The sequence below is a fragment of the Buteo buteo genome, chromosome 16 (genome assembly GCF_964188355.1).
Source record: "Buteo buteo chromosome 16, bButBut1.hap1.1, whole genome shotgun sequence".
In the NCBI taxonomy this organism is placed as follows: Eukaryota; Metazoa; Chordata; class Aves; order Accipitriformes; family Accipitridae; genus Buteo; species Buteo buteo.
This window is the reverse complement of record NC_134186.1, coordinates 5,622,619-5,764,968: the sequence shown is the minus strand read 5'-3', so window position 1 is coordinate 5,764,968 and position 142,350 is coordinate 5,622,619. Positions and strand designations below refer to the sequence as shown.

Below are 142,350 nucleotides of genomic sequence, written 5' to 3'. Positions count from 1 at the left end.
CTCTGTGTAATGAGGAATCTCTGCTGGGCAGTTGGCATCACCAGGTCGCCATCCTCCTGAGACTGGGCCAAAGATGTCCCACAAAGTGGAGAGGAGATGGGCCAAGCCAGCAGCTGACTTAGTCAAAAACACCCTGGAGCATCATCAAAAAGCCACCAGAGCTTGCATGGGCCCAAGGCAGCAGCATGCCCAGGACAGATCCAGCATCCTCACTCCTGTCCCCCCCATTATCGCTCAAGGTCCGGGTCCCACCTCAGCTGAGGTGACAGTCCCTGCATTCTGTGCTTGCTGTCCTCCCTCCTTCCCCCAGCCCGCCTTGCCAGGGGTGGAGAACCTCAACAAGGCACTGTGCAGCTGGGGAAGCCTCTGGGGGGGTGTTGAGCATCTATTTTAGACAAGACCCTAAATCTGGCACCCAAATCCCATTTTAAATGTATAAGTCCTTTATTAGCTCTGACCTTTATCTAGTGTTAATGATAAATTGATGGTGTTTCCTATTAGCCTCATATAAATACATCTTTGGCTAATAAACACTGTGGTCATATACCCAGAGAGTTTGTTTCTATCTGCCTAGAGTTATCACCCCATAAACAAGAAGCTGCTCCATGCAATCATCTAATTGATATATTTTGCTTGATTCCCAATAAGCTATAAAAAGGTACATTCGTTGTGGGGAAACTAGAGTTTTTATCATCTTCTGCCTCATTTTAAGGGAGGATGAAAGGAAGAAATCTACTTTATGTTTACTTAAATATTTAGAACAAGCTGTGAAAGATGGAAAACATTTTAGAATAACTATAAGTTGTATTAATATGATAGTCCGTCCTTGAGAATAAAATGTAGTCATAGGTAGGTAGATAGCTATTAAAGAGATAAAGAGATCCTACTTTAAATTGACACGTATCTTATTTGATTGCAGCACCATTCCCACACAGTTTCAATGTTCTTTCTCCACTAACACCAAATTAATTCATTTTGATTATTGTTATTATGGCAAATGGCAAAAGGAATTAACAGTGATGAATCAGGCGCTTACTGCGAAGTGCGAGCTGGATTTCCCACCTCCCGTTGAGACGCAATGAGACCTGCGCACGGTTGCAAGGCCATAAAAATGATGGAAGGAAATGGGAAGGAAATCATCTAGCAGATTAAAAAGATTCCTTGCAAGGTAATGTCTGCCCGACTTTGTACAAAATCCAAGATCATCCCTGTGACCTGCAAACAGTTAGAAACAGAAGTATTTTTTCGCTGTTGAACTACATTTTTGGCTCAAGAGAGGGTGGCATGGTCGTAGTGAGCGCCAGGACTGAGCCTTGCACCAGCTGAGCAACCAAAGGGCAATTTCTGCAGCTGCTGGATGTTGCCCATTTGAAAGGCAAGTCTCAGTAGCAGCAAACGTGCAGGGCTGCAAAAAGTGAAGCAGGTCTGGAAAGAAGCTTCGGGGCTGCCAAGGGGCTGCCGGGCCTCTCAAGTCCCATTCTCTTGCCTGTACCACCTTTGCAATCAGCCCCACGACTTCTCTCCAGCTTGAGTTGAACTGAGGGGGTTTTTTCCCCACAGCATTGCTGGGGTAAGGGAGGCACCACCCACACTCCCGAAGCTACTTCTGTTTTCTCCACTAATAACCTCCAGGAAGATATCAAATTAACTACCCCTTGCCCCAAGTTACAGCTTGATTTTCTCCTATTTGTCAGGCCAGTGGGACCTCAGCTGAAAAGCAAAATGATGAGAACCAGCTCCGCGCATCTCTGCATCAGTGTCACTGCGCAGGGGGGTTCTGGCATCACTGCTCAGCTATGCGAGGAAAGCACAGTGCTGCATTTAGGGCAGGCAATGGGGGACTTGGATGATCTATATTCAAGTCCCACCAGGGCTGGAGAATCCTACGTGTTTGGGGGATTTTATTCTGGCCTGGAAAAAGATCGCTGGTATTGGTAAGTCTAAAAGGATGGGGGGGAGAAGACAAAAATCACAACCCTGACTGACAGGCACGTTGGCAAAAGGGGGGGGGGAAATAAAAAGAAACCAGCCCTGCACAGATGAAGTTTACCCTAGTTGGAGCATCCTAAAGCTCCAGCTTGTTCAAGGAGGGGATTGAGATCAACAGCTGAAGAAGTCCCCACGAGAGGGCATTGCTGCAATGGCTCTATGCAGGGCCCTGCATTTCCTTGCTACTGTTAACCCCTCTGCAAGATGGAGATGGCAGTTGCGAAGCCTTTCTCCTCACATCACGCGTATCTTGGGGCTTTTCGGGGCCACAGACTGAATCTGCCTCCATCGGTTTGGGATGGAGCCCTTCCACCTCTCTCCATCTCTGACATTAACACATGCTCATCCTAACCTGAGCTCTGGAGCTGCTGGGATAGAGTTCCAATTTTCCCGCTGCCCTGCTCTCGTTTCAGGCAGGACAGACTGAGCATGAGTGGAAGCAAACAGCATTTCGGTAAGAGCACAGGTCTCACGTGCATTGAGGAGGGGGGGGGTTGCCTCGTGGCATTTCACTTGCTTTCCTCTCCACGCTCTCAGATTATTTGGCAGTGGGAACAAGACTGTAGGGGGGTGGCCCGACACCTCCTGGCAGCTCCCAGTTTCTGGCAGAGACTCTGGTGGCATTGCAGCAAAGTGCCCTGCGGTGACGGGTGCGTTGGGTGTGCAGCGTAGCCCCGGGGCAGTCACTGCATGCACCGGTTATTACGGAAAGCGTCACCCAGGCAGGCTTTTATTGGAATTCCCATAATTAATGTGCCTCTACTCTGAATCCCAGCCAGTACCTCACCAGGGCTCACACTTCCCTTTTACGTAGCTGTTAGGGCTTGATGGACCGAGGCTGTGAGCTGAGAAAAGTTGGGATGGTGAGTGTTGCCTAGGGAGCTATGCCACTTCTGCGATGCTTTGGGGCAGCCACGCCGCCCCTCAGCCCAAGGTGGCCAGAATGGCTCAGAGGTCAGACCCAGGGTCTGTTTAGCAGGTTTGGGCTCTGCCAGGGATGGGTATTAGCTGTTTCATATGGACAGGCAAGAAACTCTGAGCTTCACTGGAGAGATGGGCAAGGCCCAGCGGTTTGGGTCCCTGCTCTGCCAAGGGTGGGTTTGACACTCTCTCTGCCCTCACGACGGAGGCTCTTGCACTTTCCTAAGGACATTTTTTGAGATTTTCCAGAAAAACAGGCAGCAAGAAAGACTCACCTGTATACCAAATTCATTTTGAAGGGCTGACACAAGGCACAAGACAAGCAAGACCCAGCATGAGCCTTCCCCCACCACAGAGACCTGCCCCCCTGCACCTCATACCTGTCCCTGCAGTTATGGATCCGGCAGCTTCCACTGTGTCTGCTGGTGGTGTTTCCAAGGCTGGGTCCTTTGCATGGATCACCTCCGTCCATCCAGGAGCTCCAAAACCAAGAAAAATTTTGAGAAGCTGAAGTCATCACGGAGCAGACGCCATTTATTTGTTTATTTGTTTGTTTGCAGACACTGAGAAACGATGCAATACTATTAGCATTTCAAGTCCTCAGCCATGCCGAGTGCGCAAGGAAATAGCAGCGCCGCATCTCCCTCTGTTTAACCCAGCGGGAGAGCAAGGGCTGCTTTAATAGGGAGGCGATGCGGAGGTGGCTGCGCAGGAGGCAGCACAGGGAGAGCAGCATCCTGGCTGGCAAAGGATGTGGTCCCCTATGGGCCAAGGCCACCGCCTGTTCCCATCCCATATCTGAGCCAAACTGGGGGTCCTGGGGTGCAGGGGAGGAGGGGAGGATAGCGGGGTCGGATGACAGGGGCAGGGGAAGGTGCATTCCTCATCCCAAGTGTGGTGTTCCTTTGGGGTGAGATTTCAGAGGCACTAATAACTTAGGGGGGGTTATTAGCAGCAATACTAGCAAGCAGAGTTTGGGAGTGAGGGAGTGGAGATGGCCACATCTCCTATTTAAGAGTCTCTAACCAGTCTCAGCATTGCCCAGGCTGACGCAGGCTGCTTCAGGAGAGGTTTCCTTGCCATCCTAACCACTTCGGAGCTCCATCATCCCTTCCCTCCGGTGTAACTCAAAGCCTATCTCTGCCCTCCCTTCCCACTTCTAAGGGATGCAGCTATTTCTGTATTACAGGGAAGTTTTAGGAGCAGAATCCATTAGGGGCTCATTTACAGCTGTGCCCTTAGGCAGACACAAACCTCGCTTCACTGAGATGATAGACTAATCCATCAACCTACTTCACCGCTGGCCTGTTCTGTCTGGAAATGGCATTACTGAGCACAAGTACCTAACACCAGCCTGCGCCTGTCTTCTCACTCTCTTTGCAGCCTGGAGATGCTCAAGTACTCTGGGACCCCTGTGACTGACAGTCCCCAGAGAAAACCCACGCAGCACTGTTCCCACAAGCCCCACCGCTGTGCTAAAGGGAGAGGGGTTCTCTTCCATGCACTGATCTGCAGCTTTTGCAAACATGTGGGCTGTATCCTCACAGCCAGGTCACAGGGATGAAGTTTTAGCACCTCTGGGACAAGGGGAAAGACCCAAATTGTGTCCAAACCTGGGACTGGGGCTTGCCTTCCTGCAGGGAACTAGCAACAAAAAGTCAGATCCAATCTGAATTTCCTTCCAGCTCCCATTTTGATCGATCTTGAAGCATTTAGCAGAGGCCATTTGTGATAAGGGTATCAGAAGATCTTCCTGGATCAGATCAAAAGTCCATCTAGGCCAGTCTCCTGTACGGCCAGCACAGGAACAGGCCAGGCATGCAGCTATAAACCCTTCCCAGTTCTGACAATCTACAGCTCAGGGCCTTCCTGAGCCAGAAGATGTATCTGTAACTAACTTGTATTTAAAAGCCCTTGCTGGCCCTTTTCTGTACATATTTGTCTAATGACTTTTCAAACCCATTTCTGCTTTTGGTCTCCACTGGCCTTGGCAGTGAGTGTCACAACTGAATTAGGCATTGTCTGAAAAAGTCCTTCCTCCATAAGGGGAGAGATAAAGTTATCTTGAATTTCATCTGTTGCTGGCATCAATCTGAACTCAAATCTTTCTCAAATCTCTGCAAAGAAGGGCAAGTCATGCCTGGCCAAAGGCTGCTATGTGGTAGGGTCTGGGTTCCCAAGGGATCTACGAAGGACCTTTTGGTCTCCCCAGGGCCATCTATCTTCATAAGGTGCAGCCTGTCCCTAAAATCTCCCTAATTCTGGGTAAGTGTGTTCCTATTAGGACCATCCCAAAGAACTGCACTTTCAGGCATGTTAAGCTTTCCCATCACTACCAGGTTCCTTCTAAATCTCTTTCCATCCACTGATCTAATGGGACAGAAGATTTCATTTTCTTCCAGAGATGGAGAAACTAAAGCAATGAAGTTACATTTTTAAAAGTCATGCATCAAAAGAGGAGCTTGTACATCCCTAATAAGACATGAAAAGAAAGAAAACTCTTTCTAGAGGCTGGTATCCTCGGTCCATTTTCAGCTAGAGATGGGACAGGTCTGTCACATCAGACTGGTTATAGACTGGGCCAGATTTGACAATGTCAGCCTGGCTTTCTAAAGTTTCCACCAGGCTTGAATCAAAGCAAAAAATAAATCACAGGTCTCTCAAATCCTTCTCAGCCAGACATTCTTGTGCATTTGTCCAAACAACCCTACCTCCTTCCCCCTGAAAATTTCCAAAGGAGAATTCAGCACTGGGAAGCCTACATGTGATACCTTTTGCTGGAACGGACCTTATCACTTTTTGGCCATAAACATAGTTTTAGTGCTGAATGGTGATGCTTTGTTTTATCGGTACTTTCTCCACACTCCCCAGATGGTGACAATGTTCCTTCGGGTGGTTTCTGAAGTAGATGACAAGAAAGGAAGGAGTGGGAGAAATAAAAAAGTTCCTAACAACGAAAGGGATCAGCACACACCTCGTTCTCCTGATGTTAAACACTGCTGACACAGGCCCTGCACTGCACAAATCTGTAGCTTCCTTTAAATTAGCAATTCCACAGACACAGTAGGAGCTTGCATAAGAATTGTCCATAAAGGGAAGAGAGTCACAATATCAGCCTAGCATGAAACCCTGGTTTCTGCTTTTTAATTAAGATTTCAAGCTTGTGTCTCCCCTGAGGTGCTGTGGAAGGTTTTGCCAGATACAATCAGCAGCCGGGGTCCCTCTCAGCAAATTCACTTTTCATAGGATCCTAGCTCTGCTCACATACCGTTTAGCACCGAATTCTTACTGCTAAATGTGGGGTACAGCATCCACAAGAAGATAGAGCCCAGAAGTTGGGCACTGGGACCAGTGCTTACAGGCTCGGGTCCTTTCATGACTCCCCTTTCTCAACAAGGTCTTGTGAGCAACACATGGACCCGACAGGACATGAGTTTGGGTACACGTCACTCTCGGTATTAAACACAAACACAGTAACTCTTAGGATGACATTTCCAGTGTGAATACCTGTGTTTATGTATTTTAAAAAAACATTCTCCACTCTTCCATGTTCTCTTAGTATTATCTTGGAGCTTCTCTTTCCCTCACTGCTCCTGTGTGCATGCAGCTCTGAAGCTGGAAAATGATGTCAAAGAGACATGAACAATCAAACAAGTTATTTTCCAGAATTAAAGGCAGATGTTGGCATTTGCATTTGTCCTGGTCCATCCCTCCATCACAACTGTATTCCCCCGCCCGTAATTTCAGAGCAACGCCCAGTGGATCATAAACACCTCAAAGATGAAGCAATAGCAAAACCAGGGCTCCCTGCAGAGTGCCAAAATAACCTCGCAGACACGGGGGTCACAACCAGAAATCCCCATCTCCCTCCCTTTTACATCAGTGCCAATTTAGGATTCATTTAGGAGGAAACAGAGACACCACAGGTACCCCAGCGTAGCTCTCCCCTGGCTGTCGCGGTTTCCAATGTGTCAGGACACACCGCTGTGCGCATCCGTCATCCCCGTTAATGCTGCCCCTCCGATGGCAAGCCTTTCCTGAGCAAACATGAGCTCACATCCAGCAAACACCACATCTTCCCCGGCCTATCACTGCCTCCCCGCAGGCAGTGTGAGATCCAACCCAGGCAATACCCCAGAGGAAGGACTTCGCTGCATTTGCACGGGGGCAGCTGAACGGGGTCTCCATCGGAGACTTTTAGACGCCACCTGCAACGTAAAGGGAGAAGTACACCACTGAGCAACACATCCCACTGCTGGCTGTCGCCGTATAGAGGGGACATCGACAAAGATTGCACTGGAAGCGCCTCTAAAGGTTTCACAATCACTCCCGTAAAATATTTAATGCGCAATAAAAATGGCAAGTAAGTTATCAAGGGCTGGTGTGGGGACGGAAGCTAATGCCTTGCCCTATAGATGTTCATAAAATATTAAGTAACTTTAAAAAGAGGAGGGAAAGGATGCAGTTCGATAGACCACTGTTACAAGCAGGTCCACTCTGCCAAGCAGCCAGTGAAATGCAGGATTTCTTTAGGACTCATTAACTCCCATGCTAGCGTTAATGGTCCTGTGGCCGTTCATTCCTCTTCCTCCACACCACGCAAACAGCTTTATTTAGAAGCTGAGATTGGAGCCCAGCTCCGCGAATAACATTTGCCTGAATGTAATTAGGCATCAGCAGAGCAAAACTCCCCAGCCAAGGGAGAGTAGAAATCCAGGTCAGGCAGTTCTCTACCCGCAGCTACCTCCACCCAGCTTGAAAAGAAATGAATTTGGGGAATATGATCCCGTGGTGTGGAGTTTTCAAGTCCCCATGTTTAACTGGGGGACAGAAATGAACTGTGTAGAAAGTTTCTTTGGAAGAAATGGGTTGGCTGCCCTTGGCAGTGAGCTGGGGGCTTTTGTGCCCACCCTGCCGTGGGGATGGACCAATTCAGGCCAGAGCCACCCGAGGAAGACCTGCCTGGCTCCTCATCCCATCCTCCTGGTGGACTTGCACTGGGGCTCGTTCAGGCAGTGCTTTTTCTCCACCATTTCCAGGTGCAGGCAGCAGAGGTTAGACACCGGCGGGGCAGCTCTAGGCAGGGCTGTGCTGCCGGACCCGGGCAGGGAGAAAGATTGCAGAGCACCTGCCTTCAATAAAGGAGAAAAGAGCAGGCAATTTCCAGGCTGGTGTGGAAAAAGCCCTCCCAGGAGCAGTTGGGAGCCAGGAGCAATGCTGTCTGTCTCGCTGCAGTGCAAAGTGCACCCAATCTGTCGAACTTGGGTGATACAAGGGAGCAAATCAGTGCACCGTCAGAGTGACTTGGAGACAAGAGGCGATAAAAATCCAAAGCTGATGTTTTGACATTTGCTTGTCCCAAATGAGGACAGAAAATTCAAAACATGCAGAAAAAAATGGCAGAACTGGAATCCCATGCAATTTCCATTCTGATATGTCAAAACAGCTCATTTTGGCACAGCAAGACGTCAGCCTGCCTCTGCCCACGCTGCCATTCAGCCCAGGAAAGCTGTGGGACAGACACCAAGGCTGGGCTGGCACCCCAGGAGCCTGAGCCACAGAGGAAAAATAGTCCATTGTGGTCCTTGAGTCAATGAGGTGGTTGTGGTCTTCAGCATCTCTCTTGGGGCACGTAAATACCCAAGTTCTCATTTGGCTGCAAAAAATACAAATAATGAGGAGAAAAACATTTTGATAGGAATAAAATATATTCTTTAGACTGAAAATATTCAAGTTTTTTTATTTATGCGTGTGCGTGTTTTAGTGAAAAGGAATTAAGTGTCTAAAAAAGAGACCTGAATTAAGGCTCATTTCATTTTTTTTAAATGTTAAAAGGCAGAACGCCAGGTGTTGTGCAGAGGTTTCTTTGTTCATTGTCATAATTCACCATGAATTTGCAAAATACTTTGACTAAATCCATTCTGATTTTTCTGTCAGAAACATTCCAGGTGACAGTTTTTACCCAGAAAGCTCTACTTGTGGCAACTCAGACAAAACAGTTTAACATCAGCCTAGAGCGAAGTATTTCATTCTTACTTTCCCAAAGAAAAGAAATGAACACTTCCTACAAAACTGACACTTACAGGGGGAGGTATTTTGCAGAAATCTCAATTTTTACAGAAACCAAATAGAACAAGGATGTTTTCGTGGAAAAATCTTGGTCAAATTCAATGTATCCCATGATGTCACTTAAAGCTTGCCCTCTCCAGACTGCAGCATCTGTTTTAAAGTGTTGGACCAGCATTTCCAAATGCAGGCACTGAGGTGAATGCACAAAACCATTTGCAGACTCCCCAGCTCCAGAAATCTGGAGGCAGCACTCAGCTGCTGGTACCCGAGCGGGGCCTCAGGAGCTGAAAACCAAAGGGCTGGTATAATCCAGCATGTGTTTCCTGACATTGATGGAGTGACGTTAATTTATAGCAGCTGAGAGCCTGGCCTGGAGCCCTTACCTATGCGCTGCACTACACTGAGCACTGGCCCTGGGTAAATCTTGTGCTGTCCCCTCCATACGTCCCTCTCTGTCTCCAAGAGGGGTTATTTGCTCAGATGGGATGGCAGGAGAGATGTAAATATCTGTGCACAGCCACAGCTTTTGCAGCAGGGAGGACCATCTCCCAGCTGCACAGCAGCACCGCAGCGCATCCCCCCTACAAAAAGGCTGAGAGCTGATTTATTGCCGCCAACCCCCCTCTCCAGAAGAGCCATCCTGAACTCATTCCTCCAGAGCAGTAAACTCCTTTTTTAGCTTGAATTCTTCCAAGATGGTGAGACTGGCCGTTGCCCTCCAACCTCAGTGGGTCAGACCTGCTCCAGCGGTACCCAAGAACCACACTGCCCTGCGGCGAGCCATGCTCCTCTCCTGCAGGACCTCAAGGTGGTGAGACAGGAGCTCTTAAAGTTGAGGGGCTCAGGGCTTCCTCTCTCACTGCTGGCTTTACTTAACTTATTTTAACTCCTTATTGAGGTTTAGATTTATTTTTTTTCTTTTTCTGCTACTAATTTTTTCTCCTTTACATTGGAAAAGCTAGATTAGACCTGTCTTGTCCTTTCTCTGCAAGTCTGTTTTGGTTCATCTCATTGCTGGATGCAGACCAGGTCTCTGTGGGGTGGAGGGAAGGGGGACTCACCTCCCCAGCTGTGGATTCACAGCTGAGGTATCTGCACTAAAGGAAATCCCTACATCAGAGAGTGACGGTGCTTGCAGGACATTATCGAGTCCTTTGTGGAGATCTTTTTACTTGACATAAATGTGCATTTTGGACTGGCAATGCAGGAGCGCTTCCAAGCTCACCGTGTAGATAAAGGGGGCTATAGCCAAGTGATGTAAATTAGAGCAGACCCTAACCTGGCCTGATTACAGCAGACCTGCCACCAAAACAGTGCTGGCATGGGGATGAGAAGCCATCCAAATGATCTCCAACAGTGTTGGACTCACGTAAGCTCAACTCAGTCTTCCCAGGTTTGCATGATTTCATTGCACATCTTGGTGGAGAGGTCCACCAGCAGGAAATGGGGACTCCTCATGCTCTAATCACATCAAAAGTCTGAATGCAAAAGCAAACGGGAATGCTAAGGGTGGTTTGTGCTCTGAGCACAACCACAGAGCTTGGCTCCCCAGACCACTGGAAGCCATTGTACTGGGAGCCAAACTTCACAGCTTGGCCTGGGTGCTGGGAGGAACCAAACTGCATCTCAGTGTCTTACCGTTATTATTACTATTATTACTATTACTACTATTAGTGTATCAGCTAGAAACCCCAAGCATGCTCCTGCAGCAATGCACTGTAAAACAAAACAAAACAAAAACAAAAACAAAACAACAAAAAACCAACCAAACAAAAAAAACCCATAAAAATATGAATGGTCCTTCCAGAAAGGGTTTACATTTTTCTTGGCTAATGGCCCATCCCATGATTCGGGTTGAGCCAAATCTAAATTCTAAGAAAATCTCCGGCATCCCCCTTCTGTTTGAAGGGAAACTGCCAACATGTCTCACCAATAATCGTCTGAATCTAAGAAGAGACATTCAAATTTATGATGGGAGGCAGACAGCCAAGTCCCATTGATCTTCAGTGAAAATCCTTCAGTGAAAAATCCCTCATTCCCTGTCACCAGAGTGAAGAGCCAGGCTTTGCCTGCACAGCCTGTTTTGTTCTACGGCACTCATCATTATCGGGTCTGAATTCCTATTGCTATCCTGTTATTATCTCTGATTAAGCAGGGTGGAAGAGGAAATTAAGTGATTCCTCTGTACTCCTAGGCTTGCAGTGATGTGCCTTAACAAGCTCTGTTTAACCCATTTGTTACCTTCAAAATAAAGTTTCCTGGGAGGGCTTGCACCACTGGACTGTAGTCTCCCCTCCTGAACTTCAGCATTAGGCTCAGGCACGTCACAAGTGGGTCAGGGTAATGACTCACTTTCAGTATTTAAAGCCAGCCGAATAAATCCCTAAATGACTTTCTAACGCTGCAGTAAACTCCTCAGAACATAATCAATGCACATTAACAAAGCACTGGGAAGCCAAGAAGTTCTTTGAGGGGGAAAGCACATACCATGAATCTTTCCCGTGTTGTTGCATTGGGAAGGAACCTCCAACTCCCTTACTGTGTTTGACATATACAGATGGCAAATATTTTCTAAAGCCATTCATAGGCTAGCCTGGGTTTTTCAAAGAGGTCTATTGCAGCAGAAAGGTCTAGGCCTAATTTTTTTAAGGTATATAAATACCTTAAGATTCAGGTGCTTACTCCTCTCCCTCTCCTGGGGTTCGACACACCAGAGGACATGCCACTGCATGATGTGCTGGGCAAGAAGGTACTTAAAAGACCTTGCTTTTTTTTCTCTGTATGTCAGCAAAATTAGCCACTTCTAAACTCATTTTATTAGTTTTACACCTTAAGGGGAAAATGGGTCCTTTTCTGAAACTCAGTCTTCAGGTGAGTTTCATTCACCCTAACTTGGGCAGAGGAAAGTTAAGCACTTAAAGTTATACACTTTCAGCTCTCTCCATAATCCTTACAGAAAAAAAAAAAAAAAATTATCTCATACTGCAGTCAGCTCTAAGGTAAACACTGGGCTGTGGAAACTAGCTCAGACTTGAAAACATATCAGTGTTTCAGGTTAGGCCAGACAAATCCTACCCCTGGACCACCGTCAAGTCCTGAGCTCCAACCAGGATCTCCAGTCATATCATTACCAGCATTGTTACGGGATCTAGAGGTCCTGATTAGACTCAGCGCCCTGTTGTGCTAGGAGCTGCACACAGACACATAGCCAAGTCCTGGCCCAAAAAAGACTGCAATAAAAATAGACAAGACAGATGGAGGCACAGATTTATGGAAAGTCACACAGCAGGTCAGAAGCAGAGTTGAAATGAGAGCGCAGGCAAGTAGCACGTCTGAGATCCCTCAATTAATGCTTTTTCTTTGGCACTAAGGCACAAACCATACACTTCGAATTGCTCTAGCCCAGATGCTCTGGCTACCTTGAATTCAGAGCCCAGGAAACTGCAAAGTCTGTTTCAGAGATAGCCAGTATAGAGCCATAATGCCTGAAAACAGCTACAGCCCCAAACTGCTTCTCCCAAGACCCACAATTCATTAATGTCCCCGGTTTTCAGTCTCCCATGACAATTTTCTCTGAAGCTGGGCATCCTCTAACTCCCACAGCTTTCCCTGGGCTCTGACTCATCACACTAACCTTTTCCCAAACCAACCTTCCTTTGCAAATCAAGACGCACTGCCATTGCATCACTAGTTGTAATAGCAGATAGTATTACTGATAGTTGCCATTAATTATTAGACCAGCAATCATGCTAAGTATGTTTTGTGTTCATTATTACAGTGCTATGTGTTAATATAATACTTATAAATAGTATTAATAGTAATTGCATCAATAATAATACCACAGTTGTGAAATGTTTATATAGCATCCATCTGCTCAGAGATCCGCTGTGACAGATAACGCTACAACCATCTGGCATTGCTGGGTGTGTTTGTCTCGTACTTATCAGTATGGCAAATCAGGCAGCCGTCTCCATCCCAGGAGCTCCCACTGGTTCCAACTCGCCAGCAGCCGTAAATCACCTCTAAACTGCAGCTGCTCCTGGAGACGAAGAGGGGAACCCACAGGCAAAAGTTGGGAGCACCAAGATGTAAAGGAAGAGAGCTTCTTACTGCAGTGTGCAAAGAGGCCCAGAGAGGGGAATCTGCAAAACCACAGTGAAGTAAGGAGAGACACATCATTGCAAAAGCACAGCCACTTTCAGAGCAGTTATCATTTTAGTTTCAACTGCTTTTAAAAGTAGCCCTTGCATGGTTTTGGCTTTGAAAGGAATCCCGTCTTTTCCTGGACCGGTGGGTACTGCACTAATGAGGCCCTTGCACGGCAAACACAGCACCCCACTGGATGCTATTATCCAGGCTGTATTTAATGCCTGGAAAACATCCTATAATGTAGACATGTCACCTGCCTCTGTGCAGATTCCCCCCCATACTTTATCAATCTCACTGCAAAAAGAAGAGCAGGGCTAGGGACATTCATTCCTTCCCCAGCCAGCACCGGCAGGGGCCGGGGGTGCAGCTTTGAAACAAATTGTGCAAGGAACACACTTGCACAAAACCTGCATGTGCTGAATTGGTCACAAGCACGGCCGTCTACGGGTGCACACACACGGTATGCCAAATGCCTGGTGGAAATGGCTAAAACCACTCAAAGAGCGGATCTTGTTCGGTGTCCCCCTTTTTTATTCACCCTTGTGACCAAAGAAAGAGTTCGAAGGCAAAAGGAAGAGAGGTTAGGCCATGTCCTCCCATCAAAGGAAACCGTTTCTTGTCCCACAGGAAGAAACTGGTGGAAGAAGGCACTGAAGCTGCAGCAACAACATCCTGACCAGGGAGTTTTAGTGTTGACCACCATGTTGTGAGCAGGATTTCAATCCAGGTCTTCCTCAGGAGATCTCCCAACCAAGCAAGTCTGAAAAACACAACTCTTGGGAACAGTGTGTCAAAAGATTAATGTTCACTTCTGCTTCTCATCAACCCCCGAACACCCCCGGAGGAAGGTTCTCTTCCAGAATGCAGCACTTCTGCTCCTGCCATGGCTGTGCAGAGCTGCATGAAAATGAAGAGAAACTTGCAGAAAAAAATTGTGGGCAGATTTGGGCTCCTCAGGCAGGATGTCCTGCAGGGATGGACAACATGGCACCAAAACCAGCCCCCCAGGAGGCTCGGGATCTCCATACAGCCTTGCATGTAGCCTTGGAAACCTCTGATTTCCTTCCAGCATTGAGCTCCCCAAGCAATACACTGATTCCATACATTAATTCCCCTAGCTAGACAGCAGGGACAATGCTGTTTACCTGCCATTAGGAAGCCCTCTGTTCTACCAGGCAAGTCATTCAAAGAGCTCTTGCAATTTTGGAAGATTCACTTTTACTTGCTGTAGCCAAGACAACCTAAAAAGGCCTGATTGCTGGAAAACTCCCAGCAGCTGCAGTCACACTTCATGGCAAGCTGGGCATCCATTTTTTGTAATCTTGACCTACAGAAAGCTATGCCACAGCAAATCCCAAGCAAAGCCTTTGTGCCAGGTGGAAAGAGAGAATCTCTGCATCGGGAGCTCCATGGGATTTGCCTATGAAGAAATCTAAAGCAGAACAGATCAATTCCAACATAGACAATGAGCTACTTCAGGAGACTAGCAGGAATCAGCACCAGAAATCTTGTATTTACAAACCTCACATGAATTTTTTTTATACCCTCTTTGGGTTTTTTCCTTTTTACAACAAATTTTTGGGGCTTTCTGTTTTAAGAATTTCTGATTTAAGTCCTAAAAGACCCTTTCTTTTCTTGTCAGAAATGACATTAGAAGGTAAAAGAGTTCATTCCAAGACAAATATCTTTCAAATATTCTCACTGAACAAGGGAAAAGATTCAGATGATCTGTAATTTTTCTCTATAGAAAAGAACAGTTTTGACCACATCATCTTTTTCCGATGGGAATATCTTTCTTGTGAAAGTATGTCTCATTCTCTCAGCCATGTTCCTAAACACAGCATGTTCAGGAAAAGCAGCAAGACACAGCTCGTCCCCACTTACCAGACACACAAAGGTTCTCCAGCTAAAATCGGGTGAAATAATGACCCATGTAAAGAAAGAAAAAAGTTTCAAATAAACTCTCCTTTTTTTGCTCCTCCCAGCTCAACTGCAAGCTCTTCAAAGTTTCTCCTCTCATTGAGTTGAGTCATTAGTCTTCAGATAAGTGATGCTTGAGCCTTTGATTAAAATTACTGGGGAGCGTCTCTGCATGATTAAAGAGAGATAACACAATAAAAGGAAGAGGACTTTACACCATTATTATGGCAAATAAGTGCAATTCCCAACCTGAGAGCTGCATCAACTTGTCTAATGTAATAAATGCTTCCCCTGTTGGAAATGTGTCAAATTAGACTTCAAGATGTCAGCCTTCAGTTTTCAAAGGCCTCGAAGCTTTACGGGGCACTGTGTGACTGCAAGCTAATATGATGAAGAGCTGGAAGGTGACACTGCCCCATGGAGCAGGGCACAGAGGGAGTGATACGTGCTTGTTAGCTGCTGACAAACACCGGAGCCGTGTCTGTCACCTCCAAAAGGTAGGAGAGGATGCAGACAGACATGCAGATGCATGATGCCAGAAGGAGGAGTCGGGGTTGGGGGGTTAAGGGCTGGATTTGGGATCCAGAAGAGGCAGGTTGGGTCTGCTCCCGTGCGGCAATGCACTTGCACATGCGAGGGTCTGCCCAAGCCAGAGCCACCAGCTGCAGGCTCCTTGCAGTGAGCCTCTCTGGGGGGTTGGTCACACAGCAGGGGAAACAACTTTGTCTAGGAAAAAAGCATCATTTCCAATCTTACCCAAACAAGAATAGCTGTTCTGAGGGGGAAAAAAAGTCATCTTTAGTCCAAAGATAATATCTACCCAAGAATTTATTTCAGAAGAGCTACATGATCTGACTCCCTGATGTAGATAAGCCATGAGTCTCTGCTCTCCTCCCGCAAGAAAGGATCATTCATTCCCTCCCCGGGCATGATGTGGGGCTATGTTCTCAAACTTAAGGAGTGAAGATACTATACTGCCGGTAGCTTGTAAAAGTGTAGACAGATAGCTCACAGAAGCATCCTATTTGTGGCTTAAAATATACTAGTTTATCATGCAAATGATATGTCAACAGAATAGCTGTACTTGGCAATACTTCCCAAAGTAAATTAAGCAGTTAAACACACCATGTGTAATATTAAGGAGGTTATGTGTTACATATAATAAGCAGATGAAGCCAAGTTGTCAGGAAGCCAGGTTTTCTCAGAAATCTGAAATTCAACTCAAAGGAACCAAGGTGCGTGCATCTTCCCACTCGAGCAATGCAGAGAGGGTGATGTTTGGGAAAAGCGGGGTCATGTTTCTGCCAAGACACCTCCAGGTGATGTGGTCCCAGCTGGGGCCCCACCAAGGATTTATCCGTGAGACGAATGGTCCAGTCTCAGCTCCCCAGCTGGCATTTCAAGAGCCGGTGCACACTGTGGGCTTACATTGTGCATTTTTCACAGCTTGAGCTCCGTGCGTCTGGGAACTATTTGCAAGGGTAAAAATAATGCATGATCCAATCTTCTCAAGGCTTTTCACTTCCTGGAGGGTGGAAATACCAGGCGGGGAAAAAAAAAAAAAAAAGCTCTTGGATTATTTCAGCTCCACAGATTGTTCCCTGAGGCAAGTAAATGTTGTAAAAAACATACACAAATATTCAGATTCAAGTTTAACCAAATACCAGGACATTTGGATTTATTCAAGTGTCAGCAGCCCCCAAGCTTTCCTAGTTATTTCAGGCTCCCTTACATCAGCAAATGTTTTCTGTTTCACAGAAACTCAAAGTCAAACCTGGGGGCTCACAGGGCCCGAAAGAGTCAAATAAAAATGTTCCCTGCCTGCCCCATGAACCAGCTCATTACACTCCAGCCCTCACACAGCTTTCCAAAGTGAAAACGGCTCCAGTGATTTATAGAGAATCAAAGCTAAAATCCCATTTGTTTACAGACGTGATGCTTGGCTTTAGGGTGTTGTTTTAAAGCGATGCAATGGAGTGAGACACGGAGATGAGCGCTCCTCATTCCCACCTTGTCTGGGATGCTGGTTCCACCCAGACCCCAGCCCATACCTCCTCTTCTTCCAGCACCTCCAGCCTCTCCCAGGTCCCCTAACCCATTCGGCACCCATTGTCTTCGTGGGCACCTGATTTTGAAGGGAAGGCTCTTATCTCGCTTATGTTCCAAATTTCAAGACTGCTGTGAACCTTTAGGCTAATATTTTTCACACATACTAAAAAATCATCCCTCCCCCTGCACACATGTACGCACATTCCTCATGGTCTGCTTCCCCTCAGGGCCCCATGGACCTGAAAAGACAATAAAATTTAGGTAAAGTAGGTGTTTCTTAGGCATTTTCTACAGTTCATGACCCTGTTTAAACCCCTGTGAGAAACACAGTAGGATGCATCACATAACTCTGAAAAAGGATAGTTTTGAGCTAATTGCTTCCAAAACATCCAGTGATGAGAAATCCAGCAATATGACCAAATCATTTCCTTCGCTGTTGAAAAGCACCACCCTGCTCCTGGGCTGGGCTGTCCTGGCAAAGCCATCCAGGCACTGATGCTTGTGCAGCTTTTCCCTGCCATGTTGTAAGGCTCTCCAATACGACCGTTTCCCTTCCTGCAGGTGCAATTGTGCCATCCACCAGCTATTACCCTCTCTTTGCTAAATTAAGCAGATCACGCTCTTTGATTCGCTCTCTGAACGGTGTGATTTCCTATTCATTAGTCTTTTTCTGGCTCCTCTTTGAATCTCCTCCAATATTTCCACACCTTTTTTGAACTGTGGATACTGTGCCAAGTACAGGGGTAACATAACCTTCCTATGCAAAACCAGCCAGAGGAGCACAAGTTGCTCATCAGTGACCTCCTGTCTCCCCAGGGCTTTCCTGAATCATCAGTTACCCAATCCTGCAATTATTCTCTGCATTCCCTGGCTCCACAGCTGGGCTTCCTTCCCCAGCTCTAGCCATCTAGGAGTTATATGTTTTAAGTAAGGTACTCCTCTAAGATGTCTCCACTGTTGCTAGAGAGAAATAGGCGTTGTCCGGAGGTGATTCATCCCACTCTAAGGGTTATCTAAGGTTCGATGAATAGCTCATGCTCTGGAGGTGCCTCCACCCTTCCTAGGACTAGAAGTGGACCCCACATACCGAACATTTAGATGGCCTCAGTTAAGTGAGATGAATGCTCTGACATTTGACCATACCAAAATACCATGTTTACTTGACCCAGGGCTGCCAAGCAAACCCAAGGCGCTATATCATTAACTGGGGCTCTGTAAGGGCTGCTTTTCTTCCCCAGTCTTTGTGTCACTTTTAACATTTATCAGTGAGGATTTAACAGATTCTTCTCTTTTATTCCCTGGCTCATTGCTGGGGACATTAAATGGGAGAGGGTCAAGACCAGCCATTTAACGTCTCCATGAGAAACAAAGCTGTTTGATGTGGAATCTCCTTTTAGGACTCCATTTGGAAACCAATTACAAACCCCATTTATTTAATGTGCACCATGTTGATTTTGGATGGCTCCACTTTATCCATTAGCATGTCCTGTGATACAAAGCCAAATGCTTTTGAGAAGTTTGACCAACTTAAGAATAAGTGTAGAGGGTGACAGCTGGCCTCCCTTAGACTGGTGGGCTTTGAGGGCAGAAAGGATTATCACAGCCAGGGGTCTGACCTCCCAAATGACACTGACTATAAAATTTCATCCATTAGGCTCCTTTGAAAATCCCAACTATAAATCTTTCAGGTCCAATCTTTTCCCTACATAGCTCCCCTGGGAGCACCACGATTGCTCAGAAAGCTCAACAGGATCCTGGTGGGGTCAGGGAGAGAAGGGTCCAGCTCCAGCCATACTCGGGTCTCTTCTACCTGTATTGACCTAGCAGCAGACTGCCGAAAGGATTCATATTTTCCATGCTGCTAATTTTAGGCCTTTGCTTTCCAACACCCACAGACTTGGAGACACAGCCCACTGCCTCGCTGCAGCTTAAATGCTTTCTAATGGCCTCAACCCAGAGATTTACACTGAGCCAACTCACTTTGAAACCCTTCCATAAAAACGCCTTCTGCAAACAGATTTGTTTCATTATCGTTGGGCCTGAAAGTGCCTCAAGTAACAAACAACTTCAAACTCCTTCAAATTTATTGTGGCGCTAGGTTTGCACTTCATTTAAATCTTGTGTACCTGGTTGCATGTCTTACGGGGGGACAGGCAGGGGAGGGTGGATGGAGAGCCCTGGTGCAATGTATCAGTGATTATGGTGCAATAAATATTGGATGGAGGATCTATGATAACATCTATTACGGCTTTATGAAATATTGATAGTGTCTGAATACATATTGCCTCCTGAACAGCTCGTTCGGAGATGTTTAATGAAAGACATCTGTCGTTTTATCCTTGAATCTACATGCAGGCGAAGCATAGTCTCTATCCTCACTGTAATCTCAGTGAGGGCTTCCAGAGCTGTAAGGAAATGGCATGAAATACTCAGGCTCACCTATCCAGAGGGGTGGAGAGGAAAGAGACAGAGTCTGTTTTATGTATACGAGTCTTTCATTTTAGAAATGAATTAACTTTGTGCTCCTCTGAAATCAATCCCTGCACAGACAACTGGCTTTAATGGGACCAATAAAAGACTGCGCAGGCTGCCGCGGCGAAACGGTGGGAGAGAGCGGGGACTCCCAGGAAAATCAGCTCATCCTTCAGACTTTTATCCCTGATTGTGCACTTCCCACCATTTAACCCTGAGTGCAACACTGGGGCACAACACCCTTCCCCTGCATGAGCCAAACACACTAATCTGTGATACACATTCACCCCAAATGTTCAACATATTCCCAAATTAATGACACGTGATATTATTTCTCGCCTTGTAAGGTCTCTCCAGGCATGCCCGCACATGCACACACACATGCACCCCATACACTTGATTATTTTTATCTTTACACCACAGGATTCACTTTCCTTTTAATACATCTGCCTGCACAAAGCCCAGCCTCCCCCGCTCAGCTCCTCCCAGCACAGGGAAATCGAAGCACACCATCTCCATGCACCTTTCGCTGGCGGAGCTCTAACTCCCTCTTTCCTCACGTACAAAACCCAAATGCCCCATCACACACAGCTATGTGGAGATGCAGGTCTACGATACACAGCGGTGACACCCCCTCAAAGGCTTTCTAATGTATGGAGGTTTGAATGGAGCCCCACACACAGCTTTCTGCTGCCACTTGCACACTGTGCCATCTCATCCATCCTCCTCTTGGCCCATCCTTCAAACTGGACAGCTAAATGGGGGGAGTGGTGTGTGTGTGTGTGTAATTGTTTTCCTTCCACAACCCCCTTCTTATTCTATTGGGGAAAGAAAGGTTTCTCTGGCTGTCCTACAGCATCTTCACAAAAGACAGGCAAGCCTTGTATGAAGATATGTCCTGAAATCCTGCCCCAGGGATAAAATGCCCACAGGCTTCCCAGGGATGGAGAAATTTCAATGCACAGCAGTGACCCTCTTTGTTCATCTCCTGGTTGTGTCTACAGCAAACCCAGAGACATTCCCCTGGCAAAGGACATGCTCCCTGTTGATCCTGGAAGCAGAAGGTGACCCTGTGCTGTGAAGACGGAGTGTGGTATCACCCAGACAAGAACCAGTTCATCACCCGCTGCTCTTGGCAAACAAATGTTTCTGCTGCTCCTGCCCTCAGCCACAGCCCCAGGTAATGAGACAGACCTCCCAGGCTTGACCACAACAGCTCCAACCCAACCCTAAGGCCAACCCGTTGACTAAAGTAACACAGCAAAAGGCTCTTGGAAACCAGGCACCATGTGTTTTTCCTTCCAGATGGTAATTCTAGATGTTGACCCCTGGGTGCTGCTAAATAGGACAGAGCCAATGGGAGCATCAACAAACAGCCTTTCCTCTTACCTGGGCAGAGCCTGCAAAGCTGATTTCAGCCCATTTAACCCCAGATTGTGACAGTAAAACTGGTCCATGGACCTGCCTGGCAGCATCCTCCCATCCTGGTCCTGCTCACACACACTCATTTGGAATGAATCCTTTCACCTTTAGTCTTAACTAGAAAGAATAAACTTTGACAGTCCAGGGACCACCAAACTGAGCGTCCTCAGTTGTCTCCCCAAGGATAAGAACCCTAATGAAACCTTATTTCCCAATGTTTTCTTCCCCCCCCCACAGAGGATCTTTCCACTGAACCACGGGCATGCAAGGCAACACCAAAAGAGAAATCAGAAATTAATGTGATACCTCAGACACACGTTTTCTGCAGCATCTCATAAGATCAATAGCTGCTTACAAGCAACACTTCCCTGGGAACATTTTCCCCCACCATGAACCACCTTATCCATCCAGCAACAGCCAGAGTCACTGAGAAGCAATACAACACCTCTCTCACAATTTGTTACCACGTAGGAGAGTCTATTGCATTTACAAAAAAAAAACATGCAGCACTCCCCTGGCTCTCTGAATTAATGATGGGTGCGATTGTGTTTCTCTTTACTTACTCAGCAGGAGGAATCCCAGCACCGGAGCCACCTCTGCTCTTCATGCAGGGAAGCATCTCCTCCACAGCCTGGGCATGAGAAAAAAATGCAAAGTGCTGTAAAAACATTGTCAGAGTCATTTCTTGGTCCTGTCCCTTTACACTTGTTCAATTTTCCTCTGTATGGGCTGTGAGGTAGGAGCAACATCTCACTCCATGTTTGTACAGAGACTAGCCCTGAGAAGATCTTAAGAAAGGCATGAGAGTACAAATGTAATGCAGGTGATAGATGATAACCTGCTTTTGTTGGTTTTTTTTTTTCTAGTCTCATTTCTTAGTCCAAAATGTGTGTCTGTCTGTAGTGAAAACTCAGCTTAGCATTATAAGCTTAGCTTCTTAAGAAATTGGCTCAATTTTAGCACTATTATTTTATGAAAATGAGAGTAAGATCTTGCCTCTTCCAGTAAATGATACCACTTTCTAGTTGAGGTTTCAAACCAATTCAGTGAACGGCCTGAAAGCACTTGTGTGGACATTTCTTACTATGGTAACTTAAATGGGGTATTAAATAGCATCTTTAGCTAAATCAATGTCAGTTTAAATAGTAGTGAAAGAAAAATAAACACATGCTCCTCCTGACCATTTATCCCCTCCCTAGATTATTTTCCCAGCCCCAGTTTGGGAGCAAAGTGCTCCAGGCTCGCAGCTCACCCATCACCAAGCAAGATCAGATGCATGCGGTTAACTGCAGGTTTAGCACTGATGTGCATCAGGTTGGTGCTGCCCATTCCCCTCCTCAAAGAGACCGGTCCCTAAGCTCAACTCCTCTCTGCCCAGCCTCTGATTAAGGTTCTCTGTTTGAGCATGCACACCATAGAGAGAGCAACTGAAAACAACCATTCGTCCTTTCCCATCCCACCCTCCCTTCACCTTCCATCTTCCGCAACAGCATATTTCTTCTACCTCCCTCCGTCAACACCCTTTCAACAGCATTGCCCTTCCTGCTGCCAAATGGATGCTTAGGAGCATGGAGACAGTAAAACATTGCTCTAATGTCCCTTGCTGATGCATAGTCTCCTCCCATTATTGGTATAGCAGCATCAGGTTATACTCTGTTAATAGCCTTTCCACTTGTTTATAGCTTCGCTGGCATCATTCCTGGATGTAGCACTGCTGTTTTACTTCCCCTCGCTGCTTTGGGGACGACCTCCCCTCAAGCAGCGGCACTCACGTGTCATGTGTACAATGTGTAATTCAACATGCGGGAGCTGATGGGGGGCATTACCAGCAACCGGCACATCAAAAACACATTACAACAAAGCTGGCAAGCCTCATCTTGGATGGGGCGGGGAGAAAGAGATTTTTTTTTTTTTTTGTGAAGTAAGTGAATAATTCATAAGCAAACCATTGACATGATAAATTCCTCCATTCCTCCCTTTTGTGAATTGACAGCGAACAACTTTCCAATTCCTCCCCTCTGCATTTTCATTATCCGGAATTATTCACTAAACAATTGCTTGGAATAATTCTGGGGAGCAAATTCTCTGCTGGGGATGTCGGCGCTGACGTCAGTGGAATCAGTGCCAGCAGGAGCTTTGGTTCAGAGGCGACAGGCCATCCACAAGCCTTTCATCACAAGGATTTGGTCTCTAGATTTTGAGCCATGCTGATTAGCTGTGGCAGAGCAGAGAGGCTGGACGGTCCCATTTTCTCTTCCATTAGACGAGCAGAGTTCTGCAAATCAGGTTTTCCACCGTGAATACTCATGTTTACACATTAACGGGGGTTGAAATTGCTGAGATGCAATGATATATCGCATCGACGCTTCCAGCAGCACTTCTGCCAGCATGTTTCATCTCCAGCCCTGCAGGACAAACGGAACAAAGTGGGATTTCTACATTTCCATTTCAACTGCTGCAAATGAGCCCTGCCCTTTCCAGGAACACTCTGCACAGTGCCATACGGGCTCTCTGAACCCACCACCAGGCTCACCAGTACAGCTCACTGCCTTTGATATTCATGGGAAGTGAAAGAAAACAACTGAAGGTTTGCTTTTTAATTTCATGGGAAATTTTGAAAGTGGCTTCTGCTCAGTTCTGCACTTCATTTATTCATTTACAGACTGACCCAAACCCCATATGAACAACTGAATGTCTCAGTATACCACAGCTCTGACTCAGAAAGTCCTTGATATTTATCTGCCTGCAGTTTCCAATAAGTTAAAGCCGGCTGACCTAAAATACCAAATTCCGAGGGAGCTCTCTGGCTGATGACGCCCAGTATCTGACAGCAATTGTCTGGGGTGTATTTTCTGTATTTATTTATTGTAAATGAGACACCTGACACCAAGAGATCATAAGCAATTTCCAGCTCTCTCCAAATCACCGGTAGGGTTCCAGTTCCGAGGCTCACATCATCATCAATTCTGCTGCAAAACTTTCTGTGCTGATTGTCAGTAATTTGCAACACATAACTTGGAGAGAGAGAATTGCTTGCAGTTCCCCCCTTCACTTTCTCATGAAAATCAGCCCGTGTTGGGCAGGCCAACCAGACTGTCATGGTGGTAAAAAACCTACAAATCTGGGGATCTGACTCTATGTTCTTTGAAATGTTTTAGGTCAGTAGCAAAAGGTAAACATCGTATCCCTATTTCCACTTCTACCTTGGGGAGCATATTAACTTCTTCGGTCACTTCTCTGATTCAGCATCAGCTTTCTCCCCATCATATCCCTGCACTTGCATTTAGGTTAATTCCTGTCACCATCCTACACCTATGCATTTACACAGTTGACAAAATAATTTCCCAGCAAGTGACAATGTTTCATAAGTGCAAACCTGATATCTGCAAAAATCGGGATCTTTCCTTGCTGCTAAAACCCTCTAGTTAAAAGTTCTACCACCACAGAGAGGAGAATTTCACACCGAGGAAACACAATTGCAGACCAGCAAGCTTTACTTCTGCAGTGCCTCAGATAATTGCCCGAGCGAGCTGGAAAGAGCTTCCTGTACAGCTGAAATCTTCAAACACTTTCCTCTTTAAATCCCTCCTTTGGTGCCTCGCTTCCACCCACTCCACCGCCTTGCAGCAGGGCTGCAGGAACGTTGCTGGCAATTAGTAACCTGTTCCCCTTAGATGCAAGAGTTCCTCGTACACTTCCATACCAAGAGCCAGCATCTCACAAGGGATGCTGTGCCTCCAGCTCCAGCAGCGGTGCTGCGGAGGCAGGCAGATCCCACAGCTGACGCATAGATCTGATCATCCCGTATTTTAGCAAAGGATCAGGACACATCCATGGGCTTATAGTTTCAATCTCACTCTCTTTAATAGATGCATCCCTGTGGTTCAGAATGACTCATTTCTGGTACAGGGCAGCTTTTCCTGCCCACCACCCTCCCATCCCGGCGTCTTGGAAAATCCCAACTCAGGTTCAAGTCCCCCAGCCATGTCATTGACCATCATACACTATCTACTCTTTTGTGCTTAAGCTAAACAAATAGAAACCTCAAAGAGAAAAAGAGATGAAACCCAAACAACCATGTTTAGTGCCCGAAAGCCCAACTGTGCTTTTGTCTCATTAGCACAGGCTACCCCCAGGTGCCTGGAACACAGCAGAGTTGGGGCATCATCTGGGATTAAATTGCTGCCTGGAAAGATGCAGTTGGCTGATGCAAAGATGATTATCCCTTAGTTGGATTTTTTTGTTTGTGTTTGTGGGGGTTTGTGATGTTGGGGTTTATTTCAACAAAAATAATGGATAGGACCTGATGACTCAGTTTCCTCATTTGGGGCAGGTGACATGATGGTGAGAAGCTCAGGGACAGACAGGAAATCTTAGGCACAAAGAGATAAAGCCCAGATTTTTTTACATCTAACCCCTGTTGACACTGAGGATGGGTAAAGCCTTTTCAAACCAGCAGGACCCACATTGTGCTGCTCTGTGTGGTCACCAGGGCTAGAGCCAGAAAGAGAAGCCACCACCATCACTGGCGGGGTGCTGAGGGCTTGTTAGAGACACAGGACTCCTTAACCCAGCCACAGCACCACGGCAACGTGGTCACACTGCTGCCAAAAGCTAATATCTCAACATGAGGTTGCAGTCCACGATGCAGACAGACCCTAAATTGATGCTCACGGTGACACCGGGAGCCAAACGCGGAGCAGCCCCCAGTCACGCAGCTCCCCACTCGTTCCCTGACCTTCTGCACATCCTGCTCCGGCACCGTCTGCGGGCAATGTCCCCACCAGAGCCACAGGTCTGATGTGTGCTACGATACAGCCCGTCTGCTACGGGAAAGCAGGAAAAACACATCTCTCACCCTCTCCACTGGGGCCCAGAGGACAAACCTTCCCATCTCAGGGCAGGAGATACTTGTGTGCCTCCTGGCCTCGCTCAAGGTGTTTGCAAATCCTCCTGGTGTCAGCTGGCTCTAGGCATCCTGCAGCAGGGAGAGATGGTTTCCATCAATATTCAAGGCACACAGATGCAGGGAGAGAGGAGACAGGTAGGGAGAGCCTCTCTGCCACAGCCGGATAAATGAATCTTGCTTGGAGGCAGAGCAGGAAGGTGGTTGTTCGCAGGGTCTGTGTTCTGCTGCAGGCACCAACAAAGCTCTTCTCTTACAGAGTCCTTTCGTCCCTGTCCACAATCACCCTGCACTGGCATTGTGTCCCAGCCCAGGCCCACAGATTATGACCAGGAGCCCTGGAGCAATTCCAGGACTTTGCACACTACAAAGCAGCCCTGGTTGTTTTAATTAGCCGGAGAATGTAAATGAGCACGGCATGTGCCCAGGCCCCTCCTGCAGAGCCCAGGATAAAGTGCCACATGCTTCTGGGATGGCTGTCAGTAGATGAAAAAGCCATTTGGCACCCAGGCTGCTGGCAGCGGGCTCGCAGGCAGGCTCCATGGGGCAGCACGAGCCGCAAGCACCCACCAGCAAGTGAGATCAGCCAGCTCCTACATCAGCTCCCTGGCACTAAAATCCCTGGGCCCTACATGCACCCAGATCAGGGACCACAGAGGAATCATTCCCCAGGACCACGACCAGTGTCCTGGTACCATCATCTTCTCCCCCTCCATCCACCCATCCATCCATCCATCCATCCATCCATCCATCTATCCCCATGCATTACTGGCCATCGCTCCCACCACCAAACTCCAACCACCCATTCATCCTTCCCACTATGTGCTCTCCAATCCATTTCTTCAGCACCTTTTCAGTCTGTCTCCACTCGCTTAAGATTAGAAAGTCAGCGTTTGTCTTCTCATCCACTCTGTAGGAGTGCCTCTACCTACAAGGGAGTAGAGGAGGATGCAGACAAGCATTCTGTGAGAGCAGGACCAAACTCACCCACCTTGTGTCTGGGTAGCACCCACCAGCTCCCACTGTGTGGCAGAGAATGGTGGGGGCAGAAAGAGCGTTATTAGGGGGTACCCAGGCTGGGACCTGGGGCAGCCAGATGCCCATAAGGGCCCTTGCAGAGACATCAAAGGGTTCTCCTGCTGCTCAAAGAAACTGTAGGTTTATGTGTTGCTGGGTTTCGGCTTCAGTTTAATCCTCTCCTTTTGTTGGTGTTAAATAATTAAAAGTGACTGGTGTTTCAGAAGACCAGAGTGCACCAGAACAGAGCCAGTGACCCATCGAGCATGTGAGACTAATAAATATAGATCCTAATTATTACTGACCCAAGACAAAGTCCCTATCCTCCTTTTACTGGGTGCAGTTCGTACTACTGCAAAAGGCCAGGCTGAGCCATAATTTACAATTTATTTACCCATTGAAAACAGCCAGGCACCAGTGCTGGGCACCCCTGGGGTGCAGGGCAGAGGAGCTCTGTCTGGACATTACCCCGAGCTGTGGGCTGAAGTAGTGATGCTGGTACAGGCAGTACCCAGGTAACACAATCAGCCATCACAGCATTTTTTGATTGAAGCTCTATAGGATATTGTGTCCTTGAAAGAGGCTAAAGCAGCAAGGGAGATCAGACAAGAACTGAACAATAACCTTCCCAGCCCTGACTTGCCACCACTGTCCTCTGAAACAGAGACCATGAGTCAAACTTTGCTGCTTCCCCCCCTCCACCTTACAACAAGCTCACTCCTCTCAGCTCTAATTAAAAGGAAGGAAAGCACATGCTCAAAGCTGGGAGATGCATCCTGTTGTGCAAGGGGCCGAGATGCCTCATCCCTCAAAGACGTGGTCCTCCTGGGACCAGGAGGGTCCTTCTGGAGGGGTGAGAAGAGCCTCGGCAGCGATGTGAAGCCGTGGTGCGTTCCAGCTGCGGCAGCTCAGCTGGCTTTCCAGCCCTCATTACCATGTCCTGTGCCAGTTGGCACCGATGATGCTGTGGTGCTCTGGAGCACCCTTATCTCTCCAGGAGAGGCTTTCATTGCAGCCCTCAAGCACTAGGAAATGGAGATACTCAACTCGCTGATACTACTCTGCAAATCAATCAGAGGGGGAGGATGGGAAGGGGAACAGCTTGTCCCTGCCTGTCACTCCATGGAGGCTTTGCCCTTCACTAGTGACAGCTGATTAATTCCCAACCAAGCTTGGGCAAAAATTGGTGCCCCTGTCTGATGCACAGCGTGGAAACCATGGAGAAGTTTAGCCCTTACCTGCAAATGACCCACCGTGGACACAACAGCCACCAGGCAGCATGGGGGTCCCCAGGGCACAGGGAGCTTGGATCATGCTGTCCATGGGTGCCTGAGGTATGATCCATGCCATAGGGGTTGTAAATCCACAAACTTACTTTGTCAGGAAGCCCCCTCCAGGCTGGGCTGTCCATTTCCCTCGGGTAAGGGGAGCCATCGCTAATGCCCAGAGCCGGCGGTGCCATCCCTGCTGCGCTCAGGAGGAGGGATGGCAGCAAATCTGGGAAGTTTTGGCACCTGGAGACGGACCCAAGCTTGTTGTGTTCGCAGTGCAGTGAAAACATGGTGGCAAGATGGGCTTCCAGCCCCCGTGGCAGGAGGCTCTAGGTGGGCCCCCACCACCTCCCACACCTACAGCGGAGCTTTTCCCCAGGCTGCTCAGGTGGGAGCAGGGCACCAAGGAGGAGGGGATGGGTGTCTGCACGCCTGGCACAGCCCCTGCCTCCAGACACCCACGCAGGGCTGCAGGGTGCCCCCTCCCTCCTCTCCCCTCCTGGCAGCGCAAAGCAGCAACCTGCCCTCCCGGCTGCTGCTTTTCTGCTGGTGTTTTGTGAGTCACATATCTGGTGTCACCTCTCCGCGTCACCGGAGCTCAGAGATGGATTTAATGAGTCTTTGTTTTCTTCAGCTAAGAAAAACCTCAAAGAACCTTAGTCTCAAGCATCCTGAGGAGCCAGCAGGTCTCTGCTACTGCCACTGTCCCCACAGGAGGACAGATAGAACTGCAAAAGAGTCCAGCAGGCTGGCTGGCTGACAGCAAAAGCGGAGCATCAGAGATCTGGGGGGACAACATGCCGAAGTCACACAAGAATGCCTTTGTCCTCACTAGAGCCTGCCACATGCCACCCTCCTCTCAGGACACGGCAGGTGACATCCTGCTATGTCTTGCACTGCCCTGAGTGAAGCCACGTGCTGGAATGAGGGAGAGGTGGCAAAGTGGCAGTGGCACCATGCCTGCGGTCGAGGGACCCAGCAGCATCTCTGAAGGCTTCTACACAAGAAGCTGAGATGTTGACCATTGTTCCTGGTTGGCGTTCATACGTGCGTGCTGGCACTTACCCACCAACACGATGCTCTTGTCCTGCCGTCTGGACAAGTCTGTCCACCAAACCCAAGAGACAGGACCACACTAGCATCTTTCGTGGGCTGTTCAGCAGCTTTTGCAATGCAAGTCACACACGGGGAGTGAATCCTGATTTACATCAGTATAGAGGGAAAGTTAAGCCCGTAGTGTTTAAAATCCAGAGGAATAAATCCTTGCAAAGCAGAAGGGAAAAAAAATTAATTATAAAAATCAAGGGAAATGAGAAGCATTATTCTCTCTTTCATGAAGGTCACTAAAAAGGAAGCATCACGTGGGGTCCCTGGGAAACCAGTAATGTAAATAGTCAGCAGACAGAGGGCATCTTCTATTAATGAAGGTGTCTTGCCAAAATACATAGGCATCATATAAATTATTAGATAATGAAATTCCAGTCAATTTGCTGCCTGGTCAGCCACAGCCCTCCTGCCATGCTTCTGAGCCCAGCCAATAACATTAAGAAAGAATTACTTTGGTACTAGGGCAGCTGGTCGAGTTGATTCAGAAAAGAACACCTTCTCCAGGACGAGGTGGGGTGACTGCTGCAGCCCCATAGCCCTCTCTGCCGGGTCATGAACCACTACTCTCCCCCAGCATGATGGGCATCCGTGGCTGCAGTGCATATCCTCAAGAGCCAAAAGTGAGGATTCCCCACTAGTTTCAGGGCAAGGAGCCAAATATTTTTTTTCAGAGGCTTGCTTGGTACGTCTCACTTTCCCAGAGGCTCTAGAGAGCTGCTGACATGCAAAGTCTCCAGCCGGTGGGAGTCTGTCACCTCTCAGCAGGTTTTAGGGCTGAAACAGGCTGGGGTCATAGCACTGAGGACCAGAAAAAGGCCAGAAAAATCCAAGGCAATTCAATTTTCCTCCATCTCACTATCATAACCTCCAGCTCCAGGCTCAAGTGCACAATTTCATCTCAACCAGTATCCTGCCCTCAGGAGCAGCCAACAGCAAATGCTGTGGGAAGGACACAAGAAGGGGATGGCTACACAGCAGCATTTCCCAGAAAGTCTCTTCCAGCCCTTACCCTTTTGCAGCTTTGCAGTGAACAGCCCTGGATGGATGCTTCTGCCCAGTTACTCTCAGACTCCTCGTCTCACCTTTCCCACAGCTCTCCCCTCTCTCCTTCTGGGGTTGCAGACAGGACAAGGGTTCTCTCTCTTTATTGGGACCTGGAAAGGGTTCCCAAAGGACAAGGAGACAACAACTGCCCCCTTTGCTCTAGTGATGCCTTGATCCCACGGGTAGAAAGAGACCCAAGAGGGGGAAGGTTGGGGGCATCTTTCCCTTCAAAAAAAGCTGCAGTGTTTGAAAGCAAAGACAAGGTGCAGGATCAGGTCTTGCACCTGCAACCTGAAGTGGGTTTCAAGTACAAATCCCGTTATAATTCCTTCCCATTACCCTTCTCCCTCTGCTGCTCTGAACTGTTGGTGCTTCATAGCGCCAAATATTCAGCATGCTCCATGTAATTTTAAAACCATTATGTAAGCTGCTCTCTCCCCCCATCTCTCGATGTCTCCAATTGGTGTGTCAGAATGTAATTAGCTTTTGATGGGATGTTAAGATTTCTTGAGCTCCTGTGGAGAGGCAGCATGGGGAGAGGCGAGGCAGTGGATTGTGATTGTCACTCCCCATGGTAAGTGCTCGAAGACCCTGGAAGACTCATTTACAAAAATATAAAATAAAATAAATAAAATCCAAAAGCAACAGACCCAGTAGGCTTTAGTTTAATTGACTGAAATCACTGAGATTTTTTTACCTCTGTGCCTTCTCCTGCTTGGAGACAAATGGAAATTAACTGTCTCGTGACCGACAGAAGAGTGCCATGCTGTGGCAATGGTCAGGGCTCTATTGCAAATCCAGCTCCTCAACAGGTTGAGAAAGTCCTGAGCTGTTCATTCCTGCCTTTCTGACTGAGGTTGTGCTGTAAGCTTTGCTGCTGCAACCAATTCCAGGAGCACTCCTCTATCCGTATCAGGACCAAGTCCTCCAGCACCTCATCACAAACCTGCTGAGCCCCAGCCATGCCAGGGCAGGACACTGCACCCAAGCAGCGGAAAGGGCAGTGGGAAGTGATAGTTTTCTGCAACCACATTCGCAACAGCACATCTGATCATGGCAAAGTGCAATCCACAGCCTATCTCCAAACAAGATGGCACTTGAAATCCCAATCTGCTAATTTAAGGGAAGTTTGGTGCCTCTAAACAGCTGCCTGGGCTGAGCTCCTTCAGTGCTTAGCAAATTACAGCTCTCCACCATGGTGAGGCAGGACAGCAGAGTTACTGCATCCCACAGATGGGAGACATGCACCAAGACATGAGGTGCTTTCACCAGGCAGCAGCCTTTACCAGCAAGGCCAGATGTTTCAGCATCTCTTTTGTCATTCCTGAGTCCTTCTGCAGCTCTGGCTGGAGTATGTCATTGAAAGAGAGAGGACATGATTCTGCAAAAGGGTGCAAGTCCTTATTCAGGTAAACCATGTGGAAGATGGGTGTTTCAGGGCTTACAGCCCCAGCCGTTAGATGCTGCAACCTAGAAATCTGTCATGGAGCTTTTACAAAAACAAATGCATTTTGATGTCACTTTTCCAACCTCACAGATATAGTAAGTAAGATGGAGAGCTGCAGGACCTGTGCCCGAATGATGCATGCAGGAAATACCACATTTTCAGAGCCTTCCCCACCCTCTTCCCCAGTAGCTGAGCTCTGTGGCGGTGTAAAACAAGGCTGGCAATTCCCCCAGAGCAAGTTTTCTGCAATCTGGCCAGGCCTGAACTTTCACAAGAGCATCTGCCCCAGCCAGCGACAGCACATCGAGTATCTACATACCTACAGATGGTGCTTATATCGCCGAGCAGTATGTTTGTCTACACATCAGCCCTGGCCCAAAGCCCATTAGAGTCATCGGATGCTTTTCATTAACTTCAACAGGCTCTGAATGAGGTCGGTTTGGTCAGTCTCCACCGGTGCATACAGAGGCATTCAAACGAATCCTACATGATGCTCAAGCACACATGCATTCAGATCAGCCACATAAACACGTTCCTAAACACAAACCTGCCACAAACTCCTTGCAAATGCACGTGGCTGATATTAATACACTGCTGCCTCTGAATTAGTTGATGATGTGAAACACAGACACATCCAATACAATAATGAGCCATTCCCATCAAATGCCAATTCAACTGCATAATGGGCCATATTGATTGCTTCAAAGGCCAGACCAATTTCACTTGTCCTTTTAATGATTATTATGACATTATCGATATTATTTCTGCTCAGCAAAATTAATTCCTCTTTCCCCACCCCTGTCCCTCTCGAAGTAAGTCCATTCAAGTCTCCATTCCTGCTGAGACAGAAGCTAAGGAGACTTCTGCAAGAACTAGACTTAATTCATTTCTAAAGTGTTGTCAGGCAATTTGATTTTTTTTTCTCTAATACTGCCACTGGCATTAATGGAAAGAAAACAATAAATGTATTTGGTCACCTAAGTAGTCAGCCTCCCCTTTCATAGCTCTGCTGACATTTCTGTCTCCAGTCTGGACAGTAATGCATTCTATTTTAATTTTAGCAAATGCTTTCTTTATGATCAGAGACATTTTTCATTTGTACTTGTTTGCATCTCCCTTAAAATTCAATATTTCATTTGGGGATGCAGGGTTATTGCCTGCTCCTCAAAATAAAGCATACATAGCACAAGGATATTTCAAATTATTTTCTCCAATTTCCTCCACTCAAGAGCAGCAATCGCCTTTCCAGCCACTCCTGGAAACAGCTGAGGGGTCTCAGTCCCAGTCCCTGTACATTGCACGGTGCACCTGGCCAGCATGGCCACAGAGGGGAAATGAGGCTTCTTGGGGCTGCCCTATACAGGATCACCCAAAAAAAGCAAAAGGAAGAGTTTGAAACTTATGTTTCCTTGGGCCAAACACACCTGTGGCTGCATTTATTCCTGTGAGCAGAAGCTGTACGTCCCTGAAGTTTCATCCGTACAAAACTCCTACAGAAGTGACGTGTGAAGACGGAGGCAGTCGTTGTTTCAGGGCCAGCTCTGTCCTCACCACTGACCTCCCCCATCTGCCAAACTGCCAGAAAACCACGGACATCAGAGCCTGGGTGAGCTCAGGACTCCTGCTGGCTTTAGGCATTTGTAATTCTAAAGCGCTCGGAATATAAGATAATAAAGCTGATGAGATTCCTTTGCAGCAACCTGTTCCTCCCTCCCCTGCCAGGTTACCCCAAAGAGGTTTGGGCAGGAGCAGGTGGAGCTCCCATGGCATGTGCATGAAGGGTGTGCAACTGGGAGACTTCGGTCCCTTGTTTTGGGGCCCAGGTCCGTGGCAGACACCAAAAAGGCATCAGACAACATCTAAACATTGTGCCCCAGAGCTGTTGACTATTAGAAGTGGTTTCTTCAGAAATATATGGTACCTTGACATTCACACACTCTTAAAACAAGCACTCGCCAGTTTTACAAGCTACCTGGAGAAAAAGGGCAGGCGGTTTGCAACGTGCAGCATCTCCTCTGGCTTGGGCAGCTTACACCAATGTGGCTGTGGCTCCTTTTTCTGCTAGTCCTTTCCCAATTGTCCACTCCGACCCCCATGCAATAGGATTCACCACCAACCCCCCTTCCCCATGGCAAAAACCAATTCCTTTAAAGGTTGCCTTTGGGACCCAGGTGTCTCAGAGGATAATTACCAGATGCTCTTACCTGAATACCCCTCTGACCTCTGGCACTAAATAAGAATTGACAAGAGACGTGGGTTAGATATATACATAGTAATTTTCTAATTTTCTGAGCAAATTTGGTTAAAGCTGCTGAACAAGAAAGCCTGAAACCTCAATAATAGAACAACCAGACAGGCAGAGGAATGACAAGACCTATGAACTCAAACTTGGTTCTGCCCTGAACTAGAGGGACCATTTGAAAGGCTGAAGGAGGTGTTTGTCCTCCCTTGGCCATTACATCAAGGCTGCTGAGAAAGGCTTCCCAGCAAAGAGTTTTTTACAGTATAGTAATATCTCCGGCAGGGTCCAGCACGAGACTCCTCAAGTGGTCTGAATCCATCCTTTGACTGCCTTGAGTCAACAAAACGGAGGAAAAGGTTTTGCATAAAGGCTGCTAAAGGTTTTGTATGCTGTGCCTCTCTGTGCATATAGACCTTGAATAATTATAAAACATTTGGAAGTAGGAGGAGCCCCTTTGGCAACCTGTGTGCTTGCACAGGAGTGTGGAAAGAGACCTTAGCTGGATGTGTTTCTGCAAGATGAAAGCAGCCAGCACTGGAGTTATTCTGAGAGCACGAATCAGCAGAAGAGCTTGTCTCCCAGCTTCTCTGATCTCCTGTAACAACAGTGCAGAGCAAAGGGTTTGTCTCTGTTCACAAAAGCGGGGGGGTGCCCTATTCCCTGCATACCTGCTTTGGCAGCTGCAGCACTTGGACATGGCTGCTCTCTGTCTCTCTGTCGATTCCTATTGCCTGCAATAGGTCTTTGGGAGCAGTAAGTGCATCAGCTTGAGGGAAGATGCCAGGAAGGTCCTGGGCAGGGGGATCAAATTCCCTCAGTACATGATCAGAAGCAGCCCATGGAGCTACTAGGGGAATAAGGCACTGCTCAACATCAGAGTGGCAGAACCTGCCCAGAAGCAGTTTTGCCCTTATTATCCACATCCATGGATTTCTGATTATGTCCGATGTAGCAGCTTGGCTTTTTCCCAGTAAGACTGATTGCTGCTCAAGCAGCCACCAGAGCCACCAGCCTGCACAGCAGATGTCAGCGGGCCAGATCCACCCACGCCCCGTGTAAATGGCTGTAGCATTGGCAGCTCTGCTGGATCCCACTCTCAGCCGAGGAAAGATCTGGCAAAGCTCTCTTGAAGCCATGTCTTTTATGCTGGTCTTTTGCTTAACTCATTCCTGGCAGCTTTCCAGGGCATATTATCCTCTTACTTGTGGGTTTAGGGTCCACCTAAGATGCGAGGATTTGTTACTTCCTTTCTTTCCCTGTCTTGCTGTCTCCCAAGCCTAGTGTTCTCACACGTACAAACGTCTCTGTTTTGGTTTCCAGTACCAGGAATTTCATTTTAATCACTCGCCATCTTCAAACACAACAGAAGACATAATGCAATTGTTTAACATTCATAGATCCACTAACTCTGCTCCTTCGTGTATTTATTAGGCAGTGCCAGAAAACACCACCCATTGTGAGCATCCCGGTTTCAGTGAAGTGCATTACCTGGTGTGTCAGTCCCTCTGGAGCACACATTGAAGGACGTCTCTTCCGATCAATGAGAAGAGCCCGGCAATAACAATCCATAAAACTAAACCACATTAAGAAACCCCCTAGACTCATCTTCCCATATCTAATTAATTTAATGCTACTATCTAGCCCTATCGTCCAGCCTTTTCAGGTTTTATTACAAGCTTTTTAATGGAGTTGGAAGGAAAATTGACTCTCCCTTGGTGGGGGTAAGTGCCATGTTAAATATCAGTCCCAAGAAAAGTTAGATAATCCGTATTAAGAAAGCAAAAGAAAATGGAAAAAGAGGAGGAAAGGCTAAAAGGCCAGATATAGTCTCTTATGACAGAGAATACTTTCTATGCCCGCACTGCCAGATAAACCTGATTTGAGCTCCCGATTTGTTCAGAGCCTGCCAAGAGGAGGCTAAGAGATGAGCTGCCTCTTAATCAAATCAGCTCGCTCTCTCCTACAAGCCTGATGACACCAACACATGAAAACCATGGAGATAACAGAGGGTTCCCAAGGGCACGGAGCTGACAGCAGAATTTCCTTGCTGTCTTGAAACCGCACCAATCAACAACCATTTCTTCAGAGAGGTCTGTGCCTCCTGGCTTTTGTCTCCATGTTCTGCTTTCATCTACATCATCTCCTACACACTGAGGTCCTTCAGTCCGAGCAGGAGTTTGGATGCAGTGATGCGGCTCCTGAACACCCTAAAATCTAGGGACGAGGCTGCCTGCCCTGGGGACATCAACACATATCAGAACTGAGATGTTCTTGCTGGACAGCCATCAACAGACACCCCAGCATCCACCTGCTCCATGCCTTGCTCAAGCTGGACAAAGCCACAATACTCACCCCGGCATAAGATGTACTCTCATAATTCCTATCACCTTTAAACTGCTAAAAATTTTAGCTATTCCTTATAGCTCAAGTGCTCACAAGCTTTCCACTAAGAATATTGATCGGGTTTTTCCAACCCTGAGCTTAGGTATCTCTGGAAAGTTTGCTGACCTCTGCTTCACCACCTTTTTTTCAGTCGGGAAGCTCTCTCCCCTGCCCAAATTGTCCTTGTACCAGGCCTTTTGTTAATGCAACTTCCACTGTCACTTCTCTGAAGAGCACACTTACCTGCTTTATTAATCTCTGGAAGTTGCATTCACCTTCCCTGGGCAGCTTGTTAAAAATGGATCTGTTGGTGCTTCTATCGATTTCAGGTGCTATTAACACTAATCGTCCTTCCTACAAGTGGATTTCACACTGCTTTTGCTGAATACCTGTTCCTCTCCCTCTGCACTGGCCAGGCGTGGGCTAGCAGGGAGTCTCTCCCGTTGGCATGTGCATGCCTCTAAGTTTAAGCAGCTTTGTGTGCAGGATCAATGCTGGAGGTGCAGGAGGTCTGAGCACAGGCTTAGCACTGGTGTAAACTAGGAGTGACACCGCGTGAGTCTGCGCAGAAGGAGGTGGAGGTACAGGAGAGGAGAGTGACACCAGCACCTCTGATGATAAACACCCGGCATTTGCTTTGCTCTGAACTTTCTTGGTCAGGGAACAGTGTAATCTGGCAAGGAGGGATTTCCTCCTGCTTTCTCATCTCTGAAGCATCCCAGCTCGACAGGCACTGAAGCCTGAAATCCTTTTCTCCGCAGCCCTGCTACAGCAACAGCAAGGAAATGTGTCTGGAGAAGAGAGGGAGAGCAATAGGAAACCTGGAGATCAAAGGGGACCTTTTTCCAAATGCCATGGCCTGGCCTGAGGGCAGTCCAAGGACAGCTGTGGAGGTGCTCGTAAGGGCAGAAATGAGCCTAGAGACCCCCCCATCCATCCCTAGCCCAGGGATCAGAGCCAGGATTAAACCCAACAGCTCTGTACAGATCCCTGTGTCTGGCTGCTTGGATGTCTTGGGAGCCACCCTGGTATTTTAAGGTCCTGGAGTCAAAACAGCAGCAAGTCCCAGAGCATCTCCACTCCAGAGAGCAAACTGCTGAAATGGCAACATGTGCTGATGTTTAAATATTAACAATTCAATAGCCATTAAATCCTGATAAACACCCAGATGCAAAACACTAAATCTGGGAAACTAATAGGATTATTAGTACAGTAGGGGGCTTAACTGCAGCAAAATTTGTTGGCCTGTTCTGCAGCTGTGTTTAGTTGGGTCTGAATCACGCCCAGCCTGGAGAGAAAGAAAAGCTGCAAGCAGGAAGCTTGCCTGTACCACAAGCCCTTTTCTGCCCTGTACACGTGAGCATCCTCTTCCCACCCTTTACTGTGCATCTGTAGCCCAAAGGAGGGGACTTTACCTTTCTGAAAAAGCCACAAACACCTCCATCCCTTGGAGGATCCCTCCTGCCTGCTTGAACTATGCACCCAGTCTCAGCGAGGAGGAGACCCTCTCCCTGCACAGCACCCACTTTCTTGCTTGTGTCCATCTCACAGCAGAGACAAGCAAGATACTCCTTTACATACAAAATGTTTCTGTTTGGGGTTTGTGTGGTGGGGTTTTGGTAGTGGGGGAGTGGCTGCAGGGGAGTCTCCTGTGAGAATCTGCTAGAAGCTTCCCCGGCTCCAAGTTGGACCCACTGCTGGCCAAGGCCAAGCCCATCAGTGATGGTGGTCATGTCTCTGGGACAACAGGTTTAAGAAGGGGAACCTGCAGTGGGGGAGGAGATTGGAATGCGAAGAAAACCCCTCCGCAGATACTGAGGTCAGTGGAGAGGGAGGAGGTGCGCTGGAGGAGGTTGATGTCCCCCAAGATGGTTGTGATTCGATGGGAAAGCCCGCGCTGGAGCAGGCTGTGCCTGAAGGACTGCAGCCTATGGAAAGGACTCATGCCAGGGAGGTTGATGAAGGACTGTCTTCCATGGGAGGGACCCCGCGGTGGAGCAGGGGACAAGTGAGGAGTCCTCCCCCTGAGGAGGAAGGAGCGGCAGAGACAAGGTGGGATGAACTGACCCCAACCCCCATTCCCCGTCCCCCTGTGCTGCTGGGGGGAGGAGGGGGAGAAAATGGGGAGTGGGGCTGAGCCAGGAAGGAGGGAGTGGTAGGGGAAGATGTTCTAAAGTTTGGTTTTACCTCTTAATATCCTTGGTTTTATTTGATTGGTAGTAAATTAAATTGATTTTGTTTCTTCCCCAGGTTGAGCCTGTCTTTTGCCTGTGACCACAAGTGGTGAGTGATCCCTCCCCGTTCTTGTCTTGATCCATGAGATTTTCTTTATATTTTCTCCTCATCCCACTGGGGCCTGGGGGGGAGGAGTGAGCAAGCGGCTGCGTCATGCTTTGTTGCTGGCTGGGCGTAAACCACAATATCCTCCACGAAAATATGTGAGCCCGCAGGTGGTCTGCTTCTGGCCTTTTTCACATGAAAATCCTTATCTACAATGTGCTGCATCAGATGTGAACCTCCACCTTCAGCTCACAAGGACAGTCCACGAGGTCGAGTACTCAGCCCAGAAATGTGTCCAGCATGGCTAGGACCTAAAGCTTAGGAAGCCATTTCTCTCTTGTTAGCAATGGGGTCAGAGCCACCAAACTTTCATGAAGAAGAGAAAAATATATAGTAGAAGAGTAGCACCTGGTGTAAGAGTAGTACGCTGTGTCCGCATATATGCAGATATGAGTTAGGTCTTTCTGAATACATCTACACTGTGGAAAGCAGTGTCCTGAGGAGGTGTATCTATCTACCTAGGCTCTGCAGAACATCCCACCAGCCTGGTTGCAATGTTCCTGACACCTCCTGTGGACCCAGCTCCAAGATTCCTGCCACAAAGCACCAGGAGATGGGAGCACACCAGCATGCTGCAGAGGGACACCCCAAGAGTTTCCTTCCCAGGAGATGCAAAACTCCGTGACTGCAGAGAGCCAGCAGAGTGAGCTGGGCAAGAGACATTCATCCACATACACCATGCACCTTCAAAGAGAAGGCAACCTGCGGAGAAAGGAGAGCAAAGGCAGCAATGCTCAGCTTGCTGGAGCATCTCCAGCTCAGTTCCTGGGGATCAGACTGTGGACCCCAGGCAGATATAGCACTCAGTCTTCCCCCCACAGAGGGGCTGTGTCCTCAGGCTGGTCTCACTGGTCACATCATGGGCAGGGACACCCAGGAAAAAGCACTCCAGGGAAAATGCAGGAGGGGGTGGGATGCACCCTGTACCAGGCTAATGCTCCTCCAACCTCTGCTAAATCCACCTCTGCCATCCAAAGGACAGGCTCCATAGGGAGCAATGCAAAAGCTGTGTTTGCATGGCTTGAAGAGAGCGACTATACATTATATCAGCAATAAATGTCAGCAACTAAAAACAGGCTTCAATTTCTAACTGTTGATTTTCAATAAAAATAAAGGCTGAATACTACCAAGCCTAGTTAACTTGCAGGCAAGCTGACAGAACCAATCAGCTTGGTTTTCTTTAAACACTGTAGTACTCAAGTGTCTAAGAAATCTCACCTTCTCGTTACAGAATAGACCCTCGTTAGAAGTGGATTGCCCACTTGTAAGTGTGCCCTTAGATCTCAAGATACACAAGCAGCAAGTCAAGGTCAGACATCTTCCAATGCAAGAGCCCCCTTGTCCTCTCATATTTACAGCATTTCTTTTTCCTAGTGTTTCTGTCCAGCCCAGATGCAGATGACTGAAGTAAAGCTCCCACTATTTCCCCTGAAAGATTGTTCCATGGTCTAACAGACTTTGTCATTATTATTTTTTTTTTCCCCTTCCTGACAGCTGAAATTTGATGCAGTTTCATTTCATCCCATTATGTCAAGGTATGCAGAGAAATGAGAAAAACCACAACTGTAGAGAAGAGTTCCTGAGAGGGCAGAAGGGCCTAGACTGAGGACCCACAGGGGTCTGGGAAGGATGGAGCTAAGGAATGACAGATCCTGTTATAGTCCCAGTGCTGTCCCCAACCTGGTGTAACACATTGGATAGTCCATCTCTATCTTCTATGCAGTCTCTGGTTTGCCCATAAACTGGAATAACAACCACCAACCCTCTGAGGCTGTGACTGCACTGAAGAGATGCTCCCAGCAACCACTGGCTGGGTAGGATAGACAGAAACCCACACAATTTTACATGAAAAATTAATCTCTTCTGAACTCGGGGAGAAAAGTTCAGGGTGATGCAGCTGTAGCAGAATGCACTCCTCCTTCCCTAATCAGGATGTGTTATTGGGGAACAATTAAAAACAAGTCAGGGGTAATTAAAGGTAATTAAATGCTCTCAGTGGGGAGTGAGATGCTTGTGGGATGCTGCATAGCTGACAGGCAGAGAGCTGTCTGCCTGTGTAGCACGTCTGCCCTCCAGGAAGGTTATCAGAGAGCCCAGGATAGGGTGCAAGAAATGCACCCCCAGCTCTGCACCAGGGATTGGGGCTCCCACAAACCACATGGGAGCCAACCCTCAAGGCCAGGCAGGCTCAGGCTTTTGGTTTTTCCCATGTGGGATATCTTTCCCACTGTAAAAGGCAGGGAGAGGTTTCTGAAGGAGCTTAACAAGAACAGAGCTGGGGCAGGGGGAGAGCTATGGTCCAGGAAGGAGTTTGTAGCTTGACTAAGAGCACTATCCCCAAAATTCAACGGGATGTGACCACGTCATCTGTGACAGCTGAGCAGACACAAAAAGGAGTCAGGAGGGGAATGAAGCAACTGGTGGGACCAAAAAACAACTGACTGCAAATAAGAGTTCAGCCTGAAGAGCAAAAGCTTTCCCAAAAAGTCAGCAGTCACTCTTCAGCAGCGTTCATCTTCCCCGGGTTATCAGGAAAGGCTAATAACTACGGATTTCTGCAGCATTCCTAGTTAGACATGCAAGAAGTTTCATAAATATCCACTTACAGTTTTATATGAATTTCAACCACATCTGACTGCGTAACAATAGGTGGAGCTAGAACTACTGTCAGCTCACAAGAACGAGAGCAAAGCGATGTGCTAAAGCTCGATCTGTAGCCGGAGTTACACCTGCGTGGGACATGCCCCATACTGGCTGTTTTCAAGACCAGCCTGAGCACAGCTGTCCTCCAAACTCACAGCGGACAGAGCCTGACTGCTGAAATACTTTGCATGGGAATGACTTTTGCTTTGGGAAGGACTTTTGCATTAATGTGGCACGATGAAGTCATGGCTCTTACTACAGATTCTGTGCCTGGTTGTGTCCACGCAGCCGGCACTGCCGAGCCAGGACTCCAGACTTGGACATTGGCCAGTTGTTGCAGGAAGGCCAGACCTCCAGCTCTGTAATTCCAGTTTAAATCAAACTAGAGGTGCACAACCTGCACCAAGGCATTTTTGGGTCTTTGGGATAGATTAAGTTGCCTGTGTAGATGTTACTAGGGGATGCTTCATTCAAACAGACCCTCACACACACCGTCAGGACTAGATCAAGTAAATTGCCAAGGAGTGAAACCAATCCTGAACAGTGCTTAGGAGGGAGAGCTGAGAAGAGCAGTATTTCCAGCAGCACAAAAACCCCTATAGTTTTGGCAAGGCAGGACGGAAAGGACTTGCCATGCCTAATATATTCCCTGCCTTAACATGTTTTCCCCCTCTCCCATCGAGCAAGAGGTGGCTGAAGAGATGCTGAGCACATGCAACATAACATCACAGCATTCATGCAGTAGGAAGGTGCTGGCCAAGCCACTTTGGACCATGACGAGAGCCAGGCTAGCCTTTCCAAGGCACATTGTTACCACTTCTCATCCACCCAAATTGTCTTTGGAGCCTCACCCAGGCAGGGCTGCTGCACTAACTTTGCTCAAAGCTGGGTGACAGCTAATTGGCTGTTTAGCATAAATCCAAACTGTCTCTCCTGCCTTCCCTTGGGATGGAGAGAGAAGTTTTTAGCTTCTCTGAAGTGAAGAAAAACAAACTTTTATTGGAAGGGGGAGGGAGGGGGATGGAGCAGGCTTGCAGCAGCCCCAGGGTGAGGAGTGTTTGGGATGCTCTTCCCTGCTTCAGCCCCAGGTCAGAGAAAAGTCCAGGAGCAGGTGCGGCTGACAGGTTTCCCTAGGTCATCTCTTGCTATAAGGAACTAGCACAAACCCTGTAGCTGAAAGCAGAAGGGAATCACAACCCCCTCCTGCTCCTTCAGAAGCTGAAGGAAGCATTTCCTGAAGGGGTGGGAGGAGGACACTCAGCCCCACTCTCCAAGGGGCACAGCAGCAGTCCTACCTGCTTGCAGGCATCAGTTATCAGCTGGGCATGGACCTTCATTCCCCTGCCCCCCCCAGACCCCCTCACCCTTTCTCGACCAACCTGTGCTGAGCTGGGCCAAGCCAAGGAAGGAGGGGAGGCATTTCCCCACTTCTTGCACCTCCTGGTTGTTCCTACAGCAACACTTACAAGTACCTGACCACGCTCAGGAGGGCAGTTGGTCTCTGCCACTGGGTTTCCCACATTGCCCAGACAGCCCTTCCTCTCCACCTTCAAAGCAGAAGGAGAGAAGGGTGGACAAAGTCATCTGCAAAACACTATCGTGCACAAAGCACTTCTCCCAGCCACAAAATGCAACCACCTCTGGGCTGACTCACAGCAACAGCAGCGGAAACATTTAGCACAGGTTAAAGAGGACGTCTCAATTATACTGGACAAAGAGCCAGAAATACAGATAAGGAAACAACCCCTGAAGAAATAAAGAAACAGCATGGAGTAGCCCAAGAAACAGCAAGAGCAGTAGCATACCTTTCTTCTCTCCTCTTTGGTGCTGCTGCTCCTCCATGGGGGGCAGGAGGACCAGCTGCTCCCCCAATATCACAGGATCCCAAACATCACCGTGGACCATCTCATGGGGCTGGGGGAAAAGCAGAGAAGGGTTTGCTTTCCCCAGGTGATTGTCATAGGTTTAGCTGCAAAGCAGAAGCACTGAAAGGCACAGCTGAACTGAAGGCTCTGCCTGAGCTTCCCACGGTCCTGCGGGCAATGGGGAGAACAAAAACTAACCTGTCGTTAAATTATATCTTTCTACTTCATGGATGCAAACGCAAGCTAGAAATCCTTGGAAGAAGCCTGAGGCAAAAATAGAGCTGTGGATCACCTCACACATTTAACTCTGAAACTTAAAGGCATCCTGTGGAGGGGCGGCTTGGAGTGAGGTAGGGGAGAGCAACATCCTGAGGACTCACAACCTCCCATCCCTGCTCAATAAGCACTGCAGCTGAGGTTGCTTCTGGCTTCTGCACATGTGCTGGTCCTTTGAGTCTTTCCCCTTTGGGTCATGCTACAAAATTAGTCTCTCTTCAACACTTCATTATAAAGTGGTCAAGATTACAGCCAAAACTGGATGCCACAGCTTGTTGACTGGACATAGGGCAGGGTGTAAAACATCCCTGCTTGCGCTCAGACAGGCGTGAGCCGTTGCCATGAAGATGATTCTTAATTGCACTGGGCCACACTGGAAAAAAATGAGTTGCAAATCAGCTGCTTTGATTAAAATGACTGACATTGGAGCTGTTCTGTTAAGACACAAAACTACTCACTTTATGGCAAGAGCTCTTTGCAGGAGCTGGTGGTTGTACAATTGGTTCCTCATCTGCTCTGAAAGCAGAGCAGCAGGGTGATAACTTGAGAGGGACAGGAGATTCCTTCAGCCAGAACAAGCATGCCTGAAGCCTTCCATTCCAGGTCCCCCTGTCTTGGGCTGGGGACATTTGCCAAGGCCCCAGCTGGGATCAAGACTTCAAGCTTTCTCCGCTCACACCAGGCTCCTCTGAGGTGCCCAGCAAGCCCAAAGTCACAAGCAGGATGGAGGGACCTGCAGCCACTATTGAGGATTTGGGTCCAGGGGCCAAATTTTTCCTCTGGGTAAATTCTCCCATCGGAATATTCTTCAAGGAAATTAATGAAATTTAAAATTACACAAAGGTTTAAGCTCCTCACCAGGGCTATGGCATCAACAAGGCACTTCATCTATAAGCAAGAAAGGCCACCTCTCCAGTCCTCCACATGGCTGAGCCACCAGGACCTTCAAGCATCTCCTCTCATTCAAGGGTTTTTAAGGCAGCACTTTAACTGAGAGCATCTTCCCTGCTACCTTAAAGGGCAAAAAACTCATTGACAAAGAACATTAAAACTCTTTTTTAAAAGCATCAGAGGCAGAAGCCTTTCTCCAGGCTGCAGAGCCGCTACTGAAGCTGGGCACCAATTGCCCTGGTTGGCCAGGCTGCTCCCCGAGACAGCTGTGGGCAGCAGCAGGCAGCTGGGGTCATGCTGGTTTTAATGCAAACCTGTTCACCTCGGCCGTATTCAGCGCACGGTGTGAAGTGCCTCTCTTTGTGAGATGCACTAAGTAATCCTGGCTTCCCGGTAAGATAATTAAGTTCCACTCGACGGTGCGACTGCTACGATTTAAAGCACATGCACAGAATGAATAAAGGGTTGTGGGATTTTTTTTCCCCCTAATAAAAATAATTGGCTTTTACCAGTTGAGGGTGTTTCTTCTCCCCTTTTCAGCAGCATTGCTGTGGCAAGCTGGGCCCGCTTAACAGTGAATCTAGGGCCAGCCTTTCTACAGCAGGACCCCATGGATGTGGTGCACCCTTTGCAGCACCAGCTGGATGCACACAGAGGAGTTCTGCAGAGTTCATAGTCTAAATAGACAAGAAAACAGCCTTTAGGAGCATTAGTTGATGTGAAAAGAGAGAATTACTGGGATGGCATCCTTATGCTGTCTCTGTTTCTGGAGCATGTTTGACATACCCATGGGAATAAACACCCCCGTGAGCTGGCCCTGCTGTTGCCCACACCGTACCGTGGTGACAAATGGAGGCACAATGGCAATGACAACAGTGCCCCAGGGATCCCTGGGCTGGGTAAGACTGATGCATCCTCAGGTCTGTCTCCATGCATCCCTATAGCTCTGGGAGGCCCCATATGGCAGGGACTGCTGGCACCTGCGAGGTATAGGGGCTGCTCGGAGCAGATTTTTGTCTCCAAATCCCATCTGCCAATGTGGGCTGAGCCCCTCCACACAGGGCTGGCACAGGGTGTGGGGGGGGCTATTTCCAGCCTTGATGAAGCCTGGAAAGCCTGAGCATCTCAAAGGGGGTGGGATCCAAATTCAGGAAGCCATGACATCTCTAAGCTTTGGGCAAGACGAATGTTGTCTTAAATACCAACATTTTCACCTGTAGATGCCAAAGCACCTTGTAAAACAGTCACCTGCTCCATCACAGCAGCAGCACATCCCTAAGTCATAGGGACATCAGAGATCCTACCCAGCACCAAATCTGGGCTATTCCTACCCCGTTTCTGAATCAGGTCCATCTCTATATATCTGCTGCCACTTCTGCGGAAACAGAGCTGTGCATGTTAGCATCAAGAAAGGGTTAAATTCCTAAGTGAGCCAGTAATTACATTTTTACTGTAGTTTAAAAAGGCCATTTGAGGCCCTACGGAGCAAATATTTTCCCTTTTAATGACACCTTAATAGATTAAGAGCGACCTGTCTCCCAGCAAACATTAAACAAAGGAGATGGATTACCCTGGCGACCGGAGCGACTTGATCTCCTGTGCACAGCTTGTGCACGGAGACACTGGAAAACAGCTGCAACAGCTTTGGCACAGATGTGGCACAGGCAGGTCAGCACGGGTTTCCTTCCCTGCCCCTGCTCGTCTCCGAACAGTCACCATGGAATTGAAGCTGTGCCAGAAAAAAAAAAAGAAAACAGAAAGTGCTTTTGGGGTGAGAAGAGGTGTTATTGCAGATGTTTCGGTTATTGCAAGATATTGTCTGGGAGGAGGAGCAAAGGGGAGAGACAGCAGGGGAAAGGAAATATTTATCAAGCTTCAAAAGAAGCAGATGGCTGCAATGGAAGGGAAAGTGCATGCAGGATGACTCCAGTGGGAGCAGGATTAGTTCCGATCTTGTAAAGGTTTTTAAGTGCTCCCTGCTCCAGGCCACCACATCATTGCCGAAACCCTGGGGTGCCACCACATCACTGCCAAAATCCCAGGGTGCTCCACACTAACCTGGGTGCTCTGTGCAAAGCTGGGTGCTGGTGTCTGCCCAGTTATTGGGGCCAGCAAGGGGTCCCAGGGGTTTGGGAGTATCCTCCATCAGTATTGTCAGTGTTTTGCACTAAGACAAGCATCCAGCCAGGACCCGCGCTCCCTGAGCTGGCCCTGGGACATGTCACCACCCCAGGAGGCTTGGCCGACACCTGGGCTGCCCCCAGGACATGAGCCATCTCCAGCCAGGACTGGCAGGGGGGACACGCTGACCGCTTCTACCACTCGCAGTGGGATGCCAGCCTGGCCGGGACTCGCTGGTGGAGCCATCTCCAGGAGAAGCGCCTGAGACTGGCAGGATGGAAATCTGCCTAATTAGTGCCAGTAAAAGCAGCAGCAGCAGCAGGGGCCTGGGCAGCCCCTGCCAAGCAAACATGTTCAAATCAAACTGCAGCTTCTTTGCTCCAAAGTTTACAAGATGTTTCTTTCAAACCCTCATTAAGCCCTTCTGTCATCCCCCCTGCACCGCCTAGCCCGAGATGCCATCGCACACAGCCGCTGCTCCAGCCCCATTCCTGCTCTGCTCCTGCTGCTGGTAGGGATGCAGATGTCAGCACATCTGGCACAGGTGACATGGAAGGGCCCAGGAAACCTGAGAGATCGGACATTTCCTCTTTCTGGGTCCTCCTCCAGACACAGCTGCCTCTGTAAAAGGAGGCAGGATAGCATTTTCAAAGTGCATTGGGAATCTCAGGCAGCAGGGCTGCTCCCCCTGTAGATGTGTAAACCCATGTTTAAACCCAAGCTGGCCAGCCAAGACTCCAAAACGCATGCAGAGAAACAGGTATGTCCAAGGTACAACACATCTCAGACTGGGACAGGTACAGCAGGAGGCACGTCTGCTTGAGTCCGATGAAGGACCCAGCTTGTAGCAAAAGGCTGGGAAACTAATTGACCTTAAACAGGGGCTGGCAGGGAGATCAACAGGGAGAGAAATTAAGAGAGGTGATAGACATGTTAGACATCTCACCACAATGCATCAGAGACAGGTGACAGAAAGGAAGGGTTTCCATGGGGAGGAGGCCAGTCCCTGAGGATGGATGCAGGTGGATCCGTGGGGATGGGATGGGTAGACAGGTAACTGGGACACAGTGGGCTCAGCAAGTCCCTCACCATGGAGGATGTTTCGTGCTTACCTTGCCTTTATTCTCTCCTCTTGACTTGCTCTTCTCTTGTTGTTGGAGACCTGGGATGATGGACTCACTGCTCCTACATGCTGCAGTCATTTCCTGGTCACTGCAGCATCGAGCAGCAGCAGGACAGAGTCTGAGCCAGAGCGGAGCTGCCCCTGCACACACATCCCTGGGCCAAGCAGGCAGGGTGTGCAAACACATCCCTACCAAGCTGTTCCTTGGCATCGGCAGAGGGCTCTCAAATGGGAATGGCCCACGCCTTGAACACAATTTTTAAAAATAAGTTAATTTCCTTGGACTCTAATTAAATGCTTAGCAGCAAGTCCTAGCTCTGGGTGAGTGCCCAGGTACCTTCTGGCATTACAGCAGCCTGGCCTGCTGCTTCGCTGTTAATTGCACAGCCCCAAACTGTCCATTCACCAAGCGGTGTCTCAGGTGTTGGGACACAGCACCGAGGAAAGTGCCAAACTGCAAAGCCCTACACTCTGAAGCTTTCCCTCCTGAGTTGCAGAACCACCCTTTGGGCACGAGGACCGGGGTGCACCTGTACAGGGGTGGGGGACCCCAGACTGTGCCAGGGGATAGCATCCCCTCGGCACATCCAGCCTGAGAATAGTGAGCTGGGTCATGCCACGTGGCTCTTGCTGTGCAGAGGGAGCACGGAGGAGCCCAGCCAGCATTGCACTGGGAAGTGGGATAGTGGGACCACTCTGTCAATATTTATTCAGCATTTTGATCAGTCCTTTTCTTTTCTTTTTGCCATGCTCACGAATGTGTTAAGTGCAGTTTATAGGCAGCAAGATGCCCAACAGAGAGCCCAAGAGGCAAGGAGACAAACATCAAGAGGGGAAACAAGAGATGGAACAACTCACCCAAAGTTTCCGACCATGAAGAAAACTAGCCTTCCTGCTGCCCTGCGCACAAGTACTCAAGTCCTCCTCCTCTTGGAGCACTGCCTGATTTTCACTTTGTTGTCTGGATCACACAAGCACTTTCCTGACCAGTGGGGCATCCCTGTAAGTATCACCCTGTGCCTGGACTTTGTAGAGGCTCCGTAGCTGGCCATCTCCATCACTTGCAATTAGTAGATGATAACGCTAGCAGAAAAAGAGCTACAATTCAGTTCTGGCCTATTCCTGGCCTCCCACCCCACTCATTACTCATAAATGGTCAGGGCCCCTGTGCAGCACACCCATACTCTCCTTCAGAGCAACTATAGCAAAATTCACTGCAAGAGAGCACAGACATTGAGTTAGGGTGAAAACAAGCAGCTGGGGGACAAGTAAGTGGTGAAGCAGAGCCACATGTGATCAGCACAGCTTGCAAAACCCGCTGGGCAAATCCCCAAAGCATTTGCTTGTGCTGAGGTTTGCTCCCCTCCAGCAATGCTCCTCCCCATCTGTTGTGGTTTAATCCCAGCCGGCAACTCAGCCCCACACAGCCACTCACTCACTCCCCCACAGTGGGATGGGGGAGAGAATTGGAAGGGTAAAGGTGAGGAAACTCGTGGGTTGAGATAAAGACAGTTTAAATAGGTAAAGCAAAAGCCGCACACCCGAGCAAAGCAAACCAAGGAATTCATTCACCATTTCCCATGGGCAGGCAGGTGCTCAGCCATCTCCAGGAAAGCAGGGCTCCAGCACATGGAACCATTACCTGAGAACACAAGACGCCGTAACTCCAAACATCCCCCCCTTCCTCCTTCTTCCCTGAGCTTTATACACTGAGCATGACGTCCTATGGTCCGGAATATCCCTTGGGTCAGTTGGGGTCAGCTGTCCTGGCCGTGTCCCCTCCCGACTTCTTGTGCCCCCCCAGCTTCCTCGCTGGTGGGTGCTGTGAGGGGCAGAAAAGCCCTTGGCTCTGTGTAAGCACTGCTCAGCAGTAACTAAACCATCCGTGTATTACCAACACTGTTTCCTGCACAAATCCAAACCACAGCCCCATACTAGCTACCATGAAGAAAATTAACTCTATCCCAGCCAAACCCAGCACACCATCCCAAGCTAACGCATTTGGCCAGCCCTGCCACACGCTGCTGCATGAGGACAGGAGCCCAAGCACCTGCCAGGAAAGTGGTGGCTGTTAGCAATTTGTGGAGCAGGGGTAGGGGGTGCAGCTTGAGGTCAATTTGGTACAAGGTACAGCCTTGGTCAATTTGGGAGGTTCATGCCCTTTCGTTGGGCATGAGCCGGGAGCCCGGCCGTGCACTATGTCTCACAGCATCTGCACAAAGAGACACACGCTGATACAACAGCCACCTAACAACGTGCATAGCTGTAACAGGTATAGCTGGCAGTGCTGGCTCCAGATCAGAATAAATATCAACAAAGAATATGATAAAGGCAACTGGCAGGTTTTCTGTCCCGCAGCGTAAAGGGTTTCCTCACGCATCGCTGCTCCCTTCCTTGCAGCGCCATAGCCCACGCTGGGCCACTATGGTCTCACCTGCAAACTTCCTTGCAGCTCAACAGTACCGTGCAGCCAGGACGGGGCTTGTGCTCAGCTCAGCCCTGCCAAAAGAAAGGAGAGAAGGGCCTTAGTAAGGAGGCACATGCACAGTGGGATTGGGTGCGGGGCAACACAGAAACCAGACCCACAGAAATCTGTCTCTGCAACTCTATTGGAAATGCACTCCAAGGTTTGCAAAACCCGTTTGGATTTTTAAGGGTGGTTTTGGGGTGGGGGAAGACCAGGGAAGAAGCCCTAGAAAATATCGGGTTTCAACACTCACACAGTGTCATGTTATTCCCCTTTTGATGCTACTTTTTATTTTGACTGAAAAGTATTTTGTGGTCTGACACAAACCTCACTCTTGCCTGAAGAGCCAATGTCAACATGAAGTTCTGTGAGCTCCTCGAAGGCAAACGTTTAAAATTACAGAATGAAAAAAAAAATAATAAAAAGAAGCAGCCCTCGCTTTTCCTAGCTTTGCCTCTTCCTTCCTGGCAACTTTCAGCATTTTTATTTTTTTTTGCTCTTTTCTGTATGAAATAGGGTCACATTTGGGGGTCTCAAGCTTCCTGCCACACTGCTCACAGCTTAAGCGAAGCCCAGCTCCCAAGTGACAGGACAGTGCCCAGACCCGCTCTGCACCCACTCCAGGATACCATCCCAGGGAAAAGACCCTGGCAGGCTTTTCCATGCAAAATCATTCCTCTTGGAACTAAGCCAAACACCTTCCCCTCTTGGCATGGTGTGCAGAGGCCAGCCAGGCTGTCGATAGTTATTTAGTTAATGCTGGAAAAACCTTGGATCAGGAGAAAAACAACATTTTCCCATAGAAAAATGCAGCCCCCAACCCCTTCCTCCAGTCTGTTAAGGCAACACTGCTAATTAGGCTTCCATCTACCCATCTCACAGCCTTTCCTTGGGCAGCAGTTTTCTGCCCACCCCTGTGCAGTTATTAGCCAGCCTTTCACTAAATGAAAAAGCCCGTGAAAGCCATGAAATTAGGCAAGGGCAGGCTTGCAAACAACTTCAGCTTCTGAATCTTGGCAATATATTTGATTTCAGCCAGAGAAACTCAAACCAAGAGAGGCCTTTGCCAAATGGTCTATCCGTAGGGCAGCACGTGCATGGGTGTTAAAGACATTTGTGCCCCATCTTTGCATTTGCTCTTGCTATAGGAGCATGGAAGGGGAAAACCTGTATGTACACGTACATTTTTGCGTATCTGAGTGTTTCCATATAGGCTTGCTAAAGCATCTGCCTGTGTGGATGTGTTTCAGGTTTACTGGGGGGTGTGAGCCTGTTTATTTGTGTCTGTTTATGTATCTGCATTCTGGCTGTTTGTTGGTACGGGCTGCATTTCCCTCCACATATGTCTCTGTGGCTACATGCCTGATTGCGTAGGAGAGTTTCCCGTGGCTTTTTGGTGCCATTCCCAGGCAGCTTCAACAGCAAAAGGCACACTCTGCAATGGGAAATTATTAGACACGAAGGGAAGAAGAGGGGAAGCACTGAGAAGCGGTTAATTTGTAGAGAAAAGCCAAGTGGAGAGAGTACCTGGGAGGATCTCTTTGATGGCTCCTCCCAGACACACGGAGCAGACACGATGTTTGAGAGGGGATGCTGGGGTTGCACAAGAGGGACCCGTGGCCAAGCAGGGAGAAAGGAAGAGCCACAGGGAGGGAAACCTGTTGCAGGTGCCCCACTGGATGACTTTCAACCTGCATCTCATTCCTTCAGGGTTTTAAAGGGATGTTTCCCACTCACCCTTTACTAGCATCTTAACCAAGAAGCATCTGGAGCAGCAAACCTGTCTGCCAGCATCTGCATGGCTCAGAGGAACACCATCCCCATGACACTGGTGTCCCACACCACAGGGATTTTCCTGATGGCAGGGTCCTCTAGTTCCTCCCACAGTGACTTCAGACACAGCAGTCTCCAAGATAACCAACTTGAATAGCCAGCTCCACAGTTCTGACACTGAAACAAAGCAAAGACACACCATACAGTGAGCAGTAACGGCCCCAGGAGATAAACCCTTGGTGCCTCTGTACTGCAGGAACCACTTTCCCACAGTCTAACAAGAGGGCCAGCACCACCATCCTGCAGGTACCTCACACCACCTCCACATCTCACCAGGCAGCTGCTCGAGCACCTTGGGATGACAGTCAGCAGACCCCACCAACTCAAAAGTTCTTCCCTTCCCAGGGGTCTGTACATGAACCCTCCCCTGGTCCTGAGGTCCTGCCCTCCTTCATTGCTCTCGCCTGTGAAACACCTGAGATGTACCTGCCCTTGCTAATGAAGGTTAATGACTTAATGATTCACCCATCCTTCAGCCTTCTTAGGAGCTTCCCTCTCCCGGTACTGACAGGCTGAGCAGCTCTTCCCCGCTCTAATGGACCTACAAGAGGATTTCTAGTTGCTTTGGGTGCCTAATGCCAGTCTCATATCATCCCTCCATGCCGTATTCTGGGTTTGTCCAGAACTGGTGACCGAATTTCCCTTTCCTGAGCACTTCTTTGCAAAGAGTGAGTGTGCAAAGCATGCCCTCCTACCTGCCTCCTCGCCCCCACCAAAGGTAGTAGGAGCCACCGACATCCTTCATGTGGGGGCTCAGCCCCATAGCAGAGAGCAAATTTCCCTTTCACAAAGGGATTTGGCCCTTCTGATCCCAAAAGCTGCCCAGTGGCCAGACTTTTACCTTCCAAATTCAGTGGGGTCACAGAGAACAGTGCGTGAGGAAGCTGCCCATGGAGAACCACGGACTGTAGGTGGAAATAAGCCCCCAGAGCAGTTTGCAGGCACTGAGTGATGTCGGCTCCCCGTGTCTTTCCCCAACCAGACCCACATTGCCAGCCCCATAGTGGGCCATCCCAACTCTGCCCCATGGATCTGCATCCCTTGCACAGACATCAGCTCGTGGCACGGTGGGGGTGCTGGGCAGGGGCTGCTCCATCTGCACAGCCCCCCCTGCCCCCCTGCAGCTCTTCATCCTCTCTATTTCCAAGACATTTAGGTTCAAGCATTCCTCACACCCCACGAAGTTTCCTTCCCACATCCACAGCACAGAGCAACCCATACAGGCCGCTGTGTAGAAGCATCGCTTGGGTTATCTCCATGACAAAGGTCTCGGGGGGGCCCCATCTATTACACTTGTATCAGCACCCCTCTTTGGTTCATTTCTTTAACAAATCTTCCCTGTGCATCTTGGCGGAAACGGCCCAGAGATAATAACAGCAGATATGCGTTGACCTATGGGATTCCTGGAGTGATCAAACTGTCAGATAACGGAATAAATCTTTCTCGTGGGCTGGGGATTAAATCAGAGAGTGTTAGCTGCTGCGGCTTCTTATTTATTTCTGTTCTCTTAAATTGCATTTCCCTTCCCCCCACAAAGTGTGCTTGCTGCCTACAGCTGTAAATTACTGCAAACCTTTATGGTAAGTTTAGACACTGAGTCTCTTAACCTTGCAAACACCTCTTGTTTCTCTTAATGGTCTCTGAAAGCTCTCAGGAAAGAGAAAGCAAAAAGGGGAATATGATTTGATAGTAAGTGCATATCTTGGCATTACACAACAGCGTGACCTGGTCTGAAGATCACCTAAAACACATGGGCTCGGTGTGTAACTCTTGGCTCTTTCATTGACCAGCTTCATGACCTTGGATGCAGCATTTCATCTCCACTTCACCCAAAACTTCATCTATCCCTGCTTCTCTGCAGCCTCTTGGGGCTGAGGATGGTCTGCATCCTGCAAACAGGGCTGCAGGGAGCTGAGGGCACTGCCCTCCTACATAAGCCCATGTCCTTCCCCCAAAATGGAGCGTTTCTCCATTTGCTTTGGCAGGGGCTGCACCTGGATATCTGGGCATCAGGCAGCATCTCTGGGGTTTGGGTAGAAGATCACCATGACAGCTATAGAGCACAGGTCTGCTGGGTTAGCTCCAAAAAAGTGGATGGAGAAATACCCAGAGGGGGTTTGGTCTCTAGTGTCTATTCAGCAGAAATTTTTTGATGTGGTGAAATATGTTCTCCTTCCAAAAAAAAGAAAGAAAAAAAAACAAACAAGAAAATAAAAGAAAAAAGAACACCAAGAAGAAAACCTAACCCAAACCATGTAAGTAAGTGTGAACTTTGCTGTGAAATGATTAATCCCCTCGAAAAGTTTCTAAATTTCAGTGCTTAAGTCCCCAGTTTCAGAGGAGGTTCCTGCCTGACCCCGTGATGTTCCTCCACCTCCCCAGAGTGACCTGCCCCAGGTCCCTATGAATTAGGAAAGCAGCTGCCTCCAGCACGGTGTATCTGGATGCCGATGCAGACACCCAACTGGAAGCACAGCTGTAAGACCCTGCTCTCCCTCCAGCAGGATCCAGCCTCTCCTGCCCACGTCCTCGCAGCCCATCAGCCCAGCTGCCGGCGGTACCCATCCCACTGCAGGCAGCCAGCCCTGCCCAGAGGATGGGGCAGGGAGCTGGGATCCCGGGAGCACTGTGTGAGTCATACCAGACACCACAAATCCGACAAAATGAGTTTGATAGCTGGTGCTGTTCAGGTGCAAAAAGATTTGCAGTAGCGCATGTCCTACAAGGGAAAAATCTCATGGGAGCTGACATGGCACAGGCTTCACACTGCCGTACCGTGCTGCAGCCGTACTCCTGACCCGGGGCGAGGGGACCGACACCAGAACCACGCTCCGCAGGCCAAATTAGGCTGGAGGCCAGTACATCGGCGTTGAGATTGGCAGACTGATATCAAGTCCAAATGTGGCACAGTAGCTCTAAAACACCTTTGGACTAGGCTGGGGGAAAGCAATTGGAGAGGAGAGCAGCTCGTTGCACTGTGCTGTCTGCTCCTGCAACACCAGCTCTCCTCTCCTTCCCCTCTGCAGTTCTCACCCAAGGAAACTTTGCTTGCATGTGAAGCAACATTTCTCGAGTCACCTCCAATCCTATTTGCACCGGGCCGGTGGTGTTCAGGGCCAGCTCTCCTTCCTCCCTATGCCAGACGCGCTCACGGCCAGATGCGATTGCATGAAAAAGAGGCAGAAAGGGAGACCGAGGGAGGCAGGGACTGATGCACGGATGGATGACGGTACAGATTGACGTAGACAAAAATCTCTTGCGACTTTCTAATCCTTCCTTGGAGCAACAACTTTCTGAATCCCCCCCCAACAGCCCCCCATCCACATGCTCACCAGGACCACAGACCCGCAGAGCCACCAGCATCCTCAGGGCCGAGCTCGGGGACAGCCTTCCACTTCCAACCCCCTTCCCAGCCCTTCCCGCAGCTACTCCAGCCTCCTTGCCATGATCTAGACACTTCTCACTGTAAAGCTAGTCCTGGCAAAAAAAGAAACCCCAACAGGCTATGAAACCTAGTTCCCAGCCAGATATTTCTAATGAGTTTTGACTTTATAAAAACAAAAATCCCGGAGACGCCGAGTCAGCCGATCCCTCTTCAAACTGCATTAAGTGTCCCACAGAGCAGGAAGAGCCAAGCTGCTCCATATTCCCTTTTTTTTTTTTTTTTTAAACACCATCCATTTAGGAATGGTGAAAGCTTGATCAATAGGCAGCGCCGGCGTGGGCTGCCCGAGGTGCTCGCGTGCTGTTTCATTAGAGGATGATTGCTCTGCCGACAGCCTGCCGCCACGAGCCCACACTGCGACCGGTGGGGGACGAGCAGCCAAGTTCAAAGCCAGCCCTCCGAACCCACCCGCTGCTGCTCCACAGTTGGGCTCAAGCCCGGGGGGGGGGGAGTTCAAGGTCTACGGAGCAAAGAACATGGCCCATCGGGTGCTGGGGAGATGTCGCTGCCTTTCATGTCCCAAATCAGAAAACAAAACAGTGCTGGCACCCCAGGGGAGCGGTGGGAAGCTTCCACTCGAACGGCAGAGAAAAAGTTTCAGGGCTCGGCATAAGGAAAAGAAAAATCAATGCGAACGGGAGCTGAGCGGCGGGGGTGCTGGCGCGGAGGTGGGGACGTGGGCTCGGCTGGCCCGTGGATGGGGCGTTCTTCTGCACCTCCCACCACCCCCCAGGGGAGAAACATGCCTGAGCCCCTCTGGGGCTCAGCCAAAATCTCACTGCTGCAGGCAAAACCTCCCCAAAGTCACCTAAACACGCAATTGCCGTGAGCACTGCTCCTTTGGGCTGCATTGATTTTTCAGCTGCAATCTCTAGGCTCCCAGCAGACCACCTTCCTGCGTCCCAGGGATGGTTTCACCCTGCTGCTGACCTGACTGCAGCCCCCATGCATCCCTATGGGGATGCTTCAAGGACCTCATTTTCCAAAGTCCTTGGTAATTTTGGGTGCATTCATCTCTGCCCCCAAGAGAGGCCTGGAGCTCAGACACAGCTGAGTGCCTCCTCTTTAGAAATCTGGCAGCTTTACCAACCAGCTGAGCCCTTTTTAATGGGCAGCAACAGCATCCCAGGCGCCCTGAGCAAGTCCTGCTTCGCTAAGCACTGTGCTGTCCTTAGCCAAGAGCTCCATCGGAGCAGGGGAGGGCAGGAGGACGGCAGGATCGTTGTCCCCAGGGGGACAGTGAGCGATGGGGGATGCTCTGCCCGGTACGGGGGACTGCCCTGAGTCCTCCTTCCCCAGTGATGCTGCACACAGGGGAGCAGCCCACTGACTCCAGCTCAGACAAAGTCATCTTGGTTTTAGGAAGGGAGAGGTGAAGCGCTGAGAGGTCTTGTCCTGAAAGTCCCTCAAACAACCACTGACAAAATCAAGCAGCTGACCCAGATTCCCTTTGCTCTTGCTTCACCTGAGGGACCATCCTCCAGCCCACCAGCAAACAGGCAATTTTTCAATCCATCGGCAACACGGTCTCTTTGGGACTGAAAGTCCTCCCATGGCCTTCTTCACCTCCTGGGACTGGGTTAGAAAAATGTCACTTGGCCATTGACCCCAAAGTGCAGAGGGTCTGGCACATGGAGACGTGGATCTAGCACATGAAGACATGGGTCCAGTACATGGAGATGTGACTCCAGCAACCATTAATGTCGAAGGGCAGCTTGAGCACCCATTGTTGGCCATCAGATATTTCCTGTTGACTCAAAGGGCTTCAGGCTGTTCACGGAGGAGAGGATCAATTATCCACTGCCGTTAATCTGCAGGGACATCTGAGACCACGGATAAATCACAGATAAAAGCTGTTCTACCTCTTCCAGCAGGAACACCTTCCCTGTCATGTAAACCTCAACGACATGACACTAAGAGGAAAGTTAAATGATTAATTTGTTTTTCAGAACCGTGTCCTGAGAAAAATACCAAATTTTCTAGCCAGAGGAAAATTCTTTTGGCAGCCCGAGCCCCTGTAAGGTGTTTGGGAGTTCATTTTAGTTGACTGAGTGTGCTTACACATCTGTGATTAGACACTTACTCTACAGATTTTTTTGTTAGCCGCCCTATTTGAAATTCTCCCCAAATTTCCCAAGCAGGATTTTCTTGTCCAACCATTTGTATTTTATATCCGCGCTGAAATACTGCTTTATAAATAGCAAGAGCTTTATCTTGACTCTAACCAGCAACCTCAACTTAAAGCTAAATGCATAATTTACTGCAAATTAAACTTAATGGGACTGGAATAATTATGTTGACTTTTGGAAGTACTTAAGGATAAATACATGATTAGATATTTTGCACACCATGAGGAAATATTTATTTCGAAATACAAATTCTTCCCATTGAGCCTTTTGATAGAACATTTAGAGGTGACACTATCAGCATATAGATTACAGTACCATTAAGGCTACTTAAATAAATTACCCTGCTGCATTTGCAGCACTGAAGAGATGGGAAGTCTCCAGCAAAGTGTGGTGTCTGTGCCACCAGTTTGCCACATGGGCATGGGGAGCTTGGCACAGCCTTGGACTGGGCTCTTCAGCCTCCGCTCCCCGTGCCCATTGTGGAAGAATTGTCATAGGCATCCCTGCAGAACCGGGTTGTCCACGGGAACAAGGTCATCCCACAAGATAATCCCACCCGGGGACTCTCCACACGCTTCTTTCCAAAAAATGAACCAAGCAACATTGGTACTAACTCATATTTTCTCCCCAAGGGATTTGTTTTTTATGGAAATGGCTTAATTTTAGAGCTGGTTTTCTTTTTTTCTTCCCCAGGCAAGTCAAAAATTTAGGGGAATTTCAGCAGGAGGAGAATTTGCAAGATCCTTATCAGCAGTTCATGCTGTAAAACCATTCGTGACCACAAATTACTCCTGCTTTTTGCTTGTGTTTCAAGTGCCAGCAGCTCTTAGCTGCCCAAGAGGTTCCAATGCCCAAGCATTTCCAGCAGAGCACTTTTCCAATGGGAAATCCCAGCTCACTGCTGTGCAGGGTTAAGACAGCCCCATGTTAATAACCAAAACAGCGGGTAGGGGAAAACATCAAGGCAAAATGTCTCACCCTCCTCCTCCTCCAGGCTCTGACTTCCACAGCCGCTACTCGGTGAAGACATAAATCCCCATCCTGGATCAGGCTGCTGCCAGCATCGCATCCCACTGCCATGGGATATCAGGCACCGCCCTGGGCTTTAAACAGAAATTATAGGGGGGGGGGGGGGCTCTTTTTTCTTTTAATAATGTTGGCAGAAGGGAGCTTTCCTTTTGCTTCTCCTGGGGGACTCACGAAGAGAGCATGAGCACCCCAGGTGAAACATTGGCTGGTTTGGGACTTTCCTGGATTTCGGGATCATGCTCCAGATGGACCCAGGAGCTCTCTGTCTCCACACACCCCCACAGGGCCAAGGGCTGAGGTGTTACCAGGATGTAACGTAAGTGAAACTTGGTGATATGCACGGGACAGAGTGAGTTGTGGAGCTGAAACACGGTATGTGTTGGATATGGGGATTAGTGCAGCATCCCAGCTCACCCGTCTGGACTGCTCCAGCTCCCAGTTTCAGAGGCAAGCTCTGGTGCTGCTGCTTCTGGGAGCATGGAAGTAACAAATAAACTGGGGTTAAAACTTTTTACACAGGAGCCCTATGTCAGCAGGAGCCAACACAGAGCACCCCAATGCCCAGCATGCAGAGGGCACCCCCCATCTGCCCACTCATCCCCAGGCCCACATTTTGGTGCCATCAGGACCAACAGCTCACGACCCATCCAGGTGGTTGGGCTCATTTGCAAAGCAAGGATGGATGGCTGTCCCAGGCATGTGGCTCTGCCCCTGGGGACAGGAATATGACATGCTCATCCCCGTTCCAGCCTCGTCAGACAGGCTTGGGAAGCGTTGATGCTCAGCAGGGTCTCTGGAGGCTGGGGTCAGAGAGGGGATGGAGATGATCAGCCCAACCTGAGCCACAGACAGCACTTGGCCTCGCAGATAGATCTCAGGCGATAAATGGGCTGCTGTAACTAATTGAATTTGGGTTTTGCTTTAATGAATTATTCTCCCAAGGTCAGTCTGGAGGGTTTAAACACACCCTTCCTCCAGCCCTGCTTTTGCCCTCACCCTTGACTCCAGACAACTTTTAAAATGCCACATAAAAAGGAACAAGCCAAAACCTGAGAGGGTGAACTGCCATGAGCTGCTGAGAGGGACAGGAGTGGGGTGCCCCAGGTAGGACCCCCATGCCAGGAAGAGATCCACTTTGCCTGAAGCACTGAAGAAGAGGGAAAAGGCAGCCCTTGCTCTGCCCGCAACTCCTTTGGTGACCATGGTAATGTCTCTTGATAACTGGGTGGCTCCAGCCACTCAGATGGGTGGATGAGATCTGGGTACCATCCTGACAACACTCACCATGTCCTAAAGAGGTGCTTCACTTGCAGGCTTTCCAGGGGCTCTGCCTGCGGACAGACCCTCATGAGCCAAAGACTCCCAGATGGGATCTTAAGCTCATTTTTCCTGCAGTCTTTGACACATGGGTACCCGTGTCACCAGTGGTGCCACCACCACCTTGAGCCTTGAGGACAGGAGCACTGGTGCAAGGACCAACCTCCCTGTACACCCTGTTACTTGGTGCCCCGGAGAGGAGGAAGGAGGGGAACGTGGGTTTCTCCTGCCCCAGGAAGACCAGCACCTTTCTCCATCCCATGATTTCGTCCAACATCATGTGCTCCAGCTGCCTTTGCAGCAAAGTAGTTGCTGTGGGAAACAGGGCCATATCCAGTGATACAGCATGAGGAACGCCAACAGGCATTTGTATGGAGCAGGATGGTCATGGTGGGGTTGGCAAGGACAGAGCAGAGCATCCACTGGGAACACCAACCCCTCCAGGCAGGAGGACAGGGGTCAATGGGGACACCTCTGCAGCTACTGCTGGACACCAGCCAGGGGCCGGAGCCAGGGTCCCCCGGCACATCCAGCGCTGTTTGTCAGCCCAAATTTGGGAATGATCCCGTGAACAGAACAAGAATGTCCAGGTCACCTCCAACAATACCATGACATCGGCTTTGGGAAGTTATTACCAGCTCTACCAGGGCTTGTGTGCTGCAGATAACAGCACAAAGGAGGTGTTGAGTTGGCAAATAATCCCCAAGGGCCAAAAGTTGGGCACTGGATGGGCACCTTTGGATTAGCTACTGAAATGCAAAGTGCTCCTTTTAAGTCAAGTCGCTCTAATCCACCCACGCCCGGTGAAGAGCTGCAGCCAGACCCGGGTGCCTACGGCTGTGCCAAGGCACTCCTGGCTCTGCACACTGGGGAAAGAGGAGTTTCTCTCCATCTCATCCCCATCCCCAGGCTACCCACCAACACGTCACTCACTGGGATACGCTGATGAACCAGAGCTGGGACAGGAGGGACATCTCCATGGGACAGGAACCCGGACTCCTGGTCCTGCCCCAGCTCTGCGGGATGGTGATTGTTCCCTGTTGGCTCTCCTGGGCTGCCCATGCCTCTTCGAGATGTTGCAGGGATGAAGCAAGGAAGCAAAGTGATGCCACACATCTCCCTGAGCCTCAAAGAGCCACCAAACCCGGTCACCACTACCCTTGTCCCCACAGAAACAGCTCCTTTTTTTACTTTAATGGGGCATAGCGGAGAAGGGGCAATTCATCATCCCTGGTGGGAGCAGGGCCCCAGGGAGCAGCTGCTGTTTCTCCCTTCATTACGGACCAGCCGCGGGAATGATGGCTTTCATAAAACCAGGGGGAAAGGTTTTTTCATCATTAGCTGCCAGTGACAGCAAGTGCCCAATGAGCTGTGGCTGAAATACAGCTTGGGAAGCATGAGGCTCCAGCTCCAGCAGGGAAGGGACTGAGGAGAGGAGGGTGACTGGGCACTGAAGAAATCAAAAGCAGCTCTGGATGGACAAGCCACCAAGCTGGCTGTTTGCTGCTGGGGAGCTGGGGAAGCCAACTGCTCCGAGCCACATAGCAATAACCTTGAAGAAGGCTGTCTTTCCCTTATTTTTTAGAGATCCAAATTTATCAGATGCTTTCCAGTTTTGTTTGGTTTCAGGGTTGGTTATTTTGCACGCCGTCACCACCACGGATAGTAAGTGGGAAGGGAAAGGAATAGGCAGCAGTGAGACATTGCTGTTAGCTTGGGGACTACAGCTTTGCTGGGAAGCTGCTCCAGCACAGAGCCCCTCCCCGAGCGGGGGCTGATGTCCCCAAACAGCCCCAATCCCCCCCCACCAGAGAACAGGGCACTGGAGGTTGCAGGACTGCAGGGGCCAGCCCAGCTCATCCCCCCACCGGCACCCAGGGTGCTGCCACTGCTCAAGGCCACCCTGCCCTCCAGCACAGCACCACGGGGCTTGGGGACAAGGAGCTCACCCCCAGGGACACCCCTACCAAGGGCTGACCCCGCAGCCCAGAGGCAACGTGCACACCTAGAGCCCTACCCAAGTGCAGTTCTTGATTTTAATTTGCATTATCCCCCTTTTTATTATTTATTGGTAAAATGTAATTACCGCATCCTTCACGAACCTTAATTAAAGATGAAAAACAGTCCTGACAAGTCAATTAGATTTTTTTTTTTTTCCCTTGGTCTCCATTAAATTAAGACTCAAGTGTTACTGGAAGTGTTTAATATCACAACACATTTAACTGAAGGCTGCTTTGTAATAAATAAATCACCAAAGACAATGCAGGAGCTTTCTTCTCCTGAAGGCTTTTCTTACAATAGGATTTCATTTTCCAGCTGGGATACGCACTGAAAAGAGTTTCTTCTTCCTCCATAACACCTTTTCCCGCAATGGAACACTTCCATCAGAAGTGTTGCATGAAGTTGCGGCCATCCAACCTCCACAGGTTGGCTGGCAGGTCTTGCTTGGGCCAAGATCTCACCATGCTGTTATTAAGAGGAAACCCACAGCAAAGTTCTGCAAGCACAAGGCAACCCCATCTCCTCTGCGTGGTGATGGGCAAACACAGCTCCTCTGTGCCATGAAGGTTTTGCAGTCCTGGAATTTGGCCCTGCAAATGTGCTCCCCCAAAACACCCTTGAAAAGCAAGATACAGCCAATACAGAGGTCTTTTCTACAAGCTGCTTGGTGGGTATCTGCATCGGGCTCCCTACAACACAGCTCCCGGACCAGAGCCAGAGAAAGAAAGCCAGAGGCCATCACAAATTTGGAACATTTATTTATGCAACTGATTTTCTTAAAAGGAAAGAAAGCCAAAAATAATAATAAAAAAAACCAGTTAACAACAGCTGGGGGTGTGTGGTACAATCCACATCAGATGTGTCCCTCCTTCGCCATCCCTCCCTTGGTCCCACCACACCATCCTCTTCCACAGGGGAGCTGCCTCGTGGTACCAGTCCCTTTGGCAGCAGCTCTTGGATGCTGCCAGCTTTCAGGATCACTTTTTCTGCATATAGACAAAATCGTTCCAATTTGGTATTTTTCCTGGGTTTAATTTTTTTTCTTTTTTTTTTAGTTGTTGTTTTGTTTTTATTAAAAAAAAAAAAAAAGCACCACTCCAATCTGTAATACCAATAAACATTATCCATCTTAAGAACAGTATTTATATTTTTATATATATATTTCTATATATATATTTCTATGTACATGTCCTTGCCTCATGTCATATGAGCATCTCAGTAGGAGTTGGAGATCGGTTGGTTTTTATAGCACTTTGATTTCAAAGTCTGCCCTTCACAAGAGATGCCCTAAAAACCCAGAGACATCCAGCAAGGAGGTATCAAAAAAAAAAAAAAATCTCGCTTTTAAAACATATATACAACTCCTCCAGTCTCTGTAGTCTCTTTAGGACTAAATGGGGTTTCAATTTTTCTTTTTTTTCTTCTGGTAACACTTTACCTGCAAAGCACTGTGGGATGCTCCCTCCCTCTGGACCTGAGCAGGATGCAGGTGGCCCAGGCTCCCAGGATGTCTGGGATGAAGCAGCAGCATCCCTCCAGCCCCCAGACTCCGGGGCTAAACAGTGCCATCATGATCCCATTGCCAGGAATTTCAGAGATTCAGCTCAGCCATTTTCATACAAAACCAAAGAATTTCTGCACCCTGGGACCTCTCTGCACCCACCATACAGCGCCTTCCCTGCAGCACCCTAGGACAGCACAGACACATCTACAGAAAGATGGGGATTGGGAAAAAGACACTAATTTATTCCAAGTCAAGGCTTGCAATGTGAGTACTGGTGTCACCAGGTACTGGTGTAACTGGACCATTTTGCAAGATCTGGTGGGGTAAAAAGACTATTTGGTCACAAGACAGCATGGGTCCACGGCAGGGTTAGACAGCACAGATGGAAAGAAGGGGAATAATGTTCTATAGCCCTTGGAATAAGTTATTGTCAGGCCGTGTGAATTATTTGGTGAGCATGTGGGAAAGCCAAGTGTCTGGGCAAAACTTCCCGATGCTGCTGAAATCCCCATCACCACCCCTGGGCATCTGCAAGGCAGCGGGTGGGACATCCTCCAAAGTAGAGAGGGCAGAGATTTATCTTGTTGCTCTCCTCCCCCCTTGGAAGGTGGATGGAAATATCTCCTGGGTTTGATCAACCAGGGCACAGCCATTTCAGCTCTACAGCCTTTGTGCTGCAGTTCGCTCCAGCCAAATGGCGCCTTCCAAAGCTTTCAGTCATGGTATGGATCGGAATGCAACTTCCCAGCGAGATGGATCCCCAGCCTCCAGGCAGGAAGGGCAGGGAAGCTTCCCCTGCCCTGGGGAGATGGGGCTGAAGGATGGGGGAGCATGGAGGATGGGTGGGGGGATGAAGGATGGTGGGGGGATGAAGGATGGGGTTGCCCACATGCAACCTCCAGCATATGGAGGACAGTTTCTCATCTGTTTTGCTCCATCCCCCCAAAAATACTGTGAAGGGTTTTGTCTGGCCCTCAAGACAGAAGCAACCTTCCCTCGGCTCCTCGAGTCTCCGAGGTAGACCCTTGACCTGCGTCCCTCTGGTTGCACCTTCTTGAGGCCATTTGCAGAGAGAGAAAACCCTGACCACAGCTTTATTACAACCAGGATGTAAGCAGAAAGTCCTGTAATTATCACAGTACCAGACAGATAAAGTGACATCTCACACCCACCTGCAGCAGGATGAAGCCAAAAAAGTATCAGGGACCTTCAATCACCAGCCCTATATGCTTGTCCCCGCGTGGCACCAGGGGCATGGGGACCTCCCCGTGCCCAGCCCCAAAGCATTGCCATGGCTCAGGGCTTCAGCACAGCTCACCCCACGCCAATGCCATCACCAAAATCAACCATCCTGCTTCCCCAACCCTGGCAAAAGCCAAGCAGCATTGATGGGCAACTGCCTGGGGATGGCATCCAGGAGGCATATGGGATGGACCCGAATTTTAAGGGGTTTGTTTCTGGGCACCAAAGGTGTCTCATGTGCAGCAATTCACAAGGTAGGGGTTAAAAATGGACCTGTGGGCTGGTGCCTTTGGGTCAGCCCAGAAGGAATTAATTGCTACAGATGGAGAGGATGGTGTGCAGATGCAGGGGAACCATCGCTTGAAACGCTCTGCAAAGGCACCAGGAGGGGTCTGGGTCAGTCCCTGCAGAAGGACATCGCCTGCCCAGTGCCCCCTGTGCCACAGCGTGAGCCCAGGCAGCCACCGAGCCCTGACCCCCCACCTCCCGTCCCTCATCCCCGCTCTGTCCAGGGCTGGATACACAAAGGGTTGCAACTCACAGAACTAAAAAGAGCAAAGATCAAACTCATGGTGTGAACGGGCAGAAACTCAAGAGCTCCTCTCAGGGTCTTTGCTCCGGCTCAGAGCATGTCCCCACCAAGGGCAAAACCTGCTGGCAGCTGTCTGGGCTCCTTGGAAGAGCAGCTTCAATTCCACGCACAATTAAAAAAGCAACGTCTCTTCTCCAAATATCCACCCTTCCCTGCTGGAAAATGGCCTCGGCTCCTTCTGTCCTCCTCCTCCCCTCCCTGGCCTCCTCTCCAGCTGCTTTAGAGATGTCCAGGCAGCACTGCGGGGCTGCATCCTGCACACACCGACCCCACGACCATGACTCAAAGCGATGCAGGGACAGGACAAGTTGTGGCATCCGACCCATGGCTGCTCGGACACGCTTGGGGTAGAAGGAAAGGTGGAGAGCGGAGGATGAAGATGGGGAGCGGCCGACACGTCCCGACGTCCTTTCGTTTTTCTTGATCTGATGGGTTTTCTCGTTGGGTCCTTTGCTGTTTCCCTCTTCACCTTCAGCACTAATGCAACGTCCAAGTGCAAAATGCACAGTTGGCACGACCCCTGCGCAAGCCCTAGCTGCCCCTCTCGTGGCGAGGTGCTATCTGGTCTCCAAGGACTCCAGATATTCCAGTGCTATGTCATAGCAGAAATGATACTGCTCCTGTTTGGAGAGAGAAGAGAGGATGTTATGATCCTGAATAAACTATTCCCAAAAGCCATCCCTTTTCAAGGTAAAATAAGTTTCAATAGCCCTAAGGAAAAGCCTGGGAGGGGGTCTGTGGGACAAACACACACGTCACCCCTCACTGGGGGCTGCATCCCTCTCTTGTGCCCCCATGACAGTCCTGCTGAAGCAACAGCCAGGAGAAACTCCACTTTCGGCAAACGATGCCCATTGCTGGAGAAGGGGATGAACCATCTCCCGGATCCAAAGGCACCGCATGTGCCCCATTCCTGCATTTTGGGGGCACGCAGCACCTTCACGTCCCCCGAAGGACAGACAAGGACTGTGACGTTCCCTTATGGTGAAAATATGGTTTATTCACTACACCAGGGTACAAAGCATGCAGCACCAGGCAGCCTCCACTGGCCAGCCTCACCCATGTCCGCCCCCCTCCCACACCGCAGTGATTGACATTTGTCAATCAGATGGTGGCAGAGCCATGGGAATGATGGGGTCCAGGTTCAGAGGTGTCTGAAATAAAACCCTGGGCATGAAATCAAGGAGAGTTTTCATTTTTTAGTTCAGCAGAGGCTGCAAATGGGGACCGTGCCCAGGCAAGCATCCATGGTCCAGGTGTGGGATTACCAGAGACGCCCTGCTCCAGCTGCCAGGACATTTCTCATCACAGATTCTCCTGATGTAGATAAAAAAATGCCATTTTCCATCCCTGGTGGGGATTTGGTCTGGACATTTACTTGGCATAGGGGGAGAGGTGCAACGGGGTGTCCCAGGAGCTTTCCCTTCCAAAAATCCAAATTTTCCAAGGGAAACACCAAGCAAGTAAGCATTTTGGTGCTCAGGTTGAAGTCTGACCCACCTGCGGCAGCCGGGCTAGAGCCAAGGGGTGCAAGTGGGAAAACTCCTCTCTGAGCCCACGGCAGGACCAGGCTCACTATCCCATCCTTTCCCTTTCCTAAGACAGTTATGGACGATGTCAGCATCTTCCCACCCTTTGCTCCCTCCCTAGCTGGCTCCCCAGCTGCACAAAGGGAAAGCCCAGCATGGCTGGCTCCTGGTTTTATAGCAAAAAATCACTGAAATTGAGCTTGTGAAGGCAGTCTCTTCCATCCTTGTCCTCCTTTACATGACCTGTTCTTGTGCTCTCCTGTCCTTGTACAACTCACAGCACAAAAAACTATGGGGGAGCTCAGATCTTGGAGGCAGCACCCATCCCCATGAGATGTTGCTCCTTCAAGCATCAACCAGCAAAACCAGCCAGAGTGGGGAAAAAAACCCCAAATAAATCAGATTTCTGATGCTGCTGCAAGTGCTGGGACATCAGGTGGGAGCATTCCGGGTGCAACAGCAGGCAGGGAAAGGGGAGAGCTCATCTCCCAAAATCCTCAGCAGCAGCATGGGGATTGCAGCTTGAGCACCGGCATGAAAATCCTGTTATTCCCCACGCAGGTGGGCGGCTGCTTGGGGACCCCAGGTGGGAGTGGGCAGCAGGGGAGAAGGGCTTCAAAGCGAGGAGGCTGCAACAGCTTAGATTGAAAGGACATAATGCTTTTTGGATTAAGAAAAGGGATTGTTTCCATTTATCATCATATAAAAATAAACCCCACAGGCAAACAGAGGGGGAAGATGCACAGGCAGTGGGAAACTGCTATGCGCTGGCTGCTCTCTGCTGGGCTGCGGCTCTTTACACTGGGTGAGGATCCGGCCTCCCAGTGACTCCAGTAGATTGGGGTTCCCAAAATAGATGGTTCAGGTTCATTTGAGGCTGGAGGACGCTTGTGTCCTGATGTGAAATGTTGCCTTTTTTTAATACCTTTGCAATTTAGCCCAATGGGCCTGGTGGCTTCATGCTTGTCACATCATCTTTCCATTATCTGCATCCCTCCCTCTGCTCCCCTCTCCCCTCCCTCACCTTCTCCTCCACTTTAATTCCTAATGCAAATCACATCCCCTCTTCAAAACCATTTCATTTTGCAACTTAGGGATTTTATAATCTAAACAGGGTAAACATTTCCGGCTGACTTGCTTTTAAAACATCACTAGGCACCTAGATTCCTCCATCACGGGGATGGGCACACACCTGCTTTATCCCCTGTCCTGTATCAAGGGCCTGAAATAGGGCACAGGCTTTTCACCCGGACCCACTGCCACCTCCAGCCTTCCCATCATGAAATGTGGCTTCATCGCTGCCCCAGCAGCTTCTCCACCAATTAATTTCACTCAAAACGCAGTTCCCTTTTATGTTTCCAACAGGAATTAGCCTGACTCTACCACAGAGCTGCTCCCGGCACCGCAAACCCTCTGAAGAACTACAATTACATCCCGTGAATTAATGTGAACCTGCCTTATTACTCCTGGGAAGGATTTCCGACAAGCCCAGCACTGACGCCAAGGGCATCTCAGCACGGCGAGATGAAGGCAAGCCTAAAGCTGCTTTCAAGAGCTGCCTCGCCTCCCTGTCCGCCCCAGCCCACGCCACAGTACTGGCATGCTCACAGAGACATGTTCTGCATGACGATGCCCATAATGCTAATCAGGATTTGGGATGGGAAAGGAGGTTTTTGGGGAGGTGAACATCCCCCAGCACCTCTCCTCCCTGCTGGAGGGATGCGTGGGAACCAGCAGCCAGGGTGGATGCCAGCTGTGTCTGGTGCTTACCAAGGTCTCTACCATATTTGGCTTGTAGTTGCGGAGGGTCTTTGCAGCATAGAAAACATCTGCCATGTTGTGACATTTGATCATCTCCAGGATCATGGTGGAGGCACAGAAGGTGCCGCTCCGGCCACCTCCGTTCCTGGTGGGGGAAACATACGTGTCAGTGGTGAGAAGATGGCATTAGAGCATCTTCCTGCTCCCTCTAATTCCCCCTTCCTCTACCCATCTGCATCCCAGGAGATGACCCAGAGCAGGGGCTCATACCGCAGTATCTTCCCAAATTGGGGGACCTGAACCAGACCCACATGGTGGCAGGAGCTGTGATCCTGCCCTCTGGTCTTCACAAGAGCCACAACAGAGCATGAAAACACCTTTTTGGAGCATCAGGGTTGGGTCTTGGACATCTGGGCTCTGTTTCCAGCCCTGTCATGGACCAATTCCTCGTGCGACCTTGGGGAATCCACTGTGTCCTTCTACCACCCTCTTCCCATCTGCAGGGTGACCCTGGACTGATGACCTGTTGGGTAGTGCTGGCTGGAGGAACCATCCCACGTTTCACCCAGCACACAGCTTGCTGGGTATCTCCTCCCATCTTGGGCTGAAGCCATCCCACACCACCACATCTGATCCCTGGCAGCAAAGGGGACCAGGGAGAGGAGGAGAGAACATGAAGCCAGTGTTTTATAAAGCGTGTTCTCAAATTATCCTTCGGCTAATGAAGACGGACAAGGCTGTAATTAATTTTTGATTAAAGGCTCGCCTGCTGTCTCTACCAATCTGTGAACGTGCCAGGTCCCATCCGAGGAGAGCACGCTCGGGTGTTTGCGCGAGCCAAACCCAGCTGGGAGGAGGGGGATGGAGAGCATGTCTACCTCAGTGAGAAGCAGTGGGAGTTGCACAGCTCCTGCCACGTCCCTTTGGAGCCTGTTAACACACATGGGACGTGGTGACAGGGCTGGGACCTCTGCCGAGCCCTGCTGCAAGGCAGGGGACCAGTGTGAATGGCGGGGTTGCTGCTATCGGGTGTCACTCCTGCTGAGCATCCATCTCATGGAGGAGGTTTGACCTGGACACCACAAGGTACCTCACCCAAAACTCATGTTGTGGGAGAGGGCGCTACTTGGGGACAAAGTCACCCCGCGGAGGGCTTTTTAGAGGATTTCCAGGCAGAACTGTGGACACATGAGCTGGTGGCATCTCCCCCCGCACCAGAGCCTCCTCCTCTCCAGCTGACACTCACAGGCAGTGCACCACGGTCCTGCCATCGCCGCTTTCCTTCTGCCACCTCTCCACTTGGGCCAGGAGGTGCAGGAAGGACTTCTTGGAGTCTGGGGTGTCTCGATACGCTGACCACCGCAGGTACTGGAAATGCCGGACCATCAGGTGCCCCTCCTGTAACTAGAAAAGCAAACCTCATCAGCATGAACCCATGGCCTGCCCTCATTTGTCTCCACTGGAGGTTTGACGGAGGGCAAGAGTGGTTTGCCACACATTAATAGTAAAGGAAGAGAGGAAAACCCTTTCCTGGTGCTTTAAGATGGATGGTTCAGCTCACTCCTCTGCAGCTCACAACGGTTCCACCACACCATCCTGCCCGGGGGAAGCTCCATTGACATGGTTTATCCTAACTCACAGCATCTTGAGCTGTCTCTGTATCTTCCAAAACCTGCTACCAGACTGTTTTGGGTTCGTGTGGCGGGGTTTTGGTAGCGGGGGAGGGGCTGCAGGGGAGTCTCCTGTGAGAAGCTGCTGGAAGCTTCCCCGGCTCCAAGTCGGGCCCGCCGCCGGCCCAGGCCGAGCCCCTCAGCGACGGCGGTCGCGCCTCTGGGAGAACAGGTTTCAGAAGGGGAACCTGCGGTGAGTAGTGGGAGTGGAATGTGAGAGGAACCCCTCTGCAGATCCCGAGGTCAGTGAGGAAGGAGGGGAGCCCACGCCGGAGCAGGTGGGTGCCCCCCAAGATGGCCGCCGCTCCATGGGAAAGCCCGCGCTGGAGCAGGCTGGGACTGAAGATCGGCCCGCGGAAAGGACCCACGCCGGGGAAGTTTGTGAGGAACTGCGGCCCGCGGAAAGGACCCACGCCGGGGAAGTTTGTGAGGAACTGCAGCCCATGGAAGGGACCCACGCCGGGGAAGTTTGTGAGGAACTGCAGCCCGCGGAAAGGACCCACGCCGGGGAAGTTTGTGAGGAACTGCAGCCTGCGGAAAGGACTCATGTTAGGGACGTTCGTGAAGGACTGTCTCCCGTGGGAGGGACCCCACACCAGAGCAGGGGAAGAGCGAGGAGTCCTCCCCTGAGGAGGAAGGAGCGGCAGAGACAAGGTGGGATGAACTGACCCCAACTCCTGTTCCCTGTTCCCCTGCACTGCCAGCGAGAGAAGGTGGAGAAAATGGGGAGTGGAGTCGAGCTGGGAAGGAGGAAGGGGTGAGGGGAAGGTGTTTTAAGGTTTGGGTTTACTTCTCATTATCCTTGATTTGATTGGTAGTAAATTAAATTTTGTTTTTTCCCCAGGTTGAGTCTGGTTTTTTGCCCACGACCACAACCGGTGAGTGATCCCTCCCAGTCTTGTCTCAACCCATGAGCTTTTCATTATATTTTATCCTCTTCATCCCACCGGAGGGGAGGAGTGAGCATGTGTAGCTTCACGGTGCTTTGTTGCCGGCTGGGCTTAAACCACAACAGAGACCCCTGAGCCTCCCCAAGGCTTCTCCATGACGTCCTTGTCTTGCATGCAGAAGATCCCAGGGGAAGTGTTTATGTTGTGTTCACTGTAAACCAGGAGCCTGATGAGAAGCTGCCACCCACGGAGGCAGGGAGCGGTGGAAGTATGCCTTAATACCCTGGTAATCTGGTTAGTTTTGAAACCTAATCTAGTTAGCAGGATCCAGGAGGATTACATCCACAAAGCTAAACGAGGCCAGGCTTTAGCCAGCCAGTTGTGGGGCTCTTGCTCAGAAGTACTCAGGGCATCAGGACTACCTGATGGGATGAAACCAAGGGTCACACACTCCAGCCACATCTCAGGCCTTAGTGGCACATGTGTTGGCAGCACACATTGGAGGAGAAAGGGGTGATCAGACACAGATGGGAGATCCCCAGCTCTGGAGGGCTCTGTCCACCCCATGCCTGATGAGCGGGGTGAGCACCAGACCAACTCCAATCAGCAGGACCAGGTATTCCTATGACTCTGCAGGGAGCCCCAGCTGGGGGTGTGGGTGCTGGGGGCATGTGGTACCCACTCCAACCAGCACATCCCAAATGCACAGAGGCTTTTCTGAACCTTTTGGGGAGCTCCAATGTGGGTTGGCGATGTGGCTGGATGGGCTGACCTCCCCAGGCTCGAGTATTTGCTACCAGCTGGAAGCCAGGAAGGCAGAGGGTGAAGATGAAACAAGTAAGTGGAGTTAAAGCAGGAGAAAACTGCTCTGACAGCCCAGAAAGGAAAGCTTTGGGATCCATTCTGAAGCTCAGGTGAATGTTCTGTCTGGCTCTGGAGGACTTGTGACACCCCCCAACGCCCAGCTCTCCTCCGGCCAGCAAGGCTTGGCAAGAAGCGACTCCATGCATTTACCAGCACTCCTCCAGCGATCTGCTCCATGGGGAAAGCTCTTCTCAGATCCAGAGATTTCAATCACACTGCATTTTAATTTAGCACGGGGTATATTCTATCACCTGACAGCAAAGCACATTTGGTGAAGGATTTTGTGCTGACACCCAAGAAATGCCAGATGCTCCCACGGGGAGCGCGAACCAAAACCCTCTTTGTGTTGAGTCCAGATAATCAGGATTTATCTCCTCTGACCCCAGCTCCCACGCCAAAGCACCCTTCCCAGCTGGGCCATCAGCCAAGCTGCACGCTCCCTTCCAAGCTCCCTAATTCCCATCTGCCCGATGACCTCCACTGGGGCATTGGCCTCAGCTTCTTGGCAACCCTCAGGAGATTTAAAGACCTCAGGGATGCCACCTCTTCATGGCTGGCTTTTATAGTTAAATTGGCTTTTTTTTCTGCGTACAGTTCTGCATGCATGCAGGTGTTCATTGCAGTCCCTGTCCCTTCCGAATTTCACTGTGTTTCTCTTCATTTAAAGGCAAGCTGAACCAGCCAACTGTCAACACATCAAGGACAACAGGTTCAAACCTGTGCAGATCTTCTCACCCTGTGAGAAAAGGGCTCTGCTGGTCCCAGGGGAGCTGCTGTCCCCACTTGGGGAGTCTCCATCCTGTGATACATGTGTGGCAGGGCAGAGATGGACCTCCAGGCAGGATGAGAAATGTCTTCCTACAGAGCTTGCAAGGAGCTGTGAACTCCAGAAAGGTTGGATGGAGCCAACAGCAATCTGACAGGCTCCTCTCTGCCAGGAGGAGAGCTGGGGCTGCATCCTCTGGAGAAGCTGGATTAGGCTGAAGAAGACACCAGCATCTACAGCACTGTTCAGTTAGTTTATATGGAGAATTACCCAGCCGGGCAAAGACAAGCTCTAGGACTGTGTGGCCTCACTAGATGCATCAACCTTCTGCTCTCCAAGAAAGGTCTTCACTCATAAAGCTCTTGGTGTTGCCCCAGCCCTTCCCCAATGCAGACACTAACAAATGCAATCCACTCTCTGCACACAAGCTCACCCAACTCTGACCTCTGTACTGGGAGATGCTTGGGGAGCACCTGCGCACTCACACAGACACGTGTGAAGCCCCCCCCCGACCACCCTTCGCTAGCATAGAACAACCAGAGGAGAGACCCTCACCCGTGTGATGTTCTGGACTCGGAAGAGACGGGACACGATGTCCTCATCCGCTGCTCCGGAAACGTACTCCACCTCCATTGGGCCATACTGCTGGAGCCCCGGCTCAGGCCAGTACTGCAAACAGGGCTGTGGAGAGAAGTAGTACAGCTCACCGTGACCGCGGACATGTACTGGGACACAGGGAAAGGGCATCACGCACCACAGGCAACGTCAAGTGGAATGGAGTGGTTGGCGCTGGACACTGAAAGGGGCTGCTGGCACAGGGGGTTGCCCCAGGATGGGATGCTGGACCCATGATGCCATTACTCATGCAGGACCCATGGTGCATTGCTGGATGGAGGATCCCTCAGCTTGCTCAGGGATCAAAGCTGAAAGATCAGGTCCACTCCCTGGCATCCACATAGCCCTCTCCCCATGGCAAGAACGCAACAGCTGATGCTCCTAGAGATGGACTTAGCTGATCCAGGAGGATGCAGGATGGGCCCTGCCTCAGCCCTGGCAAGCACAGGCCTGATCCTGCACAATGATGGAGCAGGGCTTGGCTGCTCCAAGTCTGCTCTCAAACCCCATTGGCTTTAGAAGCTGCTCTACCATCAGTAGCAAGAGCAACGTGGGATGACATGCCCCCTTGCCCCATGGCCAGGACAATCCACCAAGTCAAAGCAATCCCAGCCTGCCGCCCAGGAAAGGGCTGGGGAACGACTCCTGCTCCCCCTCCACGTGTCCGGCACAGCACTGATGGATGGCTCAGTCCAAGGGTCACAGATATGAATGTTTTCACACCGCGACAGCTGGGAAACCAGCATCGACACAAAATATATGATGTTTGTCACCGCACTTTAAAAGGGCATTTAGTATTTCAGGTCATCTAACGGCTTGGGCCTAACTGCATGGCAAATGTGTTTGAGGAATAATTGGTTATTAATAGGGGCTATAAATCTCCAAGATCTCTAAGCCTTCTAGACTCAGAGCTATAATTTGGATATTAAAACTTCCTTCGGCAAGACGTAGTTCAAGTGAGGGATATACCCTCTAAGTCACCTTTCAGAGCTGCCTGCTGTAAAGGTTGATTTATTACCTGTTGGTCCTAAACTGGTAAACATTTAAGATCCAGCTAAATATTGTACCACAGAAATCCCTGAAGAATAGATGTCCAGAGAGAGAGGCAGGGCTGAATAATGAAGAAAAATGGCAAAGTCCCTGTTGGATGGTGCCAGGGGACAGTGGCCACTGCAGGGGATGGGGACCTGGGGCAGGATAGCACAGGAGCGGGCAGCTCCTGCAAGGCTGAAGAGCATTTCTGGACCAGGGAGTGAAAAAACAAGTTGAGAGAGAGAAATAAAATCGGTTTTGCTGCCTCATTCCCTGCCATTGTCCGCTACAGCTGGGTTCAGCTGATAGCTGATGTTTGTGCTGCAGATGGGAGGTGCTGGGGTGGTCGCAGTGGAGGGACAGTAAGATGGCGGCACTGCTGCAGAGCTGGGTTTTCAAAGGTACACTTTGTCCCTAGCAGGTATCTCAGCGAACGTGAGGGTAAATGTGAATAAATGTGAAAAACGCACGTGGGAGCATCAGTCACCCTCCCCTAGCTGGACCTGCCCGCTGCTTGGGCAACATAGAGGTCCTCCCCTGCAGCCACGCTTGCAGGCAAAGCCCTTCCACCCTCCTGGCTTCAACACCTCTCTGCACACAGAGGGAAGCCAGGAGGTCCGTCCCACTGGGAGCAAAGCCCTCAAGGCAGGGAGCAGCCACTGCCACCAGCCAGGGCTCAATGTGGCGATGTGCTCAGCCCTGTCCTCACGCCGGGACTGGAGAGCCTGCCTGACCATGCCAGAGCCACCCTTGGGTGCTGGGTCTGCACTGACACCTTCTGCTCCGGACTCGCAGAGGCACAGAGAGGCAACAGCCACCACAAGAACTCACTTGCTCACATTTTCAGCTGAAAACACCCTTCATCGCTCTGCTCAGAGCACCTCCTGAGCAGTCCACGAATGGCTTATCACTGTCTCACGGGCCACAGACCACACTTAAAACCATTGTCCTTATTCCTGTTTTTGTATGGTCACGTTTGCGTGACAAACTTCAGTAAAGCCAACACACTTGGTACGGTACTTGTACGAGCTCCTGGGTACTTGTACTAGCTCCTTCAGTACGCTGGGATGAAGCCCATCAGGCCCTACGGACGTAGGAACATTCAGCTGACGCAGCTGGTCCCTTACAATGTCACTGTCCACAAATGGAAAGTCACTGTTCCCACAGTCGTGATCCTCCAACTCAGAGGACCAGGTTGATAGCTTGACAAAAGTTTGAGAGAACATCATTTTGAGTTTCCTGGTTTGGTTTCTAAAGGTTCTATAACAAAGAAAAGCAGAGGAACCCAAATCCAGAGAGGGGCAGGGGTACAGAGCACCAGTTTATTTCAATTGCAGAGTATATTTAGGTGGCATTTCACTTCTAGTTCATCCTACGGAGCAGCACGGGGAGCCTGCTGAAAGCTGAGAGCATCACCTGGGTACACAGACAGCCACGACAGAAGCAGCACTACTGAAATCACAGAGCGGGGTTTATTCCAGAGAAGAAGGGACAGGCATTTCTGCACAGCGGGAAGTGCCCAAGGGAAAAACTTCAGGTCTGGGGCACTTTGATGCCCAATGCTGCAGCCTTCTCCATCCCTCCCTGGGCACCATCTCCCAGAGGCAATGGGACGCAGCACTGCCCTAGCAGGACACACCAAATGCAAATACAGTTGGATTCACCTCTTGGCTCAAAACAGCTCTCTCCATGAACAGAAAACAGGGCTTTCTAGCAATTTCTTCTGTCTTCCACTTCCTGTTGCCACAAGACGGGTGCCATGCTGTGATGTCACTGTGATGCAACACAAGTGTCACCGTGACGCTGGAGAACTTCCCAGGCAGCTTGCGCCAGGGCCCTTCATCCTGCTGACCGGCAGGACAGAGCCTGGCTGGTCGGGGAAAGGGTCACGCTGGAAGTTGTGGCCAAGCTGTGAAAAAAAAAAAAGCTAAAATGGAGCCACCTTCACCAGAGACATCCTGTGCTTCTGACCCAGAGGAGCCAGACTGGTGGGTGGCTTCAGCTTCTCCTGACCACCCAGGAGGTGGTACGGGAACATCCTGGGATGATGCCACTGGACCTCTTGGAGAAGAAAACACTTTTCAAGCTTTGCCTGATGAACCCTGGACCTCCATCATGTGGGTTTTTTTCTCAGAGGAGAGCTCTGCCAACACCAACCAGTCTTCAGCCTGCTCCTTCCTCAAGAAGCTCTGGAAGATCGTCAGCAGCCATCACTTCCAGTCAATCTGGTGGGGTGATGATGGAAACTGCATCGTGATTGCAGAAAAACTCTTCAGAAGGGAAGTGCTGGGGAGGAGGGGACCCCTGAAGATCTTTAAAACCAAGTCCATGAGAGGCTTCATTTTCCAACTTAACCTCCATGGATTCTGCAAAATGGAAGGGGATTCTCTCATATCTGCCTCCATCGAGGAGCTGCGAGCAGTAGCAGCTGCAGGTTCTGCTCTAGGCAAGGTATGTTGGTTCCTCCGCACATGAAAGAACCTTCAGGACATTCTTGGGGAGAGGTTCACATTCAGATAAAATAAGCCTTTACAAGGTAGGAGATGGGGATGGGAGCAAATGGCCTGACTGTGTCTCGCAGGTCATTTTCAGGAATTCTCAATGCACGATTTCAGAGGAGCAGAAATGCTGACAAAATAAGATTTTGGTTATTTCTGCTTACTTCGAATCTGTGAAATGGAAAGATCAGCCCATCATATTGTGCTTTCTTTGTGTTTGTGCCGTATCTGGCTGCACCAAAAATTTAAATCTTTTTGTGGCACCTGCTGAATGCTGACAAGATACCCGGCAGCATCACATTATTCCCCACATGTCCATTCCACTCTGGGGTGCCTGAAAACTAGTGGTACTTGCATTTCTCCAATCAGTTTTTAGACTTTTGAAAACCCTACATTTCTCTGCTCCCAAATGCCAAAAACACAAGGGTGGTTATTACTTAACAGAACCCTATCCTAACATTTTATTCAGCTGAAACTTGAGGTTCAAAATGCCCCAGAGGGTCCTTTTTAATACCCATGTTTGTTTTTGCTGATGCAGATGCTTAGTTATCAGATCTCTGTCTTCCTCCTCCTTGCAATGATGGCAACTAACTCCTCTCCTTTGCGTTTTGTAGCTGCTCTTCTACTACAACCCCTTTTTTAAGAGAGATTGCCCTAACCTCCTCTGGATGTGCACGCAAAGTGCTGGTGAAAGAAAGAGAGCCCCTGCCGCATCCCCACTGGGCCCCAACTTGAAGGATGACCACCCGAGAAGAAGACGACCTTCTGCTCAGCCAGCGGTAGGAGCTGCGGAGGAGGAGAATGACACCCAGACATCTGCAACCACCAGCTCCACACCAACCGAGCCATGGGCTGACACAACCGCCCAGACGGGCAGTGCCGGTCCCTCCCCACCAAAACGGCACTGCAGCCACAGCCCCGCTGGCATCCAGGAGGCGGCTCCTGCTCCATCCATGGCTTCACCACACCGTGTCACACCTCCTGCCCCAAACAGTCCCTTCACCCTAGCCATGGGACTCCCCGCATTTCCATCTGGGCAGCCAAAATTAGTTGTTATGCAGGTCCCCGGGGCTGGCATGCCTCCATTCTGCGCTCCATGGTTTGCGATGACCACACTGGCAGCACCATCTGCCGTTCCCGTGCCAGGGCCACTGCGCGGCCAAGCTCCAACCCACCGCCACTGCCCGACCTGCACCTGCGGACCAAACACCGCAGCTGCCGGCGACGGGGTTGGACCTCAGCAGGGGCTGGACTAGAAAGAGCAGAGACCTTCGGTAGCAAGTAAGCGTCATAGAGGTAGAAATCCATTAGTATAGGAATAAGTAACAGCAAATTGTTTGCTGTTCTCAATAATAAATCTTTTCAAGTTGCCTTGTCCTGCCTCTGCAGTCTCACAGTCACTGTCTCGACACCCGGGGCGGGGGGTTGCCTTCAGGGACGTGAAGGGTTTGGCTCCAGCCCGCAAAAGCCAAAGGCCCCAGGCACTAGCCCTGCACTCAGCAAAAGCCAGCAAAAGGCCAGCCTGGGGCTGCTCCAGGAGCTGCACCAGCACCCAGGGCCACTCGAACCAAACCAATCCCTCCTAGCTCTTGGGGAGTCCATGCCCCTTCCTCCCCCAGCTCAGACCAGGGGCCAGGGGCGGTGGGGCTGCAGGGAGCAGGCTTGGGCTTCTCCTGCCCATCCTACATCCCATCTGGGGACAACTACAGCATTGCAGCTGGCAAAGCAATAAATTGGCCCTACAGGAATCACAGCTTGGACTTACTGGAGCAAGAACCTCTCCCATCAGCATTTACTAAGGCTTCCTTCAGAGAAGAGGCTTTAACCAAAGCATTTAAACAAGAAGCTATATCATGGTCCCCTTCCTTTCCACAGAACAGAAAATTTCAGATTTTGGTGAGAGCAGACCTGTAGCACTGGGTGTGGAAGATGCTCCACACTGCACAGCCATTTATGCAAAAAACAAAAAAACAAAAAAACACAGTGTTCATAAGAAATTAGATCACGAGTTCACAGGTTCACAGTAAACAGGCCGCACTGCACAGCACAGTCCAATCATGGAAAGATTCCCTAAATTAGGTCCCAAGGTAACAGAGCGGAGTATGTGATTCCACCTCCCAAGTTAAGCGTCCGTACACCAGACAAAGAGGACAACAGTCAATTCAACTGGCACCGGGAAAAGCAGCAGACAAATGTATTTCATCTCATGCCCTGTCCTGATGACTTTAAAATCAGTATTGCTGAATCGGTGGCTTGGGTTACAGAAATCAGAGATCTTCAATAGCATCTGAGAGCTTTCCAGGTCTGCACAAAGTCACTGAGAAGCAGATCAAAGTAGGAACAGTAGCTCGAGCAAGGTTCACAGACGGAAACATACCCAACGAAGTCATGACTGTTAAAAATGCTAATCCAGAGAGGGGGATGTCACTTGTACCAAACCAGGTGTTGAAGACTTCTGGGCTTGTAACACAGTCTTCAGCAGAGACACCCAGATCATTCCTCACTTTGGTTTTCGAAGCCAGCGGTCTCCAAAGTGGGGTATGCATGACAATCCATCAGGATGCCAGAAGGAAATATTTATTTTCATTTTATATATTGTCATTCAGAGATGGTATATTCTCAACAGCAAATGACTTCTTTACAATACATTGGAATGAGACGGGGAGCAACCATGAAAATCTCTCCTACCACATGGAGATTTGCTGCTTATCTCATGGCAAAGGGCTTAAAAGACCTGTCGAACTCAAAGGAGTTTTATTTGACAAAAAGACAAGCATTGCAAACTTGCTGATGACCAGCTGCTGTCAGTAGTATGCTACCTAGCAGGTATTGTCCAAAAAATAAACACACTTAAGTTGCCCCTTCAAGGTGAATGGGCCATTTCAATGACGAGGGAGGAAGTAACTGCTTTTTGAAAGAAACGCATGCTACGGAGAGAGCATTTGCTAAAAACCCCAAAATGCAACACCTTCCAGTCAGTTTGCGAGCACAACTGGCTGACACCAGGGAAGATGGACATTTAAGAGCCAAGAAAACCCTTTGCCTAAGCAGTGGGTGGATTGAAAAACAAGTATTGTGGTTTAATAAACGCAGCCAACAATGCACTTCTTCCATTTGCAGCTACACATCCGTGTCATGAATTTTTTTTCAGCAGTGAGAGTCATTAAAACCAAGTATCAGAATAAACTGGACTTAGAACCAGCCCTTCGGATGGCTGTATCACAATGCGCTAAACCAAGATTATCAAAACTAATGAGGCGTAGGCAATCACAGAACCCTCACTATAAAATATTGTTATTATTAATAGTATTTCTTTAGCAAGAGAAAAAGGGGGGGGTTGTACCATTAATACAGTAAAATTAAAAAATGTTTTCAAATATTGTTCATCTTTATCGCCTACTTTTTAAATTTCTACTGTTTGTGTATGTCTTACAGGGTTCCTAATTAGTACAGGAGAACATACATATGATTTATAAATAAATAAGTACACATATTTGGGGAGGGGGTATGCTCAAAAGTTGTTTACTGATAGGAGCGTGCCATCAAAAAAACCTCTTAAATAGCAGACAGCAATGGTAAGATGGACCTTCCCTTCCCCCGCAAGACCCTCAGCCACAGTCCAGCTATTGCACTGATTGTCACAGAATCATTGAATCATTTAGGTTGGAAAAGACCTTTAAGATCATCGAGGCCAACTGTAAGCCTAACGCTGCCAAGTCCACCACTAAACCATGTCCCTAAGTGCCACATCCACACATCTTTTAAATACCTCCAGGGATGGTGACTCAACCGCCTCCCTGGGCGGCCTGTTCCAATGCTTGACAACCCTTTCGGTGAAGAAATTTTTCCTAATATTCAATGTAAACCGCCCCTGGCACAACTTGAGGCCATTTCCTCTCGTCCTATCGCTTGTTACTTGGGAAAAGAGACCGACCCCCACCTCACTACACCCTCCTTTCAGGGAGTTGTAGAGAGCGATCAGGTCTCCCCTCAGCCTCCTTTTCTCCAGGCTGAACAACCCCAGTTCCCTCAGCCGCTCCTGACAGGACTTGTTCTCCAGACCCTGCACCAGCTTCATTGCTCTTCTTTGGACATGCTCCAGCTCTGTAGAGCCTTCCTACCCTGAAGCAGATCAACTCTCCTGCACAACTTGGTGTCATCTGCAAACTCACTGAGGGTGCGCTTGATCCCCTTGTTCAGTTCGCTGATAAAGATATTAAACAGAACTGGCCCCAATACTGAGCCCTGGGGAACACCACTTTTGACTGGCCGCCAACTGGATTTAACTCCATTCTCCACCACTCTTTGCGCTCGGCCATCCAGACATTTTTTTACCCAGTGAAGAGTACGCCTGTCCAAGACATGAGCAGCCAGTTTCTCCAGGAGAATGCTGTAGGAAACCATGTCAAGGACTTTACTAAAGTCTAGGTAGACAATATCCACAGCCTTCCCCTCATCCACTAAGCAAGTCACCTTGTCATAGAAGGAGATCAGGTTGGTCAAGCAGGACCTGCCTTTCGTAAACCCATGCTGACTGGGCCTGATCACCTGATTGTCCTGTATGCACCACGTGATGGCACTCAACATGATCTGCTTCATAACCTTCCCCGGCACCGAGGTCAGGCTGAGAAGCCTGTAGTTCCCCGGATCCTCCTTCCAGCCCTTCTTGTAGGTGGATGTCACATTTGCTAACCTCCAGTCAACTGGGACCTCCCCATTTAGCCAGGACTGCTGATAAATGATGGAGAGTGGATCAGTGAGCTCTTCTGCCAGCTCCCTTGGTACCCTTGGGTGGATCCCATCCGGCCCCAGAGACCTGTGTGTGTGTCTAAGCGATGTAGCAGGTCACTAACCAATTCCCCTTGGATTATGGGGGCTTCATTCTGCTCCCCATCCCTGTTTTCCAGCTCAGGGGGCTGGGTACCCTGAGAACAACTGGTCTTACTATTAAAGACTGAGGCAAAGAAGGCATTAAGTACCTCAGCCTTTTCCTCATCCTTGGTCACTATGTTTCCCCCTGTATCCAGCGAAGGATGGAGATTCTCCTTAGCCCGCCTTTTTTTGTTAATGTATTTACAGAAACACTTTTTATTGTCTTTTACCACAGTAGTGAGATTAAGTTCTAGCTGGGCTTTGTCCCTTCTAATTTTCTCCCTGCATAACCTCACGACATCTTTGTAGTCCTCCTGAGTTGCCTGCTCCTTCTTCTAAAGGTCATAATCTCTCTTTTTTTCCCCTTGAGTTCCAGCCAAAGCTCTCTGTTCAGCCAGGCCGGTTTTCCTCCCCACCAGCTCGTCTTTTGACACATAAGGAAAGCCTGTTCCTGCATCTTGAAGATTTCCTACTTGAAGAATGTCCAGCCTTTCTGGACTCCTTTGCCCTGGGACTCTGTCAACCAGTCTCCTAAACAGGCCAAAGTCTGCCCTCCAGTAGTGCAAGGTAGCAGTTCTGCTGACTCCCCTTCTTAATTCTCCAAGAATCAAAAACTCTATCATTTCATGATCACTATGCCCAAGATGGCCTCCAACCATCACATCACCCACAAGTCCTTCTCTGTTCACAAACAACAGGTCCAGCTGGGCCCCTTCACTAGTTGGCTCACTCATCAATGGTGTCAGGAAGTTATCTTCCACACATTCCAGGAACCTCCCTGACTGTTTCCTCTCTGCTGTATTGTATTTCCAGCAGACATCTGGTAAGTTGAAGTCCCCCATGAGAACGAGGTCTCCCAATCATAGGACTTCTTCTAGCTGCTTATGGAATATTTCATCTGTCTCTTCATCCTGGTTGGGTGGTCTATAACAGACTCCCACTATGATATCTGCCTTATTGGCCTTTCCCCCGATTCTTACCCATAAACAATCAACCCTTTCATCACCATCACCAAGTTCTAGATAGTCAAAACAGTCTCAGCTGCTGGTGCTGGAAGGGGCCTCTCCAACAACCCCAGTCACACAAACCTGCTCATTTCTGCATGCCCATGGGCAGATTGCTTCATTAAACATGAGCCTGATCTAGGAGTGACTCCTCTGAGTGAGCGTACGAGCTGGGAAGCTCTTCGGGGCCAGCTCTGCCTCCTTTCCCAGCAAACCTCCACAAGGCAAGAGACCATCCCAGGACATCCCTCGATGCGCCGGGTCTGCTTCATGTCACCCCATGCAAAGGTCCTTTGGAGCACATGGCATTAGTTCAGCACAGAGGGACATACGGGCGCACTCCATAGTTCTGCGCGTGTCCAGTATATTCTTATATATAAATAAATACCAGTGTATTTACCCACCAGTCGGTACCACATCCATCTGCATCCCTGCAACGAATGGTACAACTGCCGTTTCGGGTCATTTACAGCGAGTATCTGATCTCAACTTGTGAAATAAGCCAGCTAATGAAGTCTTCTCCAGACATCCATTAAGAGTCTATAATGCTAATTTTATGTAAAAATCTAATAAGTTTCCTCATTGAATTAACATTACAGACCTGTAGCGGACTTCTACACCCGCTCTGGTGGCAGCAAGAGCACTCCAGGCATCTCCCCGGGGAGCAGTGCACTGGGAGAGCAAAGCAAGGCAAGGCTGAGCATGGCTGCCTGCTCCCCGGCTTCTGTCCCCTCTCCCCCAGGTGACAGGGGACACCTCCCCTCCAGTATGGCAGATCTGTACATCCCATCACACCGTAAAACACACGGGACAGCTGCTTTGCAGCAGGCTGATTTATAAAGCAGCATTCACAAGCCACCAGTGCCCTTGGAAGATGAAAGCGCGAAATGCCCCGTGCCTCAGTTTCCCCTTTGTAAAAGGAGGATAAAACTCAGTTATTTATGATGACAAGGTTATACTCGTCATTAACCTTGTATCTCCCTGGGGCATCCACAAAGATTATGGTACGGTAAAGCAACACCAACACAACACCAACACAACAAAGCCAGGCTGGTTTGCTGCTGAATGCATTTTTGGCTCCAGCTGGCCAGTCCTGTGCTTAGAGGGGATAAATCCTGGGTGCTGCAGCCAGTCCTGTCTCCCCTCGCAGAGGAGAAGGAGCTGAGTGAGCAAGGCAGAGGCCGTGGTGCTGCCAAGGCGGTGGGGACAGAGCAGGACAAGGCCAACTGCGGGGCCGGCGTGGTCCCCAGGGCGGCAGCACTCACCCAGGCAGAGTTGGACTGGTTGAGCTGGTTGAGCATGACGATGGAGGTGCAGCCGTAGTCGTACACCAACCGCCAGAAGTCGGTGGTGGTGTTCTGCAGCGGGTGCAGGGTGACGATGAAGGCAGCGCTCTTGGTGTAGCTCTGCAGAGAGGGAAGACCAGCGTCATTAAGGACATGGTGGCGGCGCTGAAGCCGCTGCTGTCACACCCCGAAAAACCAATGCAACCAGAAGATGAGTGCCACCAAAGCCATCTTATCCAGAGCTGGCATCCTTGGCACGGCCTCGGTCCCTCCATGCACTGGTGCTGGGGACATGCTATAAAAATAGGTCTCAGTGATCCCTGCCCTTGGTGGGGATGAAAGCACCCACTTTCTGCTCTCAGCTCTCGCAGGGAAGGGTGTTTCACAAAAATAACTGGGGAAAACAGTCACCTTTGAGCCAAGAACAAGCAGAAGTTGTGCCTGCCAGATGGTCCCAGCCCTCAGCTCTGCACCCCAGTCCTGAGCAAAAGCGTCACCCACGGCATCACCCCCACAGTGCCCCAACACCTCTGGGCACTGAGAGCAGCAGAGAGGCATCGGGCTCAATGGTCTTTAGGGGCAGGAAAGGAAACCCAACTGAAAGGCCCCTGGAGACTGCAAGAAGGAGGGGGGCGGGAATTGGTTGTACTTCTCATTCACTCTTCAAACGAGATTTGTCCCCTTGGTCATCCTGATGCCGGCTTGCCAAGGGAAGGGGAGCCCATGGCCGGGCTCGGCACTGCATTAATCAGACTTTTAAATCAACACACTTTAGCTCAAGCCTCCTCAGATACATGAACAGAGCAGAAAATGTTCTTTGCCCACGAATTAGCACAGCTCTCCACTAACGAGGAGTCCTCTGGCTGCTGCAAAACCTCCTCATTTAGCTCATGGCAAAGCTTTTATTGAACCTTTCCCGTGTCCTGTCCATGGGGTGGCAGTGAGATCCCCGGCTCTCAGTGAGACCTTTCTGCCCTCGAGGAGGGCGACAACAGCAACAAGGTGAGGGAGATTTCATCAGGTGTTGACCAGGCTTGCCTTGGCACCCACAATCCTTTGGCACCGGTGTAAATGACGGCAGCCGGCACAGAGCAGAGCGCAGCTCTGCCAGCCTGCTGCCGGCACCAGCACAGAGCTCAGCACCGGTGATGGGCAGCACAGACCAATCTAATCTGACAGATGGACAGACTGAACTGAGCAAACCACTTTGGCACTTAAAGAAAATGAGACTTTTTTTTTTTTCCCCCCAAATAGGGAAATGGGTTTTATCCCTTCAGCGAGAATTTCATCCAAAGGGCTTTTTCTGTCTATAAAAAAATTTTTATTCTCTGACCCTGTAGCAGAGATTAAGGGAGGCTCAGTGATGTATAAAAATTAAATGGATATGCAAACACCAAACAAGCTGAAAACAAAGCTCCCATCCCACAGTAGCCAAAGCCTGCAGCCCAATGGGTGCTGCTCTCCAGCCACCAGCAGGCACCTCCGCTTTACAAACTGCTTTTTGCTGCGAGAGCAGGTATCAGGGAGATGAGATCTGCACAAAGATGCGCTGTGATAAATCACCCGTGGGGTGAAAAATGAAGGGCTCAGCCTGCTGCCAGTGCTCAGCTGTGACCAGGAGGGTTCGGGGAAGGTGCCTGGGGTGCAGCAGGGCTCAGCACTGCCCGTGCAAAGCACCCTGGCTCGTTTCAGGTAGAAGAAAGTGGTTTTGGTGATAAATGACCCAATCACTCGGTGCGGGCTTGGAGCCTGTGCATTCCTCTCTGCTCTGCTTTACGGTCATCAGCAGGTAAGAAATAGCTTTGCCATTATGGGTGTCCTTTCTGACTGCACCGGGGGGGGATGCACAGCAGCTCTGGGAGTAGAGCCCCCTGAATTCCACCAGAAGGATGGGCAGGAGGATGCACAGCAGGGGTTTAATGCTACCAACCAACCCTTCCCAGAGCTTCCTCTCCCTCCTGTGCTCCATTTTGCTAGGAAATAAAGGAAGATCCTTTGTGTGCAGCTTGCAAGAGCAGGCAAAAAGCTCTTTCAAGACAAGCAAGATGCGGCTACACAAAAGAAGGGGTGAAAGACCCTGCTACGCTGGTCCCAGCCCTTCCTCCCCCCACACACAGCTGCCACGTGCGTTCATGCCCTTGTGCAAAATGAGGCCATAAATTCAAACCGAGCGAGGTTTTTGCCTTTAAAAGCTGCCCGAGACAACCTGAACCGGCCCCCTCCCTCCCCGCAGCACGCTCACATCAGTTAAGGCCGCGTTGATGTAGTTGTTGCTGTCTCCGTCCACGGAGATGAGGAAGGGAAGGCATCGGTCGGGCGGCAGGACGTCCATGCTGCGGTTCCTCTCCCGGTTGCGGGGCAGGAGGGCGATGCTGCACTCCTCCACATCCAGGTGGGGTGTCACCGAGTTCAGGGTCTGCAAGTACACGTGCTCCTTTAGCTCCTTTCCTGCCTACACCGGGGCCAAAACCCCTGGCTGCTGCTCGTCAGAGCCTGCTGGTCCCCAGGAGGGTGAGGAGCAAGGGGGTGTTGCAGGGAGGGGACACAGGTTTTGGGGCCACTCACCTGGAACTCCTCCCGCAGCTGCGAGGAGTTGCTCTGCGGCTCTATCCTCACCATCTCCTTGTAGGTGGGCTTGAACTCGCTGGCAGGGATGCTGGTCTCCCCACACAGGCAGGCTTCCAGGATGGCGTCATGGATGAAGACGTACTGCTCCTTTCGGGGGGGGAGGAAAGGGGAAAGGGCTGAGCCTCTGCAACCTGCCGGCGACAGCAGCCCCACGTGTCCCCAGCTGTCCCCAATGCCCACTCACCTCCGTCTGTATCATGTTGATCCTCCGCGAGCACAGGGTCTTCACGCAGTTGTAGATGTCCACAACGCCCTCGCACTCAGCCATATCCAACATAACGTCCAGGACGATGTAGCAGCCAGTTCTCCCCGTGCCAGCACTGGGGATGGAGGAAGAAAACACAGCAAACACATTCCCAGTCTGCACAGCATCCACATGCAGCCCGAGACGCCGGCAGGCACGGAGCAAGGTCTGTGTGGGTGAGGGCTTGACGTACAGTCCCTGCCCGTGAATGTGGGGGCAGCTGGGGTCCAGGCAGGGCTGCCAGGACCTTGCATGCCTCCATAACCACAGCCCAGTTTTGCCTTAAACCACCCACCCAAACACACCACTGCAGCAGCCTGGGGGCTGTGTGATGGTCAGGCTGCAGGTGGGAGGGTGGGCACCCATGTCTAAGGTTCATTTTCACTTTAAGATAGCAAAACACATGCTTTTGGCAACAAAACGGGCAGCTAAACCATCTGAGTGCCGACAGTCCTCTGGGATCCCATCCCAAAAGGGCAGAGGAGGATGCTCAGCACCAAGCCCTGAGAGCGCAGGGAGGTACCCCTGGCACAGAGGGGGTCCGAGTTCCCCCAGGGGAGACCCCTGGGTCAAGGCTCAGCCCAGCAGGATGCCTGGAACCAGATGCCCCAGCAGCAGTGATATCCCAAATCCTGGCATGGTTGGACTCACAGCCAAAGATCTACTGATGCTGCGACCCCTCCGTGACACGTCGGGAACACAACCGATTCCCCCCCCCCCCCCCCGCCCGCTCCTTTCCTACAAAGTCTTTTCCAGTGAAATACTAATTTCTGGGGCTGATGAATCACTCGTCGTCATTATCAGTGATTACAGGCTACGGGTACTAATCACACTCACTGTTGCCGGTGAATGAATACTGATGAGGCAATTGACAGGAAGAAATCAAATAAAAAAAAATCCCTCCTACTCATCAGCTCCTCCTTGTTTGCCCAGCACTCTGGGCCATTAACCCATCCTGTGGGGATGCCTGCTCAGGGGACAGAAAGCCACCACTCCTGCTGAGATATGCCACCAGTCTCATCCCAGCTCCGGTGTCCCGGTGGCTGAGCCCTGTGGGGACAGCACTGTGGGTACCCCAGGAACGGGGCTGTCCTGCTGCCCCCCGCCTGAACCCTCTCCCTTAGGCCAGACCCAACATCGTGACATTGCCGTTGGCAGCGGTTGAGCTGCCCGTCCCCCCATGCCACCCTTGCCCAGAGGGACAGAGCTGTGTCATCAATAACGGGTGCTGGGGCAGCCCCCAAAATGTGTTGCTCCCTCCTGTCCCCCTGGACCACCTGCAGCCCCCCCATCCCTGCTGCCACCAGCCCAGTGGTGACATTGTACAGCTGGATGCCATCATAGAGAGACATCCAACCCCACACCATCAGCCCCAGTGTCTTCCCCACCTCAGCCATTCCTCGTTACAAACCCAATTTATACGCTGAGTATTTTAGCATCATTCAGAGCTTTTAGCATCATTCAGAGCCAGAGGCTGAGCACCCACCTAAGACACAGCGTGCTGCCTCCCGGGGCCATCCATACCCCCCAGACCCCATCCTGGAGGGGGATGCTCCCCCCACAGCTGGCTCTGCCCCACAGCCACACACGTACCTGCAGTGGATGACAATGGGGCCAGCATCGGGCGGTGTGGATGCCTTCACCCTGCGGATGAAGGCCAGCAGCCCCGTGGCGTGGTAGGGGACGCCGTGCTCGGGCCACGACGTGAAATGGAACTGCTTCACCTCGTGCCGGGCTGAGTAGCCCCGCTGCAAGGGAAGAGCAAGATGGAGCGAGGCTGCATGGGGAGGGCAAAGCCACCCAAATACCTAATTTTCTTGGGATCCATGATTTTTGCCAGCTCAGCATCCAGTCAGATGGACCACACAGCGGTTGGCCGCTTCGACAGCCCCACAGCTCCCTCCTCCACAGCTGCAAGAGGGTTAAAAACCAGCCGAGGAGGAAGAGAAGGTGGCGGCAGCAGCCGTGGGTCATGAGCATCTTTGCTACCTGCCCTATAACTAGACAGTAATTTCACATTCCTGTAGATTAAGGGGTAAATTGCACCGGCTCCATCCCCAGGTACCATGCTGGAGAGTAATGGCCACATAACCTGCGCTTCAGCCCGGAGGAGAAAAAGCATCCTTCACCTCTGTCGCAATTACACGGTGCTTGCACGGAAATTAAATACTCGCTCACTGCCGAAACCAAAGCAGGGCTGAGCTGCTTGCCCCAGCGGAGGGCACAGAGCCGGGGAAAAGGCAAAGGAAGAAGCTACCAGCTTCCCCAGGATTCAGAAGTTGGACCTCAACTGGGGGTGAAAGCCCCATGTTGGGGTAAATAAATAGGCTATTGATAAATGCCAATCTAGTGATGGTTAGAGATGCCCAAGGTGGTCGGTTCTCTCCCTGTGAGGGCAGGGTCAGGCAAGTCACGGCTGGCAGGAGCAGGACCATACCCTCTCGAGAGCGAAGGTGCGGACGGCATACTCGGCCAATGTCTCTGACTTCACCAGGGTGATCTTGATGTCCCCATACATCTCGGAGTCATCCGGCCAGTATTTGGAGCATTTCACCTGGAAGGAGAGGATGGGATGGGGTTTTGGCTCTGTGGAGGAGGCTTCTGGCAGAGCCGGAGCACAGAGGGAGAGGGACGGGATGGGGTCCTTACCCGGCCCACCTCCACCAGTTTGGTTATCATCACGATGCTGGAACAGTGCTCCTGCCACACCATGCGCCAGAAGTCGTACACCATCTCCTGCTTGGGCCCTGTGGGATGGAGGAAAGGCCACCAAGGATGGACGGACAGCACCAGTGGAACCGAGCCACGGCAGCACCGCGATGCCACTGCGTTTCCCTTCCTACCTCTGCGGCACTAACACCCCCACAGCACTTTAAGCACCCTTTTCCCCCAAGGACGTGCAGTGCCATGGGGCAGCAGGAGGGGTGGGAGCTGATCCACATTGCTACCACCTCGTTCGTCCCCAGACTGGCCCAATTCCCTCCCCTTCTTGCCCACGCAAGGATAAATCCCACCGGAGATGAAACCCGGCTACTATATCTGGAGCTGCTGAGCCACTGGCCAAGAGGGCAGGGGAAGGAGGCGACTCACCTTGTGTGGCTATGAAGTGGTTGGACCTGTGGTAGCCCTGCAAAGGAAGCAGAGACGTCAGTCCCAAGTGAGGGGGACACATTGGGGCACAGCCCCATAAAACATTTCCTGGTCACCCAAGTGGTGGCAACTGCCCAGGTCCACTGGGCCAGGTCCTGGTCACTGCTGTGATGCTACCCACTGCTCCAGGAGGAGGTTCAGCCCTGCACCCAGTGCACCCTGTCCTGGGGGGGTGCATGTCCCATATCCCACAGAAAGCTCATGTAACCCCCAACCCTTATGCCTGTTCTGCACCAAAATCCCCAGCAGCACCCCACAGGCATCCTGGGGTCCAACGGCTCGACCCCAGCTCCTGCTGCCGCCACTGGCATCACTGTCGAGCATGGAAACCCTGCTGCAAGAGTGCCTTTAATGATATCCCATCCCACAGCAGTCGCATGATGTGGGTGACGGTCCTGTTCCCTTCCTTCATCCCAGCACCTTACTAGGACCATTCCCAACTCTTAACAGGGACGTGCCAGCCCAAAGAGCATGTCCCAGCGAGGCCACTGCTAAAGGGACCAGGGACCCAGTGTCCCACCCCTTGGCCATGGGTCCAGCAGAGTTCAACCATGTCACATACGTGGAGGTGATGGCAGCTTCTCCATCCACCATAGGTCCTTTCACGGGGGATTTTTGTGGGTTGAATTCAACCCCTCCTCCAAGCACACGGGCCCTGGTCCCCATCACCCTGGGGAGGACGTGCCTTGGAGACCTCACTTTCCCCTTCCCTGGACCGAATGCAAGTTTATCCACACATTTTCCCAGCCTGCCTCTCCCAAATGCTATTTAATGCCACGCTGCCCAGTATGATGCCTGGGACGAGATGGGAGCAGAGAGAAGGGAGGAGAGAGGAACCATCTACTTACTTCTCGGTTAATCCGAATCTTAATGATCCCGTTGGGACACAGGTTTGAGAGAAAAAGATCAGAGACAGAGACATTAGTGAGGCACAGCTCAAGACACAGGTTAGAGCACCAGCCCCAGAGAGGGTCATGGAGAGCCACAGGGGAGAAAAGACACATGGGGACAGGGGACAGGCATGTGGATGCTGCTCAGGCACAGGGAACCCATCACGGTGGCATCGGGCCACCGTTGACAGGCGATGTCCTCTGGGCAGGAGGGAAGAGTGGGATTTGCTGCTGCTTCCAGGAAGATGCTCGAGCCCTGTGCCCGACAGAGCCTACCTGCACCTCCCCTGCTCTCAGCATCACTGAAGGTGACAGGGAACATCACTCCTGGGGGACATCACTCTCCGAGGACACCAGGGCTGAGCTCTGCCCAGACCCACATGCACTGCCAGTATCAGGGGGTATCCCAGTGTGAGCCTCCAGCTGGTCCCTCAGCCCCCTCAACCTCTGTATCGTCTACTCAGGGAGGAGGGAGATCCATGGCCACGAGAGCAGGCAAGGGGAGAAGAAAGGATGGAAAAGGGGAGGAGAGAGGGAATGAGAAAAGAAGGACAGAGCGGAGCAGAGAAGGGAGAGACACAGCAAGCAGAAATTGCTGATGAGCATAAATAAATCAGGCAGGCTCTTCATGGCGTGTCTCAGGGATGCACGGATCAGCCCATCCTGGGCTGTCTAAGCTCCTCCAAGCACTGCTGGACAGACCCTGACAGTCCACAGGGTCCACAGGATGCTCCTGTTCCAGCCCAGACCCCCCCACGGAGACAGGCGCCATCCCCACTTACATCGATGTAGTTGGCGTTGATGTAATCTGAGTTGGGATCACCCAGCAGCGGGTGCAGCTTCACTCGGTGACGGTCATCTGGAGAGCAAGTGGAGAAGGGACTATCAGGGCCTGGGGTGGGTAAGCACGGGGATGGTGCCTCACCCACCAGGTCCCAGGGCTCCCAGGCACCCTTTGCAATCATTTTGCACTGGGAATCTGCAAAACGCAGGCAGGTGGGACATATTCAGGAGCAATAAATATAAGCTGGTGGAAGTCTTTCCAAAGATGGTGGTTTAGACCAGCAGGGATGCAGGCGAGCAGCTTTCAGCGTGGCATCCCCCTGAACTGTACCCAGTCCTGCCAAAGACAGAGGGCACCCACCCTCCAGCACCCTGCCGTCCGCCCTGGCAGGGCACCAGGATGGCCAGAGCCCAGAGAGGTGAGTGGAAAGCTCTCTGCAACCTTTGGTGTCCACCTGGGGCCCCAGATAATGCTGGAGCAGAAGGGATGAAGCTGCGCACAAAGGACGTGGAAGGTGGAGAGCACCAGAGCTCCTGAAGCACCAGGCTCAGTGTCTCCATCCCTGCAGGAATGTCACAGGAGATGCAGCAGGGAGCAAGGTGGCCATGCCACGCTGACTGGAGGGAGCTGGTGAGGAGCATCCTCTCTCTGGTGGGGTCAAGCCCTTCCCCAATCTTCTGTCCTAAAAACTCATCATTTAACCCCTTTGTCTCATCCTGCATGTCCACATGAGAAGCTCCCTAGGGAAGGGCTGCAGTTTCTCGTAGGTCCATTCAAGAAAACACACTCCAGGTTATCCGGGACCTTCCAGCACCACCCTGAATATCATGGTGATGTTATCATCACCCCAAGATGTCCCATCCTCAAGAGTTATCCAGCTCCAGCACTCCTATTTGTTCTGGTGTCCAATGTCCAACAGGAGCTCTCAGGATGGGACCCCCACACTGAGCAAGGGCCTTTCTTCTGCCCTTGACCAACCAAACCCCACCAGTTTATTCCTTGCACATGGACCGCACACCTACCAAAAGCAGCCCCCAAAGCCCTTTAGAAGGTTTTTCAAGCTGTTCTGGGTGTCTAAGCCTTTGCTAAAGGCACTTACATGTTGACACATGATCCTGTCTCCCTTTGGTCTTGTCTTTCTTCTTCGAAGCATCCCAGCCTTCAAAGAAACTCTGTAAGGGAAGGATGGCCATCACGACCCGAGGGCAGGTCTGTGGGGTCCCTCCCAGCCCCACAACCTCACTAGGGAGCAGGGCAGGCAGGTTGGTCCCTCCACCCCAACACCTGGGTCTTGCAGCCCCAGCTCCATCTCCATAGCATGCTCTGCCAGCTACACACTTCTGTTTCATCCACAAAATGCCCCATTTTCCAGCAAATTATAGACTGCCTGGTTTTTTTTCCAGGGTTGGTTGTGGGTTTTTTTTCTAAAACTCCCTAGTCCCTTTCTCTCCCCAGCACAGAATAGGTTTGTGTGTAATAACAGTAACATTCATAGATTGGCGTAAAAGGAGGAAAGTGGAAGGAAATTACATGTTTTCTCCCCTCCCATAATATCTGAGTGCTTTCAAATGACTAGTTCCAAGAACATACAGCAGCTTTTCAAGGAGCACTAATGATTATAGCAAGCCCTGGTTTGTCCAATACATGAAGGGGGGTGGGGGGGGGGAACAACCACTCCCGCACTTGAAACAACTAAGCATTAAACAGTAATTTCACTGGGAAATTTCAATCGCCAGACCTGTGGGACACCAAGTCGTCGGGAAATTAACCCCACTGGGTGCACTGCAGCAGAGGCGTGCGGAATAATGCGCTCTGTTACAAACACTCCAGCCCAACGAGGTGGGATGGGCACTATGCGGACAACGACCCTTGGGGGGGGACTTCCCTCCCCTTGGGATCACCCTCTCCAGCCTCCTCTCCCTGGGGTTCCACGGTCTTGGGAACTGCCAGATTGTAGAGAATTTGTTTGTCCATGCTTATCACAGGACAAGCACGTTGGAGAGCAGAACACCACGACAGCATCGTGCCCAGGAGGACCTGAGAAAAGGAGAAGCATTCCCAGCCCCTGCGGGAAAGGTGGGAGGACGCACCGCAGACAAGGGAGGTGCAGGCTGGCGGGCAGAGCTGGTCTGGCTCATCTTGGGGACCTGTTCAAGATGATGATTAAATCCTGAGCTGTCGGGACAAGAGGTTTGATCCAGACCCAAGGATGCCCCTCCTGCTGTCCAGAGCACTGCAGGTTCAGGTCTGGAGCACCTTCTCCTTGCATATGGGTCCTACCCATGCCACCTCGTCCATTTTACCTCCTGTCCTCCCCGCGACGCCAGCACGAGATGCTCTCACCTCGTACTCCTGCTTGAAGCCGTAGCCTTCTGCCGTCTTCATCTGGTTGATATGCTGGAGGAGATCCGCCACCCGCACAGCAGGATGGAGCTGCCCAGTGTGATACGGGGACCCTTTGCGGCCGCACTGGCGGCGGGGGGAGCCCCCCAGCAGGCTGCTGGACTCATTGACCACGCTGCTGCGCTGGTCGCCTGCAGAAGGGGAGGGAGAACCAGGGCTGTCAGGGGAGCAAAGCCTTGGACCGCATCCCCATCACCTCCTCGCACCCACGGAGGGATGAGAGGGCACCTGGAAACATCCGCGGGAGATGCTGTTGCTGCAGCCGGTCTCTCTCTGGGGACCACAAGCAGTCCAGACCCACCCTGCGCTCTCTGCAGCTCTTCCTACACCACAAAGCTGAAAATGCCCACTGCAGCCTTTTAGGACCACAGCAGATCTCTTGGAAATCAGTGGGCAAGATCTTAAGGGGGTTAATGAGCTTATTTCCCATCGATTGGAGCAATTAACTCCCATGCAGACAAGTAAGAGCTACGTGCCCAAATATTCACACAAAGTCCTGACTCAAAAAATCGCATTGCCAAAGTCTCCAGCCCAGCTTAACAGTTAATTTCCCTCGCTGCTAGATACCGGCGCCTTATTCCTAGCAGTGACACAAATGGAGCTTGCTGCTGTTTAATGGGGGAGTTTATGCAGTATTTACCTGGTTTATGCCTTTGCTGTGTAATTACCAGCAGAGCCAGACTAAGACCTTGCCTGCATTTGTCAGGGCAAGGTCCCACACCGGATCCTGAAATCTGGGTTTGCACAAAACCCAATGCTCTCTGCTACTGCCAAGAGATGTGGCAGGCACAGATCCTGCAGCGGCAGGCACGGATCCTGCAGCACCCTGGAACGCCGTCTACACACCGCTGGGAAGCAGCTTTGCAAGACAGTGCATCCTGAATGCGGTTTCCCCTAACAACACTTCTAAAAACCACCCTTGCCATCTCGCTCACAAAGCTCCCAGGCTTGTTTTTTGGGTCTGCTCGAATGCAAGGAGCAGCCCCTCACTCCCCCTGCCTGCACTTCCCGGCTGCCTGTGCAACGCGGGTGCAGCGTGGGTGCAATATGTGTGCAACACGGATGCAGCACATGCACAGAGAGGGTCTCCAGCGGGCATTGCAGCCCCCAAGGAGACAATGCTCCAACCTTTTTGCAAGCAGAACAATCTCGCTTTCAGGCTGCCAACATGTGGTTGAACCAATGGGACAACGCAGGAGGGCCACATTACACCCCACGGCACAGCTGACAGGTGTGCCGGCCACTGGGTTTAATGAGAAATTAATTGCAGGCGTTTGCGAGGTGCCAACAGCTCCGCACAGCCACACGCTGAGGACCTGCTCGGGTTCCTGTGAGAAGGATTAATGACTTTTTTTTAAATGCAAAGGAAACTGAGGTATGGTGGGGAACAGCCCCCAGCTAGTCATGGAGCAGCCTGTTCATCTACCTTCGTTAATTAATGATGCTTGTAGGCAGGGGGTGGCCACAGCTGTCCCCAGCTGTGCCAGACAGCCCGAGCTCCTCACATCTCCTCCTCCACCCTCCACCAAGCAAAGGAAGGAGGAGCAGCCAGGAGCAAAGCAAGCAAGCAGGTGGGAGCAGGATCCGGCCCCACAGCCCCCTTTCCTAAAGAAACCAAGGACCAGCAGCCCCAGCTTAGCCCACTCAGAGACCCACCAGCCTTTGAGCTTTGCGAGGACAGTAACCGAAAAATAATACACCTAGCTAGATGTATTAGGAGGAGGGAAAGTTTGCCCTCTGGGGTTCTATTATCCGTGAGACAATGCCAGGAAGCGTATTAATCCCGCAGCCGGTGGAGAAGAGCCGTGTGTAAGCAGCATCTTGAAGTTACTGTAACAGATGTTATTAGCATATGGTTGAAACTGGGGCATCCAACGAGTTATTTTACAACTAAATCAGCACGGAGATGCATACTCCAGTGGGTGTTAAATTATCAGTCTCCCTCTGATGTGAACGCAGTGGCTCTTTAACCCTTCGAAGCCCAGGGCAAAGCAGAACACCGTGGCACAGAGCCATGCCGGATGTGCTGGGTGAAGGCTGGTGCAAAGCTTTCAACGTCAGCGTAAAGGAAGAGTTGGGGTTCACACAGCTTCGGGGGGCTGCAGCCAGCGTGTGAGCCCACAAATGGCCTCAACCCTCCCAGCCATAAGCTCAGATCTCTGCTTGGAGAGGTTTTGATGCAGACACCCAGCTCAAGCCACCCACAAGTGTTTTTCCTTCAGCAAAGCCTGGATGATAATAAAAGCTACTACAGACACCAATTAGATCGATGCCCTTGGAGGTTTACACAGGACAAGGAAAAGCCTGCAACGTGCTACGCACATCGGGCTAAAATAGATGCAATACCCGCTACTGAGCCTTAGATAAATATTTCAGCTGTTTCCAGGATATTTAGGGATTATCGGGGACCCTTGCTGCAGCTGGACTGGAGTGGGGAGGATGCCGCGGTTCCCCATCCTTACCTCGGTTGCCGTAGTTGTGGGTGTCCATGAAGGAGAGCCCCAGGCGCTCGTCCTCCTGCAGCGTGCTCTGGTCGGTGAAGCTCCTGTCGATGGCACTCATCATGTGCGTCTTCTCATGACGGTAGTTAATGGTCGCTTTGGTCATGTTGACAGGTTTTCTGCAGGGGGAGGCAAAGGGGAGGAGGGGGAAGAAGTGCACACAAGCAGGGCTGACCCAACGGTGCCGTAAGATTCCCCCAAAGCTACTGGGCTCGGGTTATTTCAGCGAGCAGGACAGATATTTCCACCAGCGGTCAGCACGCTTTGGTCTTCTCATGCTCCAAGCCAGTCACAGCCCCACACGGATCATCCCTCGCTGGCTGCAGCGACTCCAGCTGCTCATCCTCAATGTCCCCTCCTCCCCCCTCCCCAAAATGCCCAACGGCTGGAACAGCCAGGAGCACTCCTTGTGCAAGTGAAGGCTTTCCCCGGCCAGCTGGCATTGCACAGGAGAGCCCCAGCTCTCCCCCAGCCCTGTTTCTCCAGGCGTTACCCACCCATCACCCCACACCACTCCACTGCGACATGGACCATCCAACACACCGAGTGCATCGCTGTGCTGCAAGAAGAAGGACAAGGACCTGTTGGAGTGGGTCCAGAGGAGACCACAAAAATGATCAGAGGGCTGGAGCACTTCTCCTGTGAGAAAAGGCTGAGAGAGTTGGGCTTGTTCAGTCTGGAGAAGAGAAGGCTCCAGGGAGACCTTATTGCTGCTTTTTAGTACTTAAAGGGGACTTATACAACAGATGGGGATAGACTCTTTCATAGGGCCTGTAGCTATAGGACAAGGGGTAATGGTTTTAAACTAGAGGAGGGGAGATTTAGACTAGATATAGGGAAGAAATTTTTTACAACAAGGGTGGTGAGACACTGGAACAGGGTGCCCAGAGAGGTGCTAGATTCCCCATCCCTGGAAACATTCAAGGTCAGATTGGACGGGGCTCTGAGCAACTGATCTAGTTGGAGATGTCCCTGCTCATGGTAGGGGGGTTGGACTAGATGACCTTTAAAGGTCCTTTCCAACCCAAAACATTCTATGATTCTAAAACCATCCCAAGGGGCCAAATCCATCCCAAGGGATGGGCTGGACCCCCTGACTGTACATGTGCTCAGCACCCACTGAGGAGGCTTTTTCTACCCCCATGCAAGGCTCCCCATTAGGCACCTAACAAAGATGGTGGGAAAGTCCAGGAGCTCTCACTGGAACAGAACCTCACACCCCAGATTTGAGACATTTAGGCAAAAAACCCCGACTGAGTGGTTTTGAGCAGCAGTATCAGGCTCCCAAGAAGCCAGAGCAGGGATTAAACCAGGGAAGGATGCACAGGAGTTCTGAGCCCATGTCGGCATCTTGGTGGGGCCAGGACACTGCAAGATGCTGCCAAAATTCAGAATTCAACCTGGAGTCGCTGACCCTTCCCCTTTATGCTGCTTTCAGTCTCTAACGAGCTCGGCAGCATTATTTTCCCCGAGCCAAAGAGGCCCTTAAAATGTACTCAGCAGAGAAAAGGACTTGTTGGAGCAGCAGGGCAAGGGGGGCAGCCGGAACAAAGGGCAAAGGAGAGAGAGAATGACAATTACTTACGGGTAATAGGAATAAGAATAGTAGTTCCTCCTGGCAAGCGTGCAAACAAAGAGAACGGCAGAAATTGCATAAGCAGCTTTTCTCCAGCATAGGGAAGGGGGGTTACGGGGCAACTCAGCTGCCGGAAAATTAAATGCACCGTAAAGAAACCTGGCTCCCCTTCTGCATCTGTAGGTTATTTACTCCAGACAGGAGCCAGCATCCCAGCAGCAGAGCCCAAGCACCGGCTCGCAGGGTGACTATAATCCCCTCACTGGCGGCACGGTGTCCACAGTACCCTTGTCCAAGGGGTTATTCCACTATTTTTAAGACTGAACAGCAAATGTGTCCAAAATGTAGGGCATCCTCCGGGGAGCCAGTTAGGGGCCAGGCAACCCCTGTGGGAGAGATGGGCTTGGGACGTTGCGCTTCCAGCTCACTGTTTATTAGGGGCGAGTATATTCCGAGTGTACATTCCCATTCCACCACATCAGTGTTTTTCCAACAGCAAAACACTCCAGAGGAGATTTATGAGTTCGTCCCAGCTTCCCAACAGCCCCAAATTCAGGGCAGTCAGCACCGGGTCTGATTTGTGGCCCTGGTTTGTCCTTCAACAGGTTCACCCTGGGATGCTGAAGCAAAGCTGCTCCTCCTCCTCCTCCTGCCCCGCAACACTGGCAATACAGCAGCCGCACTCGTGGCTTCCTACCCACAGCATCACTCCCGAAAACACTTCAACACTGCCGGCATTTGTTCCATCAGGGACAGATCCGATGCCGTATGCACGTGCATCAGCCCAGAGCAACAGCAGGCAGGGAGCCACGAGCCAGTCCTGCACCCCTCACAGTGTACAGGAATACTACAGCCTTGCTTTTCCAGCTGGTGTAAATCAGCAAGAATCTTTTCAGGGCAAATGAAGCCATAAAGAGCTTTGCAGATTTACATGGGCTGAGGTTGTGCCCTGCTATTTTTCTCTCCCCCCTGGCTGTTAACGTACTTTCCTCCCATCATCCCGAGCCCTGCACGGGGAAGACGTTTAATTGCTGCCCTTTCTCTCCTGCTTTGAGAGGCCCCCCAGGCTCAGCGGCCGCCTCGAGCCCCACACAGTAAGAAGCCGCTTTCCAGGGAGCTGCACCCAAGCGAAAAGCAGCGGCCACAGCCCCAGTGCTCCCGGGGATGAGTGTCCCGAAAAGCCCTCGCGCTCCTCCCTCCCACCCCACCGTGATGGCCATGGCCGCATCCACGCCGGCTGCGCTCGGCTCACCAGAAAGCAGGGACCCCGGTGTGGGTGGGAGAGCAGTTTGGGGGTCCCCAGGGACCACCAGCCCTGGGAAAACTTCCCCTCCCACATGCACCCAAATTTTAATGACTCGGAGCCAGCTGAAGGCTCTCAGCCAAGAATTGTTCACATTTCATCAGAAGCTCAGTGGTTCCCCATTAAAACAAGCCCAGGAGGATGCAGGATGGTCTGAGCACCAGCATCCCAGGATGGGCAGCCATGGGCAGACCCCTGCCCGGCTCCAGAGGAAGGGGGGATGCTGCCCTCCCAATGATCTCGAGAAACCAGAGCCCAGGACAAGAGCCAGAGTCTGCCTGGGTATTTCAGCATGACACACCACACTGCTTTCCAGGCAAGAGCCATGGATGGAGTTTTTTTTCCAGCCATCACCCCAGAACTGAGCACCCCTGGGGCTCTGCTCCCCCTGGGTGCTGGGCGCTCACCTGCCATCTCAGGGGGGCTCGGCAGAGGGGCAACAGCAAAAAAGCCTTCCCCTCCTCCCCATGTCCGGGAACACCAGCTCGATGCAAGGGAACTGTACACAGCCCCATCCCTAATCCACCCCGATGGCAGGGTACCAGCACAGCCAGACCCCAGACAGCAACGCTCACTTGGATGGATCCAGCCCCGGACTGGCCAAAGCAGTGGGGAAGCCCAGAGACAATATCTCAGTGCAGATTAAGTTGAGTTTTCTAATTTTGGGCTGGAAGGGTGCAGGGCTGCATGCCTTGGGGTCCCCCGGCTGCTGTTAGCAGGGGGAGAGCTCGCAGGATGAGGACAGCCGGGCTCAGCGCCTGCCCAGGGCTCCTCTGAGCCTGATCCTGGCCAGAAGCATTTCCATCAATGCAGAGAAAAAGAGACAAAAGACTGAAAAACATGGGGGAGAGGGACAGTGGAACAAAGCTCCAGAGCCCTGAGGGCAAAGGGATGTCCCCAGGACTTTGGTCCTTGGTCCCCAGTGCCTCCTGACATGCCTGGTGTCACAGAGCAAGGAGGGCACTGTGCCCAGTGGGATGCATGAGCACATGGAGGCACAGCTTGAAGGAAGGTTTGGAGTCTGCCCAGCACAGTCACCACCAGTAACTCCCAGTTAGTGCTGGGGTCGTACAGAAGGGCTGAGCTGGGAGGAGGGGATGGATGGAGGCACCAGCCACGACACCAGGTCTCCTTACCCTTTCCGAATGACGATGATGATGGCTCCCAGGAGGATAATCAGAACGATGAGCCCTCCAGCACAGATCCCCAGGATCAGGCCCATCTCCTCCGAGTGCTGCGACACCTCGAGGGGACGCTTGCTCTCTTTGCAGGCAGCTGCCAGGGGACAAGGACAAGCAGGAAGGGTCAAGGCTCAGCTCCAGAGAGGTTGGCAACATCAGACAGGAGAACACTGGGATTCGTCCCATGGGATGCACATTGCTCCGTGAACACATTTTATTCCACCGAGACGTTACGGGGCTCTGCAGTGCCACACTATGACCGTGGGCGAGTCCCTCTCTCGGTTCCCGTGGGGTGAGACGGTCCCTTTGTGCCACCTTTCGTTACGCCTAACATAAGCTTGTCCATCCCTGGATTCAGCATCCAGCACCACCGACTCCAGCCTCCCACCGCCACCACGATACCAGCATAAAGAGGAAAAACTCAACCAAGGGAAAAACCCAGGCACCAACAAAAAGTGGGCAACAAGAGCGCAGGATGGGGCTGTAATAAACCATCACACGCACCCCGACCGCCGCCAGCGCTGGTAACGACACCCACCGGCACGGCCCCGACCGCCGGAGCAGCCGCAGGTTTGGGTCCGCAGCCTCAGCGGGATCACACCAGCTGGGAAAGGGAGGGCTCACCTTTGCGAGCGATCCGGACACAGTTCAGCCGGGTTTCCTATGGAGGAAAAAAAGGGGGGTCAGTGTCGGATGAGCATCCCGGCGGCTCCGCTCCCCGCTCCCACTCTGAGCGAGGCTGGGAGGACGCAAGGCTGGTCCCTGTTGGTGCTTTGACCCACAAATCAAGGGATTTTGCAGGTGATTTGTGCTACAGCACCTGCTGCTGAGCCAAAGGAGCTCCTGGGGACACACACACCAAGAGCTGCTGCTGAATGATCTGTCCCCAGCATCCCCAAGTTTAGCCAAGGCCATCGCTCCTGGCAGAGAGGCAACAACAAAGCTCAGGATCATCAAAAGAGGGACCCAGCAGACCCAGCCGAGCTGCAGATCACCAGCGCATCACCAGTGCATCACCAGCAACAGCTAAAACACTCCCAGGTCATCACTCAGAGCTTCGTGGGTTTTTTTTCATCAAAGAAAGTTTTCAAGCCCCAGCCCCGGTGCTCTGCACGTGCTCCCAAGGTTGCCATGAGGGCTTCCAGCTCAGGTCTCCAACAGTTTTAGCATTCGCATCTTTAGGGATGGGTTCAGCTAAAATATTCCATCTTTCTATGCATCCAATTTCTGTTGCAAAAGAAAAAGCACCATTTTGGCAGGATTGCCTTCTTCCCCAAGCATCCTCCAGCCCCTCAGGACACCAGTGCTGGCAACGTCGCTCTATCCGCCCTTGGACCGAGACCTGCCCACGCAGCGTGCCCAGGGCAGGGCCGGTTCTGACACCGCTCTCCCCGAGGCCACCAGCTCTTGTTTCTCCTGCTTCTTGCTCCATCTGGCACAAAAACCACAAAAAAACCAAGCTGGGATCCAGCTTTTTCGTGACGTCTGACGGCAGCCAGGACAAATCCATTGCCTCCCAGCAGGAAGGCTATAAAACAGCGTCAGCTACCAGTTATTATCCAGCAGTGCCCAAGCAAGCCAGAGCTGAGATCCTCCCTGTCCATCTCAGCTCTAATTACAACCCAGTGAGGTGTGAACGATCCAGGAGAGAAAGAAAGGATTCAAAAACCAGCACCTTTCCAGCAAGATGGAGCGGTGCAGGATGAGGATGCTGCCGCAGTCCTTCTGCTTCGCTTTCACAGCTCATCCTCCCCCGGGTTGGATGGGAGTTGTTGGAGGAGGCGAAGCCAAGAAGCATCCCCAGGGGGTCCCGGTGGTCCCGCTGGTGACTTGAAGGAAATCAGCCCGGGGGATGCAAGGGTTGCTGCCAGAGTGGGACTGTTAAGGCTTCACCGAGAGAACAGGCAGCAGCAGGCAGGGAGAGGGCAGCCCGGGAACTCGGCAGCTTCCCAGGAGCTCTCTACAGCAACCACTGTGTCAGCAGTGGGTCCCAGTAACATGCACACAGCTCTTGCTGAACAAATGGTCCTTTTCCACCCCAGGATTAGCCCCGGGAAGGTGGTCTCCCCTGCACTGGTGCTGGTTGGGGTCCTGGCCGGTACTGCAGCGGGTGGCGGAGGTGGGGCTCCTCCACCCCTGGCATCGGCACCCGGAGGGGGACAAGCACAGCCCAGGGGTGCCAGGAAGGAGGACACCCACCCGTGATCCCGATGTGCTGCAAGGGTGGCCTGGAGCACCAGCTCCCCGCGGGAAGGACACTGGGGCTGAGCCCAGAGTGGGGGCCCAAGGGAAGGGGATCTAAAACAAGTCCCATTTTTTCTGACCCCCACCTAGACCCCAGCTGAGCTCCCGCATGGTCCAGCCAGGACCCCAGACACCCCACCAGTTGGAGCGGGGTCCCACAGCTACTCACCCCTTTGAGGTTGCTCATGGCTTGGAAGTAGATGAGATACGCCTTCTTGGGCTCCAGCGGTGGGTTCCAGTAGCCACTGTAGGTCTGGTTGTCCCCCACAGTGAAGGGTTTGGCTTCAGTGAGGCTGCTGGCGGGCAGCTCGGCCCCGAAGTAGTGTACAGAACCACGAGACACAGCATCATCGAAGGTGAGTGGCACCGGGAAGCACTCCTGCCCACCCAGCTCCCGCTTGAGCTTCTTGGGCCGGTCTTCTTCTACGATGACCTGGTAGGTGCTGGTGAGGGCAAGGCATAGGTTAGCTTTGTAAAAAGGACGGTCCTGCCCTTCCCTTGGTGCTTGTCCCCACCATCCATGCCGTGTCACCCCCTTTGTGGGGGTCTCGCCCTCACGCAGCCCCAACCTACCTGATGGGAGCCCCTCTGCCCTGCGCCGGCCGCAGCAGCACCGTGATGGTGCTCTCCGACTCGCTCAGCGGCGACGGCATGTCCCCATAGTCGAAGGTAGGAGCTGCAAAGGGAGCAGGAGAGAGCGGGCAGGGGTGAGTCCTGGTCCCCAGGGATGCACCGGGGCTGCCCCCTGCTCAGGGGGGGAAACTGAGGCAAGTGCAGCCTTGCCCATGGCAAAGCATCGCTGAATGGTGTAATGTGAATTATTCCAAATAAAGAAAACCCTTCAAGGTCTTGAACAAGCGTTAGAGCTGGGAGAGGACCCGTGGGTGTGCGCCGAGGCGGGGTTATCAACACCGGTTTGGCAGAGGGGAGGAGATGGGAGCAGGATCCAACCTCGGCAGGACCCAAACACTCCAGCCTCCAGACGCACCCGGGGGACAGGACTGCTCTGAACTGATGGCACAGCGTGAGCATCCCAGCCAGGCAGCATGCCCAAGCCAGCCCAGCAGCACCCCCAGACAAAGGTGGGGGATCCCCATCGTACCCAGAACATCCCTGTGGTCCCAAAGCCATCACCAGCAGCCACTGGGGTCCAGCTCGCGCTGCTTGGCAGTTTCGGTGCCCCCATTAGGGCTCATCTCAGCCCATTTGCTGCAGCTAATAGTGATGCCACGGACACAAGCAAACAGTCCCAAGTACCACACGGCTTATTAACGAAGCCCAGTTAAACCCTCGCTTGTACGCTGATAGCTTAGACAGCACCGGTGTGCCGGGCTGGCTGGACTCCCCAGCCAGAGACCCACACTCAGCCCAGCTGATGGGTTTGGGGGGCTCACAGCACAGCTGCCACCACCAGCTGCATCCTTCGATAGCAGCATCCAGTCACCAAAATCCACAGGAGTGCACCAGAGACTCCGGCATTGCCATCGTATACCTGTACAGAGGAGAAGCCTCAGCACCAGCCGTGGAGCCCAAGGGAACTTACCGGAGATGTTGGTGGTGATCTCAGTGAGTGCCGTCTGGCCAAAACCCTTGCCGGTGCGGGCCCGGACCGAGAAGAGGTAGGTGGTGCCGGGGTGGAGGTTGGAGAAGACGTGGTAGGTCTCGTTGCGTAGTTTGGAGACGGTGCGCCGCGGGCCCGGCACGTTGACCGCTGGGTCGGAGGACTCGATGCTCTGGTAGCTGATCTGCAGGGAGAGGGCAGAGCATCACCAGCAGCCACGGGAGAGGGGAGAGACCCCGGATCCAGGCAGTGAAGGGTTTAAAGGGATCAATTCAGAGGAGCAGATGGTCATGGGGGCAGTCTGGAAGGCAGATGCTTTTTGGGGTAAATCAAAAGCAGAGGTTTATCAGAAAAGCTGTTGCTGGGTAATAAGGGTGACCCCAAAAGCAGGACTCCCCAGCAGGGACAGACCCTGCTAGCAGGAGGATGAACGCAGGCTGGATCCGTGCTCCAAACAAAGGGCTCAGGGGCAGAAGTAACACTGCAGCCGCCCTTAATCCCCACAACCGAAAGCAGCAGTTGCCCCAGATCCCCCCCACTGCACACACACACCCCCAACGAGACCCCCCTGTGTCCCCGCGGGTGCCGCAGCCGGCCAGGACCTACCTCGTACTGCGTGATGAGGCCGTTGGGCTCCACCGGTTCCTCCCACTTCAGAAATATCATGTCCTCCAGCGGGGTGAAGGTGAGGGACTCCGAGGCGATGCCGCCGGGCACTGGGGAAGGAAAGGGGACGTGCTCGGATGAGGCAAGAAACGCAGCTGGAAGGAGAAATCCTCCGGGAAACCCCTCCAGACGGCTGCAGCAGCTCTCCCCCATAACCAAGCCACCGCGTCCCCTCTGCCACGTCACCCAGCTCCGGCGCCTGCCACCAGATGAGGCTGGTGGCTGCCCAGGGAGATGCTCCCCAAGGCAACAATGCTCCCACCGCGCTCCCGGGCCCACTGGTGACACTTTGCCATGGGGCAGGGGGTCCCCATGCCATGGCACAAACCCCACAGGTACTGTTTCTGGCATTGCACCCAGTTTCTGACAGCCCAGCAGCAAGCCCCCGTGCACCGTTACCGGCAGAGCTCGCCTGAGTTCACCACTGCAAGGAAAGAAAAAAAAAAATTCCATTTTCCCATAGAACACAAATCCCCACCCCGTAGCCACCAGCATCCTCAGGAGACATTGCCGGCGCTCCCCCCCGGCGAGCTTCCCTCATCTGCAGGCAAGCCTGACATGCCCCAGCCTTCCCCTCTAATTAACACCAACAAAAATAATAACTGCAAACAATAACAGCGATCGACAGCACTGGGATCAATATTTGCTTCTTTACCATGGATTTCTTCACCCAAGGGGTTAGCGGGGACAACAGGAGAGGCGATGGCTCAGCAAAGACCATGACTCACCAGCAGCATCCTCTGCTGCAGGCTTGAGCACCCAAAACATGCACCCTCTCGTTGCAGAGGGACATCAGCTCTTCCCCTCTATTTTTCTTTTTTGCAGCTTTTGTTCTGATCTAATTACGGGGCCGAGAGAGAGGGATCGCCTTCCGTGCGCTTCCCACCATGCAAATACACAATTTCCACTTGATTTACAAGTTAATTTAATCAGAAGCGCCATGTCCTACATGTGTACACAAGGCACTTATTAAATTCACGGGAATTATGGAAACCTTTAGGGCAAGAATGTGTGTATCTCTATAGAAATTTTTATATATATAGCCTATATGTTTTTATATATACAGGTATGGGCACCACACGCTTGAGTGTGCACCAGGTTGAGACCAGCAGAAGCGCGCAATGGCTCCCAGGTGTGCGTATACCCTTCTGCCATCCATAGACATCATATATATTTATTTATGCATTTATATATTTATTCTGGCTGGCAGTGCATGCACCCTGCCTGCAAGGGAGAGAACTGGCTCCCCGCACACTCCTCCCTGCAGCACCAACACACTGCAATATTTCCACAGACACCTGGGATCAAGTCCCATCATTTCGTGCAGACATAGACCAAAATCTCCAGCCGTGGGTCACCAACACCTTCCTGACCTCCTCCGGATCTATATGGGGCACTTAAACACCAACTGGGCAACGTATAGATCCAGCACCCTCTTCTCTCCGTGTCCTGCCCACGCACCCAGGAGCCAGCAGGACTTCGCCCAGGGTCCAAGAGGGATGCTGTGAGCAACACTCTTGGTTTGGCCCAGTTAGTAATGCCCCAGAAAAGGGTTTTCCAGCCCAAAACCAGCGTTTACCACTTGGGATGGTGGGGGGGGGGGGGGGGGTTGTACAGCTTTGCAGCCCACACCAAGGCTCCCCACCAGACAAGGCCCAGCGCCACACCAGTGGATGCTGCAACCAAAGCTGGCCTGCTGCCAAAATAAAGCACAATCAAGGGTCCTATTATTAACGAGCCTTCGCCACCTTGGCTTAACTGCACAGGCAGGTGCTCGTCACCCACTTCTAGAAGCTCAAATCGTCATTACCTCCCAAGCAAGCAGAGAGATCCTGGGCCAAGCCTGTGTGTAATATCTGCAATATATCCATAGGTGGATATCCATCAATCGATCCCACCCGAGACCGAATGTATACGCTGCCCCAAGTTCAATCCAAGACGGAAGCCACAAGCCCCCGTTAATCAAGCCATAGGGGAAAGCAGCTGGAGTGATTACAGTATAGCAAAAAGACATCTGGAGCTCCTGTATTAATATTCAATAAGAAAACAGCTGGAGCAGTCACAGCACAGTGAGAACAGCTGAAGCAATTATAGCCAGAAAATAAACCATCAGGAGCATGAAGCTGGGTGCCCCCGGTCAGGCAGGCTCAGGGTTGGGGAAACTGAAAGTGCTGATGTGCAGAGAAAGGTGCCAAATTTATGCTTTAGAGATGAAAATAGGACCCAGAAACCCTCCCGGCTCTGCTCCAGCTCTGCAGGTTTTGCTTTCCAGCCTGGGAAATGGGAGCGATGAGCAACACACACACAAAAGCCACACATTTTGGTGGGTCCCAAAGCAAGGTGAGTCCCATGCAGAGGGGTTTCACAGCAGGCTTCTACTCGGGGGTCATCCAGGGGGTCTGGAGCTGGCCAGATCCTTTACAATTATCAATTCTTCCACCATAATCGCCGATTCTTGATGCTAAAAAGTGCTTCGGAGATTAATTACGTTCTTGCTTAACAGTGCCGGTGACTCTGCGAGAGCTAAGGATGCTCTGGCCACACTCAGCACCCAGCACCCACCCCGGGGCGCAGCGGTTCCTTGCACGCCACGCGAGCCCCCACCACTGCTGCCCTCCACGGACCAGAATGAGACCCCCTCACCCCACTGGCCGCAGGACCAGCCATCAGAGCAGCAGCTTTTGGGGGCTGCCCAGTGGTCCTTGAAGGCAGCCGAGTTGTCACAGCATGCAGAGGAGATGCTGATGGGGCAGCGAAGAGGATGGGATGAGCAGAGGGAGTCGTTAGCGGGCACTGCCAGCCCTGGATGTGGCCCGTCACTGATGGGTGGCACTGGAGACACGGAGCCGGCTCTGCCCTGTACCTCCTGCCACGTTCACGGGGTCTCCAGAGCCCAAAATGACCCAAGCACTCTGCTGACAGACGCAGCCGGGGACCGCGGTGCAGGGTAAGGCCAGACCTGGGAGACCTGTCTGGTGGCTGCAGCTCCAGGACATCCTCAGGGAACGGCTGGGCAGGAGCAAGAGATGCCAAACCCAGGAACCCTGGAGCAACACTGGAGCCTCCAGCGAGGATGTCAGCCCCGCTCAGGTGCCAGTGGCAGGGACCCAACCCTGGGGCACAGCCAGGACAGGGAGAAGAGAAACAGCTCAGCTGTTCAGGAGCAATGTTGCTGGCAAATAACCAGGGCCAGACACCCCTTGTCAACACAGACTCATCCACAGAGCTCGTTTGCACAACCTGAACCCACCTAAGAGCAAACTTCATCAGGGAAGAGCATTGGGGAAGCTGAGCAAAGCTGCACCAGGCTCTGGTTAACAGCACTCTCCCAGAAATGTAGCAATGCCAAATTAATCAGTGACCAAGCAGATAAAAGATGTTACCTAAGTATAAAGCATTAACTGCTTTAATCGTTATTATTATCGCTGCTAGGCTTTGGTTGCACACTAAGGGATGAGCGAGGACAACTTGTGCTGGGACGAGCCAGGCATCAGCCAACTCTCGCACCCTCTGCCAGACTGGGCATGGCTGAAACGCTTCACTCAAAGGACAAGGGCAGCGTTTCTGCAGTGACATCCCCATCCAGTCCTCTCCAGCCCCCAAGCCGCTCCCAGCATTTCCCTTCCCCAGCCACCACCACTGCCCCTTTCTCTCGCCACCCCTTCTACAGCCCTGAGGCTACAACAGCCTTTTCACCTTCCCGTTAGCACGACGGCCACAGAAGATATTCCCATCATGCCCCTGGCCAAGAGCCAGGGATGTGCACCGTGCCATGGGAAACACCCCGGCAGCTCACCAGCCACAGAGTCCTATTTTTGGGGACAATGCACCTCCCTGAGAGGACTCACCATCCTCATCCGTCTGGAATATCACCTCCTTGCCTTCCTTGCGACCCTCGGGGTTGGAGAGGATGAGCTTGACATGGATGTTCTTGTAGGGCAGCAGGTTTTTGATGGTGTAGCGGTTGGTGTTACGCTCCATCTTCACGCACTCCCGGAAGGTTTGGTTGTGGCCAGTGCCCACAAAATAGCGGTAGCAGAGTGAGACGGTGTAGGTGTGACAGCGAGTCAGGTTATAACCCAGCGGCTCCCACTGCAAAGTCAGCTGTCTGGACTGGATTTCAGAGAAAGCCAGGCCTTTGGGGGCCCGCATGGGCTCTGTGGGGGAAGAGAGATGGGGACAGTGAGTGATGAAGCAAAACATCTTGTGGGTTTACGTGTATTATCAGGGAAAGCCCTTTTACAGCGCAGGAACACGACAGGAGACTGCGGAGGGCAACCCTGACTCCAAAACTGGGACCAGCGCAGGATGCTGCTGCCCTGCAGACAGGGCTGGGGACATCACTGGGTCTCAAAGCCACCAACGCTGCAGGGACAGCAGCCCCCGTTGGCTCATCTGCCCCTGTGGAGGTAAAGCCGGTACCAACCCCGCTGGCCCGGCCGGCGCAGAGCCACGGTGGGCACCGGCAGCATCCACGCCAGGAGCAGCCCCAACCAACCAGATAAATATGCCTGTGCAATGGGAGCCCTCGCATCTTCATGGAGCCCGTGTCAGGCTCTTGAAAGGACAAAGACCAAGTGCCATCACCCGGAAAGAGTTTAATTAGCTCTAATTGGCCTGAACAGGAGAAGTCAGATTTAACTGAGCTGAGCTCCTTTGCAGACAGCGCATGAACACAGGTGGTTTGGCTTAATGGCCATAAATTCCTTTCCATACTTAAGGGTGGTGGGAAGGAGGGTCTTTGCCCATCCTGTCCCAGAGCTGAGCCCCCAGGTGATTCCCCTGGGATTTGCACAGCAGAGGAGTTGGAGCAGCTCGGGGTTGCAAGAGGCTTTTGCAACCTCAGCAGATGCTCCTGCAGCTCCCGATGCCCTCGTGGGACCCTGGCAAAACCCCAGCTGGTTTTGGAGGGGGTAAGCATGGCCACAGGCACATAGCCCCATGCTGCAGGGACCCCAGCGTTAACCTGCTGCCGCATCCAGCTCTGCCAAAACTCACCCAACCTCAGCCCCGATGGCCACCCAGTGGGAGCGATGGCAGTGGGCAAGGGCACAGGGACCTCTCCTCACTCTTTCCCCCAGGGCCTCCAAGAGCCCCCCCACACACCTCCCCAAGCAGCACCGTGTGGTGCCAGGCTTCAACATCCCCCTCTTCTTTTTATTCCAGTGTATTTAAATGCTCCAAAGGGGTTTCCAGGATCCCCTCCCAGGACAGATCCTACAAAGCGTGGGAGACAGGGCGCTGGGCAGACAGGCTGGTGAGGTTCTGAGGATGCAACTGCAGCCGCCTTTTGGGGGGAGGAAGGGCAGCTGTGTCACCATCTGTAAACCCACCGTGACCCAGGGGAAGTCAGGGAGAAAAATACATCGTTATGACACGTGGGAAGAGCTTGGGGAGCCTGAACCCAATACAAGTAGGAAGTTAAACGCAGGGCACCAACAGTGTGAAGCAGCACCCATCATCGGCTTTAAGGAAATACAGAAACCTGGGCTTTCTTGCAGCACCTCTGAAAATTAATCTGGGATGCAAAGCCGCTGCCAGCCCCTCACTGTGAGACCTGGGTTGGGGTTTGCATCTCCCCCTCCACCCCTGCGCCAGCACCGGCTGCTCCCCACGCACACCAGAGTGCACCCATCTCCGAGGCCGACCCCGCTTGTGGGGCTCTCCGCAGCCACGGCCAAAGCCACCGGGGATGCCCCACAGCCCTGGGGCTGCGGCCGTGTCCTGCTCCGCTCCTGCCATGTCTAAGGAGGATGCGCCCACTGGTCCCTGTCTGTGGGACAATGCTCCCGGCTCGCTCCCAGCTCAGCAGCACGGACCTCCACTTTTGTCGGGTTGGGGTTTTTCTTGTGCAGGGTCCCAGCCCAGCATCACGGCGGTGCCGGTTCTCGGGGCGAACACAGCGTGACAATCCTGTGCCTCCATCACGCCGCCTCGTTGCCTTCGACTTTGCTCAATTACCAGCAGTTAAATACCGGCATCAGGAAGACGGTTGCCATGGAGCGTCTGAAACGCCGCCGCCAGCCCCCGGTCCCAGTCCCAACACAGCCGTGGACGTCCCCCAGCATGGGTCACCCCCCGTAGGGATGTGGGGTCAGACTCCCCCGAGGGAAACGGGCTCCTCTGCAGCCCCACGGCACCAGAGAAGTCTTCCCCCATGACCCTCCCCGACCGGCAGCATGGTTGCACCATAGGCATTTTGGCAAAGAGAAAGCCCAGCTCCCCCCTTCCCTGGGGACACCCCGAGGGGGCTTCGGCAGGGATGGGGTTGCCCTGAATTATCCCCAGGTCATCGCCACGCGTGGGAAGGCAGCCGACCCCCCCAGCCAAAGCCATCAGCCCTCCCGTGTGACAGAGGATTAATGCAGTTTTAGATGATATATTTTTAGAGGCACCAACTGCTCAAAACCATGCACTGGAGAATAATCTACAGCTCCCTCCGAGGAGGGAACGAGATGGGAATCTCGCTAGGGACAGCCAAGGGGCTCATCCTCAGGGACAGTGGTCCTGAGATTTGGGGATGCCCTGAGCTGGATGCGGCCCCGAGCCTGCAGCCGCGGCGGAGGAGGAGCAGCCGTCTCCTGCCGGCGTTTGCCTGGCTCCAGGGACAGAAACCAGCCGTGCGGCAGCTGCTAACTCTGTGCATCCCATTGCTGTGCTTTCCTGCACCGAGGTCGCGCCTGGCTGCTCCTGACTGATCAGCAAAAACCCACCGTCCGTCAGAGCATTTTCAGGCTGGATGGACATTGCTGGATCGACAGGCTGATTGCGTTGGCTCGGGATCCAGCCTCGCCCATGCACCCTGCTACCCTGTGGCTACAATCACAACATTGAATTTAACTAGCGGTCCCTCCCAAGATGCTGCATAAAGCCACTAAAAAGTCAATTAAAGGCAGATCCGTTGGAAAACCAATGCTTCAAGCTCCTGGACCGCACCAGCAAATGCCCTCAGCACCCATCCAGCCCCAGCCGTGCTCCCTGCCCAGGGCTCGTGGCGGCAGGGGACCTTGCCCTCGGCCAGCTGGGATGGCCGGGATGCACCGCGGGACCCACCTGCGCACTTGGTGCGGCTGATGAGGGGCGGCCCTGGTTTGCCGGTGCCCCCCTCACCGGGCCGGGTGAGCAGGACACTGATCTCGTACTCCGTGTCCGGATCCAAGTGCCAGAGCTTGTAGGTCTGCATGTTGACGGCGTGGACCTCCGACCAGGGCCCCGAGGTCATGCGGTACTCAATCTCCTTGCGCACGATGGGGCCGTCGCCGATGATGGAGTTGGTGTTGAGCTGGATGATGAGGTAGGTGGAACCGGCCCGGAGCAGCTGAGGGGGTGCGATGGGTGTGGGGGGCTCTGGAAAAGAGCAGAGGAGGGGCAGGTGGAACATCCCCCTCCAGAAGCAGCTCCATAGCATCCCCAGCCCTGGAGCAAGTCCAATATTGGCACAACCAAAGGTACCGCAATTTTATTTTTTACTAGCTACAGTCAAGACATTCTCAACATCTCTTCCCAAACAAACCCACCACCTTCGCGCTGCAGGGCACGGGACAAACTTGGACCCCCCACCCAGAGGATGTAGGGACCGACACCGAAGTATGGGAGGGCACCATCCAGTCTTTAAACTGCGGCCTGTGCGTATGCCCTCCATAGCTTTTAGCAAGGCTTTAACCACTGCAACAGGGTTTCATCTGATCAAACCTTAATTATCTTTATAAGATACACTGCCCAGCGTGGTGCTGCACAGTTTCACCATAATTAATTAATTCCCACCTACTGCAATCAAAAACAAATGATCTAAGGCCACCGAGAAAGGTAGTTTCCTGGTTTTGTGCTGAACCATCCGCACGTAGCGACTCATTCACAGCAAGAAACTGTGATCCCACCGCACCAAGCATCCCACCTTCCTCTTCCTCTGCAAACAGCAGAGTAGAAATAGCCCATCCGTGACCCAGAAACCTGGTGGGTAAAAGCAAGTCACCCACCTTTCACGATGAGCTCGGCGAAGTTGGAGACGCCCGAGCCACGGCTGGACTGGGTGACGCAGCGGTAGAGGTCCTGCTCCTCCTTGGACACCTCGTCCAGCTGGAAGGTGGCCAGGAAGCGCCGGTGGCTGATGTGCTTCACAGAGGCGGCGGGGACCACCTCGCCACTCTGCCTCTGCCCCACGGGGAGAGACAAGACGTCACCAGGAGGCATGGCGTGACATCCAGAGCCACCAAACACGTCCCCAGATGATGTTTGCTTAAAAGGAGGGGGGGACTGCCCTTCTCCCCCCTGCCCAGAGGGGTTTTCTCCTAATGGGGAGGCATGGAGGCGTTGCAGAAGCGATGCACGGGGTTGACGGTGGAGATGCTGGTTTCACCACCGCCGTTGCTCACCTGCATGAGGAACCGCTCGGCCTCGGCAGCCTTGCCGGCGGCCACACACTGGAAGGTGGCATTCTGTCCCGCGTTGACCTCCACATCACCCAGGCGGGAGAAATGAGGTGCTTTCGCTGCCGAGGGACACAAGCATCGGTATTGCTGCAAAAATTCCACCACAGCCCAAAAACCCACCTGGGATGCTGGGGCTAGAGCCAAGCTCAGGATGGGCTCAGTCCCCATCCTCACAGCTTAGCCAGGATCCCTCCCCAGCCAGCCCACAGCGAAGATCCTGGGCAGAATCCCGAGACCGGAGTCAGGGATTTGTCCCCGTACAACCAGCCGGTGTCCCAGGGAGGGATGCAGCCTTCCCACAAGTACTGGTGTTGGATACGGGCTATGGGGTTGATAGAGGAGGACAGATCTCCTACCCCAACCTGGAAGAAATAGGGGGTGAACCCCAACAGCCAACGTGTTGGGACAGTTTGGGATTTCAGGTCTCCACCAACACAGGTGGCCCCTCTTGATGGGGACACTCAGGCCACATGTTCAGTCTGCGCTTCTGCAAGGTTTTATAAAAACTAAAGCAACGTCGGAGCTGGTGGTGATGGAGACGGAAAAAGGAGCACCAGAGGTACCCAGGAGATGGAGCTCCACCAGCCTAGGTGGCAACAGGACACCCAGGTGCCACCAGACTGCACCCTGGCATTAGTCCATCAGCTCTCCCCAGGACCATCCCAATGGGCACCAGCTCCGTACCCCACTGCCCAGCCCGGCTCAGCAGCACCCACCCACCCACCACCACCACCCACCCTCGTGTCCCATCCCCTGACACTCACAGCATGGATAATTCAAGAGCAAAATGTCATCCAAGCCAAGATAACCCCTGCGCTCGCTGGAGACCACCGCCTCGAAGAGGACCTGCGGCACCAAATGAAGGGGTCACCCATTGCTGGGGGGGGTCCGGGTCATGCAAGGGGGGGGTCTGCTGGGGCTCACCTGGTACTCGCTGGGCCAGAACAAGCTGACGGCCAACTCTGCCTGGTGCCACTGGCGGCCGTGGGAGCCGGAGGCGTTCCAGACGGCACTGCCCACCGGGCCCCCCATCACTCGGACGTAGGCGCTGAGGGTGCCAGGGCTGTGGCCGTCCCGGCTGTACATGAAGTAGCTGAACTGGAGGCAGTGGGTGTCATTCTCGCTCAGCGCCTGGAAAAGCAGGTGAGCTTTCTGGCCTGGGGCGTGCTGCGAGGAGTTCACCATCAGGTAGGAGCCTGCGGCAGGAGGGAGAAGTGGGGGAAAGCATGGAGTAATCCCTCTGCTCCGTATCTCCTGAGCTTTGCTGGCAGGGATGGAGAAGGTGGAGGATGCAGGACTGCAAAGACACGCACGACCCAGCAACGATGCTCAGGTCCCGCTGGGTACCTGTCCATGCCGGACCATGGGGACATGCAGGACAGGAGCAAGGGACCCGGGATGGAATCAGTGTCAGATACCTATTTGAGCAGCAGCAGGGCACCAAAACGGGACCTGGCCACTGGACGAGCAGGGAAGGATCGGGCCCATTCACTGCCTCCAGGATAAGCTGGCCCACAGGACACCGGGGTCGGTAATAGCTTCGATACCACCAGAGACCCTCTGCCTGCTTTCCTTTAATGCTCACAGCTTCGGCTGCATCAATACTCCCCTCCCCAACTGGGCCCCAGCCATTTAATTTCCATTCCCATCGCCTCGTATCATTTACCACGCAGTTGTCGCCGAGTTTAAACTGTGCTCAGCAGGCACCCGCAGGGGGGGAAAAGTGCTCACTGGCTTAATGAGCAGCAGCACCACGGCTCTCCGGGATGCTGGCACAGTGGCTTTCCAAGATACTGGCCCCAGACCCAGCTCCCCACCTGCCCCACCACCAGCAGCCACTGGTACCTCACCTCCCATCACCCAAAATCACCAGCAACAAAACCAAGAGTCCCAGTGCTTGCCCCAGTGCAACCCTGAAGCCGTATTATGGGGCAGGCAGGATGAAAATCTCAAAGGGGATCCCAAAGGCAGCATCCTTCCCTGCCCTGCATGCTCCATCCCAGGCGGTCTGGAGGCAGGAGGGGGATGCAGAAGTCCCAGCTCTTCGTGGCAGCTCCCAGAGCCATCCAACACGGCCATGGGGCCGGGACACAGGGCGGATTAGAAGCTGCCCTACCAAACCCTCCCCATCACCAAAGGCGAGGGGATTATTAATATCCCTTCCATTTTAATAACGGCAGAAGCTGTAAGTAACAAAGCTGGGCCATTTATTCAAGTCTACCATTGTTTTCCTGACAGTAGGCGCTTAATTATTAATAGCTTTCACCGCCGGTTAATTTAAACGAATTCACGCACTTTCCTCCCATCAGCCCCCAGTAAGCAGCACCAAGAAAAGTGTAATGAAGGTGGTGAGGGATCACAGGGGGCGCCCATCCATCTCGCCAGCATTTGGGAGCTGCACCTGGGGTGACCCCAAAATGCATAGGGGGACCCCAAAACACCCAGGGGGTCACAGCATCAGCTGGGGAGACAAGTTGCCAGGTACTGCACCGCATCCTCCAGTGAATCCGTCAGGGATGGGAACCGGAGTGGGGAAAGAAATCACCAAAAAGCAAAATTTTCACCGTGTCGCTGATCCGCATGGCTGCCCGGTGCTCCCAGCCCCTCCAGGCAGATATTCAAGGTGAAATAAAATGATAACAATTTCTTTTCTCGGAGTCAAGCACAGCCGCGTTTCACCGACGGGGGGAAGGCACTATGTCCGTATTCATTCTCTTTTTTTTTTTTCCCCTCATTTCCCCCAGCAAAATTATTTCTGCACTAACAAGATCGGCTCCATTTGGTCCAGGCAACGGCAGCATTGAGAGAGAACACCGACCTGCCCCATGCCAGGGGACATCTCCCAAAAGCCACCTCCGCCCGCTCAATCTGCCAGGCTCTCATTAATGAACACAGACCCTTCTTCCTTCTCTCTCTTTAAAAATAAAAAGCCAGACGACCAAAATAAAGAGACCAAGACTAAAATTAGACCACTGACAAGTTACTTTAAAAGACAGAGAATGTCCATTAAGGTCATCTGGGACCACGGACACAAACAGGTGGCAATCCACCAGTACATCACTCATCTGGCAGGGCTTCCCCCATGCACTATTTTCCCCCCTTAATTTTCTTCCCGGCGTTGCTGTATCAGAAAAAGCAGACTCCCACCGCTCACTTTTGTGCTAATTATATCCTCCTCCGCCACAAATAGTCATTTGTCCCAGCTTCAGCTTCAAGTCCAGGGTACAGGTTGGTTTGTTTTTTTTTTAAATGCAGAAGAACCAGAAGTACCTGTCCCTGTGTTGGGGTGCTGCATCCTGCACCGGAGCATCCCGTGGGACAGGCAACTTCTCATACAGAGGTGGCTGGGGGTTACAAACTCCCTTGGCAGCCCCTGGGTTTGTTTGGTTTTGGTTTTTTTGCAGGGGATGTTTTTGGTTTTCGGTAAGGTTTTTTGTTGCTGGGGTTTTTTAATGCACCCCAATGAAATGGCAGCACAGCCCTGCCTGGGTGCTCTCACCAGCAGCACTGGCACACAGGGAGCTCAAGGATGGCCAGCTGGTGACAACAGGGTGACAAGGAGGTGACAGCCTGCACACACACCGTCACCATCCACCCCACAGGACACCAACCTGCTCCTCCCTGGTCCCTCCATCATTTCAGGATGCTCCCAGGCACCCAGGGAGCAAGGGAGCTGCATGGCCCCTCCCGGGGAGATGCAGCAAGGACTTGGGGTTCCCCCAAACCCCTTCCATTTGTTCCTTGTTAATCCATCACTGCTGCCAGGGTCCCCCCCGCTGCACCCCCGGGTGCTCAGCTTCCACCAGGATCCGGCAACTTTTCCAGCCAGGGCAAGAGCAGAGCTGCAGCAAGAGCTACACAAAGTGCCAAATTCCAGTTTTTAAAGCTTAGCTTAATTCCTGCCAGCAAAGCTGGAGCTGGGGATGGAGGGGGCATCCCAGCCCTGCTGCATCCCAGAGCCAGCTGGGGACAGGCAGGACCACTCCCAGCAGCCGGAGGCTTGATGCAATATCACAGCTCATCAGCACAGCTGGGCTTATTTTAAAGCCCTGTCCATATTGTTGGCATTACACAGCAAAAATCTGCTCCAAAACTCATGATGGGGAAAAATCATTTCCAAACCTCCCACGAAATGGGAGCTGCAGAAAGAGCCCCAGGGCATCCCCCAGTTGAGACTTCAAACAAGGATGGGATGCAGGCACACATCAATACCATGTTTTGCTCGGTAATTCCTTCTTCTGATCCTCAATTTAAGGTTAGTTTGAATCGAGATGCTGCTCCAGGTGAGCTGCCACCCCCCTTTGCCACCATGAATAACACATCAGCCCCTCTGTGTGCCCCCCCCGGCTCAGCTGCAGCAATATAATTTTAGTTTTCAGGTGGGCTTTTAGAGAAGACCCCCAGTGCTCTGTGGAGAAAAAGAAAAAGACTCAAAAAGCGCTAAATAATATTTCAATCAAAGAAATGAAGAGAAACAAGTTTCCAGCGATGTTCCCTAAGGAAAAACCATCAATTTGCTACGCAAAAGTCGACAATGAGGGTTGAGCTGCAAAATCAGCCCGGAGGGGCTGTGCACAGAAAGCCTTGTACCCCTCCCAGCAAGTCCTCATGCAGGGTCTCCAGCTGAATCTTCCCACTTGTGGGATCAACAGCTCTTCCTTGGGATCCAGGTCAGCTCTTTGAGGATAACTCGACATCTCCGATAACCCTGGCCATGAATCCAAAACTAATGAGCTCCCAAGGATTTTCTCCCCAGCTTCGGACTGAAGCCCAGCTCGCCCACAGGGATGGAGCAGCTCTCCCCATCACACTGCCCTTCCCAAGGATCCTGCCTGCATTCCTCTGGGAAAAAAACAAAACAGCCCAGCAAGGAAGAAAGAAGAACCTGCTCCCCCCGCCCACCACCACTTCCCCATCTTGCCGAGTTTTTCCTCATACAAAACCACTGAGAGATAAAAATAAAATAAAATTTAAACACATACACCCCCCAAAAAAACCCAAACAAACAAACAAAAAAACACCAAAGAGCTATTAGAAGGCAGCAAAAGGCAGGCAGGATGACAGGCAGAGGGCAGCACTGCCAGCCTGGAGGTGCCAGGGGACCAGATCTGAGCTCTGCAGCATCTGCCTCCGGGAAATCACTTTGAAAGATGAAGCTCGACGGTGCCTCCTCCTGCGCTGGATCTTCTTCTCAACCCATCAGAGCCGGCACGGGAATCGGGTACCCTATCCCCACTTCTGCGTCGAGCCCCAGGACGAGCATCTCCCAGGGGAGCCCCATCACCAACAGCTGATCTGCCACCACCACAGGGTCCTTGGACAGACCAGTGCAATTCCCCCGGGAGCCAAAAATCAGGCTTAATTTTTCAAGGTTTTTATGGATATGCAGCAGGAGCTGGTTGGGAAGCGGTGCCAGAGCTATCAGCTGAAGGAGAGGCTCCTCAGAGGGGATGGAAGGACATCGGAGCTCATCGGGGGGGGGACAACGGCTCGGTCACCTCCCAACACAGCCGTGCCAGGGCATCATGATGCAGCTGCGTGGGAAGCACGACGGCAGCTCCGTGCATGGAGAGAGGGAAGAGCCAAGCAGGGAACAGAAACTCCAACTCACGGAGAATTTTCTAGTGCCACTGAGTTTGGAAGGAAAACCTGGGAAAAAGAGCCATTAAAGAGAAAAAACACCCCCAAATATGATGTTTCAGTATTTTTGAGTACAGCTGTGCAGAGCGGGGAGCCTGGGTGCGCCAGTCCCCGAGATGGGGCTGCAGAGGGGCAGGAGGGCACGCAGCCTCCACGGGGAGTTTTTACCACAGTTTCTCCCAACCCAACTCACCTCCTTTGAATTTCCACAGGCGAATTCAACCAGCAACAAAACAAGGTGCCTGCATGTCTCCCAGGGAGACCCTGGAGCTCCACAGAGCATCTTTGTCCTCTAAGGGACACCCTGCATCTCTGCAGGGGTGAGGACAGGGACCCAACCTCAGCTCTGCCCTGTGCTCCATCCTGGACCTGCCCAATCCAAATTCATACAGGGCTTAACTTAAACACCCTTGTTTATTTTGACCTTAAGTTACCACAACTCATGTTTCAACCCAGGAGCTCAAAAAAAAAAAAAAAAAAATCAGTCTGATTTCACACCCCTGCCCCATCCTTGCCTACTGGCCCACCCCACCACCTGGTCCTCTGCTCCTCAAAGGGCTTTGGGATCCGGCCACATCCTGCAAGCCCTGCGGGTGCTCAGCAATGCCAGGTGCTGCAGAACAAGGCACACGCTGTCCCTCCTCTCCCCAGCTTCAAACAGCAGGACTTCTACGAGACTAGATATTGCAGAGCCCCACATCAGCAGGTACGGACCAGCCTGGCACGCAGAGGCAATGCTTGGGGGGAGAGCAGGAGGAAAGTGCACCCAAAGCATCTAGGGAGAGTTATTTTGGTGCAGACACAGTGATGGTGCAGCCTCGTGCCTGCCCTACCCGGCTCCCTGCAACTGCTCCTTCAAAAAACAACAATAAACAGCTGGAAAAAAAAAATCACAATTGCAACATGGGAGACACCCATCCGTCGTCTTTAGGTGAAAGAGAGACAAGTCAAGAAGGGACGACGGGGGGGAAAAAAACCCAAACCAAACAAGAAAGCAAAAAGAAAGAGGGATGGAAAGGTAGAGGCGGGTGGCCAGCAGCCAGCATCCGCTCCAATAAATCCTACGCTCCTTGAAACTGGCTGATCTCCAATAAAAACTCATTTTAATCTAAGACCACGAGACTCCTTTGGAAAGTGCTCCCTGGAGAGGCCCCTGTGCTGTGAAATACTCTTCATCCACCAAACTGCTCGAGGGGGAACAAGAGGGGTGATAAGGCTGCAGGAGCCTCGTGTACAGCTCCCCACACGTACCGGGGTAAGACTACACAAAAATGGGGTCCCTGCACCCACTGGGTGCCCCAAGACCACAAGCAAACAGTGTCTACCTGGCATTAGGGGAGCCTTCAGCTACGGGGACAAGCATCCCTTTTTGGGTGTCATCATCGATCAGCATCGGGGATGGGCGTTCTGTCCAGGGACCGGACCCTGCGATGCTCCATGTTCACAGCATCCCACCCGGGATGGTTACATCCACTTCCCCATCAGCTCCGGAGTTTATTTCTTAAATTCTTTGCATTCATTTAAGCCCCCATCGCTTGCTAACCCAGTGTTATTTCCTCAAGCAGAGAGAGCAGCCCTGTTCCACCTGACCCCTTCAGCACCCTGCAAGCCCCCAAGCTTTAAATTCAATTTGCTGCAGATTTTAATTAATTACCATTATAAAATATATAAACAAATAATTTTAAATTAAAAACCAACTAATTGCAGGTCTAAGACCCTCCATCGTGAGCCACCTCAATCCCCAGCTCTGCTTCCCTCCTCGCTGCCCTGGGAAACTCCCCCCCAGGACACACACAAATTGGGATAGTTCAGTTTAAAGCAATTACTTGGAAAATCATCAAGGGAGGAGCAGGGATCTGTCAGCAGTCCTACAGGCAGGCTAAGGGTTGTTCTGCCCTTGCCCATTGCCCAGGACATGCCAGCGGGGACAGGAAAGGAAGGAAAAGGCAATGGGAAGAGAAGGTAAAGGAAGAAGAGAGTTAGTGGAGGGGAAAAGCCAAATTAAGCCTTGGCACGAACAAGGCACAAGATAAACAGCTGGAGGCAGATTGACGGAGCAGTAAAGAGTTTTCTACAAAGCGGTTAATGTTTTAATAAAAAAAAAAAAGTCATTTTTCCTCTCGAGCTCTAAACCAGCTCTCCTCTTTTTCTGCCCATCTTCAGCATGAGACCTGACCTCCAGGCTGGGCAGGAGGAGCCGGAGCACTGGGACCTGAGCCAGGAGCCAGCGGTCCCAAAACCAAGGAGCATCTCGAGCCCCATGCATCTCGCAGAGGAAATGGGTACAGGGGGAACTCAAGGGGGTCAGGGGGACACGGTTCAGAGCTGGAAGCAACCCAGGCATGGTGCCCACATCATCCTCGTGCAAGAGGGGGAGCTCCCCGTGGCTGCCTGGCTGTCTCTGCTCCCCCACCCTGGCTATTAGAGAGGAACTGGACCCAGAAAATAACAAAAAAACTTTTAAAAGCAATGAGATAAAAAAAAAAAAGAAAAATGTCCATTTGCATTTTCTTCTTTACAGTTCCCAATACTTCAGAGATGCCTCCAACCCACAGCCACGAGCCCTTCCCCACACTTGCAAGAGCCAGAAACACGTTTTTTTTCCCCCTTTTCCACAACTCCCGGAGATGGGAATTTCTCATGAGCCTGCAAAAGCAGCAAAAGCCGACACGCCAGCGAGGAAAGAGCAGGCAGCGGCTGCAGATCCCGGGCAGGGAGAGCAGCTCCAAAGGTGCCCCTCTACAACAGGATCTGGGTGCATCCCGGCCGGCGGCAGCCGCAGATGCCGCGCTCGACGCCAGATGGGGAATTTGGCATCGTCGGAGATGCTGCTGAGACCCACGGGAAGCGTGGAAAGCTGCCCAAGCTGTTGCCACCCCGGTGCTGCAGGCAGGGAGATGCCATGGTGGGGGGACATCCCCCACGCAGCCCCCGGCCAGCCCAGGGACCAACGGCTGGGGGTGTCTGGGCTGCGGGCAGCAAACGCAGCCATGGTAGAGGTCACGTGCAGAGGGACCAAAGCTGGAAATCTTGGCTTTCCACTCCAAAAAAATACATACCTGGGCCATTTTCAGGCTTCCCCAGCCCCCTGCCCCAGGGTAGACTGGGGGTGGCATGGGGTTGCACCCCACCAAGGCAGTGACGTGGGGCTCAGAGGTACCCAGAGCCATTCGATGTCCTTGTCCCTGCTGTGCTGTTAAAAACTCCTCACCCCAGGCAGCAACAGGGTCCCACATCCCCACCCCCGAGCGACACCCTCCCCATGGCCACGCAGCATCCTGCCTCACCGCGTTGAGGACCGACACAGCTCATCACACCTCGCCAGCAGGCACAGCAACACCCTGCCCACACAACCGAGGACAAGTCAAGCCTAAAACACCGCAGGAATTAAACCAGGAGAAGCCACGTGGTCCGGCTCTGGGGTACGGGACCACGAGGTGGGTTGGGGACAGGGGTCCCCGGGGACACGAGCGTGGCCCCACTGGGGACCGGGACTCACCGTGAGGCAGGTCAGCCGTCAGATGCGGCATCATATAGCTGCGGACAAGCTCCCACCCGAAGTCATCATCCTCACCCTGGCTGTACTCGCACTGGTTTGGGTCACCGTCCTCCTCGAAGGTGCAGCCAGCTGTGGAGAGAGAGACCTGTCAGCCCCCGCCGAGACCCCACAGAGCAGCTGGTCCCACTCCAAAAGCTCTGCCAGGATGGTGTGCTACCCCCCCAAAAAACACAGGGGGACCCCAGGCATCCCACCATGTGCACCTGTGAGCAAGGGTATGGTCCTGTCTGCGGCTAATCCCCCATCTCTCCCATTCAGTTCCCCCACCAGTGAAACGAGCTGGCAGGTCTCAGTTCCCGGGGAGGTCTCAGCCGCAGGAGCAGGATGCAGCTCCCAGCTTTGCTTCCCAGGGGCCAGTCACCAAACGAGGGGTTTCTCCCAAGAAACAGGCACTCAAATGCAGCGGTCACACGAGGATTTGCAAGACCCCAGGGGCTCCTGCAAAAATCCTGCTTTGGCCTCATCCCTCCGCCTTTGACCTTGAGCTCTTGGGGGTCTGTCCATTGCCTGACACGACAGCAGCAGGTCTCAGCCAGGACCTCCAACAACAGCAATCACACCCCTACAAATGCATCACTAAACAACTCCCCCCCAGCCATGGGCTGGCACTTCTGAGCCCTCTGATTTATCTGTTGGGGATTTGGGGTTGTTTTTTATCTTTTGCAAAGAGCAAAGGCAAAAGCCACACACCACCTCCCCGGTCTGCAAGGTGCTCGGCTGAGCACAGAGAATCGGAATAAAAGCCCAGAGGCCACTTGTCCCCACACGTACTGAGGTGACACAGAGACAGCACAGAGACACCAGCCAGCCCCCCCCCACCCTGCATCCAGCCCCCCATCCCACATCCAGCCCCCCCACATCCCACATCCAGCCAAACCCTGGAGCTCTGGGGCTGGCTTTGCCCATGGGGCTGTTCCAGACTGGTTCTTTAACACTGACCTATTGTTCCGTTAAACCCACAGATTATGCGAGGACCAGGGCACCAGCGCTAATTAATACGAGCCCCTGGGCTGACAAGGGCAGGCACGTTAAGAAAGCCCTGAGCAAGCAGAACAAACAAAGGCAAATATGCTCTAATGGGCCAGCATGAAAGCAGAGCTGGGCCAGGGGATTATTTCTTCTGGTTTTTTTCCTATTTTATCCCCAAATTACATCAGTAATTCCCCCCGCCACCCGGGGATTTGCCAGTTAATGGCCTCACTGCTGCCGGCATGGGTTGTGCTTCCCCGTGCCAGAGGATGCTCAGATGCATCGCTTGTGCAAACATGAGTCCAAACACTGGAAAAAAGCCCATAAAATGCCCAGAAAAATACGATTCCCAATTCTTTCACGTGGAAGAACATATCTGGGGCTTTTTCCCCCCTTTACACTCAGTTTTTAAAGCACAAGGGCACACTCCAGCTCCATCACCAAGTTTTGGGTTTTCTTCCTCTCAGAACCACAAAAAAATTCTTTTTAAAAAAAACTAAAAGCAAATTCTCTCCTATTCATATGCCTGGAGGCACCAGGACCTCACAGTTTTCTTAAATCCTTCCTGAAATGGAGCGTCTGCCCAGCCTACGTGCGGATGCACCCCCGCACCACAGACCCCGGTCCTCAGCTCCTTCAGCTCCCGCCATGAGCCGCACCGGATTTTAAATAGTCTGAAACTTGGCTGCGCCTTCTAATGGGAGAAAAAGCACAAATCTGTCAAAATTTTCCAGGAAGAAAAAAAAATTCAAAATAAAACAGTGTCAGAAACTAAAAAAAAAAAAGCCCAAGTGTTTCTTTCCAAGATCTACTGAAATGGGATATTCTGGGAGGGAGAAGTTTGTTCTTAGTGTTGGGGGTTTTTTTGGTCTGAGAAACCAGAGGGGAGACAAACAGTGTTTCAGGCTGGCAGAGCCCCATTTCCCAGGGAAAAGTGATTCCTTCACCCCCAATAAACTATTCCCAGCCACTAATGACATCGAGGGAGACATAACCTGCTCCTCCTGGGCTGCATCTCCACCACCCCCATCCCGCTGCCATCCCCAGTGCAACCACTGGCACCAACTGGCCTCGTGCCTCAGTTTCCCCACTGCTCCCTCACCCCAAGGCCAGATCCTCAGTCACCTGCGAGACGCTGCCCAAGCTGCAGAAGCTTAAAATGCAATTACGTGGAGTAGATATTTTGCTGGCAGAGGCACAGCTGGCCGAAACGATCCGTCTCCCTCCTTGGACAGGTTTATTGTTATGACTTTTCCCTGCACAAGCCTTCCCTCCCCTCCGCTCCCTCCAGCCGCAGCGCAAAACGAAGGTGGCTTGACCAGCCGCTCCATCTCGCCAACAAATTTGTCTATGATTTGTATACACAGGGAAAAAATAAAAAAGGTTTTGCAGAGCCTTGGTTTCCATGAGCTATGGGATGATTATAGCACCATCTCTCCCCATCCAAGGGTAGGGCTGGGGAGAAGCTCAACCTCCAGCTCCTTCTCCCTCCTAATCACAAGATTAATAGGATCACAAAAATTAACACCTGAGCAATTAAATGCCAACATCCCAGTTTCAGAGGGGGTGGCTGTGGGTGCCCCAGCAGCTGTGGAAAGTCAGAGGGGGTAAACTCAGAGTGGCTTTCGAAAAACTAAGGTTTCATCAACGTGTTTACAAGGAGGGCAGGGAGACTGCAACCTGAAATACCCACCTGCAGCACAGGGATGGTTATACCCACCCTAAGGGCTAACGGCAGTGGGACGGGGTCTGTGGGAGCCAGCTGGGACCGCTCCGGGTCCGGATGCACCCTAAAAAAAAAAAATCACCAGGCGGAAACAAGGAGCCCCCAGTTCCCAGCCCCTGTGCTGGCTCAAGGCCAGGGTAACAGCAGCTCCAGGCGGTGAGATGAAGGCAGCGAGCGCAGGAGGTGCGATTCAAACGCAAGAGTGGCTAAAAATACTGCCGGGGGTGTGACGGTCTGCTCCCGGGGGTGCGAGGCATCCGAGACGATATCTGAACACCCCAAAGTCACCTAAGCCCCCCCCCCCCGAAACACAGAGCCTGCTCCAACATAACAAGCACCCCGTGCCAAGGACAAGACGTACCCCCGAAACACCCCACGTGAAATCCCTGTGGCACCGTGGTGTACCCGGGCAGAAAGGAGGAGGGATGAGTGCTAACATCGGGGTAAACACCAGATGGACCAAAATTTTAAAAAAGGAAATAAAAAGAGAGGTGGCTTGAGGGATTTGCCAGGGAGACAAGTACTGATGCTGCTCAGCATCCCCCCTGGGTACTGGTGCCACCCAGCATCCCTCCCGGGTACCACTGCAACACCAGAGCATGCCCAGGCAGAGGGGAGCAGGGGGGTGAGCACTAATATGGGGTTTAAACACCAGATGGACCATATCTTTTTTTTAAAAAGAAAGAAAAAGAAGAGGTGGCTTAATGGATTCACCAGGGAGATGGGTACTGCTGCCACCCAGCATCCCTCCTGGGTACCGCTACCACCCAGCATCCCCCTCCCCAGGGATGGAGAGGAGGAAAGCCAGGGAGAAGAGGAACGAAGGATTCGCAAAGAAGAGGGAGGAAAAGAAAGACCAACCAAGTACAATGGACGGCATGTAATTAAATCTCCGTGGCCACCGAGGAATGTGGCCGCCTGCCCACCAGCCCGCCCAGTGCTCTTTCATCCACCAAGTCTATGCTCCTCTCACTTCAAAGTTAATTACACACTTAAACCTTTTCTGTTTAACCTCCTGCACTGTGAGACAAGCTCCACAGGCTTCTCTTTTCTTTTATCCAGCAGCCTTGAAAAGGCTCCCGCGCTAAAGGGCGGCCCAGCACCATCCGTGATGGGATCGCACTCTCCCGTACCCCGAGGGGGATACGGACACTGCCCAGACCCTCAGGGCATTATCTGATGGGGATGCTACATGAATAACATACTAAAAAGTGGAAAGACTTTATTAAAAAAAAAAAGGTCTTATACCCAAACTTCAGCAAGCACAGGCTCCCCAGACCTATGAAACTTGGGGCGGGCACCCAAGACTCCTAGTCTGGGACAAAGCAAAGCCAGTTGATTGGAAAAAGCCTATTTTGCTCCCATCTTGACCTAGCCAGGACTGGATTAGCCCCACAGGCATTTCTGGGATGCAGCAGCTTGGGGACACAAGCCCCCAGCACCCCACACACAGCACAGGCACCAGCCAGGAAAGCTAACACAAGTGTCCTTTTGGAGTCAGGATTAATTTTTCATCCCTGGCCTTTTCCAGCAGCTCCCGGAGCACCAAAGGATCAAGTTCCTTACATAGGATAAATGGTTAATGCTGCTGCTGCAAATGGGGAAAATGAGGCACACAGGTGATTTGGTGAAGTCCTGTAACACCAGCAGCCCAGCATCATCCCCCAGGGACAGCGGAAAGCCCAGGGAGCCAGGGTTTGCTGGGATGCAGAACCCCGCTCCAGCGGATGCCGGCATCCCTTCCGCGGCACCCCTGCGGAGCCGAGCCAGCCTCCCACCTCCCAGATCCCGGCTGCTATTTAAAGGCAATTTCCTCAGCACGCTCCTACGGGAACGTGCCCTGGGAAGGAAATGCCGGGAGCCACTTTCCTCCGGGCGCCAGCAGACACGGAGGATAGGGAACACGTATTGCAATTCATCTAAAATTAGATACACATTTTATCCAGCAAGATCTCGTACGCACCATACCACAGGCTCCCGGTCAAGGTTATTAATGGATAAGGGATCAGAAACCCCATTTCTATCTGCGGGGGGGCTCAGACTCAATGCTATGGGGGTCCAGGACTCGCGTGGAGGGGGAGATGTAGCACCAAGGAATCCAGCTCAGCGAGAAAACCAAGACACAAAGCAGGTCCTGCACCGCAGCATCCCGGCATCTCACACCGATGGAGACCCCCACCGCACAGAGCGCCCCCCACCAGCTCCACACCAACACCAACCAAACCCAAACACCCCGGGGTTTTGGTCTCAGCAGTGGGAAAACCTCTTCTAGTCCAGGTAAAGGGGAGCTAAATCCCCGCTTCGCTGCACACTCAGAGGGCCTGGGGAACAAGCACAACAGGCACCTGCAAGTGTTTTTGTGCATTACACACACTGGAGATTACAATAAATACCCTCCCTGCTCCTCTGTTCCCCACTTCTGTGAAATAGAAATGTTTAAAAAAATATTACTGATTTCCTGGCCCTGATAAAAGCTGATTAGAAGAATATGGAAAGCAGCTCCATTAAAATTCTCACCAGTAGTTTGTTTTGCTTCTCCAAATCATTTTAAATATTGCATTTAATAGAAAAAGAATTTGCTCAGCTGTAAGAAACATCAATTTGCAACTTGAAGCCTTGTATATTAGCCAAAGAAGCTAATGTGTAAACATTAGCAGCTCCAATAACGCATGGGGTTTAGCCAATGCAATTCCAGGGAGAGAGCAGCCAGATATTAAGACAGAGGATTTGCATAATAAGTCACTTATGCCTGATAACCTCAGTGTTTGGAAAGCACAGGACTAGGAGAACAATATCCGTCTACCAGCAACTACAGAAGACATAAATCTGCCTTTTTTTTTTTTTTGGCCTGTTAAAGGCTCTGTATGGTTTTTACCTGCAGGTCCCCATGGAGGTGTTAAACCTCCTGCAGCGAGTGCCCAGCCCCAGCCCCGGGAGCCTCCAAGAGACTCCAGGCATGGACACAGGGCAATTGGGAGATATGGATTCATTAGAGGCATCCCCAAGCCTGAGAAAAGCAAATACAACTGGGAAAATACAACTCTAAAGGGTTTGAAATGCCACGGGACCAGCTTGTGCAAGGACCAGGCGCACCAACCATCACCTTACCATGAAAATGCATTTAAAAGCAAAGGGGAATAAATAATCTTGCCAGAGAGAGTCCTTCCTTAGGGCACATCCAGCTGCAAATCGCGGCTCCCCTTCCCTCCCACCCCCCAAAGCAGCTCTCAGGGGGATCAGCACCGTCGGGACCAGGGTGCTGCATCACCCCGATGTGGGTGCGACCAGGCATTTCAGCTCCATGGCTCTTCTGCAGTGATGCTGTGGGGCACAAACCAGGAGGTTTCAGCCCCTCGGCCGGAGCAGAAACATACGTTTAACATCCCATCCAAGTGCTGTCCATGCGCAGAGCCTGGATCCGGCTAGTGCTGCTCCCAGGGGAAGGACCAGCATCTTTTCTCCATTATTTACATACCCCAGTAGGGAGAGGTCCTGCAGAAACACCCTCAAGCTCCCCAGCCAGGAGGCCACTAACCTGCAACACAAGTGCTTTAATAATGAACCATCACTTAATTAACATAGTCAGGGCTGCCTCTTTGACTCCACAGGAAGAAAAACAAGGCAGGCCTTTGGTAATCTCCATCCTGCCATTATCAATTGCTCACTGTGCAATTACAGCTCCTGGGCTATGGAGTCACCTGGCACCTTGGGAGGGAAAAAAAAGGTGAAAATAAGTTGAAAAAAAGGGAAAAAAAAGGGGGCAAAAAAGCTTCTTTCTCCTCCTGGCTCCTTTATTACCATCATGTCCCCATGGCCCCATTGAAGGCTATCTACCCCCTATATACCCATGGACCCAGAGGGACCAGGACCATGAGCCCCAAGGGTGAAATGCTGCTTTTGGGGAATGCCCAAGGACACAGAGACGCTCCCTTGGCATGAGTTCAGACAGGGAAAGCAGCTGCCCCAGGACATGGCAGCAGCATCACCACAGCCTTGGGGGCCTCCAAAACCAGCTCCTGCTGCAGAAATCATGGGAAAGACCAAGTTTTCCAAACCAACCCCATTTTGCAGGGGATAAAGACAGGGGAAACCCTCGGTTTCCCCCCCACCACAGCCTCTCGCCCTCCGGGTACTACCTCTCCACAGTGATGGATGCAGGAGAGAAGCACGCCGGTGGGCTAATCCTCCCGTGATGGAGCACATGCCAGTGCCGGCAGAGCCTCAGGGAGGCAGCTCAGCTGGGTTATTTATGGTCTTTCAAGGCGAAGAAGGGAGCTGCTTGCATTGCTGAAGAGCCCTCACATGGCAAAACCAGCCACGGACCCCACTGTGCCCAGCATCTGCTTCCCAGTCCTTGGGGAAAATAAGAGCAGGAGGAAGAGGAGCAGGGAGGAAGGTTGGGGCGGAGCAGAAGCACGTCTCGGCGCAATGCAAAATCCAGGTTGACATCCTCCTCCTCCTTTCATTTCACCAGGAGAGCTGGGAAAAGCAACGTGGGAAGATTGACATCAAGGTTTAAAGGTGGTGATGCGGCTGACGTGGGCAAATCAATCACGCACGGGCCCAGCTGCCAGCGCTGGGGGAGGCATGGGCTCAGCTAAACCCTTTGCTATTAAATGGCAGGGGGGGCAGACAGACAGACAGGATCTGCTTGGAGGTTACTGCCACCAGCAGAAGTCCCCATGGGGAGAATAAAAAGGCACTCCACGCCCAGGGAGTCCGTGTCATGGCTTTGAGGAGCATGGCAGACAGAGCTGGGCACCCTTCAGCCAGGCAAAAGTGGGGATACAGCTAATCCAGCCCAAAGCTCCCATCAACAGACGTGTTTTTACCAGTCCCCGAGCTGGGCTCAGCCACTCATGGTGGGTGCCAGCTCAGGCACCCATCCATCCCCCAGGCCACAGTAATAACCAGCAGCTCCAGCAAACTCATTTGGGGGTTTCCGCCAGCATCCCAGTGCCATCCAGTGCTCCCAGAGGTTAAAATCTCTTTTAACCAGGCAGATAATTTCCTCAGGTCCCCCGGGTGCAGGCATTAGGTGTAAAAGCAGCCGGCACTTGGGGACAACACATTGTAAATCCAGAGTCACAGAAGCCCGCAGATACCTTTCCTCAACAGCTTATTTATTGCTTTTAATATCTCCCCTCTGTCGCTGGCAGCACCGGCTGTGAAGCCAGGTTTGCTTTGCAAATGGTCAAGAAAAGAAAAGATTTCCGTTTTTTCTGGAAACCTGCTCAAAGTCCATCCCCACCTCCTTTATTTTCAGAGGTCCTATAAAAACTCAGCTGAGATGCAGGCAGGCACCCACCCCCTGCGTCTCCCCAGCTCCGAGGGCGAGCAGGCAGGAGCACCGCACCGGCAGGGTCCCTGCGGAGCTGCCGCACTGCTGAGAGCTGGCGGACTCGGTGCATGGAACCACCGGGTTTGAATCCGTGTCCCCAACAGCAAAACCCTGAGTTTGGTCACACAAGATGAACTCGTGGCCAACAGCCAGGGCGCAGGATGGATTCACGGACAGTGCTGGCAGCTGAGAGGGTGCATGGTACATCAAGCATCCCCACTCCTTCCTTCCCTCTTCCCCGGTTGCTCCTGCACAGGGACCTGCTCCCCAGCCCCACGGGGGCACCCCAAAACCCCTGCCCTCCTTCTGCACCCACCCTGCCGGGGTGCCCCTCTCCAGCCAGGCGGGGGAAGGCATCACCCTCCCTGTGAGCCTGGAGACCCCTCCAAGGCTGGATTTTCAGCAAGCCCCGACGCAGCACCCGCCTGCACCACATCCCCCGCGGGAAGGCTCAGGACCCTCCGCCCAGCTCCAGGGAAAGGAAAACTGCTGCCCAGCAGCGAACACGCTGGGCAGGGGAGCTCGCCTGCAGCACTCCCTTCAGTCTCCCCAAAATTTCCCCCACCACAGCAGCTCTCATCACAGGAGACCCCATTCCTCTAACCCCCCCACTGCCTCCATTCTACCATTTTGGACACCCAAAGGCTCATTCCTGGTATTTCCTTCCCCAACTTTTCTTTTCTTGCTCCTGCAAGATGCAATCACCGTCTCACCCCCATCCCAGCACAAGCATCTCCCACCCCCCCATCCCACAGCCACCCACCACAGGGTGTCCCACTACTCCCCCCAGGCCCATGCATGGCCCTGTGGGGACCCCACTTGCAGCCCTGGCTCAGGGCAGACAGTTTGACCAAGGCACTGTGCTCCCCCCCCTGCCCCACTGCCACGTCCCCCAGCTGCCCCCATCCCCACGGTGGGGCTGACCTGCAGCATCCTCAGCCCATGCCAGCACACGTACTGGTCATGCACTAAAAACTCTGGGATTACACTAATTATGCAGCAATAACCGAAAAATTTGGTGGAGCGCATGGGTGGCCAGAGAAGAGACCCTGCAGCGGTGCTCACTGAAAGTGCACGCAGCAACCTGCAACCCCAACGTGCGGCACCTTGCAACCCCCTCCCCGCACACATCCTGCCCCAGCCCAGTCCCAGCTCCCATCCCCAACTGGCTGCAGCCACCAGACTCAGCCCAAGCATGGCAGCCCAGTCACCCCCCCATGGGAGGAAAGGCAGGAGACAGCCCCTTGCACTGAGAAATGCTGTTGAGAGCTGGACACGGTGAGCAGCAGCTGCCCAGACAGGAGCCCAGGTAAAATACTAATTAAAAAGTTCAGCTAATAAAAAGAAAAACAGCCCAACGCAGAGATGCTCTGCTTTAGTTTGATATTGTTATAATCCAAGGAAAGCAGGCTGATTGCCGGCTGCAGAAAATCAATGGGACATTATCAGTCAGTAGACAGCTGAAAATACAGTTTAAAAAAAAAGCAGGAATAGGAGAGTCCTTGGGAAAAGACTGAGCTGGGCAGCAGCCAAACCTGCACCACATCCCCAACCCCACGGGGAGATGCCAGAGCCTGCCCTGGCACTGGAAGGGCTTCAGAAGTCACCCCCAAGATGCTCCTTCCCCAAAAACACACTGGAAAGCTCCAGCATCCACCTCCATCGGGTGCAGAGGCAGGTGCCCCATTGCCACCAAAACCACAGAACTAGACATCCCAGCAGGGACTTGGAGGTGCTGTGGGGGCGACCAGGGGTCACCCACCTCGGCTAATTCAATTAGCTGAATTGCAGCACCTAGTGATTATGCGAAGAACATTTATTCTGCTAATTATGCAGGATGTTAACATGCCTCTGCTGATGGGCAGGGATGTGCTGCCTGGGGGTTAGGAGCTTTGCGTGACCCAGGACCTGGCACTCAAGGGTGCATGGGGCTGCCCTGACCCGTGACAGGTCCCTGTCCCCACAGGTGGGCTGCCAACAGCAGGGAAAGGGCTTCGGAGGAGATACCATCCTTGGGTGGATCTGCCTGGATTTGCTGCCCAGGTTTTAAAATCCCTGTTGTTGAACCCTCCACCATCAGGGCTTAAGATTCAGCGGGGAAACCAAGGCACTGGGGCCACACAGCATGGGACAGGGACAAGGCTGCACCCCAAGGAGCCCTGCAGAGCATCCCCAAAACCACAGCAGCTCCCCAGACACCTCCAAACCCATCCGAGCAAGGAAATGCAGTTTGTCCATAGTCCAGCCCTCCACCTGCCTTCACCTCCGTAAGTGAGCGGCCACGATGCTCCATCCCCTTTGGCCCATTGGCAAAAAAGCCATTTTCCACCATCTCCCGTCAGACAGCAAGACAACCCCCAGGCAGCACCCCAAAGACAAGCCCCCATCACCGGGGGAGCGGCTGGGCTGCAGCAAGTGTTTCATCTCCCCTTCCAGACCAGCCACTGCTCACCTCCCGGTGACATCCTCCTCCCGGTGACCCATCCAGCAGCTGATGGCCTGATTGCGGGATGAAGCACGCTGGACCAGAGCAGCACTTGCCCCTCGGCTAGGCTAATTAGGCTGAAGGTCTCCGGCATGAAGCAGCACGCCAGGCTCAAATGCCCAGGGGCTGCCGTGGCTCATCTCCACGTGCGGTCACCCGCAGGCACGGAAAGCAGCCACAGGGACAGTGGCCTCGTTAAGACATATCAGGTCATCAGTGTCCCCATCCCTTCGTTCTGTCCTGGGAGAGCTCAGAGCATCTCAAGCCAGCCAGCCACTGCATCCCGGTCACAACCCTGATTAACTTAACGATGTCAAGAAAGTTCTTATCCACGGGGGGAGGTCCAGGAAGTCAAAGCCAGTAAACACTGGCTTATGTAGGGCTCCCCAGAGCAAGGGAGTCCCCAGCACCCAGTGGGTGCCACACTGGGGCACAGCCCAGCACAGCCCTGGAGTGGGGAGGGACAGACCCGCTGCCAGTCCCGTGCAGCCAAGGGGGGCTACAGCCACAGGGAGCCGGGGAGGTCTGCACCAGCACAACTACCCTGTTGTGGGCAATTCTCCAATATTTTTCAAGCCAATAAAAAATATAAACAACAAAAAAATAGTGTATGACAAAAATATTCAGAGAGTTGCTCTGGCTGCAACACTTTTACACCCCCCAGCTGCAGTGAGGGTGCAATGCTTCACTTCCCACTGCATCCCCACCTGGGATGGGGGGCGGTTTCTCAAGCCCCCTGCCTGCCCATGGTCAGAGCCCACCCCCGGGTGGGCAGGCAGAGGGGTCCCCCAGCAGCAGGGTGCACGGCAGACAGCATGTCCCCACATCCCCTGCCAGCAAGAGGACTGCCCAGCAAAGCCCCCCCTCACCAAGCTGGGGCCACCAGACCCAGCACAGGACACTGTGAGGGGGAAGCCGGGTGCAGGAGGGGTGCTAAGCACCCACCAACCCTCACCCAGCTTCTGTTTCTTCAACATCTGGAGCACTTTGAGGAGCAGGAAGGTCAGCAAACGACAAATTTATGCCAGTCAGGAGGCTCCTTCCAGCTGTGAGTCTGCCAGGCACAGGGGGGGTCACGCACCAGGACCCCACAGCCCCACTGAACCCCAAACCGCAGGAGCATCGCCCTCCTTGCACTCCCACTGCAGCCTTGCCTCTGCTTCAGAGCGAGCGGCTGCTCAGGCACCCTGATGGCCAGGCACCCCACAGGATCGCTGCACCCCTGCAGCCCCATAGCAAGGGGGGAGCAGGGGAAAGGGGGAGCTTTGCCATCCTGCTCCTGCAGCGAGCAGAGCACCAGCACCCAAATTTGGGGTCTGGCAGAGGCACTCAGGGAGAGAAGATGGGGACAGCCCCATCTTGGCTCACAGAGCATGCAGCTGCCACAATCCACACTTGGATTTGCTCTCTGGGTGGGAGAAATTGGGGTGCAAAGCCTGAGCCCCTTAAACCTGTAGGAAACCCATGGGCTACCCCAGGACATCCGTGTCCCCCCCCAGGCCAGCACCCAGGCACAGGTGGGTGCTGCAAACCAGAGCTGTGACACCCCAGGCAGGACCCAGAGGAGCACAAAAGCAGCCAGGGGATGAGCTGCAGCCAACAACCGCTCAGCAAGCAGGATCACCACTCCTGACATTAAAAAAAAAAAAACAAAAAAACCAACCACAGACAAAACCAACAAATACCAGCTCAACAGCCCCCCCACGCCAGTGCCAGCTGTGGGGGGGACAGGACAGGCAGGGCTGCCCCTGCAGGCAGGGGCTCTGCCTTTGCTTTCCAGCAGCTGGAGCAGAGCTGGACTTTGGCTTTCAGTGCAGGCAGAGTGTGTAGAAGAAACTGCTCCCAGGGCCGGGGAAAAAAAAAACCAGCTCAGGGAACAAACCAGGGAAGTCCCTCCAGCACCCGCCAGCTCCACAGCCCTCCTCTTCCTCCCCAGAGATGCCCTTCACCAGGCAAGGAAGAGCAGGTCCCGTGTCCCCAGGACCCCCTCCAGCCGGGGAAGGCCAGGGCACCACAGGCTGGCACCCCCCTCTCCCCCATCCCATCACCCCCCCCCCCGCATCCATCCCAGGAAAATCAGCAGCAGTTTCTGCCAGGCCACCTGCAGCGGAAAGAAAATGCTCCATCTCCAGGACTTATTTATTTTAAGGCTGCCAACAAGGAGGCAATTAGCTCCCGGGGACTAATTGCTGGGAATCTTCCTTGTCCGGAGGAGAAAGCCTCAGTTTCCCCAAGTATAAGGTGGGGAGGTCTCCAGCCTGGAATGGGAAAGTGGGATCCAAGGAAAGCTGCAAGGCAAATCCCAAGCTGCCATCAGGGAAAAGAGGTTTGGGAATCTTGACATTTAATCACGCAGTAACTAAAGGTTCCCAGACATGTCTAATAAGACAATTATAGTGCATGTTAATAATAGATTATTAAAAAGCTTATTTATGGAGGTTTAAGCAGGCAGATGGCAGGGCTGCGTCGATAAGGCTCTCCAGAGCCTGTGCTACCTCCCGGCTCTGAGCATGCAGCAGGGATTTACCTGTCTCTGCCTTGCCAGCCCCTCACACTTAACCCTTGCACGCCTGCCAAAAGCAAAGCAGCAAATCCCTGGGGGGGGGGGGGTTGCAGCCAGGAGAGGCTTTTTATGGGGTGTTTTGGGGTGCTCGGGGCTCTCAGCCCCTCTGCAGAGCGAGGACGGGGTGACGGGTCGCATGCAATGGAAAAGCTCCATCCCGGGTGCAGTCAGGGAAAAAACCCAACATCAACAGGCAGCAGGGAGGTTGTCACAGCCCAGGGCAGGGGTCAAAGCCACCAACAAGCATCTGCCCTTGTCTTCTAGGAGGTGTCCCTGCTCCCCCAGCAGCCCTGATCCTGCTGGACTTTGCTCTGCGAAAGCTCCCAGGGAAGCTGGAGCGGGGCTGGTTTGTCTTAGTTTGGATAACAAAGGGAAAAATGCGCAGCTCGGGCCAGGAGGTGACTCACCAGGATCCCTGTTCCCGAGGCCAGGGCAGGTCCAAGCACCCAGAGGAAAAACATGAAACAGGAGTTTTGGCTCAAGGAAAAGAGGGCAAAAACGAAGCAAATGCAACTGCAATTTTTTTAGGGGGGGAAACTGGCATTGCCACCCTCCACCGCAGAGCCAGAGGTGCATCCAGGAGCATCAGCATCATGCAGAGCATCCCTAAATTTTGCTTCACCCCCACGGGTGGTGAAGATCCACTATGCTCCAAGTGCATGGAGAAGGGACACTGGAGAGCCAAGGGCTTGGGAGCAGAAAACCTCTGCCCTGGGCACACTTGGGCACATCAACAGGATTTTCCAGAGCATCCCCCAGGCAGGAGCCTGTGGGGGTGTTTACACACACGTAGGAGCAAGCAAGAGAAAGAGACTTTTCCCTGGCATGGCAGAACAGGCGGGGGGGGGGGGAAGAAAAAATCCAAGCCTGAAACAAGCTGACAAGGAAAATGTAATGCTCTTGCACATTTTGTGTGCTTGGTGAAGGCAGGGTGGGGAGAAAGAAATGCCCTGGCATGGGAGAACCCATCAGTGGAGAGAAATAAACACTGGGCAAAGCAGGATCAGGCACCCGGAGAGCACAAAACACCAACCCCGTCCCCAGCACCCCAGGGCTGGTGCAGGGGGCTGCCAGCAGCACCCATCCCTGCAGCCCCCGGGGACAGCCCCCCGCTCGAACCCCCCACCCAGCCCCTGTGCTGGGATGCACAGACACAGCATCCTTCACCCTCCCCGCTTCTCCGAGCATCCCCCCCCCGAGACCCCCACTGATGAAGATGCTGCGGTTGACGGCCGGGGCGAGGGTTACGCCAGGCTGATTTGTTCCGCTCCCCAACCCCAATGCCAGCTCTGGGGACGGCATCTGCTCGGCCGTTCCCATTCACTCGGCCGAGACAAACACAGCCGCCGCAGGTTTGGGGTCACCCGTGCCTCCTCCTGCCAGCCTGCAAGGGCTGTCTCAAGGGGGTGACAGGACCCTCGGGTTGCCCCAACCCTCCTGCCTGGCCCCCAGCAAGGGGCTCATCCAACACAACCAGCAACCACCCCCCCACAGCTCCCCCCAAAACCAGTCCTAGCACCACCAGAGATGCCACCAACCCCAGTACGGGGCTCTCTGGCAACACCGGCCTCCTAAGTTGAAGCTCCAAACCCAAATATTTTATTTGCTTAATTGCTGCTAACGCAGTCAAACCCAAGTGCAAACAGCTTCCGCATAATTATGGCAGGAGTGCCACGCAGCGCCAGCAGCTGCAGGCGTGCGTCCCCACTGCCAGCGCTGTCGGAAAACAGCCCAGGAACATGGAGGGGGGGGACACAGGCTGGGGTACACCTGGAGAGCAACTTATTGCTGAAGTTTCGGGGTTCATGGGTGCAATACAGAGGAGCGGAGCCGTACCCTTTCCTAGCAGGGGAAGGCAAAAGGAAGAGGAAAAAGACCTGCGCCTGCAAAACCCGCTGCCTCATGGCCCAGCCTGGAGCCCTGCGAGCCAGCCTGCTCCCAGCCAGAGGCTTTTAGCAAGGGGAAAAGCTCCGTGTTTTATTGCAAAGAGCCCAGAGAGGAAAGGTGAGGCTGGCAAATCACACCAGTGACAATTCACAGGTCCCTGTCACAGCCAGCTGACACCGTAAGAGCAGAAGGGACCACTTGGTTTGGAGGGTCAGCAAGCGCCTTTCAACACCACCCTGGCCCCCTCCATGACAAGCACAATGCAGACATGCGCCAACAGCTTAGTCGCTGTGAAATCTTAATGAATTGCAAAAGTTTGCATGCTCCAGGAAAGAGCAGACAGCATCCTGAGCCAGTGGGGAGGCTGCAACCAGGGCACCCAGCTTCTTTCCCAGCTCAGCCACTTGTTCATTGAGGTCAGCCGGGCACAGGCATGTCGTGCCTCAGTTTCCCCACTTGTAGAAGGGATCACACTACACCCCTTCTTTGCAAAAGAGCAGCAAGAAAACCACCCATCTTCCAAATACCCACAGAGCCAAGCAGCTGGTCCTCCCTGTGACTGGCTTCGGGGTTACCCCAAAACCCATGCAGCCAGCTTAAATATTTATTTTTTTTTTTACCAGTCCTGCCTGCCATGCAGCCCCGAGCTCCACAGGGACGAGCCAGGCGATATCCCCGCAGCCAGCCAACATCCCTGCAGCCAGCCAAACCACATCAGCAGGAACAGACGCCGGTATTCCTGTAAAAAGCAGCCTGCAATAGAGCCGGGGGTTGGAAGCAGACCCCTCGCTTCCAGCCGAACCCAGCCACTTCAGCTCCACCATGGAGCTAAGCCTGCTCTGCATCTACCAGGAGAAACACTGGAATAAACATGCTCCTGATTTACACCCAAGCAGGACTAATCCTGCTCTTTGCAAATGCCATCTTGCAGGGAAGGAAGCCCACAGAGGGGAAAGGGTTTGCTTGGGAGGGGGAGTCTCCCCACAAAGTCTCCCCAGCCCCACTCCACTGCCAGCAGCTCCAGGTCCCCACTACTGTCCCTCCAGCCCCTCACAGGCTGCTGTGGCTCAGCCGTGACGGCCAAAGACAGATGCACACCCCAGAACTGGGGAGCAGCACAGCTCAAGATCCCCCGTCTGACACCCGGGGGGGGCTGCAGAAGCCCCTTCCTCTGGCAGAGGACTCGTAAGTCCCTCACCAGCTGCATGCCTCAGTTTCCCTATTGCCTCCTTGTTCTGCCCTGAAGCACAGGGCTGCTCCGCACACAGATCAGCATCTCCCCCCACCCCAGCGCACGTCTATCCCTGTTCCAGCTGCCCCAGCAAAATATAAGTCCGTTCCCTCCCATCTCCTCCAGCTTGCATCAGCCATGGGGAGCCTCAGCTGCTTTGTATTCCCCCCCATCCATCATCTCCCCCACCGCACGGGTCAGCCTTATTTTGCTTTCTGCTGATGGGTGTCACTATTTATAATTTTTGGAGAGAGGCCACTACCCCAAAAAAAAAAAAACAATCAATGCACCAACATAGGGACTGCATGCAGGTGAGCTGCTTCCTTTTAAAGGTAAAAAAATTAAAGAACCAGGCAAAAATACACCTTAACGCACAGAGCATCATCCAAGAGCTGGAGGCTGCAGCACTGCCGTCCCCTTGGAGCAAGGCAACAGCTCCGTTCTCTCCTGTGCCTCAGTTTCCTCCGCAAAAAGCACTCGCAGCCCCCGGTAGCTTCCACGAACCCCAAATTCACCCACCCTGCAGCACCCGAGCCCCATTCCTGCCTCCCAATGGGGTGGGGAGCGAGCTGTCCCCCCGCACCTCGCCTCTGCTTTTTATCCTTTCCCCAGCCCCTGTTTGCAGGGTCAGGTCGTGCTCGTTCTCGGGGCAGGGGCAGGTCTCAATGCTGAAATGCTCAGGGGGATGGAGCAAAAAAAAAATAAAATTAAAAAAATAAGTTTAAAAAAAATAAAATAAGTGGATCGAGCTGTGGTAAAACTCTAATTATATCCCCGTGACATAAAGAGAGCCGGGGGTGGCTGCAACCTGAGAGCAGCCTCGGCCGTCACCTGCTCCTCCCGACGGGTCCCCAAATCCCCCCCGGCACCGAGCAAGGCGTTTGCGAATAAACCACTCGGACCCCGCCGCCCCTCGCCCGGGGCTGCAGCGGGGCTTCGCCGGGCTCCCGACGGCGGCGGGCGATGCCCGGTGCGCCAGCTCCCCGGTCGCTTCTCGGCTGAGCCGCTAAACCCTGTCGGGTCTCCCGTCGCAAGCGAACCGCCGGGGTGAAGTTTTCCTTCCCGGGGTTACAGCGGGAGGGGAGGACGGCGGAGGGATGGAGGGGGCTCCCGGTACCGGGAGCCGCCGGGCTCGGGGTGGGCTCAGCTCCGGCCGTGCGGATGGCGGGGTGCGAAGGTGCAGCCCAGCCCCTCTGGCCGCGCTCCGGCCACCGGCGTCCCCGAACTCGACGGCCGCTCGCTCGCCCCGAAGAAGCCCCGGCGGCGGGACGGGCAACGAGCCGCCGCGCACCGGGGCTTGCCGGACCCCCCCCCGCCTTGCCCCACCGCCGAGGGCGCCGGGGAGCGCGCCCGGAGCTCTCAAGCGCCCACACAACGAGCAAACACACACCCCCCCCCCTCAAAAGCACACACCCCCGTACCCCCCCCGCTCCGTTCTTACCGGCGGGCGTCTCGGTGTCCAGCGCGCAGACCCGCAGGGCGAGGGCGAGCAGCAGCGCCCGGGCGCTTCGCATGGTGCGGCCGGGGCGAGAAGGGGAAGCTGGGGGGGGGGGGGGGGGGCGGGGAGGGGGGGAGGGAACCGGGCGAGGGAGGGGGGTGGGCGGCGGGGCCGGGGCCGCCGCCGCCGCCGCCTGCGGGCCCGCGGTTCCGGCGCGGCGGCGCAGCGGGGCACGCGCGCCCGCCCCGCGCCTCAAATAGCGGCGGCCGCGCGGCGGCGGCGGCTCGCTCCGCCCTGACGTCAGCGCCGCGCGGGCCCCGCCGGCCGCCGCCGCCGCCGATCCCGACACCGACCCCGCCGCCACAGCGGGCGGGCCGGGGGCGCCCCCTGCCGGCCGCCGCGCCAACACGCAGCACGAGCCCCGCCCCCGCCTCCCGCCCGCGGCGAAGCGCTGGGGGGGGGGGAGTGCCCGTGGCTGGGGGGGGCGGGGGGGGGACGACGGCTACGGGAGGGGTTTCCCGGTACCGGAGGCGGAGGGGGCGGGGGGAGGCTGCCCGGGGGTGCCGGCTGCTTGGGGGGGGACGCGGGGGAGTGGGTGCAAGGGGGGACCCCGGGTGCTGGAGAGAGCACGGCTGCGGGGGGTCCCCGGTTGCACGGGGATCCTCGGTTGCAGGGGGGTCCCCGGTTGCACGGGGGTCCTCGGTTGCAGGGGGGTGCACAGCTGCGGGGGTGTCCCCGGTTGCACGGGGGTTCTCGGTTGCAGGGGGGTGCACAGCTGCGGGGGTGTCCCCGGTTGCACGGGGGTTCTCGGTTGCAGGGGGGTCCCCGGTTGCACGGGGGTCCTCGGTTGCACGGGGGTCCTCGGTTGCAGGGGGGTGCACAGCTGCGGGGGTGTCCCCGGTTGCACGGGGGTCCTCGGTTGCAGGGGGGTCCCTGGTTGCAGGGGGGGTGCACGGCTGCGGGGGCTCCCCGGTTGCACGGGGGTCCCCTGTTGCAGGGGGGTGCACGGCTGCGGGGGGGGTCCCCGGTTGCACGGGGGTCCTCGGTTGCAGGGGGGGTGCACGGCTGCCCGGGGTTTGGGGGGGGGGGTCCCTGGGTGCGGGGAGGACTCCCTGGTTGCAAGGGGGGTGCAAGGCTTTGGGGGGGGGGTCCCTGGTTGCAGGGGGGTGCAGGGCTGTGGGGCCAGTCCCCAGCAGGGGGGGGGTCCCCAGCTGAGGGGGGGGGTCCCTGCCTGCAGAAGGGTGCCCAGCTGTGGAGGGGGTGTCCCCAGGGGTCACGGCTGCGGGGGGGGGGGGGTCCCCACCAAGCTGGAGTGGGTCCTGGGGGGTCCCCAGCTGGAGAGTGGGTGCGGGGGGTCGTCGAGGTGGGTGGCGGTGGGAGCTGCAGGTGGGGGGGGTGCAGCAGCACCCTGCGTGGGGGTCCTGCACCGCACAGAGCTGGGCAAAGTGGGGGGGTGACACCCACCCCCGGGGCAGGCTGGCGGGTGCCCCCAGCCCCTCGGGTGTCCCCCCCCAGCACCCACGGGCTGCGCCCAAGGCTGCGTGGTGCAGAGCTGAGGCAGAGCGTGGTCCCCGTGGGCTGGGCACTGGGGACAAAGGTTCTGCCGCTCCTTGGGGACAGAGGGTCCTGCCCACCCCAGGGGGGGGGTCCTGGGACCCCAAAACCCCCCTGGTTCCTCTGCCACGAGCTGCCGTGTCCTGCTGGATGTCCTCGAGGGACGGGGACGTGATGCTTTTCTCCCGCAGGATGGTGACATGGAAACCTGGACAAGGCTTATGGGGGTGACAGTGGCCCACGGGACCCCGGTGACACCCAGCGAAGCCACCGTCCCCCGGGGTGGGGAGGGGGTGACGGAGGGAGGGAGGGCCAGGACGTAACTCGGAGCAAGTAGAAAGGAGAAAACCCCAAAAAGGTGTAAAAGGAGGAAAATCTCCGGCCC

The 142,350-nt window shown here is 52.4% G+C and overlaps 2 protein-coding genes across 4 annotated transcripts; one reads left to right on the top strand and one right to left on the bottom strand.

The window, feature by feature from the left end:
• Positions 1-62,962: 62,962 nt before the first annotated feature.
• Positions 62,963-140,512, bottom strand: PTPRU (protein tyrosine phosphatase receptor type U). Of its 3 annotated transcripts, none has more exons than XM_075047677.1 (31): positions 140,415-140,512; positions 122,712-122,840; positions 114,497-114,768; positions 114,337-114,418; positions 113,516-113,631; positions 113,120-113,294; positions 112,197-112,490; positions 108,992-109,300; positions 105,084-105,193; positions 104,460-104,661; positions 103,490-103,592; positions 103,086-103,359; positions 101,297-101,333; positions 100,628-100,766; positions 96,574-96,731; positions 94,052-94,242; positions 92,808-92,880; positions 91,707-91,783; positions 90,883-90,900; positions 89,975-90,011; positions 89,534-89,631; positions 89,322-89,438; positions 88,478-88,632; positions 86,825-86,960; positions 86,578-86,727; positions 86,255-86,428; positions 83,992-84,132; positions 73,261-73,386; positions 69,762-69,919; positions 68,525-68,660; positions 62,963-65,845 (listed from the first exon to the last, which is right to left on the bottom strand). In XM_075047677.1, the coding sequence occupies exons 1-31, from the start codon at positions 140,485-140,487 to the stop codon at positions 65,783-65,785; spliced, it is 4,323 nt and encodes a 1,440-aa protein (XP_074903778.1). In that variant the 5' UTR covers positions 140,488-140,512; the 3' UTR covers positions 62,963-65,782. The 3 variants fall into 3 exon arrangements, with proteins under 3 accessions (XP_074903778.1, XP_074903780.1, XP_074903779.1); XM_075047679.1 differs by lacking the exon at positions 140,415-140,512 and adding an exon at positions 139,557-139,942; XM_075047678.1 differs by lacking the exon at positions 90,883-90,900.
• On the top strand, positions 75,591-78,231 carry LOC142040648 (uncharacterized). The gene is made up of 2 exons (XM_075048746.1): positions 75,591-76,803; positions 77,465-78,231. The coding sequence occupies exons 1-2, from the start codon at positions 76,285-76,287 to the stop codon at positions 78,104-78,106; spliced, it is 1,161 nt and encodes a 386-aa protein (XP_074904847.1). The 5' UTR covers positions 75,591-76,284; the 3' UTR covers positions 78,107-78,231.
• Positions 140,513-142,350: the final 1,838 nt, after the last annotated feature.

Excerpts from the sequence above, each read along its gene's own strand:
- LOC142040648 (XM_075048746.1), top strand. The coding sequence starts at position 76,285 with ATGGAGCCACCTTCACCAGAGACATCCTGTGCTTCTGACCCAGAGGAG. Across the intron at positions 76,804-77,464 it reads CAGGTTCTGCTCTAGGCAAG|CTGCTCTTCTACTACAACCC; the intron begins GTATGTTGGTTC and ends TGCGTTTTGTAG.
- PTPRU (XM_075047677.1), bottom strand. The coding sequence starts at position 140,487 with ATGCGAAGCGCCCGGGCGCTGCTGCTCGCCCTCGCCCTGCGGGTCTGC. Across the intron at positions 96,732-100,627 it reads ATCATCGTCATTCGGAAAGG|AAAACCTGTCAACATGACCA; the intron begins GTAAGGAGACCT and ends CTCCCCCTGCAG. Across the intron at positions 88,633-89,321 it reads GCACCTTCGCTCTCGAGAGG|CGGGGCTACTCAGCCCGGCA; the intron begins GTATGGTCCTGC and ends CTTCCCTTGCAG.